The sequence below is a fragment of the Momordica charantia genome (genome assembly GCF_013281855.1).
Source record: "Momordica charantia cultivar OHB3-1 chromosome 2 unlocalized genomic scaffold, Mcharantia_2.0 BLBB01000002.1, whole genome shotgun sequence".
Classification (NCBI taxonomy): Eukaryota; Viridiplantae; Streptophyta; class Magnoliopsida; order Cucurbitales; family Cucurbitaceae; genus Momordica; species Momordica charantia.
This window is the reverse complement of record NW_028275160.1, coordinates 10,008,652-10,131,850: the sequence shown is the minus strand read 5'-3', so window position 1 is coordinate 10,131,850 and position 123,199 is coordinate 10,008,652. Positions and strand designations below refer to the sequence as shown.

At 37.8% G+C, this 123,199-nt stretch overlaps 7 protein-coding genes, 1 long non-coding RNA gene and 1 pseudogene across 10 annotated transcripts in view; 6 read left to right on the top strand and 3 right to left on the bottom strand.

Annotated features, from left to right (window-relative positions):
* Positions 1-1,599: 1,599 nt before the first annotated feature.
* LOC148212784 (uncharacterized) lies at positions 1,600-4,799 on the top strand. Of its 2 annotated transcripts, none has more exons than XM_088120636.1 (4): positions 1,600-2,353; positions 3,145-3,333; positions 3,400-3,926; positions 4,005-4,799. In XM_088120636.1, the coding sequence occupies exons 1-4, from the start codon at positions 2,266-2,268 to the stop codon at positions 4,662-4,664; spliced, it is 1,464 nt and encodes a 487-aa protein (XP_087976762.1). In that variant the 5' UTR covers positions 1,600-2,265; the 3' UTR covers positions 4,665-4,799. The 2 variants fall into 2 exon arrangements, with proteins under 2 accessions (XP_087976762.1, XP_087976761.1); XM_088120635.1 differs by having other exon boundaries at positions 1,600-3,068.
* Positions 4,800-14,812: 10,013 nt separating this feature from the next.
* Positions 14,813-16,099, top strand: LOC111022536 (uncharacterized). The gene is made up of 2 exons (XM_022299700.2): positions 14,813-15,123; positions 15,214-16,099. Exons 1-2 carry the CDS (start codon positions 14,813-14,815, stop codon positions 16,097-16,099), a joined length of 1,197 nt encoding a protein of 398 aa, XP_022155392.2.
* Positions 16,100-22,925: 6,826 nt separating this feature from the next.
* RUS4 (root UVB sensitive protein (Protein of unknown function, DUF647)) lies at positions 22,926-27,399 on the top strand. The gene is made up of 10 exons (XM_022299707.2): positions 22,926-23,514; positions 23,708-23,854; positions 23,991-24,137; positions 24,957-25,019; positions 25,099-25,175; positions 25,349-25,454; positions 25,984-26,086; positions 26,184-26,332; positions 26,416-26,481; positions 26,973-27,399. Exons 1-10 carry the CDS (start codon positions 23,083-23,085, stop codon positions 27,213-27,215), a joined length of 1,533 nt encoding a protein of 510 aa, XP_022155399.1. The 5' UTR covers positions 22,926-23,082; the 3' UTR covers positions 27,216-27,399.
* A 14,685-nt stretch (positions 27,400-42,084) lies between these two features.
* LOC148212783 (protein JINGUBANG pseudogene) lies at positions 42,085-44,026 on the bottom strand (annotated as a pseudogene).
* A 13,625-nt stretch (positions 44,027-57,651) lies between these two features.
* On the bottom strand, positions 57,652-60,817 carry LOC111025162 (UDP-N-acetylmuramoyl-L-alanyl-D-glutamate-2, 6-diaminopimelate ligase). 2 transcript variants are annotated; one of them, XM_022303005.2, is made up of 5 exons: positions 60,658-60,817; positions 60,481-60,533; positions 58,282-58,458; positions 58,117-58,197; positions 57,652-58,023 (listed from the first exon to the last, which is right to left on the bottom strand). In XM_022303005.2, exons 1-5 carry the CDS (start codon positions 60,712-60,714, stop codon positions 57,855-57,857), a joined length of 537 nt encoding a protein of 178 aa, XP_022158697.1. In that variant the 5' UTR covers positions 60,715-60,817; the 3' UTR covers positions 57,652-57,854. The 2 variants fall into 2 exon arrangements, with proteins under 2 accessions (XP_022158697.1, XP_087977235.1); XM_088121109.1 differs by lacking the exons at positions 60,481-60,533; positions 60,658-60,817 and adding an exon at positions 58,576-59,209.
* Positions 60,818-63,217: 2,400 nt separating this feature from the next.
* On the bottom strand, positions 63,218-63,934 carry YCF37 (homolog of Synechocystis YCF37). The gene has a single exon (XM_022303004.2). It carries the CDS (start codon positions 63,875-63,877, stop codon positions 63,383-63,385), a length of 495 nt encoding a protein of 164 aa, XP_022158696.1. The 5' UTR covers positions 63,878-63,934; the 3' UTR covers positions 63,218-63,382.
* A 911-nt stretch (positions 63,935-64,845) lies between these two features.
* LOC111025157 (Tetratricopeptide repeat (TPR)-like superfamily protein) lies at positions 64,846-69,772 on the top strand. The gene is given in 7 exon segments (XM_022303002.1): positions 64,846-65,240; positions 65,766-66,004; positions 68,122-68,325; positions 68,517-68,563; positions 68,565-68,608; positions 68,827-69,106; positions 69,186-69,772. Coding segments are annotated over 7 exon segments (1,449 nt in total). The 5' UTR covers positions 64,846-64,941; the 3' UTR covers positions 69,522-69,772.
* A 7,012-nt stretch (positions 69,773-76,784) lies between these two features.
* On the top strand, positions 76,785-92,944 carry LOC111025161 (uncharacterized). Its single transcript, XR_015789345.1, has 7 exons — positions 76,785-78,550; positions 78,675-79,949; positions 80,263-81,128; positions 89,758-90,037; positions 91,121-91,220; positions 91,479-92,250; positions 92,423-92,944. It is a non-coding gene; the product is annotated as an uncharacterized LOC111025161 (long non-coding RNA).
* Positions 92,945-116,956: 24,012 nt separating this feature from the next.
* The window catches only part of LOC148212782 (BEL1-like homeodomain protein 2), a 6,896-nt gene continuing 653 nt past the window's right edge, over positions 116,957-123,199 (top strand). The window contains exons 1-5 of the mRNA XM_088120984.1: positions 116,957-117,298; positions 117,528-118,719; positions 119,285-119,676; positions 121,006-121,066; positions 123,083-123,199. The exon at positions 123,083-123,199 is cut by the window's right edge and continues 653 nt beyond it. Coding sequence (XP_087977110.1) covers positions 117,667-118,719; positions 119,285-119,676; positions 121,006-121,066; positions 123,083-123,199 — 1,623 coding nt within the window. The 5' untranslated portion in view covers positions 116,957-117,298; positions 117,528-117,666. The remainder of the gene's footprint in view (positions 117,299-117,527; positions 118,720-119,284; positions 119,677-121,005; positions 121,067-123,082) is intronic.

Sequence of the window (123,199 nt, the reverse complement as noted above, 5' to 3'; positions counted from 1 at the left end):
TATAAAGGGCAAACATTTCATTCAAAATATGTAAACAACACAATTTAATAAGAGAATTTGGAAATAGTAAAGTCAAGTAATATATCATGTATATCATTGATATATCAAATGATATACATCAACATTCGTATCAGGTATATCAATATTCATAATAAGATATATCAAATCAAATATATCATTGATATATCAACTATATTATTATTGTTTGGATATCAACTATATTATTATTGTTTGGATTATGTGTTTATCAAGAGTATATTAGACTTTTGTTTTATTCCGTATGTGTTAGCCTTCAAATTTTGTTATTTTTACAAATGGCTACTTTTACAAATTTCTATTATTATTATTATTGTTATTTATTTACGCTACTTTTTGAAACTGACTCATTTTTATATGATGTCTCGCTCAAGAGTGATGCTCCCTTGAGGCATCTTTTTTAATAATGAAATATTTTTTAGTACAACATGTGGGGGTGGGGATCGAATTTACAGCCTCTTGATTGGAGATATGTATCAATTACTCTTGACCTATGTCGTTTTCGCTTTTTAATAATGAAATTAGTAGGCATGTTTTTCAAAATATTGAAGCTATAATCTTGGAAATTGCACATTTATTTGTAGGTTCTAAATCTAGGAAGTTGGTTATTTTATGAATAAGTTTTAACAAACTTGCAAGAAACACATGCGGTATTTTTTGTTTTATTTTAGTATATAGGAAATAAAGTTGGATAAATTTAATTAAATGTGTCATAATTAAACCATTATCTAAGTAAAACTGATATATCTCTTCTAAAAATAAAAAAATTGATATATCATTTTCAACAGGGCAGCAAATATATGTTTTAAATTTGCATTTAAATAGATTTGCATTTTGTTTCATTGAGATAGATAGGTTTGAGTTGGCATATTTCATCCAACAACACTTGGAGTTGGATTAAATGACCCTGAAAAATATTAATTGTTTTTTTTCTTCAATATTTTTAAGAAAAAATAAATAATAAACACAATTTTTTTTCTCTAATGGACAATAATAATATGTTGTTATTTATTTTTCTTGCATAAACCATGGTTGATCTTTGCTTAGTTTTTTTGTTCTCAAACTTCTCAATTAAGCAAAACATTATAAAGAGCAATGGAATCAATTCCCAAATCAACTTACGTCTGTATTGAAATTTTCTACCCAATGTATAGACATGAAAAAAAAATGTTACATTCGAGAAATATAAGAACATGAAACTTAACATTTAATGGGGTGCTGGCAAATTGTAGTATTAAAATGTTGATGGTAACAGTTGGGTTGAAGGTAAATAGAAAATTCCACTAGCTAATTGATGATAATATTTTGAAGGTGCAAATGATAGATTTAGTACCTAAAGAGAGAGAGAAAAATATATATATATATATAGCTCGATAAAAAAGGAGTTATTTAGTGGTAGAAAATGAAAGAGTATTAACTCATGTAATTCCAAAACTTTTGATATTAAAAAATTAAAATAATTAAATGTTATAGTTATTGAATTAATTTAAGTTAAATCAAAACATTTACTATTACATTTTGTTTATGCAAGGATATGCACAACAGTGTATTTCTGATTGCAGCTCGAACTCGGCCTCCGGACCGATCTGAATACTTGGGCTGACCTGCACAAAAAGGTGAGCACTCCGACGATCAAGTCAGTATAGGTCGGATTCCCAGTTTAGTTCGAGGTCAGAAATCATCGTCCCTGATCGTGGAGTGAAGTCCTCTACTTATGGGTGGTAGTCCCGCCAATCTCGCAACTGATACACCCGGTAATCTAAGGATCGTCGGTTACACCCGATAATCTCGGGACCGACGATTATGCCCGATAATCACGCCGCTGACAGTAGTTCGCCTCGGCCCCCACCGAGCTTCTCGGTAGGTCGGACCTCGGCCAGATTCACCTCGGCCCTCATACTTAGCATCTGTCAACGCCAGTAGTGGTGATCTCGGCCGTCCGAGCTGGGCATGGCTCATGAGTCATCTTGAAGCACCAATAGGGGTCCTCCACGTGTCCAGGGTATTCTCTTCCCCAAACATTGGCCCCCTCTCTGTCTGGTCCGATCTCAACCTGGCAGAGAAGTTCATTCGATTCGCTTTGGACGCGTGGCGACTTCCTATTCGTGGGAAAATATAACCGTTGCGGTAGATTTATCGTCGGAATATTCAAATATTCCGATGCTTCGGATCTCAGGGAGGATCCTAGCCGCTCGTTGATTACACGTGTACGGTGGGGAAATTTTTCCGATGGGCTATAAATGCCCCCAATCCTTCAGGTCATACCTTACGTTCCCTGAATTCTTGGAGTTCGATCTGAAGGCAGCTCGAACCCTTGGTAGGTCGGTCTCTTCCCTCACTTTCTCTTTCGAACGTAGTTGCCATGTCGTCCTCTTTTAGCAGCAACTTAGGATCCGATGAGGATTTAGCTCATAGGTTAGAGTCCGAGCTCGAGGAGATAGAAAACTTTAGACTCTCCGATGACGGGGAGGATAGTGATGCCTCCACCTCAGGTCAGGGTTTGGAATACCCTTCTAGGATACCCGAGCACTACCTTGGATCCCTTCGTAGGGGGTTCGCTATCCCTGAGAACATCCTCCTCAGGATTCCGGAAGAGGGGGAGAGAGACAATCCTCCAGAGGGATGTGTCACTTTCTACTTCAAAATATTTGAGTACGGCCTCAGACTTCCCCTTCACCCTTTTGTCCAAGAATTTATCTTCCGGACTGGGTTGGCTCCGGCTCAAGTGGCCCCCAATGGGTGGGGTGTCATTTTCGCTTTGGCCATCCTTTTTTGGCTACGAGCTCGGGATAGTGAGGAGGCCGAGCTGTTGGACGTAGACCAGCTCCTCGCGTGCTTCGAAGCGAAAAGGATAGCTAAGAAGCCTGGTCGGTTCTATATGTGCGCAAGGAAAGGCGCATGCGGTATAGTTAAGGGGCCGACCTCCATCAAGGGATGGGTGAGGAAGTGGTTCTACGCTTCTGGGGAATGGCTCGCAAAGGACGAGTCAGGTCGTTCCTTCTTTGACGTCCCCACTAGGTTTGGGAACCTAGGTACGGAGTAGTTCTTGCTTTTTTGTAATTTTCTTTTCTGTCATTCAGGTCTAACTTAGATTTTGTCTTCGTGCAGTTTCAATCCGACCAGTCTCCGAGCTTACGCAAGCCTCCTTCGACACGTTGAAATATTACAAGGAGCGCTTTCTGAGGGGTAGGAAGGTCGGAACTCTGGTGACCGACGAGCTGCTGCTTGAGTCCGGGCTGCTAGATTACAACCGTGCAGTTCGTCCCACCGAATCCTCAAGGCCGAACTCCGAACTTGGTATGCCGAGCTTGCCTCCCCCCTTTCTCCTCTAACCTTGTGTTGACCCCTGTTTTTATTTTGCAGCCATGGTTTGCGGATTTGCAAGCAGCGTGAAGCGCAAGTCCAAGGGCCGAGCCCATGCTCTTGAGGCCGCCCAGAGTTCGAAACCTGCCACCCCTGTCGTGGCAGGACCTGCCTCGGAAGATCCAGCCCCAGTGATCGAGCTGGAGTCTTCTGGGGGTCCCTCGAGGGAGAAGCGCCCAAGGGATCAGATCGAGGCGGTGGACACCCTGCCGTTGGGCGAGGAGGTGAGTGAGGAAGTCCCTCTGAAGCGAAGGAGGAAGAAAAAGAAGACGATCTCCCCCTTGGAGGCCGGAGCTTGCGGGGTCTTGCCTGCGAGTTTCGCAGATCGGGTGGATGATCCTGCGGCCAGGATGGGCGGGACGTCCGACGTGACGGCACGGTTCAGAGTTCAGCCGTCAAGTGCCGGGGTGAGGGACCAGGTATCCCACATCTCGGCTGCAAGTTTGGACCGCTGCCTAAGGAGGGCGTCCAAATTTGTGAGCGACCCAGGGTCCGTTCTGCAGAGGACCATCGACTACGCCGCTGAGGTAAGACTGGTGTCCATTTTGGCTCAATTTACCTAACAGGTAGCTCGGTCTAACTTTCTTCTTTGTACCTTTTCTCAGGCGTTTGTCGCTTCCATTCAATCGGCTCTGGCTGTAAAGGCCGAGCTGGATGGGAGGGAAGTTTTGGCAGCGAGGGAGAAAGAGGAGTTCTCTGCTGCCTTGGAGGTTGCTTCCTCCACCATGAAGGATGAGCTGCTGAAGGCTCACTCTGAGGTGGAGATTTTGAAGGCCGAGGTGGAGACCCAGGCCGAGCTGCTGAAGAAGGAAGAGGACAGGCGCAAGGCCCAACTCCGAGCTGCCCACGCTATCACCAGGGGCTTGGAGAAGGAGAATGATGACATGCTCCAGGCGCTTGAAGCGAAGGATAAGGAGCTGGAGCATGCGACTGCCGAGCTGGAGACGGCGAAGGAGCATCTCAGCAATGGAGTCCTACTAGAGGAGACGCAGCATCCTGACTTCGATGGATTTGCCAAGGACTTCTCTGACGCAGGCTTCAAGTTCCTCATGAAGGGCATTGCTTCCGACATGCCTGACCTTCAGATCGATCTCAGCGGTCTGAAAAAGAGGTATGCCGAGAAGTGGGCGTCTGGGCCTGGCGGCACCCTTGGCCCCCAAGCGTTGGTGGATCAGTATGTCAGAGATCTGGACTCTGACTACTCTGATCTCGAAGAGGACCAGGTCGGCACCGCACAGGAGGGCGCTCCTCAGGCGGATTCTTAGGCGATCATCCTTCATGAGGCTTTTCTCTGTCTCTCTTCTCTTCCTTTCTTGTTTGCAAGTGTCAGGGCAGAGCTGCAAGGTCTATAAGCCTTGGCTCTGCTCTCCATTCAATAAAGAGGCTCCCATTTGTTTCTACTTTGTTGTCGGCAACATCTTTTCTTTGCTTTTTCTTTGAACTGTCACCTCGCACCTCTTACTTTTGAGGTCGCGCCTTTAATTAAAATAATTTGAAAGTTTGAATTTGAATCTCTGTCTAGCATTCGATGCATTGCACCAACTCTGGATTTTTTAACATCGCACCCTTAACTTGAAAACGTTAAAAGGCTAAAATCCTAAGTCCGTAGCTATTCTTCACATCGCTCCTCGTACCCCTAAGTTCGGAGGCTTGACCATTTTGAACTTTTCACATCGTCCCTTTACCTTGAAGGTATGTGTTTCACATCGTCCCTTTACCTTGAAGGTAGGTTTGAATTTTAAGTTCATCAGCGGTTTTGGCATCGCACCTCGTACCCTTAGGCTTTGGAGGATTGAATTTGAACCGACTGCTGGAATACGACCGTGTGGGAGTCCGTGGCCCCCATTTAATTTCTGGTCGAACCCGGAATCATGAAATTAAATCATCACATTTATTCCGATCATAATTCTTTTGAAACAGTGTTTATAGATTCATTGAAAATCCTTCCGACATTTCAAGGATAATAACGCTTCAGGTGCTCCGCATTCCACGGGTGCGCGAGGACGTCTCCTTGCAGATCGGCCAATACGTACGTCCCAGGTCGAACTATGCCCTTGACGTCAAACGGGCCCTCCCAGGCCGGATCAAGGGCACCCACATGGGTTTGGACCCTCCTTAAGACCAGATGTCCGACCTGAAAGGTCCGAGGTCGAACGCGGGCGTTGTAATGTCTGGCCATTCTGCCCTGATATTCCGCCAGGCGTAGCTGGGCCATTGCTCTTCTTTCTTCCAACAAGTCGAGGTTGAGGAGCAGCGCTTCCTCATTTGCCGTAGGCTCGTAATGCTCTACTCTGTCAGATGGCATGCCGATCTCAACCGGGACTACAGCTTCGGAGCCGAAGGCCAGGGAGAACGGGGTCTCACCCGTCGATTCTCTTTGGGTGGTCCGGTACGACCATAGAATCTCTGGTAGCTCCTCGGCCCACCTGCCTTTCTTGGAGTCCAGTCTAAGTTTGATGCCTCGCTTGATGATCTTGTCGACTGCCTCCACCTGCCCATTTGCTTGCGGATGTGCGGGGGACGAGCTAAGGTGACTTATGCCGAGCTTGCTGCAAAAATCTTTGAACTTGGCGTTGTCAAACTGCTTCCCATTGTCTGTCACAATGGCCTGCGGTATACCAAAACGACATATGATATTTGTCCATACGAAGGACGTGACTCTGGATTCCGTTATGTGGGAGAGCGCCTCGGCCTCGGCCCACTTTGTGAAGTAATCCACAGCAACCACAGCGAACTTGGTCTGGCCCTTGCCCAAAGGGAAAGGACCAATGATATCTACCCCCCACTGCGTGAATGGCCACGGGGCCGAGATGGGGGTGAGCAGCTCGGGAGGTTGGTGGATTATGGTTCCGTAGCGTTGGCAATTGTCGCAAGTTCAAACGAACTTCTTGGCGTCCTGGCTGAGGGTCGGCCAATAGTATCCTTGTCGGATCACTTTGGCTGACAGCGACCGGGCGCCTGAGTGATTGCTGCACACTCCTTCGTGGATCTCTCTGAGGACGTACAGGCCCTCTTCAGGGGTTAGGCATCTCAATAGGGGCAGGGAAAAGCCGCGTCGGTACAATGCTCCACCTCGGACAACGAACCGAGCTGCTCGCCTTGCCAACTTTCTGCGCTCCTTGGGGTCTTGTGGTGAGTTGCCCCTAATGAAGTCCGCAATCGGGTCCATCCATGAGGATTCTGGAGCGCCGATCTCCATCAGATCTGGCTTTGAGATCGAGGGATTATCTAAGATCTCGACGGGGACCGACCTGGCCAGGTCGGTCTCGTATGCCGATGCTAACTTGGCCAAGGCGTCCGCATTAGAATTTTCTACTCGTGGAACCCGGCTTACTTCGTAAGTTCGAAACTGGGCGAGGTACGATCTGACCTTGTCCAAATACTTCTCCATTCAGGTGTCTTTGACTTGGTACTCGTCCTTGATCTGGCTTACAACCAGCTGTGAGTCACTGAAGACCTTAACACAAGAGGCCCCCAATGCTCTAGCGATTCACAGGCCGACAATAAATGCTTCATACTCAGCCTCGTTGTTAGAAGTCCGGAAGCCGAACCGCAAGGCATACTCAAATCGCTCGCCTCCTGGTTCGAGCAAGAGGACCCCGGCTCCGCACCCCTTCTCATTAGAGGATCCGTCAACATAGATTGCCCACGGTAGGTCGGACTCGCTCAGCTCGGAAGGTGGTGTGAGCTCGGCTATGAAATCTGCTGCTGCTTGTCCTTTCAACGCAGTTCTAGGTTCGAACTGGATGTCGTACTCACTTAGCTCCATTGCCCACTTCATCAGGCGTCCAGAAGCTTCTGGCTTATGGAAGATGCTTTTTCGGGGCAAGTTAGTGAGCACCACCACCGTATGGGCTTGAAAGTATGGTCTAAGCCGTCGGGGCGAGGTGACTAAAGCGAGAGCCAACTTCTCCATCTGAGGGTATCTAGTCTCAGCTTCGGTCATAGCCTTGCTTGTGTAGTAGACCGGGTTTTGCCGCGCTTCCTCTTGCCTGATTAGGGCCGAGCTGACGGCACTATCAGACACTGCTAAGTACAATTGGAGCTTGTCCCCCGGCATGGGCTTGGCGAGCAAAGGTGCCGAACAGAGGTAGCTTTTCAATTGCTGAAATGCTTGTTCGCACTCCGCTGTCCATTCAAATGGCCCTTTCTTTCGTAGGACTTTGAAGAAAGGAAGGCACTTATCTGTCGATCTTGAAACAAACCGGTTCAGGGCCGTAATCCTGCCATTGAGGCACTGAAGCTGCTTCAGCGTCTTAGGTGCCTCCATCTCGATCACGGCTTTAATCTTTTCGGGGTTGGCCTCGATTCCCCGGTTGTTCACCATGAAGCCAAGGAATTTTCCCGAAGAGACTCCGAAGGCACATTTAGCTGGGTTGAGCTTCATTTGATATGCCCTCAGAACCTCGAAGGCTTCGGTCAGATCGGAGAGATGCGACTTAGACTGCTTGCTCTTGACAAGCATGTCGTCCACATACACTTCCATATTCCGGCCGATCTGCTTGGCGAACATTTTGTTCACCATTCTCTGGTAGGTCGCTCCTGCGTTCTTTAACTCGAAGGGCATGACCTTGTAGCAGTACAGACCTTGGTCTGTTATGAAAGCGGTATGACCTTCATCTGGGACATGCATCTTGATTTGGTTGTAACCAGAGTAGGCGTCCATGAAGGTGAGCAGTTCGTGCCCGGCTGTGGCGTCCACGAGCTGATCAATCCTCGGCAGTAGGAAGCAATCTTTCGGGCATGCCTTATTTAAGTTCGTAAAATCTACGCACATTCTCCACTTTCCGTTAGATTTTTTAACTAATACAACATTGGAGAGCCACTCGGGATACGAAATTTCTCTTATGTATTCAGCTTTCAAAAGTTTGCTAACTTCCTCAACAATTACATCACTCCTCTCCTTGTTTATAGGTCTTCTCTTTTGTTTCACAAGTCGGAATGATGGATCTATGCTGAGGCGATGCGTCATAATTCGCGGGTCAATGCCAGGCATGTCCTCATGGGACCACGCAAAGACGTCCGAGTTGGATCTGAGGAAGTGGATTAGCTCCTCTCTGTCGGTGGCCCCTAGCTTGGTTCCTATGCTTACCTGCTTCTCGGGACTAAGCAGAGGAACAAGCTCGAGCTCCTCAGTGGGTGCGGCAAACTCCTTTCTCGGCAGGTCGGCCTCGAACTCGAGCGTCCCGTCCCTACCGGTGAGAGTTTCGAGGGCGCAGACCGAGGAACCTTTGAGTGCGGAGGCATAACACTCCCTCGAAGCGGTCTGTTCTCCTCGGATCGTGCCCACGCCATTGTGGGTGGGATACTTCAAAACTTGATGAAGTGTCGAGGGAATGGCCCGAAATGAGTGGATGATGGGTCTCCCAAAGATGGCGTTATAGGCCGATCTGCCGTCAATTACCACGAACTCGGCCATTTGGGTGACCTGAGTTTGATCCTGCCCCAGCGTGACCGGCAAGTCGATGCAACCCTCTAGAATGACTGATTCTCCAGAGAACCCAACCAGCGGCGGGCTTTTCTTCAATTGCGACCTCGTCCATCCCAGGGCGAGGTAGGTCGGTAAGGACAGGATGTTAGCAGATGCGACTCCGTCTACCAGCACCCTCCTGACCACCACATGATCAATCAAGGGAGCGATCACAAGTGCATCATTGTGGTGCAGGTGGACTTCCCCCAAGTCTGCACCGTCGAAGGTGATTGGGTAGGTCGGCCCCTGCTCCCTGATGATGCACATTTCGCGCCTGGCTGCACGAGCTAACTCCTTTCTTTTATGTCCGGACTGACCCCCGCTTGGCCCTCCGAAAATGGTATTGATGACCGCAGGTCGGTCAGTGCGCCGGGGCAACGTCCTTGAACGCTTTCGCTCTTCCTTTTTCTCTGCCGAGCTGGTCCTGGGCTTTCTCACAAATTTCTTGAAGTAGCCATCTTGAATTAGATCCTCAATTTGATGCTTCAACTCCCAGCAGTCTGACGTGTTATGGCCGTGCTCCCGATGGAAGCGGCAATACTTGTCCTTGCTGCGCCTCTCCGGGGCTCCCCGAAGCTTCTCAGGACGATTGAGTAGTTTTTCCATTCCAGATTCCTCGATGTTTGTTAGGATCTCGGAAATTGGAATCGTGGTCGGGGTAAAGCGTTCGTAAGGTCGGCTCCTGGTAGGTCCGCTCTCCGCCCTTCGATACTCAGCTCGGCCGCTGGAAAAGGATCCCTTGTCCTTGGACTTGGGATTTTCTCTTTCTACATCTTTTCCACTTCTGCCCCGGCCGATCTTTCGTTCCGGTCGGCCGATTTTGGTTCGGAGGAGCTCCTGTCCATCGATGACTTTCTTCGCCTTCTGAAGCACCTCGGCGAAGGTGGCCGGGGCCTCCTCCCTAAGTTTCACCGTGAGGGCTTCGTCGGCTAGACCGGTGAGGAAATAGCACATGGCCGAGTCATCGGAGCAGTGTGCGACCTTCAACTGCTCCTCCTGGAATCTGGTGACATATTTCCGCAGCGTCTCACACTCCTTCTGCCTGATGGTGGCGAGATGGGTCGCTGTCTTTTTGTCATAGTGTCGAGAAGAGAACTGGGCGAGGAACTCCCTTCTCAGCTGAGAGTAGGTCGAGATCGACCTGGCTGGCAGTCTCCGATACCACAATCGCGCGCTGCCAGTAAGCGCGATCTGAAAGGCGCGGCATTTGATTGCGTTTGATGCCGCTTGGAAGTCCATGAGGCCTTCAAAGACCTCAACATAGTCCTTGGGGTCCCTCGACCCATGATAAGGCTTCACGGTAGGAGCTTTGAACTTCAGAGGGATCGGTGCTTCCAAAACGTCCGAGGTGAAGGGCGATTCTCTCAAGTCGCCATCGTTTAGTGAACCTTCTCTCTGCTCACATTTGGCCTTTAAGGCCTCCACCTGAGCATCGATCTTGCCCCTCAGTTGGTCGAACTTCTCCCTTGTGATCACCCCTGCGGGAGTTGCTGGGTTGTGAGAGGATTTAGCCTGCTGGTTGGAGCTCTTGTGTGAGCGGGATGGTGACTGCCCTTTTCGGAGAGACGAGCCTTTCTTTCTGTTGAGATGCTCACGGAGGTCTCCCCTCTGGCGAGTGTACCCCTCGCTCTCGTTGTCTTCGGGACGTTCCTCCTCGGCTGGGTCTAGGTGGGAACACCTTTGCTCGCGTACGTCCACGCGCGTCATTCGATTTTCAGATCGGGACCCTGCGCCTGCAGCTAGTATCATTTCGTTATACATTTCCTCCATGGACCGCATTCGTATGCACATTGCCTCCATCTCTCTCTGGAGTGCATCAAAGTCCTCACTTGTTAGAGCTGGGGCTGGACCCCGGGCACCCTTCTTAGAGGTCCCACCTCGACCACGGGTGGCCTTGGATGTCCTCGGGTGCGCAGACGGTAGGGCAGGCGCGGTGATCCGTGCCGACCTGCGGAGGGGTTTTGTTGCTAGGCCGTCGTGACCTTGCCCCTTTACCGCTGCTGCTCCGACCTCCCTCTGGTGGGCATCGCTGGCAGCTAGGGTCCTTCGATCCGCCGTATTGGTCGAGTTTGCGGGTTGAACCATTTTCGCTCGTGTAATGGTTTAAAAGGATTGGGATGACTTAGATTGTCAGCTCCCTACAGACGGCGCCAAATGTTTATGCAAGGATATGCACAACAGTGTATTTCTGATTGCAGCTCGAACTCGGCCTCCGGACCGATCTGAATACTTGGGCGGACCTGCACAAAAAGGTGAGCACTCCGACGATCAAGTCAGTATAGGTCGGATTCCCAGTTTAGTTCGAGGTTAGAAATCATCGTCCCTGATCGTGGAGTGAAGTCCTCTACTTATGGGTTGTAGTCCCGCCAATCTCGCAACTGATACACCCGGTAATCTCGGGATCGTCGGTTACACCTGGTAATCTCGAGACCGACGATTATGCCCGATAATCACGCCGCTGACAGTAGTTCGCCTCGGCCCCCACCGAGCTTCCCGGTAGGTCGGACCTCGACCAGATTCACCTCGGCCCTCATACTTAGCATCTGTCAACGCCAGTAGTGGTGATCTCGGCCGTCCGAACTGGGCATGGCTCATGAGTCATCTTGGAGCACCAATAGGGGTCCTCCACGTGTCCAGGATATTCTCTTCCCGAAACACATTTTATGATTTAAATTTATTTAATATAATTTAAAAATTATTGTAATTAATGGCGAGTAACATACTTTTAGAATTTAAATTTTATAGAGAAATAAAATTGTCCAAACATAATTTCAAAAGGTTGTAGATTTTTTTAGTCTATTTTCGCTAGTTATAAATTTTAAAAATAAGTTGAAACTTTTTTATATTCAAACTTTCACATTTTTATCTTTTCAATCGGATGCATATAATTATCTATTTTAATATACTTTTATATTTCTATTTTTGAACTTTACTTAAATTATTAAAATGCTATAGTTTTTGTAATTCGTTATTAACTATATAATTAAAAATAAAGTTATTAGTTTTATAATTATTTTTTAGAAATATAAATATATCTATTTTTTTTAATATAACAGCTGCAAAATGAGAAATTGAAATTTAACCATCAATGATTGAAATGGTAATAAACATCTTATCCACTCAAACATCCTCAGAGTGAAGGGACGTAAAGATAGAGTTGAAAAATGTATTTGTTTTTGTTAGATTAAGGGTAGGGATGGCAAAAAACCCCACGGGACTCTATCGGGTCGGGGAATCCCCGATTTGATCGGGGACGAGGTCAAATCGGGGATCCCAATCGAGATCCCCGACGAAGACGGGGTCGAGATAGGGTGAGGATTCCCTGCCTCGTCCCCATCCCAAAAATTTCGTGGACGGGGGTGGGGATGGGATGAGGATGGCCCTCGAGCCCCACCCCACCCCGTTGCCATCCCTAGTTAAGGTTGTGTTTAGGAGTGATTTTGGCACGATCAAAATTACTTTTGTCATTGTCAAAATCATTTACCTTTCTATTATTATGTTTGGAAAATTAAAAAATTGATTTTAGGAAAACTTAAAATCACTTTAAATGGATGTTTAAGATATCAATTGGATGGTGATTTTGGAAAATTGGGAAATTGACTCAATTGACCTGAAAAAGTTTCCATTTTGCTCAAATGACCTAAATTATAAAAATTGACTTAACTGACCCAATTTTAACTTTTCTCACATTTCAGAGAGTCTGTAATTACGAATATACCCCCAAATGAATTGAACTACAACAAATCTGCCGGTGAATCACGTATGTTGGTGTAATTAAAACCATGGACGAGTTCCACTTGATTCATGGCCATGAATTTATTAAAGTACCACCAACTTAATAATTCCCCACCAAATTTTTGTACTATCATTTATTATATACCCACACGTTCTCACCGAGTGCAGAGAATAAAAGTATGTTTCAGTCTGTATTGTCCAGAAGCACATGTTTCACGTGGTTTTGAAGAACTTTCATACCTTTTCCAACATTTTTCACATCTTGAATCCATTAAAAGAAGTCAATTTTTCATCTCTGACACCTTGAACGATGTTAGTTTTTTATTGGTTCATAATATTGTTTTCGATTCGTTTAGAATATGATGTATTTAGTTGGAGTAAATGAAATTTCTGAATTTTTCAGTATTTTTGTGGGTAAAAGAAGTTACGTAAGTCAATGATTCATGGCCGTGTTTATTCGTTTAATGGCCGTGGTCAATGGTTTTATGATTAACGGCCGTGGTTTTAGGTCGATTGCATATACATAACCTTGATCAGCTCACGACCATGGTCCATTTTGTCGATTCGTGACCGGGGTGTTTATGACCACGGGCGTGGTTGTGTGATTAATGGCCGTGGTTCTTAATTGTTTGATTCATGGCCATGGTTGCAAATTTCCTCGGCCGTGGTTGTGTGATTAATGGCCTTGGTAGCATGTTCCTTCGCCGTGGTCCTTTATTATTTGATTCACGGCCGTGGTGGCAAATTCACGGTCGTGATTCACGACCTTTATTATTATTTGATTAATGGCCGTTGTGACTTGTTCCCGGGGTCGTGGTCCTCTAATGTTCGATTAAGGGCCATGGTTGTATGTTCCCTCGGTCGTGGTCCTCTAATGTTCGATTATGTGCCCCCACTCGTGTTTGTGCTTTATATTATGGTTGTGTCTGAAACTAACACGATCGTGGTAACTTTGATTACTTATTACTTGTGTGTTATTATTATTCTCCATGTAGGATGCGTCGACTATTTGTGATATATGGTGGCAAGTGGAACGAGGCTGGTACGGTGTACGAAGGTGGCGTCGTGGGTGGGCTAGATGTTGATGAAACAATAACATATGCCAACCTAGTAAATGTCTTGCACATGCTTACTAGAATTGATCCTGACCAATTTGATCTTATTTTACAGTGCGTATATAGATTTGATTTTCGGTATGAAGTCCCGAACTATCTAATATTTGATGACAGCAGTTTGAGATTCTATTTGAACGACCCTCCTGATCCGTCACAAGTACCCTTGTACGTAACCGTCGTACCTAAAGCATCATATGGTAGTGGGAGCAGGAGATGAAATAATTTTTTCGAAACCCAAACATCGTCTTCATTCCCATACTACCCAAGGCAGAATGATCCATGTTTTGGCCGTTCTATTTCTATTGACTCTCCTCTGGATGATGTCAGTCTTTCCTCATTTGTCCCACAGATTACACCATTAGCCGATAACATTATCCCATGTAACCTAAACGAAGACGAATCTCTATATTATGGTCAACTGTATGAGAACGAGGTTGAGTACAAATTTCAAAGTGATGATGAGTATGATTATGACGAATATCGTACCGAGGATGGGGTTGAGGGCGATGGTGGGAATGGATATGACAATGGGGAGGAGGATGAATATCATACCGAGGATGTGCTTGACGAACATTATGAGAATGAAGGTCAACATGTTCATGAGTCGCATACAGTGAGTGGGAATGCACCTTATCAAACAGTTGAAGAAGTTGTTTCACGTCCGATGCAGAATATCATAACTGGCAATGTGTCCGACTTCATAGGTGAAATTGCTGTTAAGGGTATTTTCCGTTCGAAGGAAGAACTACGCTTCAAACTGTCTGTGCTAGCTATGAAGTTGAATTTCGAATTTAAAGTTAAAAAATCGACGAAGACATTGTTCACTGTTGGATGTACCGAGCAAAGTTGCAAATGGGGTTTGCGTGCAAATAGTATTCAAGGTGGTGACTCATTCATCATTTCGAAGTTTAATGATGTTCACAAGTGCAAACGTGAAGTACTGAACCATGACCACAGGCAAGCTCGGAGTTGGGTGGTTGTCAGCCGCCAGTACAGACCTAAAGACATTATTAACGACATGTGAAAGAACTATGGGGTGAACATTAGATATGAAAAGGCATGGCGGGCGAAAAATGTTGCCTTGAATCTGCTAATGGGGTCACCTAAGCATTCATATACTTTGTTACGCAAATATGGTGAAGCATTGAAGGCTATTAATGCAGGCACTGTTTTTGGAGTGGAACTGGAGGAAGATAAATATTTTAAGTACGCGTTCATGGCCCTAAGTTGCTGTATTAGAGGGTTCTCCAGTTGTATCCGTCCAGTGCTGGTGATAGATGGTGTACATCTCAAGGGTAAATATAGAGGTGTTATTCTTATTGCTTCTTCTGTTGATGGCAACAATCAAATATATCCTCTTGCCTTTGGACTTGTCGATCAAGAGAGTGATCAATCATGGACTTGGTTTCTGAACATGGTCAAGACGTGTATTGGAGAGGTCGATGGGTTATTATTCGTATCTGATTGACATGTGTGCATTACGAAATCTGTTAGGCAGGTCTTTCCACAAGCGGCTCATGGAATATGCATGCAACACTTGCCTACGAACCTGAAGGACAAGTTCAAGGACGATGCCATGCAAGAAATGTTCATATTAGCGGCAAAGGCTTGCCGGAAATCAGAGTTCAGATACTATTTCTCCCAACTAGCAGGATTTCCAAAGGTCCAGCGATACTTAGAAGGAATTGGTTTTGAAAAATGGACTCGTGCATTTCAACCGGGTTTGAGGTATGACCAAATGACATCTAATATTGTGGAGTCTATGAATGCAGTCCTTGTCCATGCACGTTCTCTGCTAGTCACTACACTTCTGGAACATGCTCATGTACTCTTACAACGCTGGTTTTACGAGAGGCGAACATACGCATCCAATCGCGAAACCATTCTCACTGACTACGGTGAGAATAAGATGCGTACTGCAGAGAACCTCTCTCGTACTCATTCCATCACACCCATTGATCATCACGAGTTGGAGGTTAGCAATGGACTAAAAAGGGTGCGTGTGAATTTAAATGCAAGGACCTGTGGATGTAAAGAATTTGACTACTTTCAGCTTCCTTGCTCCCACGCTATTGCAGCGGCCACCTATCGGAACGTGAACAGGTACACACTATGCTCACCTGCATATACTCTTCAAACTCTCATTAACGCATATGCCGAACCTATTTACCCTCTCGGCGATGAAGAAGATTGGATATTACCTGATGACTTCGTCGACCGTATGGTGGAGCCCCCAAGATATGTTCCGCGCGTTGGTCGACGTCAAACTGTACGAATTCCATCTGTTGGGGAGACCCGCCAAGTCCACAAATGCGGTCGGTGTGGCAACATGGGTCATAATAGAAAAACATGCCACCAACCACTTAGAACTATAGATTGAGACATGTAAAACATTAATTGAACTAGTAACCTATTTTGGCAAATGTTGTACTCTTATCTATTATTCGACAGAACCAATTGATATATTTTTCATTACTCAGCAGACTAAATCGGTTGAAATTGTTGGAACCAAACGAATGTTATACTCTTTTCTGGAAAATTTAACGGCCGTGAGTTTATCGATCACGGCCGTGGTTGTGGTTCAGATAAACGGCCTTTAATTTCAAAACCACGGCCTTCAATTTCTGAACCACGTACATGAATTCTCAACACCACGGCCTTTAATTTCTGAACCACGGCCATGAATTCTCAACACTACGACCTTTAATTTCGAAACCACGACCTTCAATTTCTGAACCACGTACATAAATTCTCAACACCACGACCTTTAATTTCTGAACCACGGCCATGAATTCTCAACACTACGACCTTTAATTTCTAAACCACGGCCTTCAATTTCTGAACCACGTACATGAATTCTCAAACACCACGGCCTTTAATTTATGAACCATGGCCTTTAATTTTGAAGCCATGGCCATGAATTGATATCTTTTGGCCATGAAGTATCTCAACCACGACCTTCAATTCTATCCAACACGGCCGTGAATTTCTTCATCACGACCTTGAATTATTGACACCATGTTCGTGAATTATGAATATTTCGGCCGTGGATCCTACATTGTTTTGAATAACTTCTTACTCAAGTTGTTTGTCATCACCCGTGCCTGCTTTTATCTTAACAGTTCCAAATGCAGTATATGAACAACATTCATATATTTAAAAAATGCATTCAACCGTATACGATTCAAAGAATAAAAACATTCAAATATACAAAAATAGTATTTAACTATTACAAATGTACTATTCATACGATACATTTGTTCGCCCAAAGCTGAACGGCAAATTGCCGCCTAAAGAATGACATCCTAGACTGTGTTAAGGTATCTAAGCTAGAGGCAGTCGCATCATACTCAAAAAATTCAACACAAAATATACCACAGTCACCGCCGCCTTCCTGTTGGGGTGCTGATACGACTCTACGGATTCGCCATGGTGTGAGTGGTATATTCGGCTTGTTTAGCTGAACTCCGGCCATGCAGATCAGTGCTGGGATAATAGTTATCATCGGCTTCAGGGCCTCTTCCAACTTAGGAAGTGGTGTCAAGGACATAAAGGAGTCCCACACAATGACCTCACCCTCGTCGAAGTCGATGCATATCATTACCCAATGCATTCCACCGATATTGTACGGTAGATAAACGGCATCGACATCCATCCAGCGTTGGTCGTAGTCCGAGTGAGTGCCATCGATGTAGTTGAGCAGAGTCTTTGCTTTTCCCTCCCAATCATAGTTTGTTGCAACCCTCGAAGCAATGACGCTATGAGATTGCATGCAGGCATAGACACCATCCGTACGTCTGAGGAAGTTCTGTAACGAGAACGACAATTGAATAAAAGGCGAATATATATATTCAGGTTTCTGGTTTTTAAAGCTTACCGCAAGTACTTGGTCCCCAGTGGTGAACTTGGGACGACATAAGTCTGGTCGCAGTTCGAGCTTCTTACGCACGAACATGACCAACGAATCGACTACCTGTAAAGACGAACAACAACGTAATGAAGGTACAAACATTAATATACCCAAATTCAAGCATGGAAAGCAGTTGTACCTCACACGAACACCATTTGTTTGGTGTTAGAATATCCCGAAACCATTGCTTGCCTCGTTGTGCGTAGCATGTCTTCCGTGTTGCTCGCGGATTACTGGCATCATCCAACCACTTTTGAAATTTAGAGTCTTGTTCCTTCGGGATCTCGGCGACGGGATTGTAAACCATGACCTTCTTTCGTTTACCTCCAACCTTAACTTCGAAGGACCCATGAAGCTTCCATGGTGTTTTCCTCTTCCGTTCCCCCCGACGAGGTGGAGGGGGATCAAATGGCTGTGATAGAACGCGCACGTCATCTTATGACCGTGTGCCACGTCGGATGAGGTCTCTTGGGGTTGTGATTGGACGTCGAGGAGCTCATCCGATTCGGTGTCCGAAAACTCATCGAAGACTTGGTCCTGTAAAACAATATAGTCATTAAGTCAAACTGTAGTTACTAAGTGAAATACAAAGGAACGCTGATATTTGTACTTACCTCGGGTGTCTGTGGGACTGGTACGTCTTGCGAATGTTTGATAGCTGGCTGCGCCACACAAGGTACTTCCTCAGGTGTTGGTGGGACTGTTTCCGAAACGTTGAAATGTTTCGTTTCCACCATTTCCCTTTCTTTCGAAGTCCCAACAACGTCATGAGACACTTCCGTAGCCTCCAGTGCATTCCCCATGTCTCCAACCTCACCTCCTCGGTCGGTAGGCTCCGCTTCCATTGCTTCGTTGTCTTGGTCGGCCCCATTTCGATCGTCACGCTGTTCGTCCTTATCCTTTGTCGGACTCTTGCTACCACCAACCGGTCCTGCAGAATCTCCATCGCCGGTGTCATCTCCATGTCCAGCATTGTTCTTTCGAAGAACGGAAGTATCCACTGCTATTCCCTGTATGCAAGCATAATGTCAGATCACATACCATATAGATGGACTAGAAAACATTAATGGAGTACGCACCTTGACTAGCCGACGCAAGAACTTCTGAATGCTCTTCAAATCACCTTCCATGCCAGCGACACGATCGTCCATAGAAGTGACTACCTGTTCCACATTCACAAGTCGCGTATCCATGGCCGCCACCTGCTCAGTCAAGCTCCTCAAGCCAGACTTGCATTTGCAGCGATGCTTCTTGGCACTCGTCGTCTTCCTCTTACCTCTCACATCTGTATCCATGGTCGGGACATCAGGATCGGCATGGGTGGCGTTGTGCTGCGCGTCATGACCTTCCATTTCAGACTGCACTTGCCTGCTTGCCTGTTCCTCGTCACCTAAGTCGTCACTGGATGGTGGCTCAAATTCCCTTTCCATGAACCTCTCCTCCGCTTCCGTTACGATAAGTCTGATAGCCACTTTAGCCTGTACACAAAACATACTCGTAAGAGCACGTTATATGAAAATAAATATCATATATATGTAATAGTAAATGATCTCACCGATGTGGACTGGAATATCTCCTTCTCCATAACAACCCACGCAGGTGAATGCCCACACTTCCACTTAAGTATGCGTGGGACAGCATCCGGTTTTATAGGATGCGCAACCCGACCGGTCAAACAGGATATTGTTTCGTATCCCCAAACCTGTATCAACACGACGTATGACACATCACATAAAATGAATAGGATATAATATAAATTAAAACTAAAACAATCACTGTAAAATACCTGGAATGCCTAGGGGAAACCGTACAGACTATATGTCTTCCTCAGCCCCCCATCTCTCCCCTTCTTCGTCAGGGCACGCTACAAACTTTTTATAGTCTTCTCGAAAGACATCTCAGCCCAGTCATAATTACAGCAAACCTCTAGGTCATCCATGACTCCTAAGAGGCTATTATCCAACTTCAACGTCCTATCCCTTCCAAACAAGACAAGCTCAACGAATAATAACATTGATATCTTGACTGCATCAATGTCATCCTCGAACTGCATCACCATATACCTCGCCTCAAACTCACTTAGTAAGATATCAACTTTGTCATCAAAGTACAACTTCCTAAGCCTCTTAGGAGAAATGTCCTTACGAATCGGCCGTCTACTATATTTCAGGCCCGTTATCAGACAAAATTCACTAAATCCAAAAGATACTCTATTACCAAGCACGTCCATAGTAATTACGTCTGCTCTACTATTCTCCAACTCCCTAAGCAACAGGTTATGTATAAGTGGCCCATTAAGTACGAGCTCTACGTCTAGCAAATGGCCGAAAATGGTCTTCCTAAACATACTAAGTTGCCTAGGGATTAGTTTACTCTTAATAGCCTTTACCGTGCTCCCTATGTGGGATAGGCAGGTCAAATTGGCTGAACGATAGCTAGAGGGAGGAATCTTAGGTACCATCTCCATTTTATAAACCTGAAATACAAATACATTATTCAGCAAGCCAGAACGCAAACAAAGAAAGGAACCAATGAAAGGAATGGATGAAAACTCAAACATAGAAAGGAACAGATGAAAACCCAAAAACAACATAATCTGTCCAAATTCATGGGCTTAACATGACCTAGGTAGTGCAAATTCAAGAAGGATATTGATTCTGTCAAATTTCAAGGTCACGACCATGGCCGTGGTACGACCGTGAATTTGGACAGAACCAATGCCGTGGTACTCTTTTTCATGGCCGTGGTCAAGCAATCATTTTAACCACGGCTAAAAACCATGCCCATGAAATTTGCGTTGAACCACGGCCGTTAACGCGCCCATTAAACCTTCCTTCTTCCACTCTAGAAAACCCACACAACGATAACAAACGTAGCAGAAAACGTTCAGCCCACACAAACCCACGCAAACACAACCGAAAACAGAAACCCCGAAGCCCTAAATCAAAATTTCAACCACAAACGCAAATCATAAACAAAAAACGCTGATTTCGAGCCCTACAAGTACCGAAAATACTAAATAGGTTGCCATGGAAGGAATTAATGGACGAATAACGAAAAAAATCGCAAATGGTTATGTATAAGTGGCCCATTAAGTACGAGCTCTACGTCTAGCAAATGGCCGAAAATGGTCTTCCTAAACATACTAAGTTGCCTAGGGATTAGTTTACTCTTAATAGCCTTTACCGTGCTCCCTATGTGGGATAGGCAGGTCAAATTGACTGAACGATAGCTAAAGGGAGGAATCTTAGGTACCATCTCCATTTTATAAACCTGAAATACAAATACATTATTCAGCAAGCCAGAACGCAAACAAAGAAAGGAACCAATGAAAGGAATGGATGAAAACTCAAACATAGAAAGGAACAAATGAAAACCCAAAAACAACATAATCTGTCCAAATTCATGGGCTTAACATGACCTAGGTAGTGCAAATTCAAGAAGGATATTGATTCTGTCAAATTTCAAGGTCACGACCATGGCCGTGGCACGACCGTGAATTTGGACAGAACCAATGCCATGGTACTCTTTTTCATGGCCGTGGTCAAGCAATCATTTTAACCACGGCCAAAAACCATGCCCATGAAATTTGCGTTGAACCACGGCCGTTAACGCGCCCATTAAACCTTCCTTCTTCCACTCTAGAAAACCCACACAACGATAACAAACGTAGCAGAAAACGTTCAGCCCACACAAACCCACGCAAACACAACCGAAAACAGAAACCCCGAAGCCCTAAATCAAAATTTCAACCACAAACGCAAATCATAAACAAAAAACGCTGATTTCGAGCCCTACAAGTACCGAAAATACTAAATAGGTTGCCATGGAAGGAATTAATGGACGAATAACGAAAAAAATCGCAAATATAAGTAAAAAAAGACTTATTTTCTTGCCATAAAAGAGACTTAAATATGAAATAAAATGTACTAACCTCGAAGTTTCGGATATGGGAAGCGATTTGGAGCACGATATTGACTAGTAGAGAGTGAAACAGAGGAAATTGAGGGAGTGTAAATCGAATGGGCGAAAACGAAAACAAAAACGGAAGAACAGAAAAGAAGATGGAATGAGAGATACGAACAGTTTGAATTTGAACTGAGGGGTATAATGGTCATTAAATTAACGGTCGTGGTACTCTTTTTCATGGCCGTGATCAAGCAAACAATTTAACCACGGTCCAACCTAGCCCATTAGTTGCCTTTCATTAACACCACGGCCGGAGTCCTATAGTTCACGGCCGTGGTGAAGCAAAAAATTCGTGTTACTTTTCTACTAACCAAGGTCAAACTAACAATAACCACGGTCAAAACCACGGTCGAACCTGTCCATTAATTTCCTTCCCTGTTAATTCGTTTGCGACTTCACCTGCATTTCAGATTGAGGCTAAAATAGTAATTTAATCCTTCAATATTCTATTCAAAATATTAAATTGGGTCAGTTGAGTCAAATTTTTTAATTGAGGTCAGTTGAGCAAAGAACAAACTTTTTTAGGTTATCCATGCCAATTTCTCTGGAAAATTAGTTCTACTTGAATGTCATTTTTCAAAATCACTAATTCTACCATCACTCCCGAGTGACAATTTAGTCTACGAACTTTAATTTGTAATAATTTAATCCAAGTACTTCCACATTAGTAATAATTGAGCCTCTAAACTTTAATATGTAATAATTTAGTCTATAGTTTAATGTTTGAACGATTTAGTCTTTATCCTAAAAATATGATTGAGATTCAATAGGATTTCTTATATATAGGTTGATAAACTGATGATGAACCAAACGTATTTGTAAATTATAAATACTAAATTGTTATCTAATAAGAATCCGAACTTATAAAAATTTTCACCATAGATATTAAATTGGTACTTATACGCAAGCTTTCCAATGTCGATGTTGATGAAAATGTTTGAAGTCTCAATTTCATTGAAATATCAATGAAAATATCAATGAAATGTCGATGTCAGATCAATATTTATGGTAAGTTATAAGAATAAAAAATTATAGCTTGACTATTTATTAAAATTAATATTATTTCTATAATTTTTTTGAGAAAACATTATTTTTATATTAATAAATTTTTGTTGATATTTTTTATATTTTGTCGAATTTTTTTCGTAATATTATGAAAATATCACTTTAATCCTAATGTCAGATATCGAACTCACGAATATACTACATGTCAATAAATATTAAAAACCACGTGAGACTAAATTATTACCAAATTTGAAAGGTTGCAATCTTTTTTAACCATTTTGTTATTACATTTTTGGTGTTGGCGGGAGGCCATAGTCATCTGGTTCCTTGCGGACCCTAATTTCCATTGTTCTTAGTTCCAAGTTTTACAAGGATTCCATTCTGAGCTTTCTTTGAGCGGATTTCCTGAACAATCTTCTGCTTTTTCTTTCTCTCCATAGCTTCAGCTCAACAATTTTCCCTTCAATTTCGCCTCCCTTATGCAAAGCTCCTTCAACCCACTCTCAAATTCCCTTCAATTTCCCCGCCCATGGACTCTCAGGCCCAGATTCTGCTCCACTCCTCCAACTCTTGCCACCTCTTTCAGAACTTGCTACAGAGCCGACGAGGGCATCGATGATGGACCCGGGCCCAGCGCCCCCCTTCGTTTGCCCCTCCTGCTCCGGAGGTCCGGTAGGGTTTCTCAGTACGTGTGGGATGGGTCTTGCCTACAGTTGGTCGGTGTTGATGGTGCCGCCTCCTCTGATTCTTCTGATTTCGATGATGGGTTTCGAACTTTGTGCACAGCCTGTGGTTTGGCTGTTAAAGATTTTTTCATTCCGAAGAATGTCAGTGAGCATTATGTATGTTATGTAAAATGGAAGCTGTTGCATCGGGTTTTCAGTTCTGCGCTCCAGGTTATTGCTACTCAGGTGAATGGAAGTTGAAACTTCAGTTTATTTCTAAATTTCCTAGTTGTGACTTGTGATAGACTGTCTTTATGTGATGTTTAATCGTTCTCTGTTTAGTTTGTTTGTTATAGTTTGTTTATATTGGTTTGTTACTGTGTCATGGTTTGATGATAAAACATTCTATTCAGATTATGAGGAAAATTATTATTGATAGGCAATGTTTCGGGCTATAGGAGTTGGCCACACGCGTTCGCTAGCATCTGCAGCAGCCCTTAATTGGGTCTTGAAGGATGGACTTGGACGGTTAAGCCGGTGCATTTACACTGCTAGCATAGCATCTGCATTTGATACGAATTTGAAGGTTTGCTTCTGTACGTTAGTTTCTTCTGAGCAAGGAATTTTGTTTCAAGGTCTCCCTTGCAAGTGCAGTATATTGTGTCACTACTCGTATATCTCTTTGTTTAATGAAAAACCCATTTTATGTTTCTCATTTCAAGAGAGTCAGGTTCTTGACCGCTGTTCTGTTCAGTTTAAGCATTGCAGTTGAGTTGCTGACACCGGCGTTTCCTCAGTACTTCTTGCTTCTTGCATCAATTGCGAACATTGTGAAGCAAATAAGTCTTGGATGCTACTTATCAACTGCTGTAAGGATTCACAATCTAGTCCACTTTTTCTGCATTATATATTTGAGATACTTTTATAGAAAAATGGACTGATTCCATATGAGAATAGCCAACTATAAAATTTCTTTACCTGTTGGGGGAGGGTGTTTGTTGATTTACTCTACGTTGTTCTTTTGTTGAGAAATGTTACTCCATGTCGTTGATCACTTAATTATGTTGCTTTGCAATTTGTATTTTGAAGAAAATGTGGTTGCTTTTTCCATACTAATGTATTAGAACCTTTGCCGCAGGGACATATCAGACAATAGATGATACTCTTATGCTACTCACTCTGCAGTATTTACAAAAGTTATGGCTACTCTAGTCATTGCCTTGTTTTGAACTTTTATTCTAGCACTGATTTAGTGTTGCATATGGTCTTCAATTCGAACAAAATCCACATCTAACTACAGTATTTTGACTTAAATTTGTTCAAGTTTGTACAATCTATTACATGACCATATGAATCTTCTGGTTCCTTTAATTTGAATTCTTCTATTCAGTACTGACTTGACTGGAAATATGAATTCTTCTATAAATACGTCTTTGTGGTGTCTTAATCATAGGAAATTTTTTTGTAACTACCACCAGCCTTCATCAATTTGGATTGAGTAGCTGTATTGTATTGTTCTAGTTCTTTTGGGGGGGATTTCTCGTCCCCTGCCTTTGGCTTGTTCCCTGTTTTCTGAGCAACATACTCTGTTTCTTATTGAAAAAAAATAGAAATATCTTGAAGTCTTTAGGATTTAGGATTTAGGATTTTGGCCGTGTCATCTTATAACTCTCACTTTATGTAATCAGTCTGCAGTTCATAGAAGTTTTGCAGTGGCAGATAACCTTGGTGAAGTTTCTGCTAAGGCACAGGTTGGCTATAATCCTTCCTGAAATTCTGATTACATTATGTTGGTGAAGTTGTATTCACTCAGCTATCCGTTGTATACAGATTCAATCAGTGTGCTTTGATAATCTCGGTCTTGTACTTGCCGCACTTCTGAACTTCTTGTCCAAAAATGATCAAAGGTTTTTTTTCCTCTTTGTGTTTTAGATTTCCGTTAGTTCATAAATGAGTTGTAAATACACAGAGATCAGTTCATGTCTGTTTTATCATTATTTAACCACTATTTGATGTGTGAGTTTTCTTAATTTTGGAATTTATCATTCCAAGGTTTTCTAACTCGTCATTCTTGTGCTAGATTGCAATCAGCTTTACCTTTTGTGGTTTACCCCATTTTTGCTGCAATGGATCTTTTTGGAACATATCAGGGGCTTAAACATGTCCATTTGCAAACTCTAACGAAGGTTGGTTTTCCATTATTCAACTTTCCAAAATTTTTGAAGGCTTAGTTGAGTCTTTAAATTTGCTCCTTGTACTCTGCTTACTGGATGAAACAAAATAGTATTTTATCTGATTTTGGCAAAATTGCATTATTGACTTTTTTTAATTCTGCATTCAAACTTCAACCTTTTGCTTGGCCTTCTCACAAGTTCTTATAATCATCACATTTCAAACTCGATAGTCTTTCTAGTCATTTTAACCTTCCCTTCGAGGATAAGTAGTTATTCATGATGAATGTTTTGGATTACTTTTGAGAGCAAAGTTGTCAAAGAAATTACATTTTCCATCAACATTTATGGAAGAAGCAAGAAGCATGAGTTAACTTCGTACTTTTAGAGGTTTCTAAAATCATTTTTAACCATGCAACCAGTTATCTCCCTCATAAAAATTAAAAAGAAAAAAAGAAATCACGTAACCAAATACCATAGAAACTTTTCACCGGTTCGACAACTCACAATTTTGCTTCTCATCTGTTGACTTTTATAAGTTCAGGATAGACTCGAGATAATATTAAGTACTTGGATCGAGCGAGGATACGTGCCCACGCCTGCAGAAGTAAGTGAGATGGAAGGAATTGATTTACTATGCAGAAAGGGTGAGGTCTTTATCTCTGTAATAATTCATTATGCATACAAGTTTATAGAATTATAGATTCATGAAGTGCAGTTGAGTAATATAAATTGAATATTCAGGTAAGGTTTCATGGCCAATCAGAATAGGTTGCTTGAATCTGGAGTCTCAAGTACCAAAATTGTCAATGCTGGCAATGCGTTGTGTGTCTAACAAGGACTACTATTTTATATGCATGGATGTCTTCTGCAGAGGTTTAACAACAAATAGAGTGAGTATATATCTTCTTAGATTTACCTTTAAGAGCATTTCACCTTTATCTTATATTTTCACTTCTCCCGCTTGAAATTCTAGCACGGTATCCTTCTCTGTCTCCGGGAAGGGGCTCGCGCAGCAGACATCATCACGGGTTTATTGCAGGTATTTGAAAATTGGTCTAAATAATCATTTTAGTTGCTTGGTCTCAAGTTTGGTGTCTATTGTTTCAAAAGTTTCAATTTGGTCCCTATAATTTGGTTAAATCTTTCAAAACATATCCAGATTTATCGAAACACCTCTAGATTTACCAAATGTTGATAGTTTCTTATGTAACATGTTGGTTTATACTGCTGACTCATTGTCTCTTTGATGCCATGTCCAATTGAAAACATGCTCTTTTTGTTCAATAAAAACATGTCACATAAGATAACTATCATCTTTTGGTGATGCCAAGAATGTTGGGAAAGATCTAACAAAACTATAAGGACCAAAATATTTGAAATTATAGAGACTAAATTGAAACTAGACCTGAACTATAGTGTCGAATATGAAACGATTTTTCAGAAGCGTTTGAAACTTGATCTCATTGCATTCCTTGATCCATATGCTTGCAATTTTGAAATTCTTATCTGACGAGTCTTTGGATTGAATAGGCATGTTTTATCCGCAAAGCGATTGTATCGAAGGCGAGAATTTGGGAAGAGGAAATTGTGAAAGGTATTGATTTGTCAGATGGAATGTGCAAGGAGTGGGTGAATTTGGTTGAGGATAGCAAGAAATATGCAGAAGAAAATGGTTGCTTTTTGATTCAGCAAATGCCAAGCTTAGGATGGGCAGTTAAGAATGTTCTGCTGAGTACAAATGAGCAAATACGATACAGTTTTGTTAATGACTGAATGATTATCCATACAGTGGGGTTTCAAGCCATACCAATTACAAAATCAACCATTTTTTTTAGGCCCATACAAGGGTACTTTAGGGATGCATTTAGGATTTGCTAGTTCTAATTTTATTTTATTATAGTAATTTGTTCACACAATTTTACAAGTAAATAAAGTTATGGAACAAATATTAATTTTATTGATACTTGAGTTATTATGATCTTTGGGTTGTTTTCTTAAGATGTAGGGTAATCAAAGATAATTGTGTTTGATTGTATACATGTTCGTGCTTAAAACATTTGAAAATGTATTTTATATATGTTTATTTTGTGTGATTATTCTAGAAATATGAATTTTATGTCGTTAAAACATTGATTAATAACAGACCATAGAAAATAAATAATATAAATTAAATTATTTTACGTTATTAATAATTATATGAGAAACAAGAAGTCCAATCATGGTCAATTTATATATGCATAATTTAATATCAAATTTTAACAAAAATTAAAATCGTAATATTATCGAAATAAATTTTTAATTGACATAAATTATACTGACTCTAAGAATACGAAAAATAAAACTTATGCAAACTCTTATATTAATAAAGAAAATGTAAATTTACATGTTATAAAAGTAATTGAACGGCAACATGATATAAGTAAACCCGCATTTTCATTACCTATACTTCTTGCCACTTTGAGATGCCTACAACATGCAAAGTAGAAGACGAGAGAATTCAAAAGAAACAAAAGATCATTATGTCTTCAACTATTCAAAGAAAATAAAGATGAACTCGCGTATAAGTAAGGTATTTTTAGTTTTACAATTTGTATGTTTGCATTTATTTTGTATTTATGTAATTTTGTTATTTTACTTTTGTACTTTGTTTATGCAAGGATATGCACAACAGTGTATTTCTGATTGCAGCTCGAACTCGGCCTCCGGACCGATCTGAATACTTGGGCGGACCTGCACAAAAAGGTGAGCACTCCGACGATCAAGTCAGTATAGGTCGGATTCCCAGTTTAGTTCAAGGTCAGAAATCATCGTACCTGATCGTGGAGTGAGGTCCTCTACTTATGGGTGGTAGTCCCGCTAATCTCGCGACGGTTACACTCGGTAATCTCGGGACCGTCAGTTACACCTGGTAATCTCGGGACCGACGGTTACACCCGATAATCACACCGCTGACAGTAGCTCACATCGGCCCCTACCGAGCTTCCCGGTAGGTTGGACCTCGGCCAGGTCCACCTCGACCCTCATACTTAGCATCTGTCGACGCTAGTGGTGGTGATCTCGGCCATCCGAGCTGGGCATGACTCATGAGTCATCTTGGAGCACCAATAGGGGTCCTCCACGTGTCGAGGGTATTCTCTTCCCCAAACATTGGCCCCCTCTCTGTCTGGTCCGATCTCGACCTGGCAGAGAAGTTCATTCGACTTGCTTTGGACGCGTGGCGGCTTCCTATTTGTGGGAAAATATAACAGTTGTGGTAGATTTATCGTCGGAATATTCAAATATTCCGACGTTTTGGATCTTAGGGAGGATCCTAGCCGCTCGTTGATTACACGTGTACGGTAAGGAAATTTTTCCGACGAGCTATAAATACCCCCAATCCTTCAGGTCATACCTTACGCTCCCTGAATTCCTGGAGTTCGATCTGAAGGTAGCTCGAACCCTTGGTAGGTCGGTCTCTTCCCTCACTTTCTCTTTCGAACGTAGTTGCCATGTCGTCCTCTTTTAGCAGCAACCTAGGATCCGATGAAGATTTAGCTCGTAGGTTAGAGTCCGAGCTCGAGGAGATAGAAAACTTTAGGTTCTCCGATGACGGGGAGGATAGTGATGCCTCCACCTCGGGTCAGGGTTTGGAATACCCTTCTAGGATACCCGAGCACTACCTCGGATCCCTTCATAAGGGGTTCGCTATCCCTGAGAACATCCTCCTCAGGATTCCGGAGGAGGGGGAGAGAGCTGACAATCCTCCAGAGGGATGGGTCACTCTCTACTTCAAAATGTTTGAGTACGGCCTCAGACTTCCCCTTCACCCTTTCGTCCAAGAGTTTCTTTTCCGAACTGGGCTTGCTTCGGCTCAAGTGGCCCCCAATGGGTAGGGTGTCATTTTCGCTTTGGCCATCATTTTTTGGCTACGAGCTCGGGATAGTGAAAAGGCCGAGCTGTTAGACGTAGACCAGCTCCTCGCGTGCTTCGAAGCGAAAAGGATAGCTAAGAAGCTTGGTCGGTTCTATATGTGCGCAAGGAAAGGCGCAGGCGGTATAGTTAAGGGGCCGACCTCCATCAAGGGATGGATGAGGAAGTGGTTCTACGCCTCTGGGGAATGGCTTGCAAAGGACGAGTCAGGTCGTTCCTTCTTTGACGTCCCCACTAGGTTTGGGAACCTAGGTACGAAGTAGTTCTTACTTTTTGTGATTTTCTTTTCTGTCATTCAGGTCTAACTCAAATTTTGTCTTTGTGCAGTTTCAATTCGACCAGTCCCCGAGCTTACGCATGCCTCCTTCGACACGTTGAAATATTACAAGGAGCGCTTTCCGAGGGGTAGGAAGGTCGGAACCTTGGTGACCGACAAGCTGCTGCTTGAGTCCGGGCTGCTAGATTACAACCCCGCAGTTTGTCTCATTGAATCCTCAAGGCCGAACTCCGAACTTGGTATGCCGAGCTTGCTTCCCCCCTTTTTCCTCTAACCTTGTGTTGACCCCTGTTTTTATTTTGCAGCCATGGTTTGCGGATTTGCAAGGAACGTGAAGCGCAAGTCCAAGGGCCGAGCCCATGCTCTTGAGGCCGCCCAAAGTTCGAAACCTGCCACCCCTGCTGTGGTAGGGCCAGCCTCGGAAGATCCAGCCCCAGTGATCGAGCTGGAGTCTTCTGGGGGTCCTTCGAGGGAGAAGCGCCCCAGGGATCAGACCGAGGCGGTGGACGCCTTGCCCTTGGGCGAGGAGGTGAGGGAGGAAGTCCCTCTGAAGCGGAGGAAGAAGAAGAAGAAGACGACCTCCCCCTTGGAGGTCGGAGCTCGTGGGGTCTTGCCTGCGAGTTTCGCAGATCGGGTGGATGATCTTGAGGCCAGGATGGGCGGGACGTCCGATGTGACGGTACGGTTCAGAGTTGAGCCGTCAAGTTCTGGGGTGAGGGACCAGGTGTCTCGCATATCGGCCACAAGTTTGGACCGCTGCCTAAGGAGGGCGTCCAAATTTGTGAGCGACCTAGGGTCCGTTCTGAAGAGGACCATCAACTACGCCGCTGAGGTAAGATTGGTGTTTTTGCTCGATTTACCTAACAGGTAGCTCGGTCTAACTTCTTTTTTGTACCTTTCCTCAGGCGTTCGTTGCTTCCATTCAATCGGCTCTGGCCGTGAAGGCCGAGCTGGATGGGAGGGAAGTTCTGGCAGCGAGGGAGAAAGAGGAGTTCTCTGCTGCCTTGGAGGCTGCTTCCTCCACCATGAAGGATGAGCTGCTGAAGGCTCACTCTGAGGTGGAAATTTTGAAGGCCGAGGTGGAGACCAAGGCCGAGCTGCTGAAGAAGGAAGAAGACAGACGCAAAGCCCAGCTCCGAGCTGCCCATGCTATCACCAGGGGCTTGGAGAAGGAGAAGTTCCAACTCCTGAAGGAGAAGGACGACATGCTCCAGGCACTTGAAGCGAAGGATAAGAAGCTGAAGCATGCGACTGCCGAGCTGGAGACGGCAAAGGAGCGTCTCAGCAATGGAGTCCTATTGGAGGAATCGTTTAGGCAACATCCTGACTTCGATGGATTTGCCAAAGACTTCTCTGACGCGGGCTTCAAGTTCCTCATGAAGGGCATTGCTTTCGACATGCCTGACCTTCAGATCGATCTCAATGGTCTGAAAAAGAGGTATGCCGAGCAGTGGGCGTCTGGGCCTGGCGGCACCCCTAGCCCCCAAGCGTTGGTGGACAAGTATGTCAGAGATCTAGACTCTGACTGCTCCGATCTCGAACAGGACCAGGTCGGCACCACTCAGGAGGGCGCTCCTTAGGCAGGCTCTTAGGCGGTCATCCTTCATGAGGCCTTTCTCTGTCTTTCTTCTCTTCTTCTTTGTTTGCAAGTGTCAGGGCAGAGCTGCAAGGTCTATAAGCCTTGGCTCTGCTCTCCATTAATGAAGAAGCTTTGTTCGTTTTTACTTTGGTGTTGGCAACATCTTTCCTTTCTTCGCTTTTTCCTTGAACTGCAGCCAATGTCACCTCGCACCTCTTACCTTTGAGGTCGCGCCTTCAATTAAAATAATTGCAAGTTTGAGTTTGAATCTCTTAGTGTTCAATGCATTGCACCAACTCTGGATTTTTTAACATCGCACCCTTAACTTAAAAACGTTAAAAGGCTAAACTCCTAAGTCCGTAGCTATTCTTCATATCGCACCTCGTACCCTCAAGTTCGGAGGCTTGATCATTTTGAACTTTTCACATCGCCCCTTTACCTTGAAGGTTTGAATTTTAAGTTCGTCAGTGGTTTTGGCATCGCACCTCGTACCCTTAGGTTTTGGAGGATTGGATTCTAACCGACTGCTGGAATGTGATCGCGTGGGAGTTCGTGGCCCCCATTTAATTTCTGGTCGAACTCGGAAGCATGAAATTAAATCATCACATTTATTCCGATCATAATTCTTTTGGAACAGTCTTTACAGATCCATTGAAAATCCTTTTGGCATTTCAAGGATAATAACGCTTTAGGTGCTCCGCGTTCCACGGGTGCGCGAGGACGTCTCCTTTCAGATCGGCCAATATGTACGTCCCAGGTCGGACTATGCCCTTGACCTCAAACGGGCCCTCCCAGGTCGGATCAAAGGCACCCACATGGGTTTGAACCCTCCTCAAGACCAGATGTCCGATCTGAAAGATCCGAGGTCGAACGCGAGCGTTGTAATGTCTGGCCATTCTGCCCTGATATTCCGCCAGGCGTAGCTGGGCCATTGCTCTTCTTTCTTCCAACAAGTCGAGGTTGAGGAGCAGCTCTTCCTCATTTGCTGTAGGCTCGTAATGCTCTACTCTGTCAGATGGCATGCTGATCTCAACCGGGACTACAGCTTCGGAGCCGAAAGCCAGGGAGAACGGGGTCTCACCCGTCGATTCTCTTTGGGTCGTCCGGTACGACCATAGAACCTCTGGTAGCTCCTCGGCCCACCTGCCTTACTTGGAGTCCAGTCGATGTTTGATGTCTCGCTTGATGATCTTGTTCACTGCCTCCACCTGCCCATTTGCTTGCGGATGTGCGGGGGACGAGCTGAGGTGACTTACGCCAAGCTTGCTGCAGAAGTCTTTGAACTTGGCGTTGTCAAACTGCTTCTCGTTGTCTGTCACAATGGCCTGCGGTATACCAAAGCGACATATGATATTTGTCCATACGAAGGACGTGACTCTAGATTCCGTTATGTAGGAGAGCGCCTCGGCCTCGGCCCACTTTGTGAAGTAATTCACAGCAACCACAGCGAACTTGGTCTGGCCTCTGCCCAAAGGGAAAGGACCAATGATATCTACCCCCCACTGCGCGAATGGCCACGGGGCCGAGATGGGGGTGAGCAGCTCGGGAGGTGGGTGGATTATGGTTCCGTAGCATTGGCAATTGTCGCAAGTTCTAACGAACTTCTTGGCGTCCTGGCTGAGGGTAGGCCAATAGTATCCTTGTCGGATCACTTTGGCTGACAGCGACCGGGCGCCTGAGTGATTGCCGCACACCCCTTCGTGGATTTCTCTGAGGACGTACAGGCCCTCTTCAGGGGTTAGGCATCTCAATAGAGGCAGGGAAAAGCCGCGTCGGTACAATGCTCCACCTCGAACCACGAACCGAGCTGCTCGCCTTGCCAACTTTCGGCGCTCCTTAGGGTCTTATGGTGAGTTGCCCCTAATGAAGTCCGCAATCGGGTCCATCCATGAGGACTCTGGAGCGCCGATCTCCATCAGATCTGGCTCTGAGATCGAGGGATTATCTAAGATCTCGACGGGGACCGACCTAGCCAGGTCGGTCTCGTACGCCAACGCTAACTTGGCCAAGGCGTCAGCATTAGAATTTTCTGCTCGGGGAACCCGGTTTACTTCGTAAGTTCGAAACTGGGCGAGGTGCGATCTGACCTTGCCCAAATACTTCTCCATTCGGGAGTCTTTGGCTTGGTACTCTTCCTTGATCTGGCTTACAACCAGCTGGGAGTCGCTGAAGACCTTAACACAAGAGGCCCCCAATGCTCTAGCGATTCGCAGGCCGGCAATAAATGCTTCATACTCAGCCTCGTTGTTAGAAGTCCGGAAACCGAACCGCAGGGCATACTCAAATCGCTCGCCTCCTGGTCCGAGTAAGAGGACCCCGGCCCCGCACCCCTTCTCAATGGAGGATCCGTCGACATAGATTGTCCACGGTAGGTCGGACTCGCTCAACTTGGAAGGTGGTGTGAGCTCGGCTATGAAATCTGCCGCCGCTTGTCCTTTCAACGCAGTTCTGGGTTCGAACTGGATGTCGTACTCACTTAGCTTCATTGCCCACTTCATCAGGCGTCTAGAAGCTTCTGGCTTATGGAAGATGTTTTTTAGGGGCAAGTTAGTGAGCACCACCACAGTATGGGCTTCGAAGTATGGTCTAAGCCGTCGAGCCGAGGTGACTAAAGCGAGAGCCAACTTCTCCATCTGAGGGTATCTAGTCTCGGCTTCGGTCATAGCCTTGCTTGTGTAGTAGACCGGGTTTTGCCGCGCTTCCTCTTGCCTGATTAGGGCCGAGCTGACGGCACTGTCAGACACTGCTAAGTACAATTGGAGCTTGTCCCCCGGCATGGGCTTGGCGAGCAAGGGTGCCGAACAGAGGTAGCTCTTCAACTGCTGAAATGCTTGTTCGCACTCCGCTGTCCATTCAAACGGCCCTTTCTTTCGTAGGACTTTGAAGAAAGGAAGGCACTTGTCTGTCGATCTTGAAACAAACCGATTCAGAGCCGCAATCCTGCCATTGAGGCACTGAAGCTGCTTCAGCGTCTTAGGTGCCTCCATCTCGATCACGGCTTTAATCTTTTCGGGGTTGGCCTCGATTCCCCGGTTGTTCACCATGAAGCCAAGGAATTTACCCGAAGAGACTCCAAAGGCACATTTAGCTGGGTTGAGCTTCATTTGATATGTCCTCAGAACCTCGAAAGCTTCGGTCAGATCGGAGAGATGCGACTTCGACTGCTTGCTCTTGACGAGCATGTCGTCCACATACACCTCGATATTCCGGCCGATCTGCTTGGCGAACATTTTGTTCACCATTCTCTGGTAGGTCGCTCCTGCGTTCTTTAAACCGAAGGGCATGACCTTGTAACAGTACAGACCTTGGTCTGTTATGAATGCGGTATGATCTTGATCGGGGACATGCATCTTGATTTGGTTGTACCCAGAGTAGGCGTCCATAAAGGTGAGCAGTTCGTGCCCGGCTGTGGCGTCCACGAGCTGATCAATCCTCGGCAGCGGGAAGCAATCCTTCGGGCATGCCTTATTTAAGTTCGTAAAATCTACGCACATTCTCCACTTTCCATTAGATTTTTTAACTAATACAACATTGGAGAGCCACTCGGGATACGAAATTTCTCTTATGTATTCAGCTTTCAAAAGTTTGCTAACTTCCTCAACAATTACATCACTCCGCTCTTTGTTTATAGGTCTTCTTTTTTGCTTTACAGGTCGGAATGACGGATCTATGCTGAGGCGATGCGTCATGATTTTCGGGTCAATGCCAGGCATGTCCTCATGGGACCACGCAAAGTCATCCGAGTTGGATCTGAAGAAGTGGATTAGCTCCTCTCTGTCGGTGGCCCCCAGCTTGGTTCCTATGCTTACTTGCTTCTCGGGACTAAGAAGAGGAACAAGCTCGAGCTCCTCAGTGGGTGCAGCAGACTTCCTCCTCGGCAGGTCAGCCTCGAACTCGAGCGTTCCATCTCTACCGGCGAGAGTTTCGAGGGCGCAGACCGATGAGCCTTTGAGTGTGGAGGCATAACACTCCCTCGAAGCGATCTGTTCTCCTCGGACCCTGCCCACGCCATTGGGGGTGGAATACTTCAAAATTTGATGAAGTGTCGAGGGAATGGCCCGAAATAAGTGGATGATGGGTCTCCCAAAGATGGCGTTATAGGCCGATCTACCGTCAATTACCACGAACTCGGCCATTTAGGTGACCTGAGTTTGGTCCTGCCCAAGTGTGACCGGCAAGTCGATGCAACCCTCTGGGATGACCGATTCTCCAGAGAACCCAACCAGCGTTGTCGGGCTTTTCTTCAATTGCGACCTCGTCCATCCCAGGGCGAGGTAGGTCGGTAAGGACAGGATGTTAGCAGATGCGCCTCCGTCTACCAGCACCCTCCTAACCACCACATGATCAATCAAGGGAGCGATCACAAATGCATCATTGTGGGGCAGGTGCACCTCCTCTAAGTCTGAACTGTCGAAGGTGATTGGGCAGGTCGGCCTCTGCTCCCTGATGATGCATACCTCGCGCCTGGCTGCACGAGCTAGCTCCTTTCTTTTATGTCCGGACTGACCCCCGCTTGGCCCTCCGAAAATGGTATTGATGACCGCAGGTCGGTCAGTGCGCCGGGGTGGCGTCCTCGAACGCTTCCGCTCTTCCTTTTTCTCCGCCGAGCTGGTCTTGGGCTTTCCCACAAATTTCTTGAAGTAGCCATCTTGAATTAGATCCTCAATTTGGCGCTTCAACTCCCAGCAGTCCGACGTGTTATGGCCGTGCTCTCGATGGAAGCGGCAATACTTGTCCTTGCTGCGCCTCTCCGGGGCTCCCCGAAGCTTCTCAGGACGCTTGAGTAGTTTTTCCATTCCAGATTCCTCGATGTTCGTTAGGATCTCGGAAATTGGAATCGTGGTCGGCGTGAAGCGTTCGTAAGGTCGGCTCCTGGTAGGTCCGTTCTCCACCCTTCGATACTCAGCTCGGTCGCTGGAAAAGGATCCCTTGTCGTTGGACTTGGGATCTGCCTTTTCTATATCTTTTCCACTTCTGCCCCGGCCGATCTTTCGTTCTGGTCGGCCGGTTTTGGTTCGGAGGAGCTCCTGTCCATCGATGACTTTCTTCGCCTTCTGAAGCACCTCGGCGAAGGTGGCCGGGGCCTCCTCTCCAAGTTTCACCGTGAGGGCCTCGTCGGCTAGACCGGTGAGGAAATAGCACATGGCCGAGTCATCGGAACAGTGTGCGACCTTCAACTGCTCCTCCTGGAATCTGGTGACATATTCTCGCAGCGTCTCACCCTCCTTCTGTCTGATGGTGGCGAGATGGGTCGCTGTCTTTTTGTCATAATGTCGAGAAGAGAACTGGGCGAGGAACTCCCTTCTCAGCTGAGAGTAGGTCGAGATCGACCTGGCTGGCAGTCTCCGATACCACAATCGCGCGCTGCCAGTAAGCGCGATTTGAAAGGCGCGGCATTTGATTGCGTCTGATGCCGCTTGGAAATCCATGAGACCTTCAAAGACCTCAACATAATCCTTGGGGTCCTTCGACCCATCATAAGGCTTCACGGTAGGAGCTTTGAACTTCGGAGGGATCGGTGCTTCCAAAACGTCCGAGGTGAAGGGCGATTCTCCCAAGTTGCCATCGTTCAGTGAACCTTCTTTCTGCTCACATTTGGCCTTTAAGGCCTCCACCTGAGCGTCGAGCTGGTCCCTCAGCTGGTCGAACTCCTCCCTTGTAATCACTCCTGCAGGAGTTACTGGGTTGTGAGAGGATTCAGCCTGTTGGTTGGAGCTCCTGTGTGAGCGAGATGGTGACTGTCCTTTTCGGAGAGATGAGCCTCTCTTTCTATTGAGATGCTCACGGAGGTCTCCCCCCCCGGCGAGTGTGTCCCTCGCTCTCGATGTCTTCGGGATGTTCCTCCTCGACTGGGCCGAGGTGGGAACCCCTTGGCTCGCGTATGTCAACGCGCGTCACTCGGTTCTCAAATCGAGACCCTCCGCCTGCAGTTAATATCATTTCGTTATACATTTCCTCCATTGATCGCATTTGTGTGCGCATTGCCTCCATTTCTCTCTGGAGTGCGTCAAAGTTCTCACTTGTTGGAGCCGGGGCTGGACCCCTGGCGCCCTTCTTAGAGGTCCCACCTCGGCCACGGGTGGCCTTGGATGTCCTTGGGTGCGCAGGTGGTAGGACAGGCGCGGTGATTCGTGCCGACCTGCGGAGGGGTTCTGTTGCTAGGCCGTCGTGACCTTGCCCCTCTACCACTGCTGCTCCGACCTCCCTCTGGTGGGCATCGCTGGCAGCTAGAGTTCTTCGATCTGCCGTATTGGTCGAGTTCGCTTGTTGAACCATGTTCGCTCGCGTGTTGGTTTAAAAGAATTGGGATGACTTAGATTGTCGTTCCCACAGACGGCGTCAAATGTTTATGCAAGGATATGCACAACAGTGTATTTCTGATTGCAGCTCGAACTCGGCCTCCGGACCGATCTGAATACTTGGGCGGACCTGCACAAAAAGGTGAGCACTTCGACGATCAAGTCAGTATAGGTCGGATTACCAGTTTAGTTCGAGGTCAGAAATCATCGTACCTGATCGTGGAGTGAGGTCATCTACTTATGGGTGGTAGTCCCGCTAATCTCGCGATGGTTACACTCGGTAATCTCGGGACCGTCGGTTACACCCGGTAATCTCGGGACCGACGGTTACACCCGATAATCACGCCGCTGACAGTAGCTTACATCGGCCCCTACCGAGCTTCCCGGTAGGTCGGACCTCGGCCAGGTCCACCTTGGCCCTCATACTTAGCATCTGTCGACGCTAGTGGTGGTGATCTCGGCGGTCCGAGCTGGGCATGACTCATGAGTCATCTTGGAGCACCAATAGGGGTCCTCCACGTGTCCAGGGTATTCTCTTCCCCAAACATACTTTTTACTACAGTAAAATGTTTTTTTTACTTTAGTAATATATTTTTTATCTTTTGTTTTTACTTTATTAATATAGTTTGTCTGTGGTGTTTGTATATTTTTCTTTATGTCAAATAAGTATATTCGAAATAGATAACAAATCAGTAAGGATTCTTATCAGTTCGACCCATCTTCATCTTCTACTTTCTCAAATTATTGTCTTGTTAAGTGACCTTATGAAAAGCCATAGAACCTACAAAGACTATGTGAAGCTTTGTAGAACTTGATATGAAGCTTTAATTCGATCAATTTATGTCCTTAAATTATGTCACATGGCACAATATTAAATTAGTCAATTTTTTTAATGTTATTTAATTTAATTTAGAGACACTAGTCCAATTTTGACTAATCTCAATTTTAATGACATATAACTTATTATTACTCCATGTATATTGATAATTGCTACTTTGCCTACTTTAATATTTAATCATCAAAGTTTGAATTCATTCTGTTTATGCAAAAAATGTGACGGGGTATGACTTGGTTAAGGTCGGCCACAGGGAAGAGCTCGACCTACTCCAAGTATGACCGTCGGGAGAGCATGACCTGCTTTTCAGGTATGACTGCGGGAAGAGCTTGGGTTTCCTTGGAAAGGGATGACCAGCTCAAAGGGTCAAAGTCGGCTGACTGGGATGAGCTGGTGTAAGGAATGAGCTGAAAGGCCACTTGGCGAGGAAAGACCTGCACAAGGGAACAAACACTCTGACGCTCAAGTCAGTTTTGAGTCCGACCTTAGTATGGAGGCCGAGCTAGAATACGATCCCTGACTGAAGAGTGAAGTGCCCTATTTATAGGTTGAGGTACCCGACAAGGAATCCGACCAGCGGTTGAGCATGTCGGGACCAAGGTCGGCCTGTCGGGAGTAGCTATTCCAGTTCATACTCTTGTCATCTGGAATTTGACTAAGTATGGAAGGTCGTTCCTCCCATGAATGATCTTCAGGGAAGACCTTCAGATCGGCCTTTAGGGAAGGCCTCAGGTCGACCATTAGGCAAGGCCTTCAGGTCGGCCCTCAGTAGAGCTCTTTAGGTCAACCCTCAGTAGAGCTCTTTAGGTCGGCCACTTCAGGTCGGCCACCAAAAGGAAGATCTTCAGGTCGGCCACTTCAGGTCGGCCACCAAAGGGAAGACCTCCAAAGTTGGATATTTTTTCTGTCCTCCACGTGGCAGTACGATTTTCAACCCCCAAACATTGGCCCCCTCTCTGGCTAGTCCGAGTTCGACCTGGCAGAGAAGTTTTTTCTGGGATTGAAAATTTGCCTAAGTGGTGACTTCCGTCTTTCGAGATTGAAATAGATCACATGTCAGATGTCGAACAACATATAGTAGGTCAAACATCGAACATAGTGTTATGGTCATGACTTGAGCCGACTTTGAGAAACTTATCTTAGACTTGCCATGTTGATTAAGTTTGGTATTTGAAGAAGCTTGACCTAAGTTGGGCGCTTAGGAGTTTGAAGTAAGAGCTGAGAAGCTCGACCTAAGCTGGATGCATAGGAGTTGGAGTAAGAGCTGAGAAGCTCGGCCTAAGCTGGGCGCTGAGGAGTTGGAGTAGGACATGCATACTTTGTATTGGGTGAATTCAATCTCATCTTTGTCATTTCGAACTTATCGTAATTTTCGTACATCGCACCTCGAACTCGTAAGTTTAGAGGTTTTAATTTTTTCTTATCAAATTACATCGCACCTCGAACTCGTAAGTTTAGAGGTTTGAATTTTCTTTTGTCAAATTACATCACACCTCGAACTCGTAAGTTTAGAGATTTGAATTTTCTTTTGTCAAATTACATCGCACCTCGAACTCGTAAGTTTAGAGGTTTGAATTTTTTCTTGTCAAATTACATCGCACCTCGAACTCGTAAGTTTAGAGGTTTGAATTTTCTTTTATAAGACTACATCTCACCTCGAACTCGTAAGTTTAGAGGTTTGAATTTTCTTTTATAAGAGTACATCTCACCTCGAACTCGGAAGTTTAGAGGCTTGAATTTGGTTTTGAATTGTACCTTGGCACTTATGCCATGTGGGAGTACTTGGCTCCCATTGGAATGTAGGTCGGCAGCCTCTAAGTTGGATCTGCCATGGTGGATGAAATATGATCAAACGATCGAAGTTCTTCATTTGGATGAGGATGAGCTGTCTGATGGCAGCTCTTCCTCTAGCCGGGATGAATTGAGATGAAACTCTTCCTCTTGGCGAAGTTGAGTTTATCTAATATGAAACTCTTCTTCTAGGCGGGGATGAGCTATCTTGATAGCTCTTCCTCTAGCCGGGATGAGCTGAGATGAAACTCTTCCTCTTGGTGAGGTTGAGTTATCTGATATGAAACTATTCCTCTAGCCGGGAATAAGCTGAGGTTGAGCTCTTCCTCTTGTTGGGATGAGCTGAGATTGAGCTCTTCCTGTTGCCGGAATGAGCTGAGATGAAACTCTTCCTCTAGGCGGGAATGAGCTAAAATGAAGCTCTTCCTCTAGGCGAAGTTGAGCTAAGATGAAGCTCTTCCTCTAGGCAGTGAATGAGCTGAGATCGAGCTCTTCCTCTTGCCGGGATGAGCTGAGATTGAGCTCTTCCTCTTGCCGGGGATGAGCTAGATAAAGCTCTTCCTCTAGGCGGGAATGAGCTGAGGTTGAGCTCTTCGTCTTGCCGGATGAGTTGAGATTGAGCTATTTCTCTTGGGGAGGTTAAGTTATCTGATGGCAGCTCTTTCTCTTGCGGGGATGAGCTGAGATGAAACTCTTCCTCTTGGCGAGGTTGAGTTATCTGATATGAAGCTCTGCCTCTAGTTGGGGATGAGCTGAGATTGAGCTCTTCCTCTTACCGAGATGAGCTGAGATTGAGCTCTTCCTCTTGCCGGGATGAGCTGAGATGAAACTCTTCCTCTTGGGGAGGTTAAGTTATTTAATGACAGCTCTTCCTCTTGCGGGGATGAGCTGAGATGAAGCTCTTCCACAAGGCGAGGATGAGCTGAGATGAAACTCTTCCTCTTGGCGAGGTTGAGTTATCTGATATGAAGCTCTTCCTCTAGGCGGGGATGAGCTATCTTGATAACTCTTCCTCTAGCCGGGGATGAACTGAGATTGAGCTCTTCCTCTTGTCGGGACGAGCTGAGATTGAGCTCTTCCAAAAGGAAGATCTTCAGGTCGGCCACCAAAGGGAAGATCTCCAAAGTTGGACATTTTTTCTGTCCTCCACGTGGCAGTACGAATTTCAACCCCCAAACACATTCTATACACACACACATATGATAAAGAAGTTGGATCATAAGCTAACACAGATAATACCATGCAAGTCCTTATGTCCAATATAAAAATGATAATACAAATACATATTTTCAAATATGGATAGAAGTGAAAAAGAAAAGAAAAGTAGCATTACAAAATTCAACCCTTGATTCAAATATCATTTAAAAGAGAATTAATAAAAAGTTAAATTTATACAATATTTTGGGAAAATGAAAACGTTACGGTAAAATACTATTTTGGTCCCTCAATTTTCAATTTTACGTCATCTTAGTATTTGTATTTTGAAAATGTTCATTTTGGTCTATATACTTTTAAAAAATGATCATTTTAGTATCTCTTTGCAAAACTTTTTAACACAAATTTTACACTTAATGAAAATTTTTAGTATAAAGTAATGTTTACATTTTAAGAAATAGATTGATTTTAATTTTGTGTTGAAACTGTGATAGAAAAAATAAGATTAATAATAAAATTAAGAGACGAAAATGGTCAATTTTTAAAAGTAGAGTAACCAAAACATTTCCAAACCAAAATTGAATAGTACAAGGACAAACAACATTTCAAAAGTATAATAATCAAAATGTACAAAAGTTTGAAAATATACAGATCAAACTAAATATTTTAACCAAAATGTTATAATTTTTTAAAATACATATTATAGAGTGAAATTCCTCTGAAAAAATAAATTCATGCCCAATAAATCTAGTTGAAACCAATTTGATCAAAATTTAAGGGGAGAAGGAACATTGATATCATACCAAAGGTCTGATAGTTCAATCCCGCAAATTCTATTACCAATCTTTCACACTTTCACCACCATATTCATATACATGTATACACGAAGTTACAAACCAATAAGAACTCTCATTGACTATATTTTCAGTGGTCAGTTTCTATTTCATCTAATAGATGATGGCCACTAAAAGTATACCAAAATCACGAAGAATTCCGATGAATTTCTTTCTAAACACAAATTTCTGCCAAAAGAAAATATTCAGAGGAAATTTTTTTTTTCTTTACTGTTCACGAATGACGAAACTGGGAGCATTTACAAACATTCCTTTGCCGGACGTCGGGGATGTTTCAGGCAAGAACGGCGGCGGGCTCTGCACCATCGCCGGCGACTGCTCCGACACCCTCCACATCTTCACCGACTTATCCAAGCTTCCACTGTACACGATCCACCGCTGCTCGTCGTCGGCGGTTTCGTGGTCTCTTTCGATGGCGAGGCATTTGACCGGCCCGGTGTGGCCGGTCAGCACCGACAAGCACGCGTGCTCCGACGCCGTCCTCTGCCACACGCAGATCCCCATATCGGCGGAGCCGCTCAGCAACAGGCGGCCGGCGGTGGCCAAACAGAGAATCGCAAGTTTATGGCCTCGCAGAGATCCGCTGTGCGACAGAGACTTCTCCCGCTCCCAGAAATTGACGAGTCCGTCGGAGGAGCCGCAGTACACAAACGACGCCTCCTCGTTGACGGCGAGAGCGGTGATGGCGCATTCCTGCTTCACCAGCGTCTGCGAGAAGAAATGTTTGGTTCCTTTACCTTGAAGCTCCCGCCGCCACACCTTGACGCTGCCGTCGGCGGATCCGGTGAACACCAATCCGTCGATACTGGAGACGAGAGTGTTGACGGCGTCGTCGTGAGCCTGAATCGATTCCAAACATTTCGAATCGGAAACTCTCCAGACCTTGAAGGTTTTATCCCAAGATGCAGAGTACAAAAACGCTTGGTCCTCGCTCAAGCTCAGAGAAGAAATCGCATCGAAATGCTTAATCCAGAGATTCCGACGGCGTCTCCCTTCCACGTAATTGCTCGGTCTAATCGAACATTTGATGTAATCGCTGAGAGTCGGGAGAGTTCCGACGCGTTTGTGAACACTCGGATCCTTCCCGGAGACCTTCCAGACCCGAACCTTGCCGTCCTGGTGACCGGTGAAGATCTTATGCCCGCCGATTACAATCGATTTGACCAATCCGCTGTTGGATTTGAATCCGGAGAACTCCTTCTGGTTCTTCCAAACCCTAATGTTCTTGGAGTCAGATCCGGTGTAGAGGAGGTCCCCTGCGGCGGCTAGGGAGTAAATGTGGCCTTCCTCGCGGACGAGGGAGCCCATGAGAACATTGGGAAGGAGGCTATTGTCGCCCGGCGGCGGGGGATCGGGATTCAGGTGGGAGGACCAGGGGGATTTGGTGAAGGGGGATGTGGAGGCCGGCTCGTAGAAGGAAATGTCGGGCTCGGAATCCATCAATGGCGATGGAGCGTCGGATTCATGGTGGAATTTGGCGGCGGAATTAGGTGCGAGGGAGATTTGAGCGTCGTCGTTGTCGAGATCGGATTTCTTCAATTTGTTGAATCGCCTTCCGTGGACGCTGCTGCCTTCTTCGGAGAACACACGGCCGCTTCTGGAAGAGCCGCCGCGAATCATTATAGGCATGGAGAAGGGCGTAGTTTCAGAGGGAGAGAGGATTTTTAGGGTTCGAAGAAGAAGAAGAAGAAATGGAGGGAAGGAAGAGAGGAATCTTAAGATAGAAAAACCAAAAATGGAGGTTGTGGGCGGTTGCTCCGGACGACTCTCCTTCTATATTTCTTTTCCTCTTTTATTTCCACTTGGAATTCAAATTTTTCTTTGTATTTAGATCAGGAAAAAAAGAAAAAAAAAGTTGTAGTTTCATGGTTTGATTTTTCATGAAGGATATATTTAGGTGTTTGTATGTGATTTTTCACATCGCTTAAATTTTATACCTGAGTGCCACATTTCTTAAGAATTAATTCTAATGTGTTTCTCGAAACTAAATGTTGTTGGATTAGGTGACTGCCGTATGAAATTAGTTCGAAGGGGAGGTAACTAACTTGGACACTCAAGAACATCTAAAAAAAGACAAAAATGCATAAAATAAAATAAGAAATCGAAAATAGAATAAATACTTCACATGAGTGAACTTTAATTGTATTAATGTTTAAGTAGTGGATAATTTCTATAAAAAATGATTTGATTTGTTCTCTTGAATATACGTAAACTTGAATTCGAGAAAGGTACGTGTCGACGAAAAGTTGTGATTTGGAAAAAGCCCCAAAAATGTCGGGAAAAGTACATGCCAATTAAAGCAGAAGTGTCGAAAAAGCATCGGTATTGATTTTTCTAACGCTAAGCGTTGAGATAGGTAGCATTTGCCGACGATTTCAAAAGCGTCGACATAAGCTTAACTTTTGCCCACGTTTTTTAGCGACGCTCTCCTAAGCATCGAGATTACATACTTCTCGATGCTTTCAAAGCGTCGGGAGAGACCATTACGAGTGTCGGCAAAAAGTAGCAAAATCCGTTGAGGTTTAGTTACATTACGCACCAATGCCAACGCCTTGTGCGTCGGGAAAAATGCATATAACTCTTTAGTTTTGTTTCGTTAAATATATATTTTTTTTTTTGGTAATACCTTAAAGTTCATTGCATTGGAATCTAAATATTATCAATATTACCATTGAACATAAAAACAATATATAAAATTTAATTCATTAAACTACAAATAATCTTCTAGGAAAGAAATTTTCATGTCTTTGTAAAAGTCTAGCAAGTATAAAATAATGTAAAACAAAATAATTAATTTAAAGGCCTTCAATCATCTTCTAAGTTGATATTTCTCCCAAACAAGCCTCCAAAATTATACCATTACAAACAATGACATTAAGTTTTAGCTCCAATACGAACCTCCGAAATTACACCACTGCAAGAAAGAAAGGAAGAAGAAGAAGGAAAAAAAAGACATTCTAAAGTTTCAAGATAGAGCCTCCAAAATTTTATTTCACGTTCGTATTTCTACAAAACAAAAAATTGACAATGAAGTGTTTAGTGTCATGGGTATGTTTGTCCAGGGTGTGCTATCCATGACAGCATGTCCAAACCATGCTCACCACTTTGTTTTCATATTTTTAAGCTTTCTAGAGTATTTCTCTTGTATCGGGTTTTTGGGGTTGCAGGATGAATTTGACCGAACGACTTTAGAACTAAGTGTGTATGAATAAGTTATGTAAGCATGCCAAATTTCAAGTGAATCGGAGCTCACACGTGGCCTGTAGGTCATTGAGTGACTCCCTGTCATTTTGCATGTCTACTCCTGCTACACCAAAAATGTCTTAGAATGTACTATAGGAGGGACCAAGTAGTCATCAAACCTCCACTCGACCAAGCGTGAGCAGAGTCTAGACCATTGACCAAGATTGTATGCAAACTCATGATTTTTCCTGGTTGACTTGTTTGTTTGAACTAAAGCAAGTGTCAGCACAATCGCTTGACCCGTTCAAAGAAATGCGATCGTGACATTTAGCACATCCATGGACCCTAGAAAGTAGCAAAAAAAAAAAAGGTGTCTAAACAACAACTAATTGAACTATGAGGCCAAACTGAATTGAACGTGCCTTAAGGCGAGTCTAATGCACTTGAACCATCCCCCAAAGTTACGTAAATGTCTTGAAAGCCTCTAGACAGTAGAAAATAGCAAAATAAAGAGGCTAAATAGCAACTAAGTGAACTATGAAAGTCAAATTGAAATTGAACATATCTTAGGCGAGCCTAATGCACTTAAACCAATCTTCGAAGCTACATAAATATCTTAAAAGCTCATAGAAAAAGTAGAAAGTAGAAAAAAGATATTATTTAGGACATACCTAATTGCTAGTTGCTCAGACATACCTAATTGCGGAGTCATATTGGGACAAGGGCACGTGCCCCTGGATTTAGTTAAAATAATATATTCTATTAATGTGTACCCTCATAATTTAATTAAATATTATATATTGTATTCATGTTAATTAGTTTACTTCATGGTCGGTTCGCTAATCTCTACATCGCACTTAGTACTGATGTGGCCATGTTTAAATCTTCGCAGTTGCATATTTATTTTTTCAAAAGATATGTTTTATTTAAAAATAAAAATAATATTTTTGACTTTTATTTAAAACATATTTACTTTTAAGACTTCAAATTTATTCATAAAATAAATATACGAAATAACTATAAATTAGTAGTATTATAGTTTTTATTTTAAATTCTTCTTCCAAGTCTTTATATCAAACCACTTAAAAAAAAACTATTTATATCAAATGAAATTTAATTTTTAAAAATAATCTAAATACTTGAAATTTTATCATATTTTCTCTATATTTATATAGATAATTCAATCATTTTTTTTATCAAACTAATATCAAATTATGTATATATAAAATAATAATTTTTAGATTTGTTTTACAATAAATTTTAGTATTTAGACTACACTATCATACACAACAATTTATTATAGTTTACTTTTTAATATGACTTAATTTGAAGATTTATAACAAATACATCTAATTATTGGGAGAAAAATTAAAATTTTTCCCAGGTAAGTTGTATCAAATTTCACCCTAAACTCAATTCGAAGAAATTAAACATGAATTTAGATAAGTGTTGCAATTTCTATCATCCCTTCAATATTTCCACTAATTCACCTATTAATATAAACTAGAACAATGTAAAAAGCTTTAAAAAACTCATTAATTTAATAAAAACCAAGTTTTTTTTTTCAAATTAAGTTGATTATAGGCACAAAAGCTATCATTAAATAACTACATTAAAATTTACAGATTTCAGAGAAAAAACAATCTAGCTCTCGTTTTTATTTGGGGCATAAAATTTATCGGAGGGTAAAAACTGCAACACTTTTTAAGGTGCAAATTTGATAAATTTATGCAATTTGATCAAATTGAAAGTTTATAGTAAAAATTGATATACATTGCTAAGTTCAGGTTTAAAACTAATTTTTTTCCATTATGTTTCATTGTAGTTGTGCCCTCGACCTTAAGTCCTAGATCCACCACTGCTTGTCTTCCGCCATAAATCTTGAGATCTGAGTCAATCTATATTCCTACGATGATACTGACTCTTTTAATCTTTGATTTTCTATCTCCATTTTAATCTCTGTGAATTAGTACGAATGAGCAAAGTTTAATCCGGTAGGAATAAGGACAAAATGTTAGGCCAACTTCTTTTCATAAACCTAAGGATAATTCACTTCCAAAAAAGAAAAACCTAAGGATGTTATTTAGGAAACAAAAAGTAGCCTAGAATGCATCTTGGAACCATAAGAGAAACCAAAAACATGCAAAGTGATCACCTTACGAGACCAAAAAAAAAATGCATATACAAGGCATTTTAGGACCTCAATGAACCAAAAACCTACTTAGCAAAATTATCATGGACAGATAACAATACAATTTCTAGGGGCTCAATATATTGAGGAAGATTTGAATGAAATCACTAAAAGTCATAAAATTCCATGATTATTATAGAATAAAAAATCCACAAAATTCAAGAACAATCAAGACTGAGGATTTAAGCAGGGAAGAAAACCAAATCTATAAACAGATTAGAATTACTTATGTCGCAACGTGATCGCGACGCGGAACGACTGACGTCCTCCTTTAAGGATCTCTTAAAATAAAAGAATTTGGCGTCGCCACCAATCGGAGTAAAGGATCGTCAACAAGGACGTTCTAGTGTGTTGTAGATTCTTATCAAAGACTTGTATCATTTGATGATGCCATGTGAATCGCTAGAAATATGTGAAGTGTATGGCTAACCCAATAACGAAAGTTTCGTAAGGGAACTGGAGCAGGCTACCATGAGACAAACAAAAGATTTCTTTCTAAAGAGATTCGATTCGGAACTATTATATGTCCAAGGTCCAATATTGAAATAATTTCAGAGGTTTTCCTTGACTTTGTCCGTATCAACAAGCAATTCGAAATGCCTCGACTTTTTTAGAACAGAACCGAGAAATAGTAATGATTCAAAGTACCTCTTTAAGGGGTGTGATTGGTCACCCAATTAGAAGAAAATAAAGAAAATTGGTCAGCGTAAATTAGATTGAGTTCGGTTTTATTATCCAATTTATTAAATTATTGAAGGTCCACAAAAAGTTTATTTTATTTTATTTAAATTTTATGTATTTAAAGAATTAAAAAAAAAACTAATCAACGTCCCTTTAATTTGTTTTTTTAAAATTGTTTTTAAAATTTATTTTTAATTATTTTATGGAAAACGTTTTGAACTATTAAAAATCATTTTAAAATGGGAATTTCATGTATTTATGGAATTTATAAAAAAAACTAACACTACTTTATTCTCGAGAACTAGCACTACTAGTTCTGGAATCTGGTTGGTTTTTATATTTGCAGAAACAAAAAGGTTTTTTTTTTTTACTTTGGAACTAACTTGAAATAAGAGGAAAAAAACTATATAGATCAAAACATTACTGCAATTTCAAAATTTTAATATTTAAAATTAGAAACATTTAGATCTTTTTGATATCTTGAGGTACAGCTTGGAAGATTGCATTTACCAAATCTCACGATTTTAGCTTTAATATTGAAGATTTGAAAAAGATTAAAAAGCTACACAGAATTTGAGATAAAATTTAATATTTACCAAGCTTTGCAATCTCAAAATTTTAATATTTAAAATTTCAGTTTCATAATTTTAATATTTAAAAGACTAGAGACATTAAAAAAAATTACATTTTGTGTAAGCAAAATGATTTTTTATTTTTTTTAGATTTATAACAAAGTGGAGAATTAAAGGTTTCAAATTTTGAAAGTATTTTGAAATTTAGATGCACGAGATTATATTGGGTTAAATTGGGTTTAAAAGCTTGCAGCAGAGAAAAAAGAATATGAACATGGCCCAATATTATATAATTATACGGCCCTAAATCCATAAAAATTCATTAAGTCATCTGCAAATTATTCAAACTACAAAATTTAAATGCATACCTCATACATTCAAATCTAAAATAGAATTGACATGAAAAAATGAATTAGTAAATCAGTTAAACAAATTTCAACTTACATGGAGGGGAACAAAAATTAACAAAATAAGGCAAGTAGACATGGAAGGAAACATTAACAACATACACTTTTAAAAGAAAGAAATACTCCAACTAAACTCATGACATACATTTTGTGAATTTAAAAATAAAGAAAACTACAAATCTTTAGTGAAATTCCACCGAAATTTTGGACGAAGAGTAACCCTGCAATCTCACCGGATAAATTTCTTAGAGATATAAAAACCAAATTTTTGGAGTAACAAAATTTTAGTAATTTTCCAATCCATCTAACCTGTCTAGTTAAAGAAAATCTAAACACTTACAATATGAAACTGAGGGAAAAAGGTGACGAAGACAACGTGCAAGGGGAGGGAAAGAGGAAAAGAAAAAGGAAAAAAAAAAGAGGAAAGAGAAAAAAGTGGGAGAAAAAAATAAATAAATAACGAAAATCAACCTTACCTAAGGAGAGAAATAACGAAAAAAAAAATATGGAAGAAAATTAGGGATGAAGAAAATGGGAAGCTGAGTAATAGGGAAAAAATGGTAGGAGAGTGGCTAGAGAGAACGATGGAGAATGGAGATGCGGAGAGAGAAAAGAAGAGAGATATAGGAACTTAGGTGAGAAAAAAATAAACAATTGGATTTTGTTAATAAAAGTGAATAAATAATTAAAAAATGGATTTTGTTAAATAACAACTTCAGATGAAAAAAAAAAGTCATCAATTTTATTAATTTTGCTATTTTGTTATTAAATAGAATAATCAAAAGAAACATTGGACTTAAGAAATATGCATGAAAGGAAAAATAAGTCGGACAAAGTACAGTATCTACAACCTAGAATGATTGATCATGACCTGCAAGAAGTTGTGGTTTATAGTCTTTCTTAACTATGCAACAAAGACCAAATATTACTCTTTATCTGATCGGGAACAAGAGGCTCAAGTGACATATGTTGGAGACCATATATAACCTTATATTTATATGTTAATCCTAGTATTTCTCATAATCTCCTTAAATTAATGAGCTGATTTATATTCAGTAGACCACACCATTGAGAGGTCATGCGCCCATAATCAAGATCACTTATATATGCCCGTTAAATAACTCAAATGTAATTGTTCTTTAATTTGTTACCTACATATGAATTAATAATTAAATTAATTCCAACAATCTCCCGCTAGCTTCGGTAACAATTTTCTTTATTAGAAATTATATTAATTTATTCTTTAGTGCACAACTTAATGCTATTAATATAAACTTTCCTTTAATCACAATCCAGTCCATTTCGTATATCAATGAAGAACGAAAGTGGCTTTTGTCGCATGTATAATCGCAACTGAGCCTTCAATGATCACAACACCAAATATACTCAATGACACGAGTCAAGTGTGGAAGAGCAGCAAGAAAATTATATGTAATATGATCTAAAAATGTCTACTTCCAACTGGTCCAACTAATTTATTCTTTAGAGATATCAATGTTTATGCTTTCTAACTTTATATGTTAAACTACAATTAGAAAGAAAATTATTCAAAGTAACAAATTAATCCATCTTCTTTATTCTATAGAAAAAAAATACTATGTGTCTAATTTAAGAACATACAAACTCCCACTCAACTAACATACCATAATTTTCACATCTATATGAGCATTATGCTCGGGAAACATTTGCGAAAGTCCTCTAATGAGCAGATCCGCATTGATGGAGTTACATTTCTTTAGATACAAAATACACTGAATTTCCTTAATCAACTGAAACATAAAATATTCATATAAAATCTTTCGTTGCTGTAATATGGAAAAATCAAATATTTGCCAAAACAACCCAATGACAAAGTTTGACAATCATAATATCTTAAGTTAGTTGCCACATATAAAATGCTATGAATACAAACTTTAATGGTGAAAGAGACTGAAGTGACTCTATACCACCCTCTCAAGATAGTAGTACCCTTTTATCGATTAATGAATATAGCCTCAACGGTGGATCTAGATGACAACTCATATTATTAAAATCAAATAGCCTTATGATCTCTAATTAATATAATTTTGATGAGTGAGCATGCACCCTTTTGTTAAGTAACTTACAACTCTTTTGATTCAATTGAGAGTTATCAAAATAATTGTCTTTCATTCATGATATGAATATTGAAGGGAAAGCATATAGACTTTAAGCATGAATTTTAATTTTACTTTATTTATTCAAGGAACCTCTATTGAAAGTGAGATTGTCTCCACTAATAATTTTAATATTTCATTCTTGACGTTTATTGCCTCCCGTGGGTATCAGGGACTTCAGTTGCCTCACGACTTGCTGTTGCCCTGACGAATCAAAAATTCGGGTACGTCGTTTGTCATTCCCTCCAATTTTCAACTTGCTTTGGCCGTTTGCAGTCGATTCCTCTGTCTCGCTCAACTCCGGGGCTTTACCCTTCCGAGGATCCCTGACGAGGGGCGGTGGATTCACTTCTCGCTGTCCCAATTGCTAGAGTAGACGGGACATGCGTTGATACATTCCCTCAACCTTCTCTTCCAGAGCTGCGAACTTGCCCTCGACCTGTCCAGGAACATCAACTGTATGGATCTCGACCGGCTCCTCTATACGTTCTGGAACTTAGAACTTCATCAAGTTGATTTCTCCATTCTGGGATTTATTAATCGTTTTTCCCGGAACCTATTTTGGAATCCGCCGATTTACCTCATCTAGGATCTGTCCTCGAAACTTGTCGATTTGCTTGCTCTTCAGACGTTAGAGGGATCGATTCTAATTCTTTAGCGGGCTTTCCTCTATCTGAGGCGGGTGATCCATGTGATCATAAGGGGTCGGGTCAGTCTTTTCATCGTTATTGATTGAGTCGTTATCTGCCGGGAGCACAACATTAGTTTCATGATCTAATCTCATGGTATGAGACGTTATCATCCCTTTGGCGGTGTGGTCATCCACTGGATATGTCGGACTATTGGTGACTTCTCACTTCACCATCAATGTCTTGTCGCTCGTTTGGATGATCTGATTAGAACTTTGGCCGTGTTGTTCTTTTTGCTCTGAGACTTGTGGTTTCGTCTCATTTGGAATTTCCTCGGGTAAGACCCGTTCTCAGTTCATCATTTTCTTCGGATTGGTCGGTTTATCTCCTTCAGGATCTGCCCTGGAATTTGTTGCTTCATTTGTTCTGGGTTTCGCCACAAAACTTGTTGACTTGCTTTATCTTGAGATCTCCTCAGATCTGAGCAATTCTCATCAGAGCATCGTGGACTTTTGATAAGTCTTGAATTTTAGGAAAAAATGTTTACAAATTGTGCATGTTTAGTGTCTTCTGAAATTAAATACGTGTGTTTCATGCATTGAATCCGGTATAAATGGGACTATTTCTTAGGAAAGACTTGTACACTTGGTTTTGGATAAATAGATGGAATTATGAAAAATATATATGTTTTTATAGGGGAAAAAGGAAGGAAAAAGGAGCAATGCACGTGCCCCATATGACACAGAGGCTATCTTAAAGCTAGCAGCGATGCGTCTGGCGCATCGCCAACACTCCAGAAACTTCAGCAATGCGCCTGACACATTCTCCACCTACAAATAAGGGCTTTTGTTGACTGGGCAGTTGGAAGAAATCTCAACCAATCCCTTGATCCGTGCAACCAAATGCTGTTAAGCCATCGTAGCTCCTCCACTCAAATACCCAAGATTTTCTCCACCAAATTGCAAGGTTTAGCTTATAAATACCAAGTTCCATCAAGCTTATAGGTCGTTGGGCGGCCGGAAGGTTGCCACGAGTAAGTCTGTTTGGGAGACCGAAGGCAGTTCTTCGTGCACCGGACACGTAGCTTACCGAATCAGTTGCGACACGGATGGGAATGCATGCTCTGAAAGATAGGGTCGAGTCTGATACATCAACCGTCTACTCAATATCCTTGTACGAGTCCACAATCACTACACGAGATGAACCTTGGTTTGGTGAATTGAAGTTGGCCTTAGGTGTAATAGGACTCCCAGTTACTGCGCGCGATCGTATACTGAGGTGCTCCCCGCCGATTGTTGGAACGACGCGAGCCGGGCCTCGATTCAGAAAGATGAAGGGCCAAAAAGTCGAAATAGGGGGTTACTAATTCCCCATCTCATTGGGGACGGAAAACGAATCGACATCTCGATGTGAGACAGCCTTTTCAATTTGAGTTGGGAAAGAACGGCGAAGTCCATCCGAACCGTCCAATGAAGAATAAGAGGAGAACAAAGCGCCAATGGCGCGCGAAGCGCATGCGGAACGGACACGGATAAAAAAAAGTGTGGAGAAGAAGCAGCCGAGCTCATTCCCGAGCTCACTTGACATTTAAAATTCCAGCTTGTTTCCTCTCTAGAATTTACTTTTTTAGAATTTGTTTTGTCTTTAATTTTGCTCAACATTCCTTGAATTATTTTTATTGCAATTCCTTTTTGTTGTTATCATTTTCTTTAGATTTTGGTTCTCGGTTTTAATTTAGCTATTGTAATTACTTCTTAAACTTAATATGATATTTTATTTCAATCCACTTCTTATTATTTCTATTTTTCATGTTTTTATGAGTAATTAATTTACTTTTCCAACCCTCTTACGAATGACTTAGTTCCGATTATTTTAATTACATCTATCAGATAGCACGGCGGTTACGCTCAAATTGCTTATCTTGATTGAGTTAATTAATCTAGTTGATTTTACTTGCTGGCCACTTGTTTAAATCACAACAGTTGAGTTTAATTCTGAAAATGTTAGAGTCAACAGAGTTCATCAAGATAAAATGGGGAGTTACTTAGACATAAGAACTTAAACAAGATCCTACACATAGACTCTCTTGCCCATTAAACGTAAGTTGGAGTTTTAATTACTTAGGATTCTTCTAGTATTTTACAAACATGTTTTAAATACTGGCCTAATCTTCTAAACAAACCAAAAGCGGTATGGAATAGGAGTTGAACCAGTTTGCAATTAGAGAGTAAATTTAGTGTGAGATTCTGATAGGTGTAATTCATTTCTCTTCAAACTAGTCAGTAGTATGAGGGTTGGTTTCAAAATTCTATTTTATTAAATTATAAAACGTGCATTTCAACCAATCAATTATTTTTATTCCCAGACTCGATTGCTCATTCCAACAATTTGCAAAATCAATTTTAAAAGAAAACTAGCCCCTGTGGAGACGAACTTGGAATATTTCCAGATTATTACTTGTGACAGTGTGCACTTGCACTCGTCCCTCTTGCTAATAAGCGGAGGCGCAACAACTTTCCTCCGGATTCATGTTACTTGGTCGTATGATTTTTATCGTCCCCACAGACGGCGCCAATTGTTGATGCTGGAAATTTGGCTTCCTCCGTTCTCGCCAAATGTGCACCAAGCTCGATAATCATGGGACTGGATGCCTGCAAAACCGAACAACCTTAACTCGGTGTGACTTCAGTCACACTGGCTCCGATGCTTAAGTCAGCAATGAGAGAATTACTAAGTGAAGTACTTAGGGTTTATTTGCTTACCTCTTGGGTTCATCCAGTTGTTCCATTTATAGGAGTCTTGCCTTCTAGAACCTTCTCGTTGAGTCCATCTATCCGTCGTCACTGGATCACAGGAATTCGTGGATCGGGACACCTCTTCCAATGGGAGAGGAGAGAAAGTGGGCTCGACCCTGATATGTGCCGAGCCGGGGTCGGGACCGAGCCCCGGCTCACTCGATCTGTCGTTGGGTTTGGGCCTCTCTGGTCTGTAGAGGCCCATTTCCTTGGCCGGATACAATCCCATAACAATATCTATTAAAAAGATCAATAACATTATTTTTAATTTGTCATTTTAGGTCTTTTAATCTCATTTAAAAGACCTCGTCAAATTTTGATTGATTTTAATTGTCATTGATTTAGAATTGTTACATGGTAATTTCGATAACAATAACGTATTATCTTAGTTATAATTTTGGTTCACTACGACAAACTTATCAAAATATGGATTTTTTTCTTAATTTTAATTTTGTTTTGGTCAATCAATCAAGATATTAATGGTGGCCATTGTTTTTATTTAATGATTTTTTATAATTCACCTTACGAGTTTTGGTCCAATTTTATTTTATTGACTATTTGACAGAAAATTTCCCATGATAATTAGATTCGAACCTAAAAATTAATTAAAAATGTATATACCTCTTAGTTTAAAGTTAGAATAAAATTAAAATTGGAATTGAACTTTTATCCGTTGTAAATAAGGATTCCAGTTCGAAATAGGATTTAAATTAGGAATCCTTATTTGATTAAAACTAAAATTCATCGCTTATAAATTGGGGTGACATGCATAATCAAATTACTCATAAAATAAAAGAAATTCCAACAGCAAGTTTCCAAGTATTTTCACAACTCCATTTTCTTTATTTTTAATCTTTGGCTTCTTCTTCTATTTAAAATTTATATATTTTTATATATTTAATTTTTTGCAGATTGGCAGTGAGGTAAAATATGAAGTTTCGTTTACTGCCCAATTTTTTTTTCTATATATCAAATAGCATCTACTAATATTTTAAGTAATTTTCAATTTAATCTCTGATATTTTTAAAATGTTCAATTTTACCTTTTATATAGATCTATCCATAAAAATATTATTAAAATTTGTTAACAAAAAGTTACCATTATTATTTTATTAGACAAATAGGCATGTATGTGAATGAAGTAGATTTTTCTTTTTTATTTTTATTTTTCTTTTTGAATTTCAAACCGTCTTTCAGTTTTTTTCTTCGCAGCTCCAAACTTTGTGTCTTTGTTTTTGTTTTTATTATTATTATTATTTATTTTCTTTTGCAAATGAAAATTCTTTTTTCCAATTCAAAACCTTTTTTACCCTAATTGCACTATTTTTGTTTTATTCTATTATATTATTTATTATTATTATTATTATTTTTTCATGAATTGACTTTAGCAAGTTTACTTTGCAACCACTCCACACATCAAATTCCTCACTTTCCTCATCTAAGTGAGGTAAATAGACATCTAGATTTTCATGTGATACATATATTCTCCTATTATTATATTTGATTTGCATCTAAGATGCATTTAATTAAATTAAACCAACAACTAAATTTAATATTTGTGATTTCCTATACCAGTAGTAATCACCTATTTTTATAGGGATGTTGTTTTATTAGGTTCAATGCCTAAATTTGGTGCTTGCGGTGGCAGTGCTCATCGTGAGATGTCACTCTCCCGCCAATCACCGAATTAAATTTTCTATATTAGTGGTTGTCACTTTTCTTTATAGTGATCCCCACTTTTGATTATGCTAACATTTAAATTTCGTGCTTGTGGTTTTCTATTTTTGATGACAACTTGTCATACCCACGTGGGGAATGTTACTAATCTTGAAAAGAAAATATGCAAAATATACAATGCAATTTCAAAAACTAATATGACCAATCTTGACATTTTGTTAGGAATTTGTCGGAGGCTACTTTCGGAAGGTGGAAGAAAAGTATAACACCATGTCTCACTCAATTTTCACGCAACTATCTTCAATAAGTAAGGATGACCAATTGAAACAAATGAAATCTAGTTTTGAGGAGGCATTACTAAGAGAAATTGAAATACTTGAGGAGAAGAATGCGATTCAACAACTACGAGTACAATCACTTCTTGAGGCGGAAGAATTAAAGATCAAGCTCAAAACTGCAAATGCTAAAACCGAGAGGCTTTCTAATTTAATCTTTGAGAAAAATGAGGACTTGAAACAACAAAGACTGGAGATTTCAAAATTGCGTAAGGAGATATACAATATTGAGAATACTATGATTATCAGTGATGCAAACATCAAGTCTTGAGAGGAGCTTCGTACATCAAGTCTTTGAGGGGAGCTTCGTCAACTTTTAGAAATAGATGTCTTAATTTTTCTCTTTGTTTTTCTATTGTTTAAATTTAGGTTAATTTACTAATTTAAGTCTTTCTATAGTATATGTTTGGTTTAAATGTGATGCTTACAAATTTTAAAATTTAATTTGATAATGGGTTAAATCTCTCAACTCAATCTTATCTTACAGAAAGAAAACTATCGACCTGCTCTGTGAGATTTAATAAAATTTTAAGAAATAAATTGAAACAAATTTAGGGAAAAGTTCAAATTTATCCATGTCAACAAGTCAAATTTAACCTTAACTTTCATCAATTAACTTGAATGAAAATTAATACTTCAAAACTAAATTAAAAATCACTCGTGAATCAGCTAATATACATCACCGAATACATATTACAAAAATACCTAAACCCAATCATGAAATTACTGAACCTAGCCACAAAATCAAGCAAATAAAAAACACTCAAAACTGCTACAAAATATGCAAATCCAATTAGTTAAAACGGGCACAATCAAAATAAATGAAATTTTAACTTAATTGACAGTATTAATTATAAATTACAAAGGAAAATCGCCATCTTGAAGTTCAAAACTGGAAACAACACATGAGGAATCGTTCATTTACCATGCTGTGTAATCATTTTCCATTTCTGATTCTCGCCAAAACCATCACAAGTACTCGATAAATCTTTTTACTGTCCATATTCCACCACCAGTCTTTGAACTCAGTAACCAATTCTCAAAATACATTATACATTGTCCTATCGGAGCTAACAGAGATTCAACAAATGGATTTAATAACAAAAATTCTAATTCTTAGTTAGCAATCCGGATGAAGAAAGACGGCGTAATGCTTGGTTAGGATTGTCGAGAACCGACGACGACCTTGGAATATTCATCTTCCTTTTCTTCAAAAATTCCATGGAATTCTGTAAACATTGAGCCGGTTGTCTTTTGTTTAAAACAACCGTTTCAATCCTGCAAGAAAATAATGAGTCAGTCTACATCAGAAGGTAGATTAAAATGGGGAGAAAGAATATCTTCGGTAACAGTCGGATCGAGTTTTCTCACCCTGAGCTTTTGGTTTTTTTCCTCTTTGTTTTTGGCTTTGCTGCAGGCTTTTCATCTCCAGGGTCCGACGAGAAAACTTGTCTATAGATTGAAAGTATACCATATTAGTTGTTTGACAAAATTATGATATGCGCAAAAATACATGAGAAAGTGAGAGAATAATACTTCTCACGATCTGCAAGCAGTTGGACAAGATTACTGGGAAGCATTCCCAACTTGCTACTTTGATCTATATGACTTGGGATTTCGGCTACATCTTCGACAGTTTCACCCTTTTTAGATGGGCGTGGTGTTTTCTTTTCGGCCCACAGTCTACGACGCTCTTTTCCTTCACGAACAACCCTACATAAACAAGGCTATATATCATGTTCTGTCGGAAAGAACATTGTAATGAACAGTGTAAATCCAAATGGATATCATTTAATATCGTTCTTGGCAAGTAAGAATTTACAATATTACATTGAATTCTGAGAATGAACGACCATTGTCAAATCTTGCAGTGTTTTTTGAGGCAATACCCCATCTTAGCCAACTACTGGCCATGTTCAGTACAGTTCATTCTTCTCTGCTTAGGAAACAGACGCTCTATCCACTGAGCTACAGGCACTTGTTTACAGTTCATTCTTCTCATGGTCGTCATTTGTAATTTTAATTAAAAAAATGATTAAGAATATCTTCTGTGACCCAACCTGATTCTTACTAATTCAAAAGATCAAAAAACAGAGAAGAGGCCAGCCCATTAAGCAAAAGACTAAAATACCCAAAAGCCCAAATAAACAAAGAGCCCAAAAATAAAACATAAAACTAATAAACCAATTACAACAGCAAATAACACCATCGATATCCAAGCCAATTTATGCACCTTAACACAACTGCATAATTGTATAACATTTGATGTTTAAAAACTCATAAAACATTTATGGCTAACAAGAATTGACCCCATGCTATCTAAAGAAAAGTCATGGCCACCATTTTGTTGCTATGAACTAAACTAACTTCATTTACTTTTATTTAACAATGAAAAAGACGGACAATAATAGATCAAGCTATATGGAAAGGAATTTAGAAATGTCTTTGTAAATAGGAAACCCTGCACAAGTCAGATTCTCTTTCTAGACTCTCTACCATTGCAAGGTCAACACTTCGGATAGATTTTAAAACTATATATATATATATATATATATATATTATATATATAGTCTTAAACCTATCTCTTTCAACCTCTTGGTATGTTCGTCAGAATCAAGAGAAACCGCTGCATCATCTTTCCATATGTTCTGCTCCATTTCAATTTTGTGAACATAACGTTCGCAAACCAACAATAATAATTGGTGTATTCCTTCTTATCTTTTGGAGACTTTTGGTGGGTATGGTTGTTTGGGCTACTTGGTTAGAAAGAAATCTTTAAGATATATTCTCAGCTCAATCATTAATCAGGTTTCAAGATGGTATATCCTATATGCATGTAAAAGACTCCAAACTTTTGTGCATTTTTATGGTCAAGGTATAAGCCCCTTATGAACCAAAGAAGGTAAGTCTTAAAGGGTAAAATTTTGAGCCTAACTTAGTGGATTAAGAATTAAAGAGAAATCCCAACTTAGTGGATTGGCCCGTTTTGTTGGTGAAGTTAGAGATTAGAGGACTTGGAGAAAGATGGAGAATTGATTTTTGTTGCTTGTCTACCAGTAATTTTTCTGACATTGTTAATGAATTACTAGGACTAAGATGTGGACTTCAAAGGACATTTAGGAGACCATTTTCATCTTTCTTCTTTGTACTGAAGTAAATTCGTTGAGTCTATTTACTAGATACAGAAGAGCAAGAATGGCGCAAATCTTTTTGGGTGGACTGTTGGGACTTGGGAAATGCTCGTATAGCAGCACAAAAAGTTTTAGGGTCCTAATATCCCAAAGCAGAAGATCACATAAGAGAATTCAGTTATCAAGGTAGATAGGTCTATTCACTTCAAGAAGGATGCATGGCTTGAAAGTCGAAACCTCTTCAAGTAATCTATTATCTTAGAGTCTATGCCCTCACAAGTCGCAGATTGTTAGCAATTCAACATTTACAACTACTGGAATTCTGGAACTGGAACTTATCAGTAGCACTTAGCTGGAATATCATGACAGGAAGTTTCAGGAATAGTTATCTTTGATTGGATAGGTACAGCATTTCTTTACTACTGAGAGGCAATACACCAGAACTAGGTATCTAAACTAATTTTCTTCAGTTGGGATGGCTTCTTGTAATTTTTCATGGAGAATCAAAGTTTATAAACACTGCTAATTGATGAAAGAACGACGAAAACAAAAGGTTCGACACCAAATACAATTCGCTGAAGGGGGATTCGGACTCGCAACATACCTGGCCTTACTTTCATTTTGAACTTTCGTAATCTCTTGATCTTGCTGTATTCCCTGCAACAGATGAATTCTTAATATAAATGGTTACTTCCTTTGAAACATAGCCAGAGGAGTTCCGGTCGAGTTCAGGCGAGTGGCAACAGAAAACTAGAAGTGTGAAGAAATTGAAAACACGAACCTGCTCGGCGGTGAACTCCTCGGGGGCGTCGGAATCGGTATCTTCTCCGTCCGACATCTGATTCCGATTCGCTTTTAGGGTTTCTGTGAAGCTTTTCGGTCCACGATTTGAAGAAACCAGAGACAGAGGAAGCTGCTTGAATTTGCCGGGTGGTTGTCGAGCAAATTCAAGAGTTATGTTAATGGGCCGGATTAGTTGGGCTTTAGTATCCACTTTGGCCCACTCAATTTTAGTAGTCTTCCTATTTTAAATTTAATTAGATATCTGCGTAATAAATCTATATCTAATTATTAAAATTTTAAATATCCAAGTTCAATTTCATGAAAATGTCAAAATATTTAAATCTAACCCATAAGTATTTCACCATTTAAAATAAACTCAATTAATTACAAATAGAGTTTGAAATATAGTTAAAAAAAAAAATTAGTCCAAACCATTCCAGAAAAAAACTAATATTGTAGGTGGAATTACCATATTAGGTTCACTTAGAGTGAATTCAAAGAAGTAACATGAATTGAACTATATAGGTCAGACCACCTCTATCAGCCCTGACTCGAGTGAGTTGAGGTGCTTGAGGACTCTACAAACTGAAGGTGAAGGTGAAACTGAGTGCATAACAAATTAAAATATAATGGAACTCGAAAAAGAAAATCGAACAAATGGTGCAATGGGTTCTCTATTTTTATACCATAGTTAGCCAACGAGGTGAAAGATGATCTCTATCTCACACTTATGATAGTAATAAGTAAAATGCTAGGCTTTGTTTCTTCTTTCTTGTTCTGATATTACATAGATAGATTTTTAGGAAATGGAAGAGTCTTGATAGTAATGTAAGAGGCCGATCTGAATGGGTTCCTTGAACAGAATATGGCTATTTCTAGCCTTCATCAAATTACAGGGCAGCCAAAGAATCAAATTAATCAACTTCAACTCGTCAATGCTGGTGACTAGCGAAGCCTACCCGAAATCTACCCAAATTTGAACAAACGTGAACTTGAATAGAACAAATGATCCTTAATTTTGCACATTAGATCCTAGTTAGTAGTCATGTCACTCTCTGTTAAATCCTAATAGAGTTTTAACAATAGGACTAAATTGTAACCAATTTTTAAATACAATACGACTCGTTACTTTTGAAAGTTTAAAGACTAAATTGTTACTTTGGTGAAAATAAAAGAATTGAAGGTATTTTTTAACCAGGTATTTTTTAACCAATTGAGTTGTACCTCAATTTGACTTATATAACCTTATATTTAATTCAATTCATAAATGCCTCATTTCATGTTCTCACAAGTCATCAACTCCACCTAGAAACAAACTAAATTGAACTTATATAAATACGATAATACATTAATCATCTCCATATATACAAACTAAACATGCATTATATTTTACTATTTATTATAAGTTATATATCTACGTTGTTTAGTATAATAAGATGTGGAAACCTAACCTATGACTTAAAACTTTTTTTAAGTTCAACAATGTATCCTAGAGGTTCGGTTCCCACCTCTTATTATACTAAAGAACGTGGATGTATAACTTATAATAAATAGTAAAATATAATGCAGGTTGAGTTTGTACATATGAAGATTTTGGGTTAGTAATAACTATCTTACCCAGTGAATTTATTCTCTGACCTAAAGTTATATAGTTCAGATGTTATGAATCGAGGTACTTTCATTGATTCAATACTCCGATTAATGATATTTGTTACCAAAAGAAAATGAGATTCAACCACTAATCAAGAAGAGAGGATAGTCCAAACTACATTTCTACCTCTCTCTCATTAGTTGATCAACTTATTATAATGTCTATTAACTACCACTTCGAGATATCTTCCACCCTCATGATGAGTTTGCCGCTCTTGCCTATCTAAAATTCTTAATATTCAATCCATATGTCTTTAAATAACAATTTATTATACTTGTACTCAAATTTTATTGAATTCTTAATTCATATTTGTTTATCTAACTTCGTTGTTGGAGTCACTCTGACAAACACCACCACCACATTGATGTTAGTTAAATAGTTTTCCCTCGCAATCCAATGATAGATTTTCGTTAGTATAACACTATTTTATTTTAAATGTAAAACAATTTCTAGAAACTTTATTGAACTCTTTTTTATAGCTAGAGGAGAGTAAAATAAACACTCCTAGTATCAAAATTTCTGATTAATATCAATAATTGTTTACCATATGCGTGATCTATTTCCTAAATATTTGTAAACAAAACTTTTGTAAAATTGAGATAAAAGACTAAAGTACATGTCGCTATATCCATTATAAATCAGAGGGTTCGATATCATATTGAAGAGCAATCGATAACTCTTTTTTTTTTTTTTGAAAATTTGTATAAATACTCCTTAAACATAAAAAAAATATCATCTAAATTGTTCCACACTATATTATAAATTTTCAGACTAAATTATTCTCAATTTGAAAATGCAATGATTAAATTATTACAAACAAAAGTAAAAAAAAAAAGGAAAAAAAGAGACTAAATCACTAACTAAAAGTATTTTTTAATCTAAATAACAATACTCATCAACAGATGGATTATACCAAATTTGACATCATTTTTCGAACTAAATAATTAGGCAAAGAATACCACAACATTCATTAATTAATAATTATAAACACTAACCCGAGCCAGAAAAGCAGTTACGAAAAAACAATTAAAAATTAAAAACAAAAAAAATCCCAATTTAATAACATACACATTTAACTCTGACCTTCAGGACCCAAAATACCGTTAACAATCGACGTAGCGACGAGAACTCCGACTACCTCAGCTCCGGCGACCGCCCCTGCCTGCGACAGCGCACCGAAATTCAGCGCCGTTTCGATCTCTTTCTCCGCCGTTTCGATCTCTCTCTCAGCCGCCTCGATTCCCCGCTCCGCCGTTACGATCCCTCGCTCCGCCGTCTCGATTCCTTTCTCCGCCGCCTCGAATCCTTCCCTCACGATCTCCTCCGCCTCCTCCTCCACCTTCTTCAGCTTCTTCCTCAGCCCGAACAGAGGAATGTCCTCTGCCATTGACGGATTCTCTCTCGCCGCAATCGCCGCCGTCGCAGTGAAAAACAGCAGCGCCTGCCGCCGCGTTGTGCCGGCGGAGAGAGATTCCGGCTGCAATTTCACAACGGCGGCGCGGACGGTGGTGTTTACTCGGCATCGGGGTCGGAGAATTTGGAGGATTGGTGAGCTTGTGGAAGCCATAGCTTTTTCTCTCACTCTGCGAATTTGGGAGCAAACTTTTCTAATCCTTTAACGCGAGGGAAGCAATATCAGCGCTTCGTTTTCTCATTCATTTTCAGCTACCGAAAATACCCTTGTCCCCAATCGTCATTCATCTGACACGTCAAACAATGGAAGGGTAAAAGCGGGTTTTCACTGAAAATACATTTTCTAGCTGCTAAATGATTATTTTTGGTTCCTTTTCAATTTCATCCCTCATTTTTCTGGGTTAAAAATCATTTTCTTCGTTCTACTTTTGTAGAAATTAGGATTTAGTTAATATCAATTTATTCCATTTATTTTAAATCTGTAACAATTTAATTACTTGACATGTAATAGTTTAATGTTTGTAATTTAAAATTTGTATCGATTTAATATTTATTAAGAAAAATTCTATTACTACGTACACCAATAAAATAATAAAACACCAAACGTGTTTATAATTATTACATGCTAAAAGTTTAGGAACAAGTACACAAATTAAATCATCACACTAAAATTTAAGAACTAAATTGTTACTTCAAAGAAATTTTGCTTTTTAATCTTTTGTATTTTTTTCAATTCGATTTTCATCTCTACATATTAATTTTTGTTCTTAAGATCATAGAACAATAAAACTAACTAACAAAATAATGATACAATATCGAATTATATTTTCTTATTGAGTGAAAATTACTCTATTTTAATTTGGTAAAATAGATATACCATTCCCTCGTAGAATAAGAACGGCCTAATACGTTATCTATCTATTTGACTCAATTTCTTTAGTTAAATAATTGTGAAATTGAGATGGATCAATTATCGAAGTATATATTATCCATTCGACTATGCTGTCTCATAACTTCATAAAAATTATTATTGAAACTTTACAAGAATGGAGACTAAATTTAAAAAGAGAAAATGCATTTCCTTTTTAGTTTTTAGATATATAAAAAAAAGAGGTTTTATTTTATCTGTCGCGTTTCCGCCCAAAAAGGATTTTGAAGCTCGAAGTGCGGAACCCTCTGCTAAAACCTCCATTTTCTCTAAGCTCGGAAATTATAGCCATGGCCGACGAGGGTCCACCATCGGAGGTCTCGGTGACGGTGGATAAACCGAAGGTGGACGAAAGCCTGAACGCCAGTGAGGTCACCATTGAGTCCAATGCCCAGGGAGGCGTCGAGTCGTCTTCCAATTGTTCCAATGACAAGAACGCCGCTACTGAAGCCACTGCTCAGACCTCCGATGGAAGCGGTGAGAAATCGTTGGAGATGGCGGAAGAGTTGCTGGAGAAAGGATCCAAGGCCATGAAGGATAATGATTTTAACGAGGCTGTCGATTGCTTCAGCCGCGCCCTCGAGATTAGGTTAGGGTTTTGTTATTTTTCACTGTCTATCTCTTGAATTTCTGTTTGATTACGCCTTGAATTCTGGAACAAAGATGAAAATCTAGCTTTTTGTAAGATTACTTCACTCCATTAGATCATTCCACTTACCATCTAGTCAATTCATATTGGGTTGTATTTCGCTTTTCTTTACCGGTGGGGCGTATGTTGTTGCTCCAGATGTGTTTCATTTTTTCACTTAAGATCAACCGTTCGTCAGGGTCACCGAACAGTGTCGGTATATATGAATGAGTTTTACTCGTTATGTTTTAGTTTATTTGTTTATTTATTTAGTTTTTGTATATAATAAGACCTTGTTGCCCGTTTTATTTAGAGTGTATATAGGATACCTGGCGCTAACGTGTCTCTTTTGCAATGTGAAAATCATATTCTTAAATCACTAGCAATTGAATACTTTTAATTTTGGGTTGTGTAATAAGCATCTTCAATCCTTTGAATTTTTTTTTTTGTTTTTCTAGTAATAATCTTGAAAATACTTCACTTCAGAGCTGCACATTATGGTGAACTGGCTCCAGAATGCGTCAAATTGTACTACAAATATGGATGTGCTTTATTGTATAAAGCCCAGGAGGAGGCAGATCCACTGGGAGCTGTTCCAAAGAAAGAGGGTGAATCCCATCAAGAATCAGATAAAGATGGATCTGTGAAGAGTGCTGTAAATGGTGAATCTTCAAAAGCTTCTGTTTCAAGTAATGCTGAACTGGTGGATGGAGTAACGGATGATGGTTGGTATCTTCCTCCTGATGTCTGGCCAATCTAATTTCTATCTTACATTTCCTGTTTATTTCTTGCCTCGGACATTTTCATGTGGTAGAGAAGACTCACTTGTATGACTTGAAATTCAATTTTTTTTTTTGTCTTCGTAATGAAAGTTGCTCTTCCATTAAAAAAAAAAAAAGAAAATTGAAATCTGAAACGTTCAAATGTTTACCCTTTTTCCCTTGGACATTTGCTAATTTATATTATTTGAAACCGAAATTTGAAACATGGCATATTGCAATGTAATGCATTCCCTTCCAATCTATGACTTACTTGAAGAGAATTCCAACTCACTCAGATATTCTCTCTCCCTCCCTCCTCACCTCCCCAGAGAGAGAATCTTATATTCTTGAGCATTGAGTAACAATAACATGCTCCTGGTTTTAGTTTATCTTGGTTTCTTTGATGTATTTCAATGGTAATTTAATCAATGAATTTAAATGCTGCATAATCTTACATTTGAATTTACAGCATGGAGTACGAATAAAAACTGCTGGTTTTATTGCATCAAGGTTTTATCAAAGTACTTTAATTGAAAGTAAAGAGATCAATTGGTTCTTTATATCGTTTATTTCACATCCTTTGATATGTTGCTGTATTTCCATTCTGAAATGTTACGAGCTCTGAAGTTTTCTTTATTGACATTGGGATGCCATGATTTGCTTTGTATATTTATTTTGAACAACAGAACTTTTCTACTTTACTCATTGATCGTTATGACTATTGTCACTCTCACTTCCTGTTTAATATGCACGCCTTCGTGTTTGGTAGGCTCCCGCACACATTGGGTGGGTGGGTGTCTTGCCTTCTGTGGAGGGCATTTGACTTGAATCTCAATGACTGACATACCCTGTTGTGGTGCCTTACTACAGTAAACAGTATAATACCTTTCTTTCTGTCCTGTATATGAGTGCCCTTTTAGAAGATTTATCTTCCTCTTTAGTTTTTTTTTCCTCCCTTTTCTCTGTTGTCAGATGATGGCATCTCTGCCCTTTTTCCTTCTCAATTGATTGTGTTCATAGCAACTTTATATATAAATTTTTATGGTCTGCAATATTTAAATCTTAAAAAGAATTACTTTTCTGTGTGATATCATGCACCTCTTCTCATTTAGGCATGCATCTTTCTTTGCATCTTGAGTCTTGGCTCCAAGTATTTTTGTTCATTTTATCAATGTGCTTTAGAAAACATACCACTCTTATACATTTTTTCAGATTCAAAAGAATTATAGTTCATGTGAAGCTTAAATAAATTAAAAAAAGAAAACCAGATTTTTTGATGGATTCTTAGTGCCAAACATGTTAATTTATGTGTTTACGTCTATTAATCTATTTGTTTTTATTAAAATTCTAGAGTTAGTCAGCTTTTTTTGTCATCTTGATGAGTTATAATTCCATATAATGAATGTCATCTTTAAAGGAAAAGTCTGAGCAGCAGTGATACTGCTACCATCCAGTATTGTCGAGCTCTGGGAGCAGCTCTAACTCCTAACAAATCACTAGAATCTATTTTTGATTACTCGTTAGTTACGGCCTGGTGGTATATGTTGCTACTTACTGATATCCATCTGCCATTTAACCTTAACTTACTCGTGTAGTCAAATACTTTTTAAGAAATTAAGTCTTGGTATTGAATCATCCTATGTTTGCTACAACAGGAGTTTGATTGTACTCAATCTTATAATTTTCTTATCTATGTATTCAAGCACTTTGGGTATTATAATTTTCCTGATTTAGACTTGTAGTTCACTGCATTGCTGCGTACACACAATTTGAATGAATTTACTGTTTCTTTCTTGTCTTTCAAAGTACAATGATTTACATTTGATAATACCTACGGTAACTGCAACAGTAGAGTTGGATTTCAAATGCTGGAGAGGATGCATGGATAGATACACTTCGATTTTTGAATGACGGATTATCATGCCTGGACATTTTTGTTAAGAACCCAAATGATACCGTTGAATACTAACATTGTTCCATTTTTGAGTTTTGATCATGTTATTTTTAATGCTGGTTTTTATTTAAAGATTTTTTAAGGAGTTTTTTGACCTTCTATTTTCTTTGTTTCTTATTTGAGACAGTTTCCAGTAAGAAAGATCAGGATGAAGAAGATGCCGATAATAGTGATGCCGAAGACTTGGCAGAGGCAGATGAAGATGAATCTGACCTGGATTTAGCTTGGAAAATGCTGGACGTTGCCAGAGCAATAGTTGAAAAAGATTCGGGTGACACAATGGAGAAAGTGGACATATTGTCGGCCTTGGCAGAAGTTGCTCTAGAAAGAGGTACATTTGCGTTTTATTTGCTCTCGTGTGATATAAATTCAATGGTTTGTGTTTTTCTAATTTTTTTCCTTCGAACTCCATTTCTCTCTCTCTCTCTCTCTCCCCTACCAGTAAGAGATTCATTCCTCAGTTTTAAAATTTGTTTTGTTTTGTTTTTTTCGTTTTTCGTTTTTGTTTTTTGCTTCATGTAGAGGACATTGAAACTTCCCTCAGTGACTACCAGAAAGCGTTATCAATTTTTAGAAAGACTTGTTGAACCCGACAATCGACAACTTGCCGAACTGTATCCCTCTTGTTTGTCAATAGAATTGAATATACTTGAAGCTCAGCAAATATTACTGCCAAGATTTTATAAAGAAAAACGACCTTTTTTTTTTGAGGTAGCTGACCTCAAATTTTGTCTATAATTATAGCTTATGAGTTGGTTTTGATATGTGGATCATGTAATTTCCTAACACGTGAGGAAAAAGTGTGTTTTGCAACCTTAACTGAAAATTTCAGAAACTTCCGTTTATGCTTGTGTCTGGAGTTCGGTTCCAAGCCGCAGGAAGCCATTCCATTTTGCCAGAAGGCAATATCAATCTGCAAGTCACGTGTGCTGCGGCTCACCGACGAAGTAAAGAGTATCCTGGTACCAACGACAGCTTCTTCTACATCGGGGTCGGAACCAGCTGCCCAGCTGTCCTCCAATGTCTCCCAGATTGACACTGACAACGCTGCATCAGAGAAACAATCTGAGATTGAAACTCTATCTGGGCTTTTGGTTGAGCTAGAAAAGAAGGTGAGTTTAGATTAGAACGTCCGCAAGTATTTGAGACACACAGAAATGGGAAAATCTGATCAATGTTCTGTGCTTGCAGCTTGAAGATCTGCAACAGCTAGCCTCAAACCCGAAGTCAATTCTCTCAGAAATCCTTGGGATAGGATCAGCTAGGTCGAAAGTCAATGAAAAGAGCGCACCTCCAGCAGCGTTGAACTCTTCCCAGTTGGCTTCAGCTAACAGCAATGGAGGATTTGACTCTCCGACTGTCTCAACTGCCCACACAAACGGTGCACCCGGAGTGACACACCTTGGTGTCGTCGGAAGGGGAGTCAAACGAGTATCTACAAACTCAGAATCTGCTGAATCAAACCCAATGAAGAAACCGGCAATAGATTCATCATCACAAGATAAAGGTGATGGCAGTTCTGCCTGAAGTTCTTGAATTCACTTACTCTGAAATTAGATATCCCAAACTGCATATCAGTAAATCTAGTTTAGAAGGTGAAAAAAAAAATAACAAAAAAGAATCTTCCTGGCTGTGGCTGTTATCCTTTTCATGTATGTTTGTACTATGTTTGACCAATATTTACCCTATATGATGTTTTTACAGACTTCTTAAATCTTAGATTTAGTGTAGTAACCAACAGCAGTTTTACAGTAATACATCTGGGTTTTACACTTTCACTTTGGTTATTGCCATAAGCCCCACGTTTAGTATAAACAAGATACTTTCCAGCTGTAGAAATTTATTTGGGAAAAATTCAACTTTTACCATTAGAATCTCTATGTTTGATTTTTCAATTTTATTAAATTAAACCTTAGATTATACCTTAAATTTAATTAGCTGTTGTGATTTTTATCTTCTGACTTGAAGAATGGTAAAAAGGAAGCTAACATGAGCATATGCAATTGGTAAAGACATATCTTTGATAAAAAAGTAGTAAGTTCGGAACTAAATTTTATGATAGGAACTAAATTGTTACAAATTTGAAAATATATAGGTTAAATCCTTGCTTCCAAGAATCGGAAGTGTTTTTCTAACCAAATTTTATATATTTCTTTAAGAAATAAAAAAATTTTAGAGTTTAATCCAATGAAATTGAAACTAACCTTACCCAATTGAGGAAAATAGTCATCTTTTTTTTCAATTAGAAAATAAATGATTACAATTATTTTTTGAATATAGTGAGAGCTTAATTTACTTAACGTTGTTGTCAAAAGATAAGATAAACCATCAATCTCTTTGATAATTTATCCCTTCCCATACCACTAGATTTGCACTAGAGCTAGCTAGAAATTTTGTCCCTAATCAACAGCCTAATCACTCAAACTCATCTTTCTTCTTCATTATAAACTTTATAAACTTGGTTTTTAGAAGTAGGTGTGACTTTATGGAATCTATATCTATAGAATATATTTGGTACCTAATATCAAAGATCTCACATTGAAAAGAAAATAGGCTTTATAATGGTTTATAATAGACATAGACTGTCCTCTTATTGTCAATTGATTTTAAGATGGAATCCCATGAATATTAATATGGTATAAGAGTTGAATGTTCTGTGTTCGAACTCTTGCATTGTTGTTTCCTTCCCATTTATATTGCTCAAGTTTTTGGATTGAGTGGTGATTTATTCATCTTTAACACCTAATGGTCCAGATATTCACCTGCAAATGTAGTTGTTCTTATTGACTTGCATGTTTTGTCTATACTCACGTACTTTCTCACTCTTTGGAGGTCACTAAACCTAAAATTGCTTAAATCCAAGAAAATCCGCGAGACTTGATCCCTGCATTACCCGACTCGATAAGGTCAGGGAATCCTCGATTTGACCGGGGACGGGGTCAAACCGGGGATCCCAATCTGGGTCCCCGACACAGACGGGGGAAGGTCTCCCCGCCCCGTTTAATATTTTATTAATTTTTATATTTTTATATATTATATAAGGTAATTGTGGTGGGTAGCAAAAATAATTCATATATTTCAAAAAATGTCACCAATGCTGTATTTGAATTTTTATTTTCGGAATTTTTATTATTCCGATTTTAATCTTGTGATATCTGATATTAATTCAATGTAAATCTGTATCTGATATAAATCCAAATGTATGTCTATATTTGATATACATCCGATGTACCTTTGATATACTTCTGATATACCTCCAATGTACTCCTGATATACATTATCAGATGTACCCATAATATACATTATCAGATGTATGTATTATACCTCTAATATATATATCTAATGTACCTCTAATTTATGATATACTAAATATATTTGCGACTAATATACTAAATATAAGGTATATCAAATGTTTAATTTTTAATGGTATATCAACTGTTTAAATTCTAGTTTATCATTGCAATTTATTGATTGATATACTAATATTATCAATAATGTTTGATTACTATATCACTAGTATTTATTCTATATTAATATTAATTAGATACTAAATATAATGGATATCAATTATTTAAATTTATAAAGTATGTTAGATTTTAAACTTTTTTTTGACATGCATGATCTACCTAAATCTTTTATACAATAACTTTATATTTAAATTTTTTTTGCACCATTGTTTTCATATGAAAAAAAAAAGATATAATAGTATTATATCAACACACAAGTATCATAATTATATTAGTAGATATCGGGGTTATATTAGAAGTATATCAGTGGTAAATTAGAAGCATATTAAGTATATATCAATGTTATATTAGTGGTAAATCATATAATCATATATAAGAAATTATATCAGTGGTATATCATTTGTATATCAATGATAAATTGGAGACCTATCAAGTATATATCACATATATATAAATGTTGTATCAGTATGATAAATCAATAGTTATCATACGTATATTAGTGATAAGTCATATTAGAAGTTCAGTAGATATCATAATTATATCAGAAGTAAATTAATTGTATATCATTATTATATCAGTGGTATATCATAGGTATATATCAGTAGTCAGATATATTGTAGATATATTACAAATGTATATCAGATATATTGCAGGGTAAAGTTGTAATTTTAAAATTGGAGTGTTGAAAAAAATGTTATATTTGAAAAAACTAAATGTGGTTGCTATTTTGTTTATTTTACTAAATCTTTTTGCCATATTTACAATTGTCCCTAATATATATTAATTATAATAAATATTTTTTAATTTTTTTTTCTAAAGAGAAAAGCCCAAGCCCAATGCCAATTTTTTCTTTTACTTTTAACATCCGAAAGATAAAAAAAAAGAAAAAAATAAAAAATAAAAAAATTTATCGGAGACGGTTCCCCGCGGGAAATCCACCCCTGATTGGAGTATCCCGCCCCGTCTCCACCCCCAAAATTTCGAGGGCGGGATGGGGATGGGGTAAAGATTCCCCAATAGGGCGGGGATGAAGATGGCCCCCGACCCAACCCCGCCCTATTGCCATCCCTAATTATATCCAACACTCACACCTGTCAGGGACATCACCAACCATAGTAGGCCGTTTATTAGAAATAAAGCAACTATTATTGGTTGTGCCATTAATTAATCCAAAACTTTCTCCCTCCAGCTCCACCTAGTGTTTGACAATTTTAGAACAAGAAAAAATTGGCCCATTAACACACAAGAGAAGCCTGGCGATAATCCCAAAACCTTTTTGTTTTGTTAAATTGGTTATTGGGAGTTGCACAAAGTGAAACTTTTAAGCCACCACACCCCACATATAATTCCTTCAGAATCACTTTTCTGTGCAGCTGAAAGATCAAAGAGAAATGTGTAATCTTGTGATCTGCGACCACTGCGAGAAGTACTCATGGAAGGGGTGTGGCCTTCACCTGCCTGACCTCTACAAGCGTGTGGAGAAGGGAAAGCACTGCGCCTGCCGACCGTGGCCTGGTGTCGTCGTGCCACCGGAGGAGATCGCCGCCGTGAAGCCCGTCCCGCCAACGAACTCGACTCGCTCCATCCCTACAGGTAATATATGTCCATGTCGATAACTATTTTTAGATGGCTTACCTCTTACGGTCGCTAGACTAAAAATTTGACCGCTACTTATTTTTTTTTGAAAATATGAAACATTCTACTCTTTTTTCATTTCTATGTTGCTCTCTTTTACTTGCAAAAAAATATAATGGTAGTTAGGTTCGAAAGTTTTTTATGATGAACCGAGATTGTTTAAGTTACATATTTCTATAATTTTTTTTTTCAAAAAATTGCGAAAACTACCCTTGAAGTATAGATGTTTGTTATAAACACACTTAAACTTTCAATTTGATCAATCACCCTCCTAAAATTTTCTTAATATGCCCCTCAAGAAGATGAGGCTCTTTTAGAATTCATTAATCTTTCTGTCTTAGAGACCATAACCCTTGACTAAATAATTACTGATTGGTTACGGGGTTTGAATATTTCCAATTTGACCCCTCATAAATTTGGAAACTATTTTGTGATATCTATATATTTTACCCATGGACAATTTATAATTACTCTTTTGTATCAAAACATACACATAATTGGATCACGATTTAATTTAAATAGCAAAAAAATCACATTAAATGATTACATGTGTTGACACACCATATTATTAAAAATTTCAACATATCATACATTTAAAAACATATTGTTTAGACCATTTAGATGCTTTTTTACATTCCAGAAACTTATTAAACACAAAATTACTCGAAAAATTTAGAGATGAAACTTATAATTTAACCCGGATTTTAACGGAATTAATAGTTTAAATTTGGTTTGTGCAGGCAAGGCGATTGTCAAAGAAGCTTAGGTAGCTGTGGAGTAGCAATAATGTTGGAGTTATCACTCATTGGTAATGATTTGTGCACAAAATAAAACTACAAATTAAAGTGTCTGTGAAGGGATGCCATCGCATCTCATTTCTTATTTTGAGTCAACTTTTCACATGAATTATTGTTGTCATATAAATAAATAATGAAGAGTCTGTAAGAGCTGGATGCCATCGCATCCCAATCTTTTTATTTGAATAATGGGAAGGTGTAGAAGTTTGGTCAATGTGTACATGTTGATCTGCAAAAGAAATGTGTATATTTGGAGTGGAAAGATTAGAGGGTAGTTTAATTTCTGATTTAGATTATGATGAGCTTGTACAAGTTTTTAAAATGGAGATTATTTTGATATCTTACGATCCTTGGATGAAAAAATTCCTGCTTCGATGTTTTGTTAAATGACCATTAAACTCATCATTTTAAGTTGATAGAAAGTAATGTAGCATTTTATCATTTATCAACACTTTAACATGAACATGAATGTATCTGCGACGTCTTGAAAGCTTGATACGAGCAATATGTTTGTGATTAAGGCTGGTAGTGGTCTTTTGTAAAACATGATTTGATAATGGTTGAATATATCATAATTAGTAGGTTCTATTCTCATCGTAGAGTAATCTAAATACGAAGTTTAATACGAATCCTCCATCTTCACGTGTTCATGATCTATGCAAAAGGCTTTTCTTCTTATATTTCACAAAATACTTAGGATTGTAACAAAAAAATATTTTGGCATTGAAGATCTATAGTAAAGAGACATACAAAAACCTTTTTAAGGTGGTTGGATTTTCCAACCCGAGACCATGCCCAAAGAATTAATAAGATTAAGAATCAAACGTTAGTACAATTTTGTAATACCTTAGGTTCTAGATTCAAATCAGGATTTGAAATCCAGATTTGACACCTAATTGCCCCAGCATTCTCCTACGACGTCCTGGCTGTACCACTGTCTTTATCTGAGCTACTTAGAAAAGCGAAGACTATCTCTACAGACCTAACACGAGTCCATTCAGTTAACCACCCGAAATTGCTCCAAGCCAAACATGCTTAACTTTGTAGTTCTTATGATTAAGCCACCGAAAAGGAAGGTGCACCTTGTTGGTATAGGTAGTGTCTATCAATTCTTTTAAGTCTTTCTAAACCATGATTCTATGATCTCAAGATCTCTCTCGATGTGATACCGATTCATCCAATGTACACCTCCTCTCTACTCGGGGTCATAAATTTACAATTAATATTGATTTATGCATAGAAGAACTCCCTTCTTAAATTGTGTCGTAATAGTTCATCGATTTCTCATCCAATTAAATCTTTATAAACACAAGTTCTTGATGAGCTTTTATTCATCCCTTAATTAGTCTAAATGTAATAATTGAACATTATGTGTTATGCCTTATAATTCTCAGCAAACTGGTGTACTTTTGAATTTTGTTGGAAAACCTAGGAGTAGTAAACGTGTAAAGTCTACAAAACTCATTTATTTCATATTAAATAGAAGGAAGAAAAAAAAAACCAACCAAATTTCATAGTTCTACTTTCAAAATTTCGTATTTCGCATGAGCCATTTCAACTTACTAATTTACCACCCGACTAATTAAATTATATTCAGTGATTTTTTCGACCTCATTCACTAAACTCATTGTCTAACCCGAATATATCAAAGTCATGAAATTCGATTCAGGTGATTATTATGACTTATGACATCTCAACATTTCACCATCTAAAAGGTACCACACAAGTACAACCTAGTTTACGAGACTATGCCTAAAGAATTAATAAGATCAACAATCAAATTAATGTTAGTATAATTTTGTCATGCCTAGGTCTAGGATTCAGACTAGCATTTGGATCAATCTGGATTCGACACTTAATTATCCCGACATTCCCCTACGACATCATGGTTGCGCCAGTGTCTTTATATGAACTACTTAGAATAGCGAAGACTATCCCTAGAGACCTAATACGAGTCATTTCCATCAACCAACCCAATATTACTCCAAGCCAAAATATGTTTTAACTTTGGTGTTCTTATAATTGAACCACCGAAAGTCTTTCCAAACCATACTTCTATGATTTCAAGATCTCTCTCGATGTGATACTGATTCATCCAATGTATGTCTCCTCTCTATTTAGGGGTCACAAATTTACAATTAATATTAATTTAATAACTCCCTTCTTAAATTATGTCTAAATTATGCCGCAATAGTTCATCCATTTCTCATTCAATTAAATCTTTATGAACACAAGTTCTTGATAAGCTTTTATTAATCCCTTAATTAAAGTCTAAATGTAATAATTGAACATTATGTATTATGCCCCGTAATTCTCAGCAAAATGGTGCAGTGCTGAATTCTGTTAGAAGACATAAGAGTAGTACACGTGTAAAGTCTATCAAACTAATTTTACATTTTATATTAAATAGAAGGAAGAAAAGAAAACCAACCTAATTTTATAGTTTTTACTTTCAAAATTTCGCATTTCATTTAAGCTTACTAATTTACCATTCGACTAATTAAGTTATGTTCAGTAAATTTTTCGACCTCGTTCATTAAACTCATAGTCTAACCCGACCATGTCAAAGTCGTAAAAATTCGATTCAAGTGGTTATTATGACATCTCAATATTTCACCATCTAACTATTTTACTTTTGAAAAAATTCCTGGTAGCACGGGAGTACCTACCCTTTGATACTCTTTTGTTTACATCATAACATATAATTTATAAATAATTATTTGATATTGATAGACCCTACATTAATTTCAAACGATATTGACGTGGCACACAATAAAGAAAATAATCCGAGTAAATATACTGTGTATAATTAAGAAATTCCACATAGGATGATGGAGACAGTTACATTAGGTTGAATCAGCCAATAAGAAAACAGCTTATCCTATCCATTTATCCCACTGAATGGAGCCAAAATATTTCTCTATCTTCCCACTTCAAACCAATTTCCCAATCAACTAAGAGACAAACTCAATGTTGGGTTAATATACAGCTATACGCTGTGTATATGTAAACTAAATAATACTAGCAACAATTTATAACGTAATTGGCTACAAACGATACAAATTCGAACGACTTGATGAACACCACAAACTTGATTAAATTAGTCGAGACACGCTTCAATAATGCTCTGCACAAATGATTTGTCTGTTCTTTTTTAACTTCTTATTCTAACGATCGTTGACGTCATTTATCCCGTGAAATTACATTCCACCCCTCCCCTCAATCCCATTCTTGTTCTTAATAATTTTCCTCTCTCACATCTTTTTATTTTCCTTTTTTTATCTGCTCTCTAAATAAAAATATCGAGTTTAGTTTTTTCCCAACTCGAAATCGCCTTTTTTATTCGCTGATTCTTTTTTCTCAAAATCAAAATCTTCAATTTTAGTTTTTTTTTTCTCTCCTGTCAAAATTAAAATATTCGCTCTATATTTTTTTTGTTCATTGTTTGTTTTGTTTTTCACTCCTCCAAAACTAAAAATCTATAGTTTATTTTTCTCGTTCATGATTTGTTTCTTCTTTTCTGCTCTCAAAATCAAAATTTCAGTTTATTTTTCTCTTTGTTGACTCTTATTTTATTTTCCTTTTTCTCTAATCTCGAAATTAAAATCTTCTGTTTATTATTTTTCGTTTTTTCTCTGCTCTCAAAATCTTTATCTTATTTCTTTGTGTTGACTGTTTGTTCCTTTTTTTTTCCTCTACTCTCAAAATCAAAATCTTTAGTTTAATTATGAAAATAAATCTATCTATATTGCTGCTATTACTATTGCAAGCACTATTTGAGACCAAATTGAAAAGTATGTTGCCAACCTGAATTATAGCTATTACTATCGCTACAATTAAAAGAAATGAACGAAGAGCACAGCTCGTAATTTGCACGATAGGATGACGCGTTAGAAAATGTTAGAATAACAAACTTTTTAGAAACCGGACAATTAACGCATTCAAATTTAGGTTAGTCTTGGGAACATCCGTGGGCATGCACTTAACAAATCCCTTCGGACCCATTTTCTCAAAGAAGAAATTTCTCTCAGAGAAAGAAATAAGAAAAAAAGGCTTGAACTTTAAAGAAGCTTGAAATTATCTAAGACATGAGAAATTAGGAGGTGCTGCGCGAGACAGAAAATTGATGGAGAACGTTGGGGTAAATCTACGCACGGCCGACCAGGTTCAAAGTAGTGTAGGTCAGCCACGACAACTTAAGCGAGCAAGTGAACAGCCAAGCCTCAAACACCGCAACAAGGAATGGACCGGTAAACGGTACGGACCAAAGGTCGTTTGGGAGAATCCTGTCCGAGCAGTGGAATACACTGATGAGACTCGTATCTACCCCATATACCGCTATAAATACGTCATTCACCCATGGACTCAGGTAAGAAATCTGTCTGATGCTAACCTGTTGAGCTCGGATTGAATACTGACTTGGACGTCGGAGTGGCTTACCTCCTTGCAGGTATTCGAGAATCGTTCTAAGTGTTGCCGGCCTACCTCAGAGCTCGTCTTCCGTACCTCGGTAGAATTTTGCATCAACATAGAACTTAAAAAAAATACCTTGGAAGACCGTAATCTTATTGATTTGGGTTATCAAGGAAGTCATTTCACTTGGTGTAGAAATTGGAGTTCAGAGGCTCCGATTCACAAACAATTGATCGTTTCTTAGGTAATAAGGCCTTCTTTGATCTGTTCAAAGTTTTGACATTGACTCATTTAAATTGGTCAAGGTCAGATGATAGGACATTTTTCAATTTCCTCTTGATCTCAGTTTGGCTGATTGCTACATGCAGCTTGGAAGATGGGGGAAGTTTGTTAATAGAGAGTTGAGCAACCAAATAAGGAGCTAGAAAAGTGCCTTAGCAGAGGCTTACAATCAACAATCTCATCTAGATTTCACTTTTATTTCATCATTGAGAGGAATCTCTTGACAAGATTTATGAGGAGGACGAGGTTTATTGGCGACAGGACTCACGAGAAAATTGGTTTCAGTGGAGAGACAGACACACAAGTTGGTTTCATAGGAAGGCTTATGCGAGGAAGAAAAAAAATGAGATCATGGGCATAATTGATAAAGATGGAAACTGGGTGACAAGTGCAAAAGATATTGAGAGAATGTTCAAAGAGTATTTCCCCTCGATCTTCGCCTCTGTAAAGTCGACAAATGGCAGAATGGTTGCCATTCTTCAGTGTATTTCTATTGGACTTATGTTAGTTTGACAGGTAGGAAGTTTGTTATATTTTTTATTGTAATTTGTCAATGGCCTATATATGGTCTACTTATAATAAAGTAAAGTAAGCAGGACTTCTATTTAGTCTTAGATTTAAATATGGTATCAGATGAGATTTATCAACTTCGGCGTGATTTATCCAATTTGTCTCAAGATCATTCCTCGGTAAGCACGTATTTTACGCGTCTCAAAACTTTATGGACATAACTTTCATCGTACCGGCCAATCTGTTCTTGCGGAAAGTGCACTTGTGGTGAAGTTAAGGATGCTGTTGCTTTTCTTCAGAATGAGTATGTGATGCATTTTTTGATGGGATTAAATGACTCTTTTAGTCAGATTAGGGCTCAATTGCTATAAATCGTGCCTTTGCATTAGTTGCTCAAGAGGTACAACAACGAGCCATATCTGCTCGCCTAATTCTGTGTTACCTTCGTCTGCGGCTTTAATGGTTCGAAATTCTTCGAACCTGTCCTCAACTTCTCCTGCTACACATCACAGAATTCTGGTTCGTCCTCTTATTCTGCCAAACGGAAGGACAAACCTTTTTCTACTCATTGTGGCCTCGTTGGAAACACAGTAGACCGGTGTTACAAACTTCATGGTTACCTGCCGGGATACCGTTCCTCTGGTTTTTCAGGCTCTTCATCTGGTGGCTGTTCGCCTTATGTTACTATGCTAAGTCCAATGATACTAAATCTGCCACTACATCTTCTATTGTTGATTCACTCGCCACTTTTAATGTTGATCAATGCCAAGGATTGATGGCTTTTCTGCAATCACATTTATCCAAGGCCAAGAACAGTTCAACTACTGATTCAGGGATTTCACATGTTGCAGGTACTTGTTTCCCTCCCTCATTTTTTCAAATTTCTGCCGATTAGTAGGTGATAGTTTTGGGGGCCTCTACTCATTTTTGTTATTCTTGGGATTTGTTTCTTCAACCAAGAGCGGTTTTCGGCATTATAGTGACTCTTCCTAATAATACTCGAATCCCTGTTACTTTGGCTGGTGATATACAGATTAATAATGATATTTACCTCCGAAATGTTCTTTTTGTCCCCGAATTTCGGTTCCATTTGATTTCTGTCAGTGCCCTCACTCACATGCTTCTATTATGGTTAATTTTCTTCATGATTATTGTATGATTCAGGACAAGTTATCTTCGAGGATGATTGGAAAAGCTAGCTCTTCGCATGGTCTTTACTTACTTCAGTCAACCTCTGCTGTGCACACTTCTAACAATGCTGTGAGCAATGCTAGTTGTGTTTCTGATTTTCAGCTTTGGCATGATAGACTTGGCCATTCCTCTGTTAAGCATCTAGGCGCTCTCAGGGATGTTTTACATATTGATGTTAAGTTATTTACTGCTGATTCTTGTTTAGTTTGCCCATTGGAAAAACAAAAACGCTTGTCCTTTACATCTCACAATAATATAGCAGCATGTTGTTTGATCTCATACATTGTGATACGTAATCAGAGGCTTTGGTTATTGTTCCTCAGGTTTCACGTTTATTGAAACTCAGTTTGGCAAGACTATTAAGCAATTCCGTTCTGATAATGCTCCTGAGTTGTCTTTTGTTGAATTTTTTCGTTCCAAAGGTGTTCTTCACCAATTTTCTTGTGTAGAACGGCCTGAACAGAACTCCGTTGTTGAGAGAAAACATCAACATCTTCTCAATGTTGCTCGTTCCTTATTCTTTCAGTCTCGGGTGCCTTTGAAATTTTTGGGAGAATGTGTTCTTACAGCTACTAATCTTATTAATAGGACTCCTTCACATGTTTTGGGTTGGCAAACGCTTATGCTTGGTTGTATGATAAAGAGGCTACCTATGATTATTTGCGAATCTTTGGATGTCTTTGTTTTGCCTCTACATGATCTGCTAACAGTTTAAAGTTTCATCCCAGGGTTATACCTTCAGTGTTTCTTGGTTATCCACCAGGTATTAAGGGTATCAGCTTTATGACATAGAGCACAATAGAGTTTTCTTCTCGAGAGATGTGGTGTTTCAAGAACAGGTATTCCCTTTTTCATGCTATTCCAAATTAAGCAAGTTTTGTTGATCCTTTTCATGATGTTGTACTGCCAAAATCTTTTGATCATCATGGGTCTTCTGTTTCACATGCTACATCTTTTCATGTGCCTGATGTATATCTGATGTGGTGCCTTTTCCATGCATTACTGTTATGATTCCTGATTTTTGCAATGAGTCTACTACTGTTCGTAATAAGCCTATTGTTATGCCTATTGCTGATATTGTGAATACCAACCACATAGCCCTTACATGCAAGTCCTTTCGGGTTTCCCAACCTCCTAAATATCTTTGTGATTATCATTATGGTCTGTTGGGCGTGAATATACTGTCTCCTGTTTCTTCTAAGTATCCCATTCAGAATTTTTTGTCCTATGACAAGTTATCTCCTGCCTACAAAAACTTTGTCTTGAATGTCTCAGTTAATACAGAGCCCCTCTTTTATCATCAAGTTGTTTCTTCTTCCCATTGGAGGGCAGCGATGTCAGATGAACTTAATGCCATGGAGGCCAATCGAACTTGGTCTGTTGCTCCATTGCCTCCTGGTCATCATTCCATTGGGTGTAAATGGGTTTACAAAATCAAGCATCGTTCTGATGGCACCATTGAACGATATAAGACTCGCTTGGTTGCGAAAGAGTTTACTCAGCAAGAGGGACTTGACTATTTTGAGACTTTTTCTGCAGTGGCAAAACTAGTAAGTGTCAAAGTTCTACTTACTATTGCCGTCTCGTTGGATTGGCCTTTAGTCCAACTTGACGTCAATAATGCATTTCTGAATGGGAATATTTTTTAGGAAGTATACATGGATTTGCCTCTTGGTTATCAGCATGGCGTTGCTATCCCTCAGGGGGAGCGTTTGATGTGTCGTTTACACAAGTCTATATATGGGCTCAAACAGGCTCTCGTCAGTGGTTCGACAAATTTTCGCACACGTTGATCCTTCTGGGTTTTCAACGGACCAAGTCTGACTATTCTTTGTTTGTCAAAGGCTCTGGTTCTTCTTTTATTGCCTTGCTTGTTTACGTCGACGACATCATCATTACTGGGGCTTATGCTCTTGCTATTGATAATTTAAAGGCACATTTACACCAAGTTTTTAAACTCAAAGATTTGGGTGATCTTCGCTATTTTCTGGGCTTGGAACTTGCGCGTTCAAAACATGGGATTTTTCTTTCCCAACGTAATTACACATTACATTTATTGGAGGAGACGAGTTTTCTTGCTTGTAAGCCTTCTATCTTGCCTATGGATCCTCATGTCAAGCTTACTGCCCTTGATGGCACCTTGCTTCAAGATCCTACTGTTTATCGGCATCTCATTAGTAAGCTACTTTATCTAACCGTCTCTCGGCCTGATATAGTTTTTGCTGTTCATCGGTTGAGTCAATTTGTCTTTCAACCTCGCCATACACATCTCGTGGCTGCTTATGCCTTATTATGATATTTGAAGCGTTCGCCTGGCCAAGGGGTGTTTTTGCGTCGTTGTACTTTTTTTCAGCTTCGGGCGTTTTCTGATGCTTATTAGGCTTCTTGCCCTAATTCTCGGCGGTCTACTACTGGTTTCTGCATCTCTTTGGGCGATTCGTTAGTATCCTGGAAAGCTAAAAAGCAGAGTGTTGTCTCTCGTTCTTCAGGTGAGGCGGAATATAGAGCTCTTGCTGTTACTACAAGTTAGCTTGTTTGGCTCTCCCAGTTGTTGAAAGATCTTCGTGTTCCTTCGCTGTCTCCAGCCTTAATGTTTTGTGACAACGAGGCTACCATTCACATTACCACTAATCCTGTTTTTCATGAATGAGCCAAGCATATCAAGTTGGGTTGTCATTTCGTTCGTGATAAAGTTGTTGCTGGTTTTCTCAAGCTTCTGCCTATTCGGTTGGATGGTCAATTGGCTGATATTTTTACTAAGTCTCTTCCCTATTCTGCTCTTTCCATGTTATCTAAGATGGGTGTTCTCAATATTCACTCTCCATTTTGAGGGGGAGTATTAGACTTATGTTAGTTGTATATTAGTTTGACGAAAGTTTGTTGGGAAATTGATTAACCTAAATAATTTCCCCTTCCACAGAAAATATCCAACACAACCACAAATATACAAACAGGAAGAAAAGCAGTAAACACAAGTCAACGACGCAGCAAAATACTGGTTCACCACTAAGGGCTACGTCTAGTCTTGCACTCAGATGTAGGTAATTCATTAATATTGTTTAGGATTTGATACAATAACTCTCCCCAAAATATCCCCTAGAGGTCTCAACAAAAGTCCTCTAATTTCTAAGTATTTTACACAATTAATACTTAGGAACAGGAATGAAAAACTCATAATAATCAAGATCTAATTACCCCGAATGTGTTGATCTTGATGAGCCTCAATGCCTCTGCCAATGCTCGAGCCTCTCCCTTTAAACTGCCACGAAACCCTCTGAAAACGGCTCAAAATCGACTGGACAATAACCTTTTTTCGGCTGGAAAACCTTAAACCCGAAACTGCACTTATACAGACATTGAAACAGCGCCATGGCGCTGTCCCCGGCGCCATGGCACTATGAACGCAAATTCCCCCATCTGGACAGCACCGCGGCGTTGCCTCCTCGGCCCAAGTGGCCTGCAGCGTCCGCTTCTCCTCTGTTTTCATCCTGCTTCAACCCCGACGCATTCTGGCTCGATCCTGACTCTTCCCTAGCTCGATCCAACGTCGTTTTGACTCCACCAATCCCAACAATCTCCCACTTGGAGACAAAGCGACAATCTTCTACCTCCCACTGCATCAATAGTGTCCCATCAACTTCTTGACACCCTTTGTCAAGGCACAGTTCTGACTCCTCTATCAATGAATTGATCAATACTGCTTGACCCTACCCAAGCATCATCTGACTCTGCTCCGAGACTGGGCAACTCTATGTGGTCTTGTCCCCCAGACTTAGAGACATAGCCACGTACTTTCACTTGATCTAAGTGGTCCCCGTCGCTTTCTTTCTTGATCGAACCCAACGACCTCTGAAGGAAGATTACTCTGATGACTTGGCACTCCAACCCAAGTCTGTCGCCACACTAGAAACAGAACTGATACCCTTCAATGCACTAATTCACCTATGTGACTTCACCAGCTCGCCTGAATGTCTGACAGCTGAGGTATGAATTCGATGGCTTATCAAATTCCTGTTTCCCTTTTCTTTACTTCTCGACTGTTTTACTTGAGCCGATGGCAGATTCTTCTGATCTGTTCTGGCCATCAATGCTGCTGATCCTCTAAGGTCTCACCCTGAATCATCTACAGCTACTCTGTGCATAGTATGTCTCAGTGAACCCTTGACAACCCCAAACTCTGACACATAAACAGAAGATCTCTTGTGCCTATTGCCACCACCCTGGATTCCCTCTTGAGCTTCCAGCAACCCCCACTAAACTCACTGTTGCCATCGTCATCTAGCTTCCCTACGGATAACAAATTGAATTTAAAGCTAGGAATATTCCTGATGCCTTGTAGCACCAACTCGGCCCCTCCGCCTGTCTTCAAACAAACATCTCAAATTCCTCTCACATTGGAGATACTCCCATTTCCCATCTTCACTGAGCCATAATCACCTACAGTAAGAGATGAGAACCAACATCGGTCTGAAGCAACGTGCGCTGATGTTGCAGTGTCCACAACCCACTGGTCTATAGATATGTTCCTCTGAACACAAGCCAGAAACTCTTCAATCTGTTCTCCTTCTGTTATAACATTTGCAGTACTGTTCCCCTTCTCAACATCTTCTTTAAACTTTCTGCAAAAGCATTTAATGTGTCCCTTCTTGTGGCAGTAAAAACACTCAACTTCTCCATTAGAACTCCCACTACCCCTGCTATATCTCTGCTGCTGCTTCCCATTGTAACTCATCTTTGCCTTCCCTTTATTCTGAGCTACCAAAGCTGATTCAACCCCGTTTTTTGCCCCTGAAGTAGATGCAGACATTTTCCTTAATTTTCTCCGGGCTTCCTCAGATATTGCGGCATCACAAGTAGCTGTAAATTTCAAGCTATTTTCTCCTAGCGAATTCGACACTGCGGTCTTCATCGTATCCCAACTGTCAGGCAAAGACGGCAACAGCCTCATAGCTTTCACCTCCTCGTCAATCTTGACACTCATCCCTTCTAACTTGTTCAAGATATCGGTGAGTTCATTAATGTGGGAATTCACCGAGGTTCCCTACTCTATGTGGATATTAAAATACTTCGTTCAGAGAAGTATTTTTGTATTGGCAGAAAGTTTTTCATACCTGTCTTGGAAGGCCTTCAACAAATCTTTCGCTGTAGTCACTTTCGCCACCAGACTACAAACATTCATTGATAACACCATTTCGATGTTCGCAACGGCCTGCTCATCCATCTCATTCCAATCCTTGTCTACCATCCTTGCTGGTCTCTCTCCCAAAGTCTTGAGTATCTTCTTGCATGTAAGAAGATCCTTTACCTGCATCTTCCAAAAACTGAAATTCCCCCCATTGAACTTCAGTTCCCTTTCATAATAATGGTGTGCTTGATATTTGTCTCCCATGATGTTGCAACCCTACAGCTCTGATACCACTTGTTGGGAAATTAATTGACCTGAATAATTTCCCCTTACACAGAAAATATCCAACACAACCACAAATACGCAAATAGGAAGAAAAGCAATAAACACAAGTAAACGACACAGCAAATTATACTGGTTCACCACTAAGGGCTACGTCCAGTCCTCCACTCAGATGTGGGTAATTCACTAATATTGTTTAGGATTGGATACAATAACTTTCTCCAAAATATCCCCTAGAGGTCTCAACAAAAGCCCCCTAGCTTCTAAGTATTTTACACAATTAATACTTAGGAACATGAATGAAAAACTCACAATAATCAAGATCTAATTACCTCGAATGTGTTGATCTTGATGAGCCTCAATGCCTCTACCAATGCCCGAGCCTCTCCCTTGAAACTGCCACGAAACTCTCTGAAAAACGGCTCAAAATCGATTGGACAATAACCCTTTTTTTGACTGGAAAACCCTAAACCCGAAACTGCACTTATATAGACATCGAAACAGCGCCATGGTGCTGTCCTCGACACCATGGCACTACGGACGCGAATTCCCCCATCTGGATAGCGCTGTGGCGCTGCAGCGCCGTGGCGTCCTGCAGCGACGCCGCGGCGCTGCCTCCTCGGCTCAAGTGGCCTGCAACATCCGCTTCTCCCCTATTTTCATCCTGCTTCGACCCCGACGCATTCTGGCTCGATCCCGACTCTTTCTTAGCTCGATCTGACGTCGTTTTGACTCCACCAATCCCAACAAAGTTTGTTATATTTTTTATTGTAATTTCTCAGTGGCATATATATATGGTGTGCTTGTAATAAAGTAAAGTAAGCAGGACTTTTATTTAGTCTTAGATCTAAATAATTTCTCTGAAAGTCATTCAAGGTATGAATTCTATCTTAACAGCTCCTTATTGTATAATGGAAGTGGAAAAAGTTATTAGATAGGAAAAAGTTATTAAACAGACGCACCATTCTAAGGCCCTGAGGTAGAATGACTTTCTCGTTTTTTTCTATAAGAAATATTGGGATATCGTTGGAAATAAAACTGTTGAAAGTTGCTTGAAAATTCTAAATAGTAATCGACTGGTCAAAGGATGGAATTCCACAAATATAGCTCTGATTCCAAAAGTGCAAAATCAAAAGTGTACCGCTTATTTTCGCCCAATCAGCATGTGTAATGTCTCTTATAAGATTATTACCAAGGTGTTGGCAAATAGTTTTAAAAAGTGTTTTAGGAAATCTTATCTCTGAAAATCAATTCGCTTTTGTCCTTGGGAGGGCCATTACAGACAACATCATGATTGGGCATTTAATGAGGATGAATCAAGGAAAGAATGACTTTGCAGCTCTCAAGCTCGGTATGAGCAAAAATTATGATGGAGTGAATGGATTTTCCTCAAGAAGTTAATGGTTAAAATAGGTTTTGATACTCCTTGGGTGGTGATCGTAGTGGACTGTATCTCAATAACTAAGTTAAGATCGTTATTAACGAGGAAGCAAGAGGCCACGTGATTCATTCAAGGGGCCTTAGGCAAGGTGACCACCTTTCGCCTTACCTTTTTCTAATATGTTCAGAAGGCCTTTTAGCGTTTTGAAGGATGTTCACAACAAATGTCTCATTTTCGGAATCACTATTAACACCCGGTGCCTGAGTATTGTTGCGCATATATACTTCAGTAGAGGGTCTACAAGTGCACAATGTCACAACTAATAATTTGGAAGTATTACAAATTCATCTCCACAGGGATTAGTTTTTATTTTAAAATAAGATTTGTAAACTGTTTGAATGAGAAATTGATTTATGACAAAAAATAATTGAGAGTGTTTTAGTAACAATACTTAAAATACGAAAGAGTATATTATAGAAAAACCTGTTGGGTTTTAATAAAATATTGGAATGGAAGATGTTTCACATTGGAAGAATGTAAGGATGGTCTCTATGTGTTAGAAGTTGTCACACATTGGAAAAGTATAAGGATGAGGTGTGTTCCAACTACTATAAAAAGAGCTCATAAGCTTGTGTTTTAATCATCACAATTAAAATACTTTAAGCCTGGTATACCAACTCTAGTAACTGAACGGTATTTACGTGTTTTGTGTAATTGGGGTCGGGGAGAGAAATCTATGTGATTTTAATAATTTTTCACACAATATCCTTATGGGCTGTGGTTTTTTCCTTCAACCCTCCTATTACTACCTTAGCCTAGAAAAATATACTGCAATTGTCCTACTATTTCGTACTGCTTTTAGTTTCGTTTACTTTGGTTAGTATTTACATATATCTATGAAATACTAAAAATGAAACCTAAATAATTCAATGTCAACTCTCATTTAAAAGGTAAGAGATCCTATATTTCTCTTAACACTAGTACTTGCTCATGGGTGGTCTATACGACAAGTGGATATCTGCATGAACTTCTTAGTGAGACTATCTTTATGGATCAACCATTTGGATTTCAATCTTTTGGTTTTACTCCACTTTTTTGTTGATTACGTAAGGCTCTTTATGATCTTAAACAAGCACCCCATGCGTGGTTTGAGTGTCTAACTATTTTTTTGCAATCATTGGGTTTTGTTAACTCTTGAGCTGATTCTTCTCTATTAGTTCGTCACACCTCTTCCCATTGTTGTTACATTTTGGTGTAGATGATATATTAATCACGGGCAGCTCTTCTGATATGATTGCTACTCTCATTTTTGATCTACATGAGCAGTTTTCTTTAAAAGATTTGGATCTACTAAACTATCTCCTCAATGTTGAGGTTTCTTATCCTTCTCAAGGCGGTTTATTTCTTTTTCAATCAAAATATATTATGAATCTTTTGCATAAGGTGTTATAGCTGAGGCCAATCCGATTTCTAACTCCAATGATTATTGGTCCTTTGGTTTCTGCTCGTGAGGGTGATTGGTTATTTGATGTTCATCAATATCAGAGTGTTGTTGGTGCGTTGCAATACGCCACTCTTACTTGTCTTAAAATATCTTTTAGTGTTAATAAGGCTCGTCAATTTATGCATTCCCCTACTTCCACTTATTGGCAATTGGTGAAACAAATACTTCTTTATCTAAAAGGTACTGTTAATCATGATCTTCTGTTATCCAAACCTCGAGATTTCTCTCTTCATGGTTATGCAGATGTTAGATTGGGCTTCAGATAAAAATCCAACTTCTAGTTTCTATGTCTTTTTTGGCAATAATCTCATACATGGAGTTCTAAGAAGCAGTCTATTATTTCTCGGTCTAATATGGAGGTTGAATATCGTTGTCTAGCCACTACAATTGCTGAACTAATATGATTGAATTCTTTATTTTCTGATTTGCGCATCTCTCTCCCTACGCCACCTATTTTATGGTGTGATAACCTTAGTGTTGTCCATCTCAATGCCAAATTTAGTGCTGCATTCGAGAACTAAACATGTGGAGCTTTGACACATACTTTGTTCATGATCTTGTTCCAAGAGATTGTTGGTGTATCATCTTCCCACTATGGATCAACTTGATGATATTCTTACTAAGCCGTGATCTGCTATTAATTTTACTTGTTTAAAACTCAAGCTCACTGTTCATCTCCATATAAAAGTCCACACGGTATTCATCTCTAGATAACAGTCCACGCGGTTTTACTTAAATTGTTATTCTGTTGAGATTATTGTTAATTATTATTATCTGAGTTTAGATTCTCTATAAACAAGTTCACTCGTTCTTTTGCCAAATTCATCGATAGATGTTGCATGCTTTTCTCCTATAAAATCTTTTCTTTCTCAGTATTTTTTCCTCTATACTGTTAAAAAGTGGCTATAAACTAGCTATGAATATCAGATTTGGAAATACTTCAGCCCGTTGCAACAAGAATAGAAATTGGTAGAGAAGTATGTGGAGTCTTCTAATTCCTCTAAAAATTAAGAATTTCATGTAGCGAGTTTGTCATGAATTTGTGCCAATGATGGTAATCGAGAGGAAACAATAGATCATACCTTGTTTGGTTGTAAAAGAACAAAAAAGGTGTTGAAATTGCTCTTACCAAACTCTCCTGCTCTCTTGGGTTTCCATTCCATCCATACAACATAGATTCTTTCTTTTGATGGAGACTCTATCTACAATGGAGATCGAATTAGTCTATCGGCTCGGGGTACCTGAAACTCCTCAGTATTCTCCTCCTCCTGGTTCGGTGAAGATAAACGTGGATGCAGCATGCAGAAACACAGAGTTCAGAATAGGAATCGGAGAAATCCTTGCAGCTATGACAAGAAGATTGGAAGTGTATTTTGCCCTGTTGAATGCTGAGACATTAGCAATTCTTGAGGGCCTAAGGCTGGCAAGGGATCAAGTGTTTGGGTTGAAGATATTAGTAAGTTTGCTTAAGGATTCCTCTTACATATTTAAGTTCAAGCACAAGAGATCTATTTAAAAAACTAAGGGTTTTATTTTGTGGAAAACAAAAAATTATAATGATGCTTACTTCTTAACTCTGGGTTAAAAAATACATTTGCTCCCCGGACTTTCACTGGAGTAACAATTTAATCATTGAGTTTTTGTTTGTAACGATTTAGTCCATATACTTTCATTGTAACAATTTTCCGATTTAATCCCTGTCATTTAAAATTATAAATTTATAATGACTAAATTATTACCAACTTTAAATTACTAAGGACAAAATTGTTACATATTAAAGTATTGTTATCAATCTAAAAGTAAAGAGACTAAATCGTTACAAAGTAAATTTCAGGGACTAAATTGTTACTTTAGCCAAATTACAGGATCAAAAGTGTTTTTTAACCTTAACTATTTGATTTGTTTGGTATGTTTTTCACCTCTTTCAAAAACACATTTGATTTCTTAGCTACATTTAAAAAACAAAAGCATATTGGATTTCTTGGCTAAGATTTTGAAAATCTTTTTAATAACAAAGGAAACATACAGGTAAGCATAACTTTCAAAGACAAACACTAGAATAAAACGGGGAGGCTCATAAAATAATTTATTTGTTTTTTCTTTTATAAAGTATTTATCTAATATTTCAAAACTACCTAAAAAAAGGAAAAAAAAATTCCTACGCAACTGGCAAGCGTTTTTATTTTTAGAAAACTTAACACTAAAAACCAATTAAATTGTTATCAAACAAACAACAAATTTGAAATTTGATACGATTATGATATGTTTAAAATGAATCACAAATTTAGGTCAGCAAAATTTCGAATGGATCAGAATCCATATAATTAGGCAAATGAATAGGAATACGTTGTTGGCTTCTGTTTAGGCTTCATAATCTCAACAGTCAACAAGTATCTGTTTCCCTTAAAAATCTCAACCCTAACTTTCTTTTTTCCCTTTTTTCTGTCTCCTTCCTGCAAATTTTTTTTGTTTTTGTTTTTGTTTTTGTTTTTGTTGAGTGAAAGATTGAGAGGTTGATGAGTTGAATTGTTGAATATAGAATGGATGACAAATCGCTCCCTTATAATCTTCGACTACGAAAGGCTTCTGCTACAACTGAACCTTCCAAGATCAACCAGAAGCATGAAAGAGATTTTCAGGTAATATCCTTTTTGTTTTATCAATATTAAGGTTCATATACATATTTTTTGTTTGTTTAATCTTGAGTAGCGTTTGTTGAGGATCCCATGGTGAAAGATTTACAATAGACATGGCTATTCAGATGTAACCATGAATGTTAATAGCGTTTTATTGTTTTTTTTACCTATCTTCCCGAAAAAAGAGTGATAGTTAATTATATGAATAAAAGAAAAGATAGTTAAAATAATTGATTGGCATTATGTTTAATATTTATTTAGGAAAAAGGAGATGAAGAAGTAGGTTTGGAGCAGCGATGTGAAAAATGTGGGTGTCGTTTTGACCTTGAAATCTCTCTTCATTCACACCATTGCAAGGTAATGGAAAATGAAGTAGTACCAGAGATATTGGAGCAAAATAATAATAATAATAATAATAATAATAATAATAAATCCTTCAGAAAAAGAAGCAGGAAAGGAATACCAAGACGGGCTCCTCTTTTGTAGAACTTTTTTTTTTTTTAACATTCTTTTTTCAATCTTCAATGAAGATATTTATAGGGTAGCCAAAATGTTGTTCATATATATAACTATTTCATGGGATTTCTTTAGCTCATTTTCTTAAATATAGTTGAGTTATGGAGGAGCATCGGTGTGGTATTCTTTATTTTTAGAATGGGATTGTTTTGTGACACCTTGAATCAAGCTTTTGTTGCAACCATTTTCAAACTAAATAAACACTTGAATCTTATGAAACGTTGATGCTAATCCTAATATATATATATAAAAGGAACAACCCGTAAGGGTCCAAACGAATTCTTAATTAGAAATCGAGGATCTTTCTAAATTGATTCTTTTATTACATTCTAAAATTTTTTCTATCGTTGAATAGATCTATTTGAAAACACTTATATGCTGACAAAATTTTCAAAGATTGGCGTTTTTTATTCCTATTCAACAACAAATATACGAATAGTTCCTCTCAAGAAGAAAATAAGAGATTTCCAACTACTGACTCTAATAAGACGCAGAAAGAAGGTCAACCTCACTCCAGGTAATCATCGCTTTCCTTCCCCTCGAGTCAAAGAGTAAGAACTCACTTTTGAGCTATGCTATGATTCAATTTTTTCTCTGAAGATATGAAAGAATCAAAATTCAAAAAGTCTTCTTGTAATTATAATGCCCAAATATCAAGTCAGCTCATTCGTATTTATATTGATCATTAGGGCCTTAGCACCTAGTATAACGGCCACAGTGCAACAACAAGAACCAGTTTGACTTAGGGGTGGTGATTTAGTGACAGTGGACGGCTCCCATTAGACAGATCAATGATACCAGGCATGGGATACACGGGCAGGAGAGCTTATTTGACCGGACAGACTAGATGAGCGAGATCGATTTAAAGCGAAAGTTGACATGTGAGGGAAAATAGGAGTCTGTGGTGGCATGACTTACCACGTTAGCGTCCAGGATGAATGCTTTTTTCGTTCATCTCGCGTGATCGATGGATGGGGGAATTGCGTGAATGACGAGACCGGTTTAACCTAAGCGCAAGTGTACACCTGTCACAAGTAGTAAAACGGAACGAGTATTTCGAGTATCGATCCTCAGGGACAAATTAAGTTTTTTAATGAAAATGATGTTGATCGGTGACTTTGTAATTGATTTTGGGGTAACAAATGATAAGGATAATGCTGGTTTTGATATTTAAAGACTTAATGCAATAAACACAGCTCATTTTCCAACTATGCACCATGCACCTCTCATAAATTTTCTTCGATTTTACTTCGCCATCTTCTTATGTCTAAGTGATTTTGAAGGTATAAGTTTATTCCTAATATGTCTATTAGAAAAAAGATCTTAATTTAATAAAAACCAACCGTAATCTTAGGTCGAGGTCCTATGTCTAGGTTACTCGAGCGAAATCTTTAATGTATTTCTCTCCAAAGTTGTATCAGTATTGATGCTTGGTTATAAAAACAACTTTTAAGTGATAAAAGAAGAGAAAAACGTTTTTTGCCTTTGTTGGATTTAAAAACTTTAGCCAATTATCCATAACCGGGCTTGGGAAAATAAATTTAGTTGTGTTGATGGAAGTAGACGACATGATTAAAAGATGAATATGGTTAGGAGGTTGAGAGTTTTGTGGAGAGCCATTCATTTCAAACACTTTTGGGAAGCTTCAAATCACACCCTACACAAAATTGTAATTTCCGTTAGAAATCAACTCTAGATGATGTAAAAACGTCTTATATGAATGTATAACCTAAGGTAACTCCAAGTGAAAGATTTTGGACACTATAATAAGCTTAAAATACGGTTTCTGAGTATAAAACATTAGAAAACAACACCAATTTAGCTTCTTTTTACCCTTATAAACAAGGAAAATTAGGTATAAAAATCCATACATCCACCCTCGACGCAAAAGCGCTTAGCAAAGTCAAATACAACAGGCACGCGGTCAGAGTCCTGGTCTCCTCCCACTGCTTGGAAGCTTACAATTTCATCACTTAATGAATCACACGTTTTTCAAAGCATTACTATTCTTGAGTGCAGGTTCGGTGATTCATGCCATGTCGGATGAGCAAGATATGCAGAAGATTGGGGTGCTTGCGTTGGAAAGGTTCTTTGTGCCAAAGCCATTTATAAGCCCTCAAGTAGGTAACCCCGAAAGAGGGAAGAGATTTTCGGGTGGGGAAGGTCTGGAAAGCCCTTACTTTATTGATGGGACATTTTGATCTCCTTTTCCTCTCAACCCGGTTCTCATTCAGGAAAGGGTCAACACAAGGATCTTACTTCGAAGCCGAAAAATGGGAGTTTTCAAAAGCTTGCTCCCTAGTCATGCTCCAGTCTCAACATGCTGGGTTGAGGAAGTGTCTGATTTCCAACATTCCCTACCATCACCACAATTAATGCTATTAAGACTTTCTGGCTTTGTGAGGAAGATCCCTCCCACTAGATCATCCTAACTCCTACGTTCAGACTTCCAAAGGCGATACTAAAGGTCTTCCTGTTCCTTCATCTGGCTTCTATTCTTCATGTAGTATTCAGACTGAATTACTCTATGAAATTACATCGATACTTCCATATATTACGAGTAACGTAGGAGACATCTTTATTTTTCCTAAAACATCGTATTTCTAAATTCTGATACGGCCCCCTAAACCTCTTGGCTGTCTCTGCACTTCTACCTCCTTTTATCACTGAGCGGTCATTTAGGGGCCTTAGCAGGTGATTTGGGCGGTTTCCCTCTCGACGATGAAGCTTATCCCTCATCGTCTCACGGTCGAGCCATCATAAATGGTTCCGGAGATGGCGGCATAGAATCACCCGCTTTTGTTGCTCCCATTGGAGGGTTCAGAGAGGCATTTGATGCAGGAGCCTCTTCACTGGTACTTCATTTCCGAGGGTCATATGCAGCTACAGTGCTCTGTAGGACTTCAACCCACAACATCGTGTTTTAGAGACCCATGTTCTACCAAACTGAACTAAGAGCGTCTTTCTGCTGATGCCTATAGCTTTCCTCCTGCCTTTGCAGGGTGGTATCGCTCTCTAAATGTTGGGTCTACTGGCCTTCTAATTTTGAGACATTATGACTTTGGAGTGATTTCTTCGTGGACACCCTTACGCTCTCTGCTCTCGCTTATTTCATGTCCACATGTTAACTGGACTCTATCCCAGTGCGAGAAATTCAGCACGACGAGAACTTGGAATTGATAGGATTAGCATCTCTCAGAGGTCAGGAGAATAAATAGGCATGAGGAAGAGTGAGAGGGGGGCTACGAGCCCTCTCCCGTTGCTGCTCCCGAATCACTCATCCCTTCTTTCCCATTCGCCCGACTTGGTGAGATCCGACCCTTCATTTAAACACAAGCTGGAGATGTATCGGCCTATATTCGGGCGATTCTGTAACCGTAGGCAGCTCAGACAGTCTGCGATTCTTGCCTTGGCAGAGTAGATGACTTCCATCTCTAAATAAAAGAGAAAGCTTCTACCTCTCTCCCTTCTTTTGAGTCTACGTGCGTGGTTCGTTCGATAAATTCCTACCTCTCTATATATCTCTGAGATGTTTGGATTTTTCAAAACTTCATGTCTGAACTCTCTTTTCCCTCTTCAGGCACTACAGAGTCTCCACCTCAACAGATCTCCGACAACTCAAACTCGACTCCTGAATGGTGGCTTAAGGAAGCAAGGAGGCTCGCGGAACACATCTTTCTGGATGATGAAGCCCTATTTGCCAACATTTCAAATAGTTGGTGGATCGGAAATCTAACCCAACGAAGAAAACGCCTACGACTAAGTCAGTAAAGAGCTTCCAACACAAAGCGGCCTTTCATTCCCTTGTTTTGTCGTGGCATTCGAGGAGTCAAGCTGCCTATCTTCCCCTAGCCTTTTTTTGTTGATTTTTTTTTCGCTATACCGCTCCGTGGGAAAGAAAACCAAGTGGGCTGCGGTGATGTCAAAATTTTTTTCACCTACTTTCACTTTTGGTTGAGAAAAGATATGGTGGTGTACACTGATCAATTTTGTAATGATTAAAGAGTATTTGGTCTAACTCTATATTTTATTTGACCTTTTATTTTAACCATTAATAAACATTCAAAAAAAATTTTAATTTAAAACAGGAATAAACGGAGATTGATTGGAAAATAAATCTGAAATTGAAAGTTCGGATTTAAATTAAATACTTCGGAAAAAAAAACAAAACAAAAAAACTTTTGGCTTATTTTTTATTTAATGAAAGATGTTGTAAACAAGTTTTCAAAAGTAAAAATTAGAACCTTTCAAAAAAAAAAAAGTAAAAATTTGGATGAAATTTGGACTTAATTTTAAAATAAAAGATAACATGGGATATATTGTTGAAATTGATATCAAAGATTATGAATTTATAAGATGTTGAAAACCGTTTCCAAAGAACAATTTTAAAGAAAGAAAATATTGAATTTTCAATTTTGAAGCCAAATTAAAATATTATGAAATCAGATTTCAAATTGATGGTTTGTTTTTGAGAAATTTAAATTAATGATTTTAGATACAAATTAAATATTATTTTTGACCTAAATACTATTTTGAAGCTAAGATATATGTACTGACAAAACAAACTACTAGAGAGTAACGTCCGCAAGTTCAATCACCACCCTACCCTACCATTGCTTAACTTAATTAAAAAAAAAATTAAATAAATAATCAATTAAATTTAACATAATTAGTAAAATTAATAGTCAAGGAATAATGGAAGATAATACATACTAAATTATTAATTGCAGATGTACTCAAACAAAAAATTATTAATTGTAGAACTCAAAAAAATTATTCATTTTAATTTAAAATTAATTTTAGTTAATAAAAAATTATAAATAATTGCTAAACAAAATTAATATAAAATAATCAGACTAATTTTGAAAATATTTTTTTTAAAAAAAGAAACAAGAATCATAAATAATTTCCAAATGTTACCTAACAATCCTTAAAAATATTCAATTAAGTAACTCTACCAAAGAGATAAAAAGATGTATATTATACACACATAACATATTGTAACATATTGAGATACATAATTTGATATTAATTATTACCTACCAATACAAATATTTTCAAAATCTAAATCAACTTTTAAAAACTAAAAATAACTTAGAAAAAAAAAGAGAAATAGCTAGAAGTTTAAATGTATTTTAAGAAAAATACCAAAAAAAGAATAATAATAATTACGAGAAAGTAACCAGAGGCCTTATTATTATTATTATTATCTTTTTTAATATAACAAATAGAGACTTTATCGAAGTTGAGTAAATATATTTTCTTATATTATCTCATTCATCAGTTTCTCTCTCTAAGAACTTATCATCATTTAATCTTCAGTGTCGTACAAAAAAAAAAAGAAAAAGAAAAAGAAAAAAAGTCTTCAGTATCTTTTTTTCTTCTTTTTTCATTATAAACCTAAGAGGTCTTTTCGGGGTATAATAAATATTTTTGCTTTTTTTTATTGAAAATAAAATATTTTTTCTTTTATTACTTTATCCATTAGTTTCTATTATTAATATCATTCATCAGAATTATTATTATTATTATATTTTCAAATTTTAGTTGGACAAGGAAAAGGAACTCTTTTAAGAGATAAATCGAAAATTGTGTAGGAAAAGGAATCAATCCTTTTTTTTCTTTTGTTTTGTGTTATAAATATAAGAGCCTTTGCGACACTTAAAAAGAAGGAAAAGAAAGTCTTCAATTCTTGAGGTGAGTTTTTTTATTTCAAGAGTTAGTTCATTACCCTTCAATTCTTTAGCTTCTCAAATTTCAATTTTACTACTTCAAACCCAACTTTAAGATCTGTGTTTAGTTCAAGTAGAATAAGTTTTCTCAACTTTAAAAAGTTTATTAATAAATATCTACTTAGAAAGGAGGAAAAAAAAACTTTTTCTTATGTATCTTTAAATTTGTCTGATAGTTGGATTAGTGATTTCCTAAAGTTCAAGGATTTATTATAACTTTTTTTTCTCTTTTGGAGTGCAGATATTAGAGTTGATCCATTCTGATTACGATGACGAAGGATTCGAAAGACTCGCAATTGCAAAGTGAAAAGTGCTTTTGGAAACATAAAAAATGGGCCGAAGCAGATGCAATTTTTTTGCAAAAGCTAAGTTCAAACAAGAAGATGATGAGAGAGAAGTGTTGTTCTTCTAATTTGTTTGGATCATCAGAAACATTTAGTAATAGTGAGATAATTAACTATCGGAGGCAAAGGTATTTGAGAAGCTATAAATTCGAAGTTGAGAAGCAAAAAGAAACTCCATTTCAAAAGGCAAAGAAGTGGTTCATCTTCAAGATGTTGTGTGGTAAAGTTAGTAAAGTTGATGTCTCTGATGATCGATGATGGAGAGGAGAGTGGTTCTTCAACTCAACCTTCATTATATTTATGGATTATTGAAACCAAAAAATAAAATATGTAAACATGAGTTGGATTTCATTTGAGAACTGATGTGATTTAAATTTAATTACTCAAATTGTCTTCATCGAAAAGTTTAGATTATTTTTACCGTAGAAAATTAACTCATGAAAGGTAAATTATAATTTTAGTCTCTAAATTTGTTGATACTAACGAATTTGATAAAATAATGTTGGATAATTACGAACAATTGAGAAAAGCGCCTGAGAAACACTAAACCAACATGGTTTGATGTATATGCCAACTGAGCTATGCTCGCTTTGGCCTTATCCCATGTTGTTGGTGTCAAAACAATCACTTTTCCACGTAAATTCAAGTCCCTTGTTCATCAATTCGTATCTCCACATTGTTCTCCCTTATATACTATGGATCACCTCTTTCCCTAATCAATGTGAGACTTTGTTTGCACTGTTTACAAACACAACATTTCTTTCTCACAATCTCATTCTCGAAAAGTTAAACAATATTTCCACGATATGACATGCATGCTCAGAACGCTTCCCTTCTATTCCTACTGTTTTTCCAGATTAGTGTTTAATTTCAGTGATTTTACATCTCATACACATTCAATTGCTTCTCAAATATATTGAATTACAAAAGTCTTATTTATAACTTCCTTTTCCTTATGTCAACAATCTTTAATCCAAATTGTAGTTGTTTCATGAATTATTCGATCTAATCGAAGTAGGTTGTATTTTTTTTTTATTTCTGATTTCAAATTGGAGAGAGTCGAATTGAAATCAATTATTAAATTTGATTTTCTAGAGTTGGTCTCTCTATCCCACATTTTTAACTGGTATAGGTTGCTGAGAAAATTCTTAAAATTAAGTATTTAAATACAAATTTGTATATAGTCAGTTTGTTTCAAGCATGAATTTCGAGTTAATGTCTTCGAGGGGCTGTTTTAAAAACTTATTTTCACAAATGTATAAAGTTTTTCAATTTATTTCTGCATGTAGGATTTTTTTATAATACCGATTTTACCTTTATTTATTGGATTTATATTTATTATTGTTAATTTTTTTGTGAAATCTAAAAGATTTAAATCCCTAAATTATAAACATAATCATTTAATTTTTGTGTGTCCCATACCAATTTTTTCCTTAATCCTTTAATTCACTCCTTCATATATTAATGAGATTAGTACATGAATAATCTATATAAATTACAAAAAGATTATCATGATTTCAATTTCTAAATTAATTAATGTGTAGATTTACCCATGATTTCAAATTCAAAATAATTGAAAAATATACCCACAATTTAATGATATTATGAACATCAAAAGTTTTGAGCAGCAACAAAAAGCAACAGGAATTGTATCTTGCAATTTGATATTTAATAATAGGTATAAAATATATCCGGATATAATATTTAAGTATTGAAGTCTCAATCTCATATAAACTTATATAGTGTAGATATATATTAGATCCGCATATAATCATTAAGCTATTCTATCAATTTAGACACTCTAACACATGCTTCATTATTATGAGTTGCTCTTATTAACATTAACCTAGCAAATGCAATCCAATATAATTACAAGATAAACCTATATGATAAATATAAAATATATCCGACTATTGAGTCCCTATAACTACCAAAATGGTACTTAGTTGTAGATATATATTATATCCGGATGTTCGGGATAAGGGGACGACTCGAACAGTCGACGGGCAGCCGACGACGAAGAAGAAGCTACAGTCTACTATGGGCTTTCGGTCGGCGACTAAAGATGTACGGTCGGTGACCAAACCTCGTGATAAATAGACGGAAACAATGGACATGCGGCCGGAGACGAAGGATAAGCTAGAACGGTGTGCTCTGACGACGAAGAAGAAGCTCGAACAGACGGAAACAATGTGGAATGAGCGATTTGTGGAAGGAAACCGAACGGAAGAAGAAAGGTCAGAAGGAGGTTTTCGAAAATTTGGAATAATTGAAAATTTTGTGGATTTGGGTAGTATTCTGGGGATTAGTAATTTTTATTTTTGGAAAGAATAATTAAGCAAAAATTAAGGGATTTAAAATGTAACATTCCAAATAACCAATTTTGGATTTCAAAAAATAATTAATATTTAGGTGTAGGTACAAAAGGATATAATGGTAAATTTGTGGTGGGTACCATCTTAAATTGGGTTGTTTCATGACAAAAATGTAAATTTTATAGATTAATTATAGTCTCTAAATAGCCTATGAACGTATTAATCCCATAAATTTATCCACAAATAAAATTGAAGATTCAACGTAGCTATTATCACGATATCTAATACTTTTGAACATTTTTTGAAACGGTCTTTTCTTTTTGTTGTGGTCATTTTGCTGGTTGCCCAATTATTCCATTTCAAGAATAGTCTATTGCAAAATTTTCCATGAATTTAGTTAGTAGGTTTTGAAGTAGAAAAGAAATGATGAGTATGGGCTCTGAAATTTAATTAGTCCAACACAAAAAGAATACCCAGCCCTTATGTAAACAAACACAGGGCCTACCAAGTTGATTAATCCCATCATCATTGTGTTTAATTTGACACACTTTTTAAGGTTTTAAGATCCATCATAGATCAAGGGGCCCCATTTCTTTACCATTATTCATATCTAGACTTGCCCCAATTATCTCTTCCTCAACTTGTCTTGCCATCTTTACCAAAGGATCAGCTTGTTTGTCCCCTCATTATCCATACAAAGGTTGTTTAAGTAGATTGGATTTTAGATCGGTCATAGCACTACTCTGAGGCATATGATAATGCCGCCTGTTTTCATTTCATAGACATAGAAGTGTCTGATAGAGAAAATCTGCATTAAATTAACCTTCACCATTGAGTCTATTTTCAATCTTTAAACTTTCGATTCGACAATTCAAGTGTGCAGCCAAATTCCAATTATGGTCATACAAAATTCCTAAAAATCCAAACTTTTATGAGAAACACATTGTATTTTAATAATAATATTATTATTATTATTATCTTTCATTAAGCATGCTTAAGTTAGTGGAGGCAGCCCAAATAGGTCCATACAAAGAAAACCCAAAAAAACTCTCTTTGTATTCTGGACCCACTTCCCACAACAAGGCTGCAAAACACTCTTCAATTAATGTCCAAGCCCACTTCTTTTTGCCCTCTAAAAAGGGGAGAGAGAGAAAGAAAAAAAAAAAAACTTTTTTCCCCTTTTTTTTTTTTGGTGAACAGACTGTCATCTCTCTCCTAAAGACAGATGTTGAGTTTTTGAATAAAGGTCAATGTGTTAGGACCACAATTCCCATGTGGCCATGGCCACCCCTTGCCCTATTAGGACCACCTTATGCCTTTGGCTACCATATTATTTACTAATATATAATGTCATTTTTATATATGTCTAATGTATATACATGTATTTGTATTGTGCCTTTGCCCTTTCAATTATTTCAATCCTAGTCATTTTCTCTCCTAGGGCCACCCATTTCTCCATGCCTTTTTCTCCCCCTCTATCTCCCTCCTTTTATCCAAGGGCATCTAGCCCTTCCTCATCCAAAATTCTTGTCTCTCTCGACAACGTTTACAATCCTACTAATTACATCTTTGCTCATAGGTTAAGAAAATTTTAATCATTCATAAAACATCTAACACTCGGCTCTGATCATACCAGTACTAATGTACTGAATCTCATCAGAACTCCGCAGTTAAGCGTATTTGGGTGAGAGTAGTACTAAGTTGGATGACACTTGGGAAGCCCTCGTGTTGCACCACTTTTAACAAAGAATATCTAACACTTTGTCCTCACTCGGTTTGGAAATTCGAATACATGACCTCCTGCTTTTTTATATCATTTTAAACATGGTTCCAAAAACTTAAACTGATAGGTTAGGATATCTAACCTGCTGAATGCCAATATACTCAAAACAGAACGTCTTCGTAGTATTTTTACGAACATGGGCAATCTTCAACCAGATTGATTGATATTCTCCACTGTTGTTTGCCATCTAAAAATGAGTCTATGGACATGTTAAAATTTGTTAGGTGGAATATGATTAAGAAAAGTGAAATTGTAGAACAAGAGGAGAGGGAGAGGGAAAAGAAAAAGTAAAATTTTGTGTGGGAAAAAGGGTGGGGAAGCAGAGACCATGAGAATGTTGGTCCCTTAGTTAATGTAGGCATCAGATAGAGGGGAAAGTGACCCACTTGAGAAGGACACAGCTGTGTTTGATTCCCAAGTCCCAAGGAAAAAATATCGACCCCATCAAAAAAAAAAAAAATTGAAGAATCCACTCTATCTTTGCCCTTTTCAACTTTTGTGATTAATTTGGCATAATCATATATAGCTCAAGTAAGCCTATAATTAACTAACTCCCTTTTTCTTGTATACAAAAAGGTGAGACTAGCTAATTAATGTGCTTTAATCATTTTAATTCTTCTCTTAAAAGTTCATATAAATGGGGTTTTGGCATTTTCCACTAGGATCTAAGAAGTGTGTGATCCAAAAAGGCCTCCAAATTAAATTTGGTCTTATAATTATGATTTCAAACAGTGACCTATTTTGGTTCATTTAGGGTTTCAGAAAAGAGAGAGAGAAAAAAGTGACTAAAAGTTTATGTCTATATATATATACTTAGTGAGATCCAAGCTTCATTCCCTTCTCAACTTTCTTCTAATAAAATTGGGTTCTTTTGATTTTTGCTCTATTTTGCCCTATCATAAGGTAAATTTCATTTTAATTATATGAAACCTTGGTTCTTCTGGTCTAAATTATGCAAAATAAATCTGTTTTTCTTTTTTTTTTTTAATTCTCTTCGTTTTTCGAAATCGACAATCGTTGATTGGTCTGAAATTTTCCGACCAATGGTAGAAGAATCTGGATTACTTAAGCAAAGACTAGAGTTTGGTAGAGAGAGAGAAAGAGAGAAGAGGAGAGAGAGAGAAAGCTTAAGTTTTAATTAATCATAAAAGGTTTGAAGACCTTGGTTGCTTTAAACATGGAGTAGGGTTTTAGGAGAACCTTATTGAAAGAAAATGGTTGGTAGAGCTTTAACATCTCATTAGGTAAAGAGAGAAATTAACCCTCTTTTCTATTTTAAAAAAACATTTTCTTTGGATGAGTTCTTAAGCAATCACAAGCAATTAAACTAAAAAAGTACTTGCCATTTAATTACCCACTTTACTATAGATGTATCATGTGTGTGAAAATTGGATTAATCAAATTTCCCTTTCATAATTCCAATATTACCCATCAATCAATTTTTTCCAAGCTATAGGTAGAACTATATTGTTTTCAAACATTTCCACTTTGTAATATCTTAATTTTGATTTAATTGCAGCACTTCTTTAATTTTTCTTTTTTTAGTGTAACTTGTGGGGAGGGGAATCGAACTCACAATTTCTTTGTTTGAGATATATGTCAATTACTGCTGAGTTATGTTCGCTTTGATAACATTTATTTAATATTTTTTGGCATATGTGGTTCATTTTACATTTTCATATGGTAATGTGTGGGACCCAAAGTTTATGATAAGAGATAATATTCAAATTTCAAAAGTCTTTTTTTTTTTTTTTCTGTTCTCGACAATATTTGGGTCACTACCCTTTTTCCCTTATTTTTCATAGAATTTATCATTGATTTGACGTAGAAAATAATTCCTCTTTGTTCTAAAATTATGTGTTTAATTTGTCAAGAATGTATCAGTATATACCATAATACATTTACCTTTTCAAAAATTAACTGATAATAGTACTTAAACAACTTTGATTTTTTTAATTAAAAAATAGAAACTTTCCTGACTACTATAGTTTTCCAATCCAGCGTTGGGCTTTGTTGCTAGATACGATGTTTCTATTAAATTACAAGTTTGGTCCTTAATTTTCAAAAGTTGCGTCTAATATGTTTTTAAATTTAAAGAATGTCTAATAAATCTCTAAACTTTTTAACGTTATGTGTTAACAAGTTCTTGAACTTTAAAAAGTATCTATACACCTTTTTAACTTTCAAATTTGTCCAGTAAAAAGAAAAAAACTTTCAAATTTATAATTCATAAGTCTTTGAACTTTCAATTTTGTATCTAATATAGATATTATTGATTTATTTGATATGTTCTAAAGTTCAAGGTTCTATTGGGATATAAAAGAGAAATCTTGGAAATCTATCCTACACAACATTAAAAGTTAGTAACTTATTAATCACTTTTTAACAGTTTTTAGGAATTTATTAGACAATTTTTTTTAGTACTATTAGACACACAATTCTTAAAGTTCTAGTATCCAAACTTGTAATTTAACCTTAACCTTTTTACATAAATTATGACAAGAGAAAGATAATATGTAACGTAGGACTCGCTTAGTAACGATCAAGTTTTTTTTGTTACTCTTGTTTTTCGTTTTTAGTTTTTTAGAAACACAAGTATTTTGTAACTAAAATGGTGTAGAAGTTTTGGAACAACAAAATCAATAACTTTTCCTGTATTCCCATTTCAAGTTTCTTTTTATCCAAAACATAAATAAAGTATCCATGACTTATAATATGTATAATAAATATTTTTAAAAAGTAACTAAAAAAATGAAATTTAATGATTAAATTAATATTAAAAAAGTTACATATTTTTCTAATTTAAAATTTTAGAGAAAATGAAAAGAAATAATTACCAAATATGTTTACTTTTCTTTTCTAGAGGGAAAAAAAACAATAAACAATAAATATTTATCAAATGTAGTTTTATTTTCATTTACTAAAAAAAGAAAATAAGAAATAAAATCATTACCAAATAGGCACGTAACGAACAAAATTTAAGTTACCTTCCTACACAAAAACAAAAGAAAAAGACTTTATATAACTAAACATACTTACCCCAGATACCCCAAAGGCAAAACACACTTCTGCTCTGATACCATCTTAAACATTTTAAGTTATCAATAAACTCAAAAGTTTAAGTTGATGGATCAAGGTAAATTTAATGGATATCAAACGACCAACAAAAAAGAAATAAAATCGATTCTATGAATACAAGTTTTTTTTTTTTTTACCATCACGAATGACTCATTGGTCCAAAATGACTATGATGATTTGAGATGGAATGAGTCCAAATCCCAAGATGGTCATTAGAAATTATTCCCATGTATTTTCTACCATCAAATGTTGTAGGGTTAGACAGTTACCTCGTGAGATTAGTTAAGATGCACGTAAGAAAGTCCTTTTTTTTTTCTCTTTGTTTGAACAAAATAGTAATCGTACAAGTAGGACAAAGAATTTAATTTTGTGATAATGTTACATAAATGATGTATATACACATAAGATGTAGATAAGCTATCATGTAGTATTAACTTTGTGTATGAGCTAGCCACATGCTTAGCTTACCCATCTGAAAGTGAACCTTCAACAGACAGACAACCAACTGTATTTCTGTCCCCAAAACCAAAAATAATAATAATTCAAACCATTTTGACTTAATTTCTCTCTCTCTCTCTCTCATAGATTTGAAATTTTAATCAAAATGAAGAAATTGGAAAAAAAAAAAAGTAACAAAGAGAATGTGTTAAAAGTGTAAAATGTTAATCAAATCAGGCAAACAAGGCAGTGTAAATTTGTGGTTGAAAGGAGGATAAAAAGGGAAGCATAATAATAATATGATGAACTGAACATCACAAGGACAAATATATAAATATATATATAAATAAAAGCTGAGGGACCATCCATTTTTCTTTACTGATAATATTCATGGTGCCTTTGCAAATCTACTGCGAGAAGAGAGAGAGAGGCTTTGTTTTGGAGTTTCATTTTCAAAATCCTCAATTGGGCAAAAACAAGACACAGAAATTGGTGTTGACTCTTCCTCGTACATCAATCACTTGATATATATATATGTGTATATATATATGTATATATATATATGTGTATATATATATGTGTGTATATATATATGTGTATATATATATATGTATGTAGCCTTGCCTCTCCCCCTTATTTGTTCATTTTCGATCTTCTATTCTCGAAGTTTCAATTTCATCGTTTATGAATTTAGTTCTTTTCAATCAAGTGTTTGCTATTACTTTTTTTACTACAACGATGATGTGGGAATGAAAAATTCGAACACCTAATCTTTGGGATAAATATATAATCTTCTTTCTTTAGTTTTGACCTTTTATTTTGAGCTTTGATCAAGTTTATATTATTTAATGATTAAGTTTGGTGTTTTCCTAAGGCACGATTTTGAATATTTACTGTTAAATTTTGTATAATTTATTGATTAGTATGTGATGTATTTTCTAATTTGTTTGTTTGGACTGAGTAACACTGTGACCAACATAGGACAAGAACTTTAGACTTCAAGATAGGTGGTACTTCAAGATTTCAAGCAATTGTCATTGCGTCATTCTCGAGGCTTGAACTTAGATACATAAGCCACATAGCATCGATTGGAAGAAATAAAAAAATTTAATTAGTTTGGGAAGAGAGATTTATCTTTGGGTCTTACCATAGTATACTTTTACTCTCTTCTTCTCGAACAAGAATCTCGTCTCACCTCTACAAAATTTAAAGAAGACAGAGAAAAGAAAATTAAAAGTTGATATTTCTTGAATGAAAAGAACATGCAATAAATTTGTGTGATAACAAAGATAGAAAATGTGTGGATTGAAATTTTCATTGAATTAAATTAAGCTTTGGAGAAGTTCAATTACCTTATAAGATCATAAAATAAAAGACATTTCAATTAATACCACAATACAAAATGGACCATTCATGAGATATTTCAAAAATATAAATAGAGTGCCTCCAAAATAAAGTAATTTTGTGACAGGCACTAGAGTATTCATTTGGCCTTTTATCCATGATGTTGATTTTTTAGGGTAACATTTAAAAGTACTTTTTCAATATTTTAAAAATACTTTTAATTTTAACTAATTAAATCACTTTTAGAGTATTATTTTTATAATAAATATTATTTCACTTTGGCCAGGTATTGACATTATTTTGAAGGGATAACTAGCTTGCTTTTGTGCTTCTTGATTGTGGTCACAATCATGTGTCCTCTTACAATGGTTACTTTATTTTCTTGTCTCTATCCAAAGATTTTGGAGTATTGTTGAAAATAAAAGATTTTTTTATTCAATAAAAAATAAGTATATTGTTGTTTTCAATATATTTAAAAAAAATTATGGTAATTTTATCCGCATCAAACATCAAATATCATTTTTTCAATCGATGATTTCACGTTAAAATTATACCTTCAAGACAACTTTAAAGGGGTTTAATTTCCTTTATTTTTATTTTATAATTTAAATAATTAAATTAATGTAATCATTCACAATTAAGTATACTAGTATGCAAATTCTCGAAAAAAAAAGTATACTAGTATGCACGTTATATTCTAATTTATTCGATCATACTATTAATGATGACTTTATTAATTAATATTAAATAATTAAAATTTTTGTAAATGTTAAATTAAAGAATTCTAATCTACGTAAACTTTTAAAATAAAAATAGAACCAAAATTAAATATAAAATATATTTTTTCTATCCTACATAACTCTAAAACATCTCCATGAGGCATTGGTATATATGTATTTTAGATTATATATATATATACCTCCCACTAATATTAAAGGCTGCTAAACAATATTGTCCTGAAAAATTGGAGCGTGATCTACTTACTCTACACTAATTAAGAAATCTTAAAAAAATCATGAGAGAGAAAAGTAAAGAAGAAATGAGAAGAAGAAGATACAAATAATATTTACCTCTTGCCAGCAATGCTACCTTGAAAAATTGGAACGTGATCTAGATTAATAAACCTTTAAAGTAAAAAGATCGTGAGAGAGAAAGAAATGAAAAGAAAAAACAAAAAGTCAAAGCGAGCATAGGACAGCGATAATTAACATATATCTCCAACAAAGAGATTGTGAATTTGATCCCTCACCCCCACATATAGTACGAAAAAAAAAGAACAAAAAGATAAATAAAACCTCAGTCTTTTGAAATTGTAAAACTTTTGACATTCTACACTCTTTGTAACATTCTATATATAATTAAACACTACTAAATGATGAAAAAACTTTTTATATTCTAAATTTAAAATGCAAAACTAAGTGAAACAAAATTTCAAAAGACAAATTTTATTTTTTATTACAACACGTGGGAGTGAGATCGAATTCACAACCTCTTGAATTATGATATATGCTAATTACTGTTGAGTTATGCTCGTTTTGACTTTCAAAAGCAAACTAAAAGTGCCGAAGAGACAAAAAAAATATATATATTTGAGAGTGAGAAATGTGAAAATTTAGATTGCTGGCCAAAGAGAGAGTAAAAAATGAAATGGATTGGAAAGGGGATTTTGTGGAGGATGAAAATGACAATGTAGAAAAGAAATCTTGATATTTTATTTTATTTTATGCCATGATGTAGTGACACAAAAGAAAGCTTGAAAACACATTTGAACCATGTTAGAAATGTTTGTGTTTGGTAAAATAATGCAGCGAATTAACTAATAATTATCTTAATCATAAATGTAGACAATATTTGTTAGCTAATCCCAAATCAAGTTCGTCTAGTTCCAATTAAAGTAGAATTCAAATTAAATTGGAACTTACAACTTAAAAGAATAGAGATAAACTAATCTAAAAATTCTAAGCAACAAGAATGACAATCTTCGGAGAAGAAAATTAAATGTTGGATTTATACTCGTTCACCTAATGTGGGCTATGTCCAGAACACCATCAAATGACTCATCTATCTCTATTTATAATAGATGGAAAACCCAATTAAATAATATTTTCAAAATTCAAAAAGGACATCGAACCGAATCTAAGCGAGAAAAAAAAAATCGAAAAAACATTGTTCCCAATGGAATAAATAACCTCATGAATGAGAGGTTGATGTAATGTATTTGAGAAAGACAAGTGATGAAGGAGAAAGTAAATGCTAAATAATGATCTATAACAAAGAAGATGGTAGACTTGAACTTTGGACAATCTTTTTAGGAGGGAAACTTGTTTAGCACCACAAAATAATTATATGATATAAAGTTTTAAATTGTGTAGGTAGATTGTTTAAATTCTACTATTTATAAGCTTCCAAAATAGAAAAAATGTCTAGAGGTTGAATAATTCAACTAATTATACTAGTGTAGTATTTATTTAAATAACTTGAACAATCTCTTTCAACCTTTTGTATTATTGTTTCTCCATTCCCATTACACCTCAAATGTGAACTATCATATCCAATCTACCCAAATTTCATTTAGTATTCTACCTGGTTTAACGATGATTCCATGTTTTTTATTATTTGCAGGCAATAATGATTGTTGATATACTTGTGTCAAAGTTGCATCACGTGTCCAATTAGCAACTTAATCAATAACAATAGTTGATCAACTCGTGTTAATGAGTATATTTGAAATTATCTTTGCCTATCTCATACGAAAGGGAAAAAGGGTAGAGTTGAAGGAGGAACTGTATTCCCTACTAAAAACCATAGTACAATAGTTTACCATCAAACTCTCACAGACAAATTTTCAATAACTAGTCAAGATATATATCATCGACCAAAAGGTTGTAGGCTCGAATCCCTACCTCCAACCTAATTCAACAAGCCAAATGTCAATTGCTCAATTGGTTAATGTATATATCTGTGACAAAAAGAAAGTTCGTGGATTTGAATTCTCACTCCCACATTTGTTTAATTTCGTCATTCACTAAATATGTTTTTCATGACCGGGACACCAAAATTCTAATCATCTCTGCCATGATTTGTCATCACAGCAACCTGACTTTATGTGTTTTAGGGCTCTTTGGAAAATATTGATCGGAGTGTTAATTGAATGGTCAAGCAATTTATCTCTCTCTTGTGTGTTGGTAGATCTCACATATGTACATTATGAGTTTTGACTTCACTAGCTATTACAAAAATATATATACTTAAATCTTGATGCGCGAAGACCTGTATATATCTCTATACTGACCACTATTAAAAAATTGTCTACTTGTTTTTTTTAATTATTATTATATATTTTTTATTTATCTTGAACGGGTCAATCATTTAATGGTAGTGAGCACAAGATAAATCTACATTGTCAAGATGGTATATTTTTCATTTTGTCCAAGCTGGTCTTATGTTGTTGGTGATGGTATACAATATAGTTTTATAATAGATTAACATTTTTTTAAAAAACTAAATTATACCAACTATTCTTGTGGTGTGTTTGAGAATGATTTTGGCATGGCCAAAACCACTTTTACCATTGTCAAAATCTTCTCTTTCCATTGATCATGTTTGGTAAGTTAGAAAATTGATTTTAAGAAAACTTAAAATCACTTTTAATTGATTTTTAAGGTATTACTTGGATGGTGATTTTGACAAATCAATTATAATCTGACAACAAATTTGTATGTACTTCATTTGCTTGATCCTCCTTAAACTTCTTGGAGTATTTCTTGAGGCGACCCTTCTTATGCAGTAAAAACATTTAATCTCACTACGCCCACTCCTTTAGCCATGTCTCTACTGTTTCCCATATCTCATATTTCCTTTGTCTTTGCTCTGACTTCATAGAGTTTCTACCAGAAGTAGATGCAAAATTCTTCCTACTTCCTTTCCATTTCTTTTCTCAAAATCACTAATTCTACCATCACTCCCAAACACACTCTTAAACATAGAGCTAATCTCACTTTTTTTTTAACGTTTTAAAAGTTTTAATTCTTTTTGTTTAAGAAAATCCTCTTCATTGGCAATTTTTGGGAAAATGCCTAATGAAATTAAAAGATCAATTTGCAAGTAGATTGAAACTTTAAAACATTTGGGAAAGGAACAAAACCACCTAATTAAACAAAAATTTCCCTAATCTATGCACGATTTCAATTGTACTTCTATTGTTTCAAATGTTTCAGTTCTACCCCAAATTGTCATTAGGTATATATATTTTGACCATAAAAATATTAATAGAGGGTTTTTTCAAAGACACATTAAAGATTAGAGATAGAGTATTAGAAACCGAGTAAAATAGAAACCAACTACATATATTAGGGAGTGATTTGGCTTCATCAAACTTATATAGATGTATTCACAACAAATAAACTTTAGTACAAATGTTAAAATATGGTAGAAAGAAATGAGTTGCTAGAAAAAATAGTGTCCTCATATTCCATGAAAGAGATTTGATTATACATTGCTTAAGGTATGTTTAGATTAAAAATAAACAATCATAATACCTATGTTATAAAGTATACATTGCTTCAAACATAGATAGATATAGTTTGTTGTCGTACTTTATTTTTTCTACCATTGTCCAATACAAGTGTCACGCCATCATAATTAGCCGTATTTTTTTTTTTTTTTGTTGAAGACATTGATTTCATTAAATACTTAATTTAAAGATTCAATAATATGATAATTAAGGGGAAAAAAAAAAGAAAAACAAATGTTTTGCCCTAATTTTATGGTCCCCAGATGATGAGTTCATCTGGAATTGGCTGAAAACCCATTCTGATTTCAAGTCTAAGAGACAACTTGTGGATCGTAAAGTCACTGTCGGAAATCTGCAATTTGCAATCACTATATTAAAAAAAAGAAAAATCATATTATTTCCATTATATATATTTCTATGTTCATATATAAACAAATGACGTATGTCAGTTACTGGCACTGAAAAGTAAACAATTCTTTTTAACTTCGACCATTGTGCCTCTTTGTCTTTCATCTATATGTTTAACCTATATATTTTTTAGCAAAAGAAAAAAACATTGGTTTTTATTTTTATTATTATAATTATTGAATTCTTCCTCTAGTTTTTTTTTTTTTTTTTTAAGAAAAAAGTTACTGTAAGAAACATACCAAATAAAAAGGAGTGGATTAGATAAAAGACAATACAAATTAATAGAAATGGTAGCAATATCATAATTATAAAAGATTGTATTTTGGAATATTTGGCTGATTAATTTCACAGGAAGACTTAAAATTTTGAGTACAGCATATAGGATGGGGGATGGAACTCACACCTTTTCAGTTTGAGGTAAATGTTAATCACCGTTGAACATTATACTCGCTTCGACGACTTAACAATTATTTACCTGTACTTTCATTCTTAAAAATATTTTTCATAAGTCGGGGAACTACGAAAATATATAAGAATACTTTTAAAGTTTTTAAAATTTAGCTAGTTATCTTTTTTTAATGTTTTAAAAAATGAGTTGAAAAATGAAGAACACTATTACAAACAAGACCTTAAAAATAAAAATATGTGGGGAGTGAATTTGAACTTTAAACGTTTAATCTAATAAAATTTAAATCTTACACTACAACTTGTGGTGCAATTACTACTTTCAATTAGTTGATGAGTTTCTATTTTTAAAAAATTTGTGACTAATAGTGCATTTAAATTTATGTATTTGCTTGACAGTAATGTTAGATATCCAGACACTTTTAAATGTCTGGGCATCCTAAGATATCAGATGGAGACTGCAACCTGAGCTTTTAAGATTGTCATGTTGGGGATCTTCTTTTCACGATTTTGTAATTTGTCATTTTTATTCTATATTTTTTACATCACTTTATTTCTCATTTATTTTATTTTAATAATACATGTATGCACTAATTCATTGATAAATTGCTAAATACAATTATATAATTTATATGCTACATTTAGATATAAAATAAACTTTAGTCAACGGATAATAACTTAATTTATTTTCAATTGAAATCTATTATACAATCTTTCATTTATTTTACACTAAAATAGGCTAAATTGACATAAAAAATGTATTAAATTAATAAAAGCAAAATTTATATATGAATTTAAATTATATTAAATTATCTTTTAAAATATTATATATTAAAATATAAATTATATGATGACTAATAAGGATATTATTGGAACAATACATAACTTTAATACATTCCACGTACAAATACTCAAAACAAACGTAGAATCTAAGTATTCTCAAACATTCTTATGAATATTCTTGCAAAACAAACCACAAATACAAAGATATCAGACATCTATAATTTTAGTTATCTAATATTCGAGCATCTAAAGTTGCCAACCATCTAGATTCTCGAAAAACAAACAATCCATAAGGTTTTCTTCATGGGGAGTCTATTTATGTGCTTTCGATTTTCTAACGGTGTTGGATGCTTTTACTTTTTAAAAGATATATATGTTTTTAATTATAGTTAAATTTGGGCATTTTATTGCTATGTTTGGGTATTTTTCTAATTCAGTTTTGAGCATTTTTTTAATATAACTACCTACGTATGAGGTGAAGATTTGAACTCACGATTCTTTTAATCGATGATATATGTTCCTTAACTGAACTGTGCTCATGTTGATTTATAATTGAATGGGTCAGTCAACCATTTATTTGTCACTTTCATTATATCGAATAAGAATAACAAAGTCACACAAATATGAACCATATTAGGATTTAAAATATGCTATCAGAGTAGCGACAGTATGGATTATCTATTTCTCCACGGACTTTACTCAACATTCCTTTTGGCAGCATTTTTTTAAGATTTTCAAGATATCCATTAGCTTTACCGGCAGTGTCGATATCTTCGTTCAAGAATGCATAAATACATCTCTCTCAAATATTAGAAATGTGCTTTGGTGCAATGGGTTCTGCTCTATCCGTTGATTTATCTGGCTTGAGAGAGAAATAACCATCTTTTCTCAGATAAATATAGATTTGTAGGCACTCTGTAGGATGATATATATTAAGACGACGGCTTCCGCTTGGTCCGCCAAATCGACCTTCTTTTGTAATTAATCCCCATCGTCTAATTAAACTGAAGCAGTTTTATTTAGCCTTTCCTTATTGTATGTTTCTCACATACCTTTTGAATGAATGGTTGGGTGCGTTCCAAAAAAAATATTCAAAATATAATTTAAAATTTTGTGGCTAAAGGATGATGCATTCAACGACTTCCCCTATATCATCCCTATATAACACAATTTTGAGTTTTGAACATAAAAAGGACATGTACTTTTTTTTCGTGTTAACTCACATCATATCATACACTAAATATTTGAATTTGGTAAGTTTAGCTAATACAACTTTATATAAATTTGAACTTAGAACACTTTACTTATCAACATATTTTAAGTTAATTAGACAAAAATAACTATGTTAGACTCCAAAATTCAAAGTTGTTGGGAGAATTTAAGAGGGTGAGGAAGGTTCTTAAAATTGTTGCTTGCAACTAAATCAAAGACCCAAAACCCTACTTCTCCTCTTTCTTAATTTCTTTGTTTTGGATATATTTCTTAATTATCATATTAATTAATTAGTATCACATTCAAGGAAGTTAATTAAAAATCATATGCCATAGATTGTACAAATATTAAAAATAAGAAAATTGAAGCTTGAATCTCAGTAATAAAATTATAAAAGTTATGATATAATCTTGGAAACCCCTAGTTAATAGGCATTCAAAATTGTCCATTCTAATAGCTGACATTTATTTAATGTTAAATATCTATTTTGCACTACTAAATTTAGTATTTAGATAAAGTTAAATTAAATTTTAGAAATTGATTAGGGTCAATTGATTTTTTTAACCAGAGAGAAGTAAAAATTTAACCTTAAAAGAATCCAAAATAAAGAGAAAATAATATTTTAAATGCCACATCACCCTTCATTTGAAAAAACATGATAGTAAAATTAAAAATGCTAAAATATATATAGAGTTGTGTAACATACCTCGCACCTCAACTCTCTCTTCTTATTTATAGAAAGAACCTTTTCGAGTTGGCTCAGATGGACTAGCTCGATCAGTTCAAGTCACCTCTTCTTTGATCGGGTCTAATCGAGTTACTTGATCCAATGAATTTAACCTTGACAACTCATTTCATATCACTTCTTTGACCTCATTTTAGATGAATCCTATCACATTAATTTCACACCCACGAGCAAACATGGCATCTACTAAGTTTTAAGTTTGTAAAGAGCTATATTTATGATATTAGATATATTGATTATACTACATAAATAAATAAAAATAAGAGAAAAGTAAAGGAGAAACTGAGCTGGTTGAAGTGTCACAAGTCAATCCGGTTTGCAGTTGGAAACTAAAGTAGTTTTGATCTTCTTCTCAATATGGGTTTGGTACCTCATTTTCCTCTTCTTCTTTTTTAAATCTTTTCTTTTTTTTTTTTTTAAGAAACCTTATTTTATTTTCCTTTATCTTTTCTTGTCCTTATTTCCCTTTTTATATTTTATATTTTTAATAATAGATAATGGGAAAATTAAGTCTCTTTTCTTTTTTTTTCTTCACCATCTCTCTACACACACCATATAAACGACAAATACCTAAATATTCGTTGACTAATATTTAGTCTAAAAATGGTATTTCTATTAATTGTTCACTAATATCCACAATTCGTTCCATTAATTACCTATAAATTTCTTTATAATACCTCTGTCTTCCCATTAAAAACGATGAATCAATTATCAAATTTAATTAGTTTTTAAAACTTTTTTAATCTTAATGAACAAACTTCGATAAATATTAACTGATTTGATACGATAGAATAAATTCAAATTCTATAACAACTACCATTCACTTATGATATTAATATCTTACAAGTTTTTTGACGATGAAATATTGCATGATATTAGATTAGTCTAGATTGCGTGAAAGTAGTTCGGACAGATATGATAATGGTGGGATAGAAGTTGGAAAATTAGGGTGTAGGAGGAGGGTAATTTGGTCATGCCAAATTTGGATAGTAACAAAACCATAAAACGGTTACGTGTGGCTTTCACACCATATATGTCATAGGGGCTAACCTAACTTGAACTTAGCATTTTCCAGGCCAACTTGTGGCACGTGCCACGTATCAGCCGCACGTGCGGTACCTTTTTTTTTCTTTTTTTTCCACCAACGTTAATTAATTAATTAATTTATGTTGCTTTGCGACAACTGCAATCCCTTTTTGAGTTTTGTCTCTCTTCGGGGTTGCTAATTATTCCCCAGGAATGACGGATTTGCCCTTCTCGAGTTCCGGTCTCAGAGGTGTGGATTTAATGATTGGGCAGGGCATTCCCGACATTCGCCACTCGGATCATTGAGGTGACTTTGTACTATCCTTATCTTTTATAAGTTATTCCTTTGTGTTTTGTCCAAAGGAATTCTCGCCCCAAAAAAAATGTTTAATAATAATAATAATAAAATAAGAATTAATTAAAATAATAATTTGACAATGAAATGTATTTATTTATAATTTTTTCCAACCTTATTTTCTGACGTGTCTCGTTTGTTTAATAAATTAGAACGGACGAAACATATTTGGAGGGCATTTTGGTCGATGTTTCTTCTTTTTCTTAAACCTATTTTGTTTTTAATTTTCTGTTTTTAAAAATTAAGTTACTTCAACACATTCATTTGACTTCCTATCAACTTAGTTTTCAAAATATAAGCCAAACCTTTAAAAACAAGAAATGAAAAAAAAAATTCAAAAATTTGTTTCTTTTTTCAAAATACCGCTGAAAATTCAAATATATTACAGAAAAAAAAGTAAAAAAAAAAACCAGGAAACTAAAAATTGCCCATAATTTGTAATTATAATATTTTTACCATTTCAATGGGAGTGCTCTCATTTAGCTCATCATATACCCCTTTTAATGCAATAATCTAATTGATATCTCATTAAAAAAAATACAGAAAACTAAAAATTAAAATTACTATCAAGGTCTAATCTTTTCTTTTTCAAGTCTGATTTAAAATTCAAACTTCTATTCTTTTAATCTTTGAATCATGTTCCTACCGTACAATTAGAAACTAGATTAGAGATACGAAGAAGAAATAAAGGAGCATATTAAAAGACAAGTGATATGGTGAATACGAAGAAGAAAGAAAAAGAAAAGAAAAGAGAGAATATAATAGAGAGCCTTTCTCTTTCCCCCACTCTTTATCTCTCTCTCTCTTTGGGGTGTGGTTTGTTTGAGAGAGATATGAGTCCCTCCTAAAGCCTGTCTTCCAAATTTTCTTTTTCCACACACATATATATATTGTATAGAGAGTTTGAGGTGCAGCTCTCCTTTTCCAGAAGGCGATTTGCAGTCCTTAAAAAAAAAAGAAGAAAGAAAGCGAGAGAGAGAAATGGGAATTGAAGGAAGAACAGAACCTTTCAATTCCACAGAAAGGAAAACTATGTCTGCAAAACTTTGCCTCCTTCTCCTTTCATGCCCGCCAACTCTAAGAGGTAATCATTTTTTCATTTTCTGGCTTTTTTTTGTTTTTGCATACTTACAACCCAAATTAAATAAAAAACAATAGTAAAGGAAAAAGAAAAAAGCAGTCCGAGAAAACCCAATTTCTTCAAATGCCTTTTTCTTCTTCCAATGGTTGAAAGTTGGGATTTTTGCGCCAAATTAAATTGTGGGTGTTGTTTTATTTTTTTTATTTTTCTAATTTGTGGAAGGATCTTGCAGTGGATTAATTGAGCAGGAAATTGAAGAAGTTTGCGAGGGGGGAATTTTGGTTTGAAATTTTTGGAGAAGGAAAGAGAGAAATTATGGAAGTGGAAAGGAATTATTATTATTATTGTTGTGAGAAAATTTTGATGAGGCTATGGGAATTATAGCGACGGCGTCGAGTTCTCCGCTCCCACAATTTTTTTCCAATTGCAAGAGTGATTATTCTATGTCCCAAGACTTCCACCACCAATCTGCGGCCGCGGCTGCGGCCGCGGCGGCCGGCTTCTTCACGCCGTTCTCCAATGGCTTTGATAGATCCTCCTCCGGCCACCACCACCACCACCAAGATTCTCAAAACTACCACATAGCCCACCAGATCCGGAAGGAGAAGCTCCGCCTGCAAGGCTTCCACACACCGCCACCTCCGTCATCGCTAGTTGGAATCGATGACGAGGACGACCAATCCAGCGGCGCGCTCCATCACGCCTACGACTCGGCCGGAATCTTATCGGAAATGTTCAATTTTCCTCCTCCTCCTCCGCCCGCCACCGCGACCGATTGGTACGGGAACCGACAAGCGATGAATGCGGACTCCGCCGTGGCCATGCAGCTTTATCTCATGAATCCAAACCCGCGGTCGCCGTCTCCGCCACCGCCAGTGTCGTCGTCAACGCTCCACATGCTCCTCCCAACTCCGCAGCCACCCTCTGGAGGGTCTTTCGGACAATTCACATGGGGGATGGTTCCGGACAGCGATGGCCACTCCTCCTCAAACCCTAACGAAGGGCGGCTCTCACTGTCGCTGTCGTCGTCGTTGGAGGCCGCCAAAGCTGAGGAGTTGCGAATGGGAGGCGATACCGGGTTACTCTATCAAAACCCCCATCACCACCACCACCACCACCTCCATACCGCCGCCGCCGCCTCCAATTCGCTGAGGAACTCAAAATACGTGAAAGCCGCACAAGAACTATTGGAGGAGTTCTGTAGCGTGGGAAGAGGCCAGTTTAAAAAAAGTAACAACAACAACACCAATAATAAATTGAGAAACAGAAACTTGCCCTCCACCACCGGAGCCGCCGCAGACGGCGGCGGAGCCTCTTCAATGGCATCCAAGGATCAGTCACAGCCGCCGCAGCCAGCTCTGTCTGCAGCTGATAGAATTGAACATCAGAGAAGGAAGGTCAAATTGTTATCTATGCTTGATGAGGCATGTTATCTACTCTCTCTCTTTTTTCTACGCTTTTTTTCTTTTTTTTCTTTTTTTTTTTTGTTCTCTGAAAAAATTAAAAAAACAATCTTTTTCATGTTTTGGAAAATCATATGTAGAACATACAGACACTAGTATCCATCCATCCGACCGGTTTTATATATGTTTTTCTCATTTTTAAAGCCGGCCGATTGATGATTCACTGTTTTATAGGATGACCCAAGTTGGCTGAATTTTGAGATTTCAACACACACACTGCTAATTTGCTTTTTGATCAACTCATTCATTCCAATCTTTATACTATTGCTTATTATATATAAGTTGTTTTTTCCCACCTTAAACCATTGATTTCTTGTGTGTTTTGGAAAGGAATAAACCATGAGGCAATATTCATAACTTAGTACCCTTTTGAATAATACCTTTCTGACTAATTAACAACAATCTTTTTGCTGACTAATCATGAGGAAAGTATTATTCTTTTCTTCTATTACAAATTTAATATAACCCTAATTATGATCTAGGTCGAATATGGATATAACTCAGTGGATAAAGTATTTTGGTGTAGGTGGATCGGAGGTACAACCACTACTGCGAGCAGATGCAAATGGTGGTGAACTCGTTCGACATGGTGATGGGGATGGGGATGGGGGCAGCGGTACCATACACGGCGCTAGCGCAGAAGGCGATGTCGAGGCACTTCAGGTGCTTGAAGGACGCGATATCGACGCAGCTGAAGCAGAGCTGTGAGATGCTGGGAGAGAAGGATGGGGGGAGAGGGATGGGGATTACGAAAGGGGAGACGCCGCGGCTGAAGCTGCTGGAGCAAAGCCTCAGGCAGCAGCGAGCGTTCCACCAAATGGGGATGATGGAGCAGGAGGCTTGGCGCCCCCAGCGTGGCTTGCCCGAACGCTCCGTCAACATCTTGAGAGCCTGGCTCTTCGAGCACTTCCTTCACCCGTTCGTATTCGTAACCCTTTCCTCTTTAGTTTTCTGTTTCTTTGTTTCCCTTTGCTTTCTTTTCTTTGTTTCCCTTTGCTTTCTCCTCGTGCTTTCTTTGGTATGTTGAATTCGATCTTTGAAAAACACACCTCAATTATTCTTTCTTTGGTATGTTGAATTCGATCTTTGAAAAACACACCTCAATTATTCGTTAGATTTCAAAAGCAAAAACAAGTTTTTGAAAACTACTACTACTTTCTTTTATATACCTTTTTAGCTTTGATTTTGCTGTTTTATAAGCAGATGTAAAAACAAAATTAGTATTTACAAGCTTAATTTTCAAACACAAAATGATTCAAACTAAGTTTTTTTTAAGAAAAAAACTAAATATATCAAAATGGTTTCGGATTAGTTTAGATAATTTTTAATTTGATTCTTAATCTATTTGAAATTTTGTATTGAGAATTCTCAATCGTCAAAAAGTATGAGAAATTTTGTTTCTGGATCAAAATTGATGGGTCGTTAAATTATTGCTTTATTAACATGTTTAGATATGCCGCACGCCAAAATATTAGATAAAACAATAATTTAAATATACATTAATTAGGTTAACAAATTTTCATTAAATCACTCAACTACAAAACTAAGAACTAAAGAAAGATTAAAGAACCAAATTGATTACCTAAAAGATGACGATGATGAAGATATGAGAGACATTATTATTATTACTCCCATGAGACTAGAAGCTATACATGTTTATAGTGCAGAAGCTAGAGAGCTAGAGAATTATTATTACTCCATGAGAGTACTAATTAAGAGAGAGGTTCATTAATGAGTCAACATAAGGGGGATGAGAGTAAGAGATTTAGCAGAGAAAAGGTTTGAAAAATGAACAGTGATACACTGTCCTAGGTTGTGAAAATGGTCAGCTAAAAGCTGTCGGCCAAAAAACAAAAGAAAAAAAAAAAGATAGCCTATAGTTGTAGTGAACTCCCTTTAAATCTATATAGCCCAGGTGATGGTGATGATGAAATGAGTTGCAGCTGAAAAAAAAAAAGAAAAAAAAAAGGCATGAGACACACAGTTAGCTAGATATAATTGATCTTTTACACGTAAATATGTATCATCTGACTTAGATTTTGACAAACCGAGAGGGATCTAAAAAAGAAAGCAAAAAAAACCAAAAGCAGAGATGAAAAAAAAAAGGGAAGAAAAAGGGGTTGAAATACTGTATATTTTGAAGGTACAGAGAAAGTTTTTTGTGTCTCTTTTGTGTCTGTTTATACGTTTAAGGCACGTAAAGTACTGATATATGTTTGTGTGTGTTTTTTTTCTCTTGTTTCTCAGGTACCCTAGTGATGCTGATAAGCATTTGCTGGCTCGACAGACCGGTTTATCGAGAAATCAGGTCACTACTTATTTTTACTCTTGTCTCAACCTCGTTTGATAATTGTTTTGTTTTTTAAAATTATATTGCCAATGTTCGGTCTTATCAAATTTTGTTAAGGAGATCTTACGCGTGGCCTGGTCGATTGGTTTCAAACACAAAAACAAGTCTTTTAAAACTACTTTTTTAGTTCTCAAAAAATAGATGCAGTGTTTACTAGCATAATTTTTAAAAATGGTTACCAAACCCGACTACTTTTTTATTCGTGGTTTATTTTATTTTTTCTCTTTTTTTTTTTTGCGTGTGGACCTTGGATTCTTTTTTTTTTCTTTCTTTTCTTTGAGGAACCCCAAAGACAAAAGTTCTGAAAATTGTGTTGAAGATAATAAATGTCCAAGCCACCAAGTACACTACTTAGAGACACACATGCATCAATATTTCTGCACTCTCTCTTTCTCTCTCTCTCTCTCTCTCTTTCAAAATTCAGACAACACAATCCAACCACACGATAGAAACCATGATGACAATGAATAAATTCGTAAGGAAGTAAGACAAAACAACAAAAACAACAATAATATTAATATTAAATAAAAACAAAACCAAAACAAAAAAACATGTTTTTGTTTTACTGTCAAACTAATTCTATTTCACTGTTAAGATATAACCTCTTTTTTTTTCCTTTTCCTTTTTACTAGGTTTTTCCATGCATGTTGGTTCCGTTATAATTTGGGTTATATATATATGTGTGTGTTTTAACTAACTTTGTCCATGTTTTATACCTGTTTTTTTTCCATTATTTAAAAAAAAAGTTTATTTAGTCTGGTTTTGTTCTATTTTGTAACCTAAATTTTAAAAAGTGAAGAAGAAGGTTGGGCCCATTTGGTAAAATAGTTAAATGGTTGAAACAAGGGTCAACTTTTAAACAATAAAAACCAAAAGAGGGAGAAGGAGAAACTTTAATGATACTGTACCATTATTTTCTACAAGTGAAGAATGTAAGGATAATAAAAGACAAGGAGAGGGGGAAAATGAAATAATATATTATAAAGTGGGTGGTTTAATTTATTGTTGGTAGGATTATTGTTATTATTATATGGTTGTAGATGCTGTTATATGTTATGCATGAAAAGCCAAAGTTGGAAAACAAAGTGGTGGGTGCATGGGTTTTAATTGAAGGATAAAGAGAGGAAGAGAACAAAAGGGCATTCTTTGTTTGTGTGATAATTGAGTGAAGTTGGAGTTGTGTTTGGTTCATTAATGGAGTTGTGAAATGGTAATTTGAAACCCATTTGGCCCTTTTATAAAGTTTTTTCATGTCAGACTGTGCAATATTGTCATCGACACACACAGCTGCTGCCTTCTGCTTCTGCTTCTCCTCTCTGCCATTATTATTGTGATCTAAAAGGTGGCTGATTATGACCCCCAAATTCTTACTTTATTTTCCGTCTCTCTACTCTATACACTCTACACAGACATCCCCTACCTAGTTCCAACTAAGCCTTTAGCTTTCACTAGCTTACATTTTTTGTTTTACCATATGCTCTATATAAGCGAGGGAGGAGCTAAGAAGACTTTACTCCTCTAAGTAATTCAAATAAATTTTTGATTTACTTGAAAGTATAGGAGCGTGGATGTAAAAAGAACTCGTATTGTATTTTCTACGTAGTTTAAAGACGATAGCGCAGCCTGGTCGTAGGAAAAGCTGGACAATGATAAGGCAATTCGGACCAAATTTGAATTTTTAATCCTGATTCGAATACTAGACCTAGGTGTTACAATTATAAATCTTTAAATGGTAATTTAACTAAAATCATACCTAGGAAATTAATATTATGTTTGGACTTCCCAACTTCCAACGAAAATAAAAATTTAATGGGGTGGATTATATTTGAGAAATTAGATAGTGATTAAACAACTAGGGTTTAATTTGTAGGGTGAATTTGTATTGTTTTCTTTTCTTTTTTTTTTTTTTGGTATTTTTGTGTATATAGATAGTGAAACGAAGATTAATTTTTTTTTTCTTTTGGGGTTTTGCAGGTATCAAATTGGTTCATTAATGCCAGGGTTCGGTTGTGGAAACCCATGGTGGAAGAGATGTACCAACAAGAAGCCAAAGAGGAAGATGATGATGATAATAATAATAACAACACAGAT

Coding starts and splice junctions, on each gene's coding strand:
- YCF37 (XM_022303004.2), bottom strand. CDS start 63,877: ATGGCTTCCACAAGCTCACCAATCCTCCAAATTCTCCGACCCCGATGC.
- LOC111025162 (XM_022303005.2), bottom strand. CDS start 60,714: ATGTCGGACGGAGAAGATACCGATTCCGACGCCCCCGAGGAGTTCACC. Junction 58,198..58,281: donor CTGCTTGCAGATCGTGAGAA/GTATTATTCTCT, acceptor TTCAATCTATAG/ACAAGTTTTCTCGTCGGACC. Junction 58,024..58,116: donor AAAAAAACCAAAAGCTCAGG/GTGAGAAAACTC, acceptor ATTTTCTTGCAG/GATTGAAACGGTTGTTTTAA.
- LOC148212784 (XM_088120635.1), top strand. CDS start 2,399: ATGTCGTCCTCTTTTAGCAGCAACTTAGGATCCGATGAGGATTTAGCT. Junction 3,069..3,144: donor CACTAGGTTTGGGAACCTAG/GTACGGAGTAGT, acceptor GTCTTCGTGCAG/TTTCAATCCGACCAGTCTCC. Junction 3,334..3,399: donor AAGGCCGAACTCCGAACTTG/GTATGCCGAGCT, acceptor TTTATTTTGCAG/CCATGGTTTGCGGATTTGCA.
- LOC111022536 (XM_022299700.2), top strand. CDS start 14,813: ATGGGGTCACCTAAGCATTCATATACTTTGTTACGCAAATATGGTGAA. Junction 15,124..15,213: donor AGTGATCAATCATGGACTTG/GTTTCTGAACAT, acceptor GAAATCTGTTAG/GCAGGTCTTTCCACAAGCGG.
- RUS4 (XM_022299707.2), top strand. CDS start 23,083: ATGCAAAGCTCCTTCAACCCACTCTCAAATTCCCTTCAATTTCCCCGC. Junction 23,855..23,990: donor CATTTGATACGAATTTGAAG/GTTTGCTTCTGT, acceptor TCTCATTTCAAG/AGAGTCAGGTTCTTGACCGC. Junction 26,333..26,415: donor GAGGTTTAACAACAAATAGA/GTGAGTATATAT, acceptor TTGAAATTCTAG/CACGGTATCCTTCTCTGTCT.